The sequence below is a fragment of the Bubalus kerabau genome, chromosome 10, assembly GCF_029407905.1.
Source record: "Bubalus kerabau isolate K-KA32 ecotype Philippines breed swamp buffalo chromosome 10, PCC_UOA_SB_1v2, whole genome shotgun sequence".
NCBI lineage: Eukaryota > Metazoa > Chordata > Mammalia > Artiodactyla > Bovidae > Bubalus > Bubalus kerabau.
This window is the reverse complement of record NC_073633.1, coordinates 20,337,586-20,481,764: the sequence shown is the minus strand read 5'-3', so window position 1 is coordinate 20,481,764 and position 144,179 is coordinate 20,337,586. Positions and strand designations below refer to the sequence as shown.

At 39.3% G+C, this 144,179-nt stretch overlaps 1 protein-coding gene and 1 non-coding gene across 4 annotated transcripts; both read right to left on the bottom strand.

The window, feature by feature from the left end:
• Window positions 1-23,927: 23,927 nt before the first annotated feature.
• GLCE (glucuronic acid epimerase) lies at window positions 23,928-141,142 on the bottom strand. 3 transcript variants are annotated; one of them, XM_055536836.1, is made up of 5 exons: window positions 140,942-141,142; window positions 34,227-34,822; window positions 30,893-31,138; window positions 28,134-28,147; window positions 27,588-27,778 (listed from the first exon to the last, which is right to left on the bottom strand). In XM_055536836.1, the coding sequence occupies exons 2-5, from the start codon at window positions 34,807-34,809 to the stop codon at window positions 27,737-27,739; spliced, it is 885 nt and encodes a 294-aa protein (XP_055392811.1). In that variant the 5' UTR covers window positions 34,810-34,822; window positions 140,942-141,142; the 3' UTR covers window positions 27,588-27,736. The 3 variants fall into 3 exon arrangements, with proteins under 3 accessions (XP_055392808.1, XP_055392810.1, XP_055392811.1); XM_055536833.1 differs by having other exon boundaries at window positions 23,928-28,147; XM_055536835.1 differs by lacking the exon at window positions 34,227-34,822 and having other exon boundaries at window positions 23,928-28,147.
• Window positions 31,852-31,924, bottom strand: TRNAG-CCC (transfer RNA glycine (anticodon CCC)). Its single transcript has one exon. It is a non-coding gene; the product is annotated as a tRNA-Gly (tRNA).
• Window positions 141,143-144,179: the final 3,037 nt, after the last annotated feature.

Genomic DNA, 144,179 nt, shown 5'->3' with positions numbered 1-144,179 from the left:
CTGATCTATACATCAGTGTCTCTTTTGCTGTCTCGTACACAGGGTTATTGTTACCATCTTTCTAAATTTCATATATATGCATTAGTATAGTGTATTGGTGTTTTTCTTTCTGGCTTACTTCACTCTGTATAATAGGCTCCAGTTTCATCCACCTCATTAGAACTGATTCAAATGTATTCTTTTTAATGGCTGAGTAATACTCCATTGTGTATATGTACCACTGCTTTCTTATCCATTCATCTGCTGATGGACATCTAGGTTGCTTCCATGTCCTGGCTATTATAAACAGTGCTGCGATGAACATTGGGGTACATATGTCTCTTTCCCTTCTGGTTTCCTCAGTGTGTATGCCCAGCAGTGGGATTGCTGGATCATAAGGCAGTTCTCTTTCCAGTTTTTTAAGGAATCTGCACACTGTTCTCCATAGTGGCTGTACTAGTTTGCATTCCCACCAACAGTGTAAGAGGGTTCCCTTTTCTCCACACCCTCTCCAGCATTTATTACTTGTAGACTTTTGGATCACAGCCATTCTGACTGGCGTGAAATGGTACCTCATAGTGGTTTTGATTTGCATTTCTCTGATAATGAGTGATGTTGAGCATCTTTTTATGTGTTTGTTAGCCATCTGTATGTCTTCTTTGGAGAAATGTCTATTTAGTTCTTTGGCCCATTTTTTGATTGGGTCATTCAGTTTTCTGGAATTGAGCTGTAGGAGTTGCTTGTATATTTTTGAGATTAGTTGTTTGTCAGTTGCTTCATTTGCTATTATTTTCTCCCATTCTGAAGGCTGCCTTTTCACTTTGCTAATAGTTTCCTTTGTTGTGCAGAAGCTTTCAAGTTTAATTAGGTCCCATTTGTTTATTTTTGCTTTTATTTCCAATATACTGGGAGGTGGGTCATAGAGGATCCTGCTGTGATGTATGTCAGAGAGTGTTTTGCCTATGTTCTCCTCTAGGAGTTGTATAGTTTCTGGTCTTACGTTGAGATCTTTAATCCATTTTGAGTTTATTTTTGTGTATGGTGTTGTTCTAGTTTCATTCTTTTACAAGTGGTTGACCAGATTTCCCAGCACCACTTGTTAAAGAGATTGTCGTTAATCCATTGTATATTCTTGCCTCCTTTGTCAAAGATAAGGTGTCCATATGTGCGTGGATTTATCTCTGGGCTTTCTATTTAGTTCCATTGATCTATATTTCTGTCTTTGTGCCAGTACCATACTGTCTTGATAATTGTGGCTTTGTAATAGAGCCTGAAGTCAGGTAGGTTGTTTCCTCCAGTTCCCTTCTTCTTTCTCAAGATAGCTTTGGCTATTCGAGGTTTTTTGTATTTCCATACAAATTGTGAAATTATTTGTTCTAGCTCTGTGAAGAATACCGTTGGTAGCTTGATGGGGATTGCACTGAATCTATAAATTGCTCTGGGTAGTATACTCATTTTCACTATATTGATTCTTCCAATCCATGAACATGGTATATTTCTCCATCTATTAGTGTCCTCTTTGATTTCTTTCACCAGTGTTTTATAGTTTTCTATATATAGGTCTTTAGTTTCTTCAGGTAGATATATTCCTAAGTATTCTTTCCGTTGCAATGGTGAATGGAATTGTTTCCTTAATTTCTCTTTCTGTTTTCTCATTATTAGTGTATAGGAATGCAAGGGATTTCTGTGTGTTGATTTTATATCCTGCAACTTTACTATAGTCATTGATTAGTTCTAGTAATTTTCTGGTGGAGTCTTTAGGGTTTTCTATGTAGAGGATCATGTCATCTGCAAATAGTGAGAGTTTTACTTCTTCTTTTCCAATTTGGATTCCTTTTATTTCTTTTTCCTCTCTGATTGCTATGGCCAAAACTTCCAAAACTATGTTGAATAGTAATGGTGAAAGTGGGCACCCTTGTCTTTTTCCTGACTTTAGAGGAAATGCTTTCAATTTTTCACCATTGAGGATAATGTTTGCTGTGGGTTTGTCATATATAGCTTTTATTATGTTGAGGTATGTTCCTTCTATTCCTGCTTTCTGGAGAGTTTTTATCATAAATGGATGTTGAATTTTGTCAAAGGCTTTCTCTGCATCTATTGATATAATCATATGGTTTTTATTTTTCAATTTGTTAATGTGGTCTATTACATTGATTGACTTGCGGACATTGAAGAATCCTTGCATCCCTGGGATAAAGCCCACTTGGTCATGGTGTATGATCTTTTTAATGTGTTGTTGGATTCTGATTGCTAGAATTTTGTTAAGGATTTTTGCATCTATGTTCATCAGTGATATTGGCCTGTAGGGTTTTTTTTGTGTGGGATCTTTGTCAGGTTTTGGTATTAGGGTGATTGTGGCCTCATAGAATGAGTTTGGAAGTTTACCTTCCTCTCCAATTTTCTGGGAGAGTTTGAGCAGGATAGGTGTTAGCTCTTCTCTAAATTTTTGGTAGAATTCAGCTGTGAAGCCCTCTGGACCTGGGCTTTTGTTTGCTGGAAGATTTTTGATTACAGTTTCAATTTCCGTGCTTGTGATGGGTCTGTTAAGATTTTCTATTTCTTCCTGGTCGAGTTTTGGAAAGTTGTACTTTTCTAAGAATTTGTCCATTTCTTCCACGTTGTCCATTTTATTGGCATATAATTGTTGATAGTAGTCTCTTATGATCCTTTGTATTTCTGTGTTGTCTGTTGTGATCTCTTCATTTTCATTTCTAATTTTATTGATTTGATTTTTCTCCCTTTGTTTCTTGATGAGTCTGGCTAATGGTTTGTCAATTTTATTTATCCTTTCAAAGAACCAGCTTTTGGCTTTGTTGATTTTTGCTATGGTCTCTTTTGTTTCTTTTGCATTTATTTCTGCCCTAACTTTTAAGATTTCTTTCCTTCTACTAACCCTGGGGTTCTTCATTTCTTCCTTTTCTAGTTGCTTTAGGTGTAGAGTTAGGTTATTTATTTGACTTTTTTCTTGTTTCTTGAGGTATGCCTGTATTGCTATGAACTTTCCCCTTAGGACTGCTTTTAAAGTGTCCCATAGGTTTTGGGTTGTTGTGTTTTCATTTTCATTAGTTTCTATGCAAATTTTGATTTCTTTTTTGATTTCTTCTGTGATTTGTTGGTTATTCAGCAGCGTGTTGTTCAGCCTCCATATGTTGGAATTTTTAATAGTTTTTCTCCTGTAATTGAGATCTAATCTTACTGCATTGTGGTCAGAAAAGATGCTTGGAATGATTTCAATTTTTTTTGAATTTACCAAGGCTAGATTTATGGCCCAGGATGTGATCTATCCTGGAGAAGGTTCCATGTGCACTTGAGAAAAAGGTGAAATTCATTGTTTTGGGATGAAATGTCCTATAGATATCAATTAGGTCTAACTGGTCTACTGTATCATTTAAAGTTTGTGTTTCCTTGTTAATTTTCTGTTTAGTTGATCTATCCATAGGTGTGAGTGGGGTATTAAAGTCTCCCTCTATTATTGTGTTATTGTTAATTTCTCCTTTCATACTTGTTAGTGTTTGTCTTACATATTGCGACGCTCCCATGTTGGGTGCATATATATTTATAATTGTTATATCTTCTTCTTGGATTGATCCTTTGATCATTATGTAGTGGCCATCTTTGTCTCTTTTCACAGCCTTTGTTTTAAAGTCTATTTTGTCTGATATGAGTATTGCTACTCCTGCTTTCTTTTGGTCCCTATCTGCATGGAAAATCTTTTTCCAGCCCTTCACTTTCAGTCTGTATGTGTCCCCTGTTTTGAGGTGGGTCTCTTGTAGACAACCTATGTAGGGGTCTTGTGTTTGTATCCATTCAGCCAATCTCTGTCTTTTGGTTGGGGCATTCAACCCATTTACGTTTAAGGTAATTACTGATAAGTATGATCCCGTTGCCATTTACTTTATTGTTTTGGGTTCGATTTTATACACCGTTTTTGTGTTTCCTGTCTAGAGAATATCCTTTAGTATTTGTTGGAGAGCTGGTTTGGTGGTGCTGAATTCTCTCAGCTTTTGCTTGTCTGAAAAGCTTTTGATTTCTCCTTCATATTTGAATGAGATCCTTGCTGGGTACAATAATCTGGGCTGTAGGTTTTTTCTTTCATGACTTTAAGTATGTCTTGCCATTCCCTCCTGGCTTGAAGAGTTTCTATTGAAAGATCAGCTGTTATCCTTATGGGAATTCCCTTGTGTGTTATTTGTTGTTTTTCCCTTGCTGCTTTTAATATTTGTTCTTTGTGTTTGATCTTTGTTAATTTGATTAATATGTGTCTTGGGGTGTTTCGCCTTGGGTTTATCCTGTTTGGGACTCTCTGGGTTTCTTGGATTTGGGTGATTATTTCCTTCCCCATTTTAGGGAAGTTTTCAACTATTATCTCCTCAAGTATTTTCTCATGGTCTTTCTTTTTGTCTTCTTCTTCTGGGACCCCTATGATTCGAATGTTGTAGCATTTAATATTGTCCTGGAGGTCTCTGAGATTGTCCTCATTTCTTTTAATTCATTTTTATTTTATCCTTTCTGATTCATTTATTTCTACCATTCTATCTTCTAATTCACTAATCCTATCTTCTGCCTCTGTTATTCTACCATTTGTTGCCTCCAGAGTGTTTTTAATTTCATTTATTGCATTATTCATTATATATTGACTTTATTTTATTTCTTCTAGGTCCTTGTTAAACCTTTCTTGCATCTTCTCAATCTTTGTCTCCAGGCTATTTATCTGTGATTCCATTTTGATTTCAAGATTTTGGATCAATTTCACTATCATTATTTGGAATTCTTTATCAGGTAGATTCCCTATCTCTTCCTCTTTTGTTTGGTTTGGTGGGCATATATACTGTTCCTTTATTTGCTGGGTATTCCTCTGTCTCTTCATCTTGTTTAAATTGCTGAGTTTGGGGTGTCCTTTCTGTATTCTGGCAATTTGTGGAGTTCTCTTTATTGTGGCGTTTCCTCGCTCTGTGTGGGTTTGTACAGGTGGCTTGTAAAGGTTTCTTGGTTAGGGAAGCTTGTGTCGGTGTTCTGGTGGGTGGAGCTGTATTTCTTCTCTCTGGAGTGCAATGAAATGTCCAGTAATGAGTTATGGGATGTCTATGGTTTTGGGGTGACTTTGGGCTGCCTGTATCTTGGAGCTCAGGGCTGTGTTCCTTGTTGCTGGAGAATTTGCTTGGTATGTCTTGCCCTGAAACTTGTTGGCCCTTGTGTGATGCTTGGTTTCAGTGCAGGTATGGAAGCATTTGATGAGCTCATGTCAATTAATGTTCCTTGGAGTCAGGAGCTCCCTGGAGTCAGGGTTTGGACTTAAGCCTCCTACTTCCAGTTATCGGTCTTATTTTTACAGTAGTTTAAAGGTTCTCCTTCTATACAGCACCATTGATAAAACATCTATGTTAAAGATGAAAAGTTTCTCTACCGTGAGGGTCACCCAGAGAGGTTCACAGTGTTACATGGAGAAGAGAAGAGGGAGGAGGGAGTTAGAGGTGACCTGAATGAGATGAGGTGGAATCAATAGAGGAGAGAGTGGGCTAGCCAGTAATCTCTTCCTTATGTGCACTCCACAACTGGACTGCTCAGAGTTGTTCACGGAGTTATACAGAGAAGAGAAGAAGGAGGAAGGTGACAGAGGTGGCCAGGAGGATAAAAGAGGGGAATGAAAAGGAGGGAGACAGATCCAGTCAGTAATCAGTTCCCTAAGTGTTCTCCACCATCTGGAACACACAGAAATTCACAGAGTTGGGTAGAGTAGAGAGGGGTTAGGGAGGCGACACAGGCGACCTAGTGGAGAAAAAGGAGAGTCCAAAGGGAGAGAGAGCAGTCAAGCCAGTAATCTCGCTCCTTAATGAAAAATGGGTCCTGAAGATTGGGTTCTTAAAGGTACAAAATTGGTAACAAATACATAAAAGCAAAAATTAAAAATCTAGAGTAGAGTTTGGAATTTCAAAAATACGATGTTAAAGAAAAGAAGAAGGAAAAGAAAGAGAGAAAAAATGAACAAACAAAAACAAACAAGGTCGTGAAAATATAAAGAAAATATAGGTACAAAATTGATAACTAATACCAAAAAGCAAAAGTTAAAAATCTAGAGTAGAGTTTGGAATTTCAAAAATACAGTGTTAATAAAAGAAGAAGAGAAAGAAAGAGAGAGAAAAAAAACAAACAAGAACAACAAAGTCGCATAATTATAAAGAAAATACAGGTACAAAATTGATATCAAATACCAAAAAGCATAAATTAAAAATCTAGAGTAGAGTCTGGAATTTCAGATATACAATGTTATTTAAAAGAAGAAGAGAAAGAAACAGAGAAAAAGAAAAAATAAAAAAGGGTCACAGAAAAAAAAAAAAAAAACAAACAAACTATAGGTACAAAATTGATAACAAATACCAAAAAGCTAAAATTAAAAATCTAGAGTAGAGTTTGAAATTTCAAAAATACAATGTTAAAGAAAAGAAGGGAAAAAAAAGAAAAAAAAAGAAAAACAAGGTCAAAAAATTATAAAATATATATATATGAAGTTTGGTTTTAAAAAAAGAATAGGGTCTTCTCTTTTTTTTTTCTTTTTGCAAAGTAATGGGTTATAGAAGTGAAAATTAAAGAATAGAGGACTTAAAAAGTTTTTTAATTAAAAAAAATTAAAAAAAGAAAGAAAGAATGATCGTAAAAATAGTAAAAATATATCTAGGACTTTCTCCGGTTTTGTTGTGAGTATTGTGGGTTCAGTTCATTTTTGGCTAGTTCCTTGGTCCAACTTATATTTCTCAAGATCTATAGGCCCCTTCCTATGTAATTGGTACTAACCACAGGGTTTTAATCTATGGCCTGTAGCTTCCAAGGCGGTTCCCTCTGTTATAGCTTCTTCTGTTTGCTGGTCTCCAGTGTCTGGTTTCCGCCCTGACACAAAGGGGACGGTGGAGGACACTTTTTTTTTTTTAGGCTCACTTGTTCAGTGGTGCTGTGGGGAGGGAGGGACGCTGCAAACAAATAACACTGGCGTGTGCTCGCAGTGCCTCAGTCACACTGGGTCTGCCCCCGCTCACGGCGCGTGTAGCCTCCCTGCCCACGCTGCTCAGGCTCTAGGTTGCTCCGCCGGGAACCATCCGAGGCCGACTCTGGGCTGCCTGCACTTCCCAGGTCCAAGCCGCTCAGGTTCAGGCACTCGGGTAGTCCTCAGAGGCGCAGACTCTCAGTTGGGCCTGCGTTTTGTACCCTTCCCAGATCCGAGCAGCTCAGGTGATGAGGTGTTTGGCGCGCAATTGCTGCGACTTATCGCCTCCCCGCCGCTCAGTTATCTAGGTGTGCAACTGGCACACCTTTTCAGGCAGATGTTGACCGTCCAGACCCCCAAGAAGTTTCAGTTAGCAAAGAAGCCTGCTTACAGTTTTGTAGATAATGTCTCTCTGGGGCTGCGATTGTCCCCTTCCGGCTCTGGCTGCCTGTCACCGGAGGGGGATGGTCTGCTGCCGGCTATCTCTGTTCAGTCCTTTGTTCTGTGCGCGGGCCTGGCGGTGTCTTAGGTTAGGGCTGGCTTTTTGCGTGGTAGATATCCCACAGTCTGGTTTGCTAGCCCAAATTATTTCGCTCAGATAGCGCTCGGGGTATTCAGGCCAGATCCTTGCAATGCAAACAAAAACAAACAAGGTCGTGAAAATATAAAGAAAATATAGGTACAAAATTGATAACTAATACCAAAAAGCAAAAGTTAAAAATCTAGAGTTTGGAATTTCAAAAATACAGTGTTAATAAAAGAAGAAGAGAAAGAAAGAGAGAGAAAAAACAAACAAGAACAACAAAGTCGCATAATTATAAAGAAAATACAGGTACAAAATTGATATCAAATACCAAAAAGCATAAATTAAAAATCTAGAGTAGAGTCTGGAATTTCAGATATACAATGTTATTTAAAAGAAGAAGAGAAAGAAACAGAGAAAAAGAAAAAATAAAAAAGGGTCACAGAAAAAAAAAAAAAAAACAAACTATAGGTACAAAATTGATAACAAATACCAAAAAGCTAAAATTAAAAATCTAGAGTAGAGTTTGGAATTTCAAAAATACAATGTTAAAGAAAAGAAGGGAAAAAAAAGAAAAAAAAAGAAAAACAAGGTCAAAGGTCCCTCTTTTGTCTATTTTTTTGTCTTTTATATTTTTTTCCTACCTCCTTTCGAAGACTTGGGTTGCTTTTCTGGGTGCCTGATGTCCTCTGCCGGCATTCAGAAGTTGTTTTGTGGAATTTACTCGGCGTTTAAATGTTCTTTTGATGAATTTGTGGGGGAGAAAGTGTTCTCCCTGTCCTACTCCTCTGCTATCTTAGCTCCTCCCTCCACTTGTATCATTTTAAAAAGTCTCACATATAAGTGAGATATATATATAACATATAACATATGTTAATATGATCTTTTTCTTTCTTGGTCTGACTTACTTCACTTAGTTGATTATCTCTAGGTCCATCCATGTTGCCGAAAATGACAATAGTTCATTTTTTTTTAATGCCTGAGTGCTATTCCATTATATGTCTGTACTACATCTTCTTTATCCATTCATCTGTCAGTGGACACTTCGGTTGGTTTCATGCCTTGGTTATTGTAAATAGTGATGCTATGAACATTGGGGTGCATATCTCTTTTTGAATTAGAGTTTTCTCCAGATATATGCTCAGGAGTGAGATTGCTGGATCATATGGTAGTTCTATCTTCAGTTTTTTAAGGCAATGGCACCCCACTTCAGTACTCTTGCCTGGAAAATCCCATGGATGGAGGAGCCTGGTAGGCTGCAGTCCATGGGGTCGCGAAGAGTCGGACACGACTGAGCGACTTCACTTTCACTTTTCACTTTCATGCATTGGAGAAGGAAATGGCAACCCACTCCAGTGTTCTTGCCTGGAGAATCCCAGGGACGGGGGAGCCTGGTGGGCTGCCATCTATGGGGTCGCACAGAGTCGGACACGACTGAAGCGACTTAGCAGCAGCAGCAGCATACTGTTCTCCATAGTGGCTGTACCAATTTACATTCCCATCGATCATGTGGGACAAGAATTCTTGATAGATTTCTAGTGAATCATATCTCGGCAAACCCTGAGAAGCAGCTACAAAAAACTGCCTGGAGTTTGCTCTTTTCTTTGTTTTCCTGTAGTGAAAAGGGCTTCCATTGCAGTCTGAGGGATTGAGGTTAGCCATCAGGAAGAATTTTCCCTCTAACAGAGGAAAAAGTGAAAATGGATAACTGAGTTAATGGTGTGGGGAGTAGCGGGGTCTTTCCTGATTGCATCTGTCCAGACTTCCTTCCTTGTGGGATCCAGCTGGGCCTCTTCATGTTTGGGTCTTGCTCTGATGCAGGCAGTTTGCCGGGGAAAAGTCTTGCTACCCTGCAGGTGGAGCCTTTGTGCTGGCCAAGCAGGTACCCAGCTCTGCTTCAGCTCAGTTCAGTGGCTCAGTCCTGTCTGACTCATTGTGACCCCATGGACTGCAGCACGCCAGGCCTCCCTGTCTATCACCAACCCCTGGAGTTTACTCAAACTCATGTCCATTGAGTTGGTGATGCCATCCTGCCATCTCATCCTCTGTCATCCCCTTTTCCTCCTGCCTTCAATCTTTCCCAGCATCAGGATCTTTTCAAATGAGTCAGTTCTTCACATCAGGTGGCCAAAGACCAGAGTTTCAGCTTCAGCATCAGTCCTTCCAATGAATATTCAGGACTGATTTCCTTTAGGATGGACTGGTTGGATCCCCTTGCAGTCTGAGGGACTCTCAAGAGTCTTCTCCAACACCACACTTCAGAAGCATCAATTCTTCAGCACTTAGCTTTCTTTATAGTCCAATTCTATATTGGACTATGTTGGTCCAATCCCACACTGGGGATTTGGGCATGTATGTATACACACTTAATATAAGTTAAGAGCATCTCTAATGAAAATGCAGTAGTTTGAGCATTCTTTGGCATTGCCTTTCTTTGGGATTGGAATGAAAACTGACCTTTTCCAGTCCTGTGGCCACTGCTGAGTTTTCCAAATTGGCTGGCATATTGAGTGCAGCACTTTCACAGCATCATCTTTTAGGATTTGAAATAGCTTAACTGGAATTCCATCACCTCCACTAGCTTTGTTTGTAGTGATGCTTCCTAAGGCCCACTTGACTTCGCATTTCAGGATGTCTGGCTCTAGGTTGGTGATCACACCATCGTGATTATCTGGGTTGTGAAGATCTTTTTTGTATGTTCTTCTGTGTATTCTTGCCACCTGTTTTTAATATCTTTTGCTTCTGTTAGGTCCATACAATTTCTGTCCTTTATTGAAACCATCTTTGCATGAAATATTCCCTTGGTATCTTTAATTTTCTTGAAGAGATCTCTAGTCTTTCCCATTTTATTGTTTTCCTCAATTTCTTTGCATTGATCACTGAGGAAGGCTTTCTTATCTCTCCTTGCTATTCTTTGGAACTCTGCATTCAGATGGGTATATCTTTCCTTTTCTCCTTTGCCTTTCACTTCTCTTCTATTCACAGCTTACTTGTAAGACCTCCTCAGACAACCATTTTGCCTTTTTGCATTTCTTTTCCTTGGGGATGGTCTTGATTCCTGCCTCCAGTACAATGTTACGACCTCTGTCCATAGTTCTTCAGGTACTCTGTCTATCAGATCTAATCCCTTGAATCTATTTGTCACTTCCACTGTATAATCATAAGGGATCTGATTTAGGTCATACCTGAATGGTCGGTTTTCCCTACTTTCTTCAATTTAAGTCTGAACTCAGCAGTAAGGCGGTCATGCACGAGGTCCACCATCTGCCAGTGTGGTCCCCACCTTGTGCCCCACAGGGCCTCAGGCCTGAGTGAACCAGAAGCAGCTGCTGTGGCATCAAGGTGAAGAAGGAGAAAATTCTGGGTTTGGGGCTACTGATCTGCCCAAAACAGCTCAGGGGCCCCGTCCTGTGTGCCTCTCCTAGGGTGGCACTCAGTGTGTGCTGAGTTGGGAAAACCCAGCACAAACCTTCACTCTGCCCCTCGTTGCCTGAGGACACTCGGACGCGCCCTTAGTTTCTGTTTCCCGCCCGAAGAGGTAATGATCCCTCCTCCTTCATTAGGCCGTCAGAACACCTAATAAGCACTTAACAGATGTTAGCAATATTGTTATTCAACAAACATGATGTATCAAAGCTTCAGGAAAGGTTATACTGCCAACTAGATGGATCCTGAATGATAGAATTGCAGTGGTCTTATTTTTAGAAAATACTAAAGAAAATTTAATTACAATCTCAAAAAACTAAATTGAAAATTCCAGGTTTAAGTAACTTTGATTTTAAGCTTTGATATCCATTACTTATCATTTGCATTTGGCCTTTAAAATTTAATAGATATGTTTTAATATTTTAGAAAAAATAAATTTTTCACATACATTTTTTAAAAAGTTAATTTTTACAACTGACTTAATTTACATTTCTATGATGAAAATGTATTCAAATTTTATACTCTGGGTGTAATTCATCTTCTTTTTAATCCTTTGGATCATTGAGAAGGAGTGCAAATAGACATCATGATAGAAAGAGCAATTATGGAAGTGGAACTCAGACCCAAAAAGGCACAAAGAAACAGAAAAATCTTGAAAGAGACAGTCTGCTCAAAATGTAAAACATTGCCAAAAACAAGTGAGCAGATTTCACTGTACCCCTCCTCCCAACAAACCCAGTTATAATACTAGAAATGAAAAAGGAGATGAATAAGCTGCCAACTGTGGATAGTTTTCAATAAAGATAATAAGAAAAAGGGATGGGATGTTCTTAAAAGAATAAACGTATGTGCTTATATTCAGCCAAACATCATGTTTTATTCGGGGTGGAGAAAGCCACTAATGTATATAGAGACCAAAATAATAAAGCCTAGGTTTAGTAGAAATGACTAGAATCTTGATGCCAAAATAGAGAGGTAAGATGGATTTTTAAAAAAACAAGGCAAAATAATTACCTAGGACATCAAATTCAAAATGAAATCATTAACTTGGAGGGTAAGAAATGAAAAATGAAACTGAACATAATTTTTGGAAGTAATTATTACTCAGCTCTATTAGGCTGTATCAGGGAGAAGGTCACATTTGAATGACTAGAATTTATTGCGTGAGGTTTTTTAGTATTGTTTATTTGGCTGTGCTGGGTCTCAGTGGCTGCAGGCAGCATCTTCCCTCATGGCACACAGAGGTTTAGTTGTGGCTCATGGATTCCGGAGCACGAGGGCTCGGTAGTTGTGGTGTGTGGGCTTAGTTGCTCCATGGCACTTGGGATCTTAGTTCCCTGACCAGGGATCAAACCCACGTCCCTGCTTTGCAAAGTGGATTCTTAACCACTGGACCACCAGAGAAGTCCCTATTTTGTGAATTTTGAACTACAGCAAAACAAAACAAAGTAAAAATTAAGGAGAATTTCATTGATTTTACACCTTTTATAGAAAGACCACCAGGGAGTTCCCAAGAGTAAAGGTTTTGATTAAAGTAACAAACTGAATACACTGCTTTCAAATTAGGCATGGCTTTTTAAAAATTGTCAAGGGTAAATCTACAATGACGCCACTGACATGATCATAAAGAAAAAAGGGGTCTGAGCCAGAATTTTCACCCAAAATGCGAAGCACGCTTTGTGTTATGTACAGCTCATGGTTTCAATTCGTTGTAGGGGGCATGGTTTCAACTGTGCCAGTGCATAGCATTCTTTGGACAATTCAACGATTACATATGACATTTTATGTATCTGTCCCAAGGCAGAACATCTTGATGAAACACCTATTGGACTCACAGACTTGGTGGGAATGCCAGCACGCTGTTTTTAAACCTGTCTTATAATCTGGACAAAATACAGTGTCACTGGAAGAATTCAATGAAACACCAGATGATCCTCAAATAAAGGGCAAACCATGGACTTTGGCAGAATATGAAGGTATCTTTAAAAGTTTGTTAATTATGTATTTGCCACTAATAATGTTAGCAAAAGGTTATTTTTAAAAAACAAACAAATTTAAATTGGCTGTGTCATATTTTGAAGGACTAAAAATACTTTTAAATATTTAGATAAAAAGTTTTTGTAAGTAGAACCTTCATATACAATATGTAATAAAACTAATAAAATGTAAGGAAACTAGAAAGCAGAAATAAAACACTCATGACTGTAAAAGAGAAGATTCACATCCACAAAGTCCAGTTTATAGAGTTTATTTTCTGGCCATTGTGGATTAAGGCAGAATCTCAACTGCAAGATTTAGACAAATGAGCAAAATACTGGTATTTTGGGCTTTCTTTATAATGTCCCAGTGTTGAAAAATATAACAGAACTTAAGAAATACTGCATGGATTCCTCATGCTAATCAAGGAATGTAAATTAACATACTGCTGCCTTTATCAGAAACTTGTCTGTGAAAAAATAACAGCGGAATTAAAGAGTGTGCTTGGGCATAGTCTATCACAACCTCCCTGCCTCATCACAGACCTGCAACAAATACTTTATGGTCTGGCATTTGGGATAGCACCAAACTAGATACTGATTCAGGAGGTGTTGAAATGTATGTACATATTTTTTGACCATGCTGCATGGCATGTGGGATCTTAGTTCCCGACCAGGAATTGAACTGTGACCCCCTGCATTGGAAGCTCTTAACCACTGGACAGTCAAGAAGTCCCCAAGAGATGTTGAAATCTATAATGAGAGAAATTTATAGGGAAAAATTAGAATATTATATAACATATTATTATCATCATTATTTCCTGTTATAATAGATAAGTGAAAAAGTTGGCTTAAAACTCAACATTCAGAAAACTAAGATCATGGCATCTGGTCCCATTACTTCATGGCAAATAGATGGGGAAACAATGGAAACAGTGAGAAACTTTAATTTTTTGGGCTCTAAGATTGCTATAGATGGTGACTGCAGCCATGAAATTAAAAAACACTTGCTCCTTGGAAGAAAAGCTATGACCAACGTAGACAGCATATTAAAAATCAGAGAAATTACTTTACCAATGAAGGTCTGTCTAGTCAAAGCTACAGTTTTTTCAGTGGTCATGTATGGATGTGAGAGCTGGACTATAAAGAAGGCTGAGTGTCAAAGAATTGATGCTTTTGAACTGTGGCGTTCGTGAAGACTCTTGAGAGTCCTTCAGACTGCAAGAAGATCCAACCAGTCAATCTTAAGGAAATCAGTCCTGAATATTCATTGGAAGGACTGATGCTGAAGCTGAAACTCCAGTATTTTGGCCACCTGATGCAAAGAACTGACTCATTTGAAAAGACCCTGATGCTGAGAAAGCTTGAAGGCAGGAGGAAAAGGGAACAATAGAGGATAAGATGGTTGGATGGCACCGCCAACACAATGGACGTGAATCTGAGTAGGCTCCGGGAGTTGGTGATGGACAGGGAACCCTGGCGTGCTGCAGTCCATGGGGTTGCAAAGAGTCAGACATGACTGAGCGACTGAACTGAACTGAATAAGCTTATTACATGATTTGAACATGTAAAATGTATGATTCACTTCTGAATCTAAGGAACACTTTAAGGAACATACAACTAATTCCAGTAGCTGTTGTCTCAGAAAATTGAAGTGTCTCCACACAGAACTTAAAGAAAAATGAAGAACTCAAGAAAGGTTGTCTAGCTTGTCATTTCTGGCAGTAGAACACAATTTTGTTACCAATTAGTTAACATACTGATTTTGTTGAAATAAAAGAGAAAATGTATGCACTAAATGAATAATGTATTTGTTGTTGTTGTTCAGTTGCTCAGTCATGTCTGACCCTTTGTGACCCCATGGAGTGCAGCATGCCAGGCTTCCCTGTACTTCACCATCTCCCAGAGTTTGCTCAAACTCACACCCACTGAGTCGATGATGCCATCCAACCATCTCACCCTCTGTTGCCCTCTTCTCCTCCTGCCCTCAACAGTCTTTCAAATATTATTAGCCCATTAACAGAACAGTCAGATGTACATGTGTGCTAAGTTGCTTTACTTGTGTCTGACTCTTTGTGACCCTCTGGACCGTAGCCTGCCAGGCTCCCTGTCTATAAGATTCTCCAGGCAGAATACTGGGGTAGGTTGCCATTTCCGTCTCCAGGGGATCTTCCCAACCCAGGGACCAAACCAGCGTCTCTTACATCTTTTGCATTGCAGGCAGGTTCTTTACCACTGAGCCACCAGGGAAGCCCCAGATGTACATGGTAATGATTAAATTCAGTCACCTTTGATATTTTACTAACTTTCAGCCATATAAAAACCAGCTTTCCCAGTACAATATTGTTAATCAACTATATTCCAATATAAAATAGAAAGTTAAGAAATAAACAACCAGTTTTCAGTCCCATGAAAAACACTATTTTTCGATTTTGTCATTATTAAGGTGTATTTGTTAAGGTAGCAGTTGAAAAAAATTTTCTTTAAAGAACCTATGTGCCTGATTGAGGACTTTCAAATATTTAGTCATGTGATAGTTGGGCCTTCATTTGCACTCTTGTTCCAGGCCCCATAAAGGTTAGGAGATCTCCTTAAGATCCTTCTTCAGAGAGGCTGTAAGGCATAACAGGGAACTCCTGAGTGTAGAACCAGAGGACCCACCTTACTGGACTTATTTTCATTCCTCGTTCATGAATCAGCAGCAACACTGCCTGCCTCACAGTGCTGTTTAGAAATCATGGGAAATAATTATACGTGGAAGTGCTTCTTGACACAGAGACAATTCTCCAGGTGGAAACTCTTGCCCAAGAGCACTGCTTTCATGCCTTACCTCCTTCCTGTGGACTGGCTTGTCCCAGCAGTTGGCTCAGTGAAAGATGTAGGCCATGGTATTTTATACCACAGGCTTCCTCTTATGCCCAGCTGATCCAAGGGTGTTCAGGTGACCTACAACTTAAGAGTAGACAAAGATGAGCCGGATCAGAGAATATTTCCATCTTCCCATCAATTCTCTCCCCTCCCCAGGACATCCTGTGTGCACTCAGCAACTCAGGAGTGCTGCTAATTCTCTCTACTCTGCCTCCTCTCTGGCCCCACCCTAACTCTCCATTCTTATAAATGTAGTCTCAACTGTCTCATGGCATAAGCTAAGAAATCGTTAGAGACTTGTAAGTCTTTTATCTAACACAGAGAAAAACTGAGATGGCTAAATTAGACAGGTTGTTATCTTCTACATGAAAGAATCAAATATTCCTGATCAAATTTAGAACAAAATTTGACCCTGGAAAGTGGACTTGGTAGAAATAAGGTCACAGAAGTGAACTTGCCATGACAGAATCTATCACCAGTGAAATCTAGTACTGACCAAATTGTGATCTGTGAACTGAATTTCTGACATGAAACTTATGTGAAAAAGAATTAGTCCCCATGAAAATAGTTTCAGTCAACTCGAAATGAAAAAAGCGAAAAAATTGGAAATGGCTTAACTGGGCTTTATAGAAAATTGATCAAGGAATTAAATTGACTTAATGGAGTCCTTTCCGGAAAGCCCTTTCCCAAGGAAAATTCATCAAAGTCAGTGTACTTCCTAGCTACATCTTTGTATTTAAAATGTCTCCAGTGGATTCTCTGTGGAATTTTCATTTAGAGACTAGAACAGGTGGCCCACGGAGGTTGCACTTGAGAGGTCACAGCGTAGGTGTAGAGGGACTTGGAGAGTGTGGGCAGAGCCCTTTCTCCATAAAAATGTACTGCATTGGTATTAAGACAAATATAATCCAAACTGGATTCATTGCTTTATATTCACTATTATTCTATTCATTTTTTCTTCTGATATTAGAAAAAAATTAACATTAAAGCACTTGTGTGGGTTCCTAAAAAGCACTGTGCGCCCTAGGCACTGTGGCTACTGGATAAGCCGGCTGTGGTAGGGGCCCTGGTCAAGGGTAAGCAGGAAAGTCTGGATGAACCTGGATGTAGGAGATGGACATTGCCAGTGTGACATCTCCTAGCCCAGCCTTCTTGCAGTTGCTCTTTTTTTCTCAAGGCTTGGTTTCCATTCACTTATCTCCACAGTGAATGTCTCATCTCTTTCCCTGGATTTCTGTTCTTGCAACCTTAAGAGCCCAACTAAACAATTCTAAGGCCCTCTCCCCACACTCATGAAGCCCCTCTCAGCAATCCATATCATGGTTGTCCTGCCCCAGTTGAACTGTCAGTGCGGAGGAAAGCCGGTATGCACATGGTCCCTTCCCTGACTCAGCTGTGTGTTCCTGGGCTGAGACTGGCTCTTTCTCTTTAGACCCCCTTGAGTACTTGAGTACCTCCTGCCTGCCAGCCAGGAGGTACTCAAGTAGACCCTTAGGCACAGCATTAAACCAGACATAGACCTGACCTCAAGCGGCTTATTCAGGGCCAGCTGAGGGCAGTTTTTCTCAACCTCAGGACTATTGACATCTGGGCTGGATAATTCTTTGTTGTGAGTGGCCATCCCATGTGTTGTAGGATGTTCAGTAAACTCCTAGCCTCTACCCACTAGATGCCTCCCCCAAACTTTGGCCATGAAAATATCTACCGCCAGGTTCCATGGTCCATGGGATTCTCCAGGCAAGAATACTGGAGTGGATTGCTATGCTCTCCTCCAGGGGATCTTCCCAACCCAGGAATCAAACTGGCATCTCTTATGTCTCCCGCATTGGCAGGCAGGTTCTTTACCACTAGCGCCACCTGGAAAGCCCCAAATATCTCCAGACAATGCTAAATGTCCCCTAGGTGGCAGACATTGCCCTAGTGAGAACCATTGGTTTAGAGAATGGGTGTTGACAACTGAGTCAAAGGGCTCAGGCATTACAATATAGCTCATCATGGGTTCCTTCAGAATGCCCACAGGAGCTGGAGGGGAGAGGGCTGCAGTTCAGGCTGTCAGAGGCTTTATGGCTGAAGTGCGGCTTTAATTCGGATCTTGGAGCTGAGCAGAGCCTTGGAAGAACTGTCATAGCACAGAGAAGAATTGAGATAACTCTTATCACGTAAAATCGAGACATGCTAATGCTCCAGTAGGAACAATGGGGGTTAGATAATGGGTAGATCTCATTATCAGCTGGGGGTAAGGGCCTGTATAAATACCTAGGAAATCCTAAGATAATGCCAGGTTTGTTGTTATTGTTGCTAACTCGTGTCTAACTCTTTGTGACCCCCATGGACTGTAGCCCACCAGGGATTTCCCAGGCAAGAATACTGGAGTGGGTTGTCCTTTTCTTCTCCAGGTGATCTTCCCCACCCAGGGATCAAACCAGTGTCTCCTGTATGGGCAGGAGGATTCTTTACCACTGAGCTACCAGGGAAGCCCAATACTTTCGGTCACCCATGAGTTAAATCTAGTTTAAAAATGTGTTCTGTTTGGTTCACCTAGTAAAAACTTAAGGGTTTTTTTTCTTTTTCTTTTTTTAATTATTTTTGGGCTGTGCTGGGTCTTTGTTGCTGCATGTGGGCTTTCTCTAGTTGCAGCAAGCGGGGGCTACTCTCTAGTTGTGGTGTGTGGGCTTCTTTTGCTGTGGAGCGTGGACTCTAGGGTGCATGGCCTTCGGTAGTTGTGCCACACAGGCTTAGTTGCCTGAGGCATGTGGAATCTTCCTGGTCCCAGGAATTGAACTCATGTCCCTTGCATTGGCAGGTGGGTTCCCAACCACTGAAGCACCAGAGAAGTCCCCAGAAAAACACTCTTAAAAAGGATGCGGTCACTCCATTTATACCAAGGTATACCTGATATAACTAACAGCTTACAATTTAGTTCACATTTTGACAGGAATCACAGTTTAGCCCAAGAGTCTCTGATTTCAAGGGTAGCTTGCTGGGGGTGAGAAGGGTGGGAGATAACTTTGGGGAGGGGTCTGTGAGGTAGGGCTTAGGGGAATGGGCAGGGGTCCTGGCTTTAAACTCCTTTTCCTAAACTGAGAACTGGAATTATTCTATGAACCACAAGACAGCTGGGGCATTTCTTCTGGGTGGTTCCAGTGTGGGGAGACAGTCTCCTTCCCACTGAAAAGACAGCAGCTGTGTGTGGTTTCCCTGACTTCTTTGGGTTTTCTGTTAACCTTACTTCTCTGTAGCTTTTGCCCTCAGGATCTGCTGGGCCCATCAGGCCCGGGCTGAGTTCTGAATTTCCCAAGGGGGTGGGCAGGCTGCACTGTGTGTGTGTGTTGGTGTGTACACGCTCACACACATGGGTCTGGGGCTCACTGTGACCCTGACCCATCTCCCAGAGAGTTCAGTGCTGAGGACTCTGGGGAACTGGTTTGTTTGGGGGGGATGGAGTAAATGAGAAGCTGCAGGGAGGCCTGCATTCAGCCGTTAAAGGGGATGCCCACTCCACTGGTCCCCTAGGACCACCCTAAGGATAAACTAGATGAATGGAAAGATGCTAACAAGTTTAATGTAGCAAGTTTCTTTAGAATTTCATTACTGTGAATTCTGATTTGGAATTTGTAATATTTTAAAATATTTTGTTTTCATAGCAGACAATACGTGTGCCTCCTGAATCTATTACCTCACTGATTAGAGAGGGCAGGGACCCATTCTCACTCATCAGTGTCTCCCCAGCAGCTGGCAGTGCTGGTAACTGGCTGCTGTGAATCCTTTCAGATGGTTCCTGTGCATTTTCATGTGTGTGTGTGTGCACATGCACACACAGACACACTCTACTTAGATCTTACTCTGTAGCATATAGAGTTTTGAAAGTCCATTATGGAAGACAGTAAACAGCAGGAGGGTGTTAGAGGGGCTTGGAAGGGCTGCAACGCTAAGTCATCCAAAATCTAATGTGAATAGTCCGGGGATGCAGAATAAGCAGGGCACATATCAAGGAGACCTGATCGCTGAAGAAACCTCCTTTTTCTGGGCTCTTCTAATCATTTAGTGGAGCAAGTATCCATTTCAGCAGTTCTGATAGCATCCACAGATGAAATGGGCTCATTTCCCCATCTTGGGCCAAGACTGGGGCTGTGACCTGCATCCCTAGTCGAGCCCCCTGGGGTGGAGTCAGGAGATAGTGGATCGTGGCTATTGCTTGGGTATGATGGTTTGGAACATGGAATCTGGGGGCAGACATACCACACTGTCAAATTACTGAGTGACTTCTGGCAAATTGTTTGACTTCTGCAAGTTCAGTTTTTATCTGTGAAGTTCACATAGTACTTCCTCCTGAGACTGACAAAAGAATTAAAAGGCGAGTACATGGAGTCATTTTGCCTGAGCCCACTACTGCTTGGCTCTGATCTGGGGAGGGGGAGGCTATGCAAAGCCCATCAGAGGAAGAGCACTTCCGGCTGTGGCTCAGGGCAGGCACAGCATCGTCTTACCTCTGCTGTCCTGAGACAGGGAACACATGAAAAGAGTTTCATGACCTTGAGAGAGTTACTTAAACAGTGTTTTGTTTTCTCATCTACCACCCGAGTTAAGCTGAGCTGTACATGAGGTCGAGTTTGGGGGACAACAGTGGTACTTCTTCCCAAGCAAAAAATGATCTAGAAACACCAATCCAGAACCACAGTTTGCTGTACCCTGACGCTCAGAGCTCTAGCCAATAAGCTCAGAGCTCTAGCTGATAAGCTACCTGGGTAACACCTTCTGGTGGATGTTTCCAGATGGAGGCAGCATCTCTTTTTGTTGTCCATACGAGTGGAGATGATGCGCTCTTCTCGATTACCTTGCCACACCATCGATGGAATTTGGGAATTAGTTTGGGGCCTCCCACCCTATATTCCATTGAGTTGCAGAGATTTCATTTCACCAGTATTAAAAAAGCAAAGGCAAATAACAGGCATTAAATTAAGATCATGCACTTTTGCCAAAGACCCTTCTACCCCCACCGGATCTCAGGGACTTCGGGTAAAGAATCCACCTGCAATGCAAGAGACACAGGAGACCTAGGTTCGATCCTTGGGTTGGGAAGATCCTCTAGAGGAGGAAATGGCAACCCACTCCGGTATTCTTGCCTGGAGAATTCCATGGACAGAGGAGCTTGGTGGGCTATAGCCCATGGAGTTGCAAAGAGTCGGTCGGACACAACTGAGCAACTACGCACACTAGTTAACACTACTAGATTTTTCTAAGCTGAAATGGAGCAGTCATTCTTACCTCCGGGTGCCGATGAGAACACAGCAAAATCCCAGGAAGGCACTGGTTCGTCCAGGTGCTCAGCTTAGAGGCAATGTGTGTGGGGTTGCCTGATAATACCCTACCTGAACTGTGTGTTCACCACCAGTTTGTGGGTTGCTCTATTTCTGATCCTTCACAGGACTTTTTTCTTCTTTTGCTGTTTTCTTGGCTACAGCTCCTCCTTGATGGTTTACTTTGCAGTCCTGTCATTTCACAAAATCCTACTCCTGAAAAAGGATTAGCAAAATTACACAGTGTTGCTGCTACTTAACATTCAGGAAATGCAGCATACACACACAAGTTACCAATCATACTTACCAGATGGTAACTGTATCTTTTCCACCAGAAAGTGAGCAGCAAACACTGAAACTCATCACTAGTACGGCATTTAAATTCACATCCATTTTTGATTTGACATCTTTAATGAGCTGGTATAATGAAAGACAGTATTTTATCCCTATATTGTTCGCTATTTATAATAGCTACAATAATGCAGACTTGATATTTTTTAAATTGTCATGAAAAAAAAATCTCACCATAACCTACAATTTTGATATATTCTGCATCTGAATATACTTTTTGCAATACTTTGGAGTTCTACATTCAGAATGGGCTAATAGAAATAGCACATGGCAGGAAGGATAAAAACTAGCAGCTGATGGTGGTGTCCATATATTTTTCTAGCACCACTGCTTAAGTTTAGTGATTACTTTTTGGTAGTTTATTTTAAAAACTTTAAGATCAACCAGTTCTCTCTTACTGGACTATATTATGAAGCAGCTGATGCCCAGGGGTGGAGTAAGTTCCTGACGTGATAACAGCAGAGCCAGAGAGCCCGGTTTTCTGAGTCCCAGGTCTAGATTTCAGCTCATTGAACATGCCCTAAAGATCTCTGAGTTTTGGCCTTAAGCTTGGGGTCAACAAATTAAATGGCAACTCTGGCTAGTTCGGTTTCAGTGCACTTAAGGAGTAAAGAGTGGTTGCTAATGGGCTGAATTGTGTCCCAATTCCATGGTGAAGTCCTAACCACTAGGACCTCAGATTGTGACTGTATTTTGAGAGAGGACCTTTCAAGAGGTGGTGGTTGTTTTGTCGCTAAGTCGTGTCCGACTCTTGTGACCCCATGGAGTGTAGCCTGCCAGGCTCCTCTGTCCATGGGATTCTCCAGGCAAGAATACTGGAGTGGGTTGCCATTTCCTTCTCCAGCAGATCTTCCTGACCCAGGGATCGAACCCAGGTCTCCTGCATTGCAGGCAGATTCTTTACCAACTGAGCTTTGAGGGAAGCCTCTTAGAGGTAGCTAAGGTAAAATGAGGTTTGTGAATTAATGGGCCCCAATTTAGTATGACAGGTTAGAACACAGGCAATACCACGTGAGGACACAGCAAGAAGGCGGCCATCTGCATGCCAAGGGAAGAGGCCTCAGAAGAAACCACCCCTGATGACATCTGGATTTTGGACTTACAGCCTCCAGAACTACAAAGAAATTCCCACTATTTAAGCCACACATTTCTGTGGCATTTTAAAAAATGGCAGCCCGAGCAAATACAGTGGTCCAGACCAAAGGAAAATGCAGAACTCACATTATGTTTTTGTTTGTAATAGAAACACTATGTTGTTAAGCAGGATTCATTTATCTTAAGGATACAGTGGTAGCTTATGGAACCAGAGCAGAATGCAGCAGGCCTCAGAAATGCACTGGATCCAGGGCCTGGAGCACTGCCAAGATTCTGTTCTCATCTCTGCTTTTCATTGTGTATCTGCTTCAGTTTTGTTTTTTCTTTCTTAATTCATCCCAATTTCCAGTTCCTGGGAAGAGACTGACTGGCCCAGATTGAGTGAGGGACTCACCCTGTCTACAGTCATGCCGGAGGAGGCAGTCACAGGGCACACAGTGGCCATCAGAGCCCTCTGGAGACAGAGGAAGCATTCTCAGGAAAGCAGAACTCACCAGACCATGAAATAGGTTCTCTGTAGCATGGAGGGTCTGACCCACCTCAAGGGCTATAGGGAGGCTAATATGTGATGCTCAGTGTGCTGAAGTAGAACAGTTGATGTATTAACAGTTTGTACAAATAGCAAAATTAAGGCAAGAGCAGCCTGAGACCTCATTCAGACCAAGGACTGCTTGCATCCTGATGGCTGTTTCCCAACTGAGGATGAGACAGAAGGAAGAAATGCCAACAATGCTGATTAGCAGCCTGTCAAAGGATACGTACTCATCAGCTAGAAAAAGTTGACTGGTGATCAACTGGAATTCCAACATACAAATGGTGTGGAATATTTATAACCTAAAAAATAATGTGCAATGAAACATAACAGAAAGCCAGACTGGTCTCTGATTTCATACCTACTTGGGAGCCTAAATCATTACTCTCTGAAAGGAAGAGGGGAAAAGATTAAGTAACGTTTTTTGTTCTAGAGAAGAGGGTAACATGGAAAATACAAGAATACATTTTCAATTAAATCAGAATGAGTCAATAACGGTTCCCAGCCTGCATTAGCATGGGAAAAGGCGTCCTCACCACCGTCGCGGCACCCTGCTCTCGCTCACATTACCTCGTCTTCTCCCAGCTGGCACCCAGGCCTAAAGCCCCTGCTTAGCTCCATCTCCTCTGTAACACCCTCCCTGACTGACCATATCATTTGGCATTTTATTTTTCTTAAACTGTTTGTGGACACTGTGTTCTCCACCGCCCCACCCAGGACTAAACCTCCTTAGGGTGAAGGCCCATATGATATTCCCCAATTTGTCTTAAAGGGTCTCATACACCTTTCACGAACATTTATTGTGTGACTAGTTGCCACCAGCCGAACCGAAAATGGTCAGAAATCTGCTTGCCGGGCTCAAGTAATCTTAGAATAAACAGAGAAGAGAAACATCCAGGTATAGTCCTTTTAAGATAAAAACTTTATTTTACAATCATATAAAGCAGCTTTACATTAAGCACAAACAATCCATTTACTTTGTATAGAAACAAAATACCTTTCCATCTGCAAAAAATCAAGTTTTGCTGTATATAAAACTAACATGTGCACATTGTGCTTAAACTGCAAAGTCTGTACAGCTTTACAAAGGACTACCCTTCAGAAGGGCATCCAGTAAACACTTTATTGCATATTTAACATATGGTCTATAACCCACATGTACAATGGAGAAACAAGAAAAACAATCACAAGGAGGATGAAAATAGCAGCTTTCAGTGAAACTTTTGCACACCTATAAAGAAAAAGGACTGCCACATCGGAAGAGTTGTGCTTGTGTGTCATTTCTTGTATTTGCTCACGTACACTGGATGGTTTTTGGATGAAGCCTTTATGTACAGTAACTCTGAAAGGGTCAAACTTGACCTTTATCTGGAAACTTTTGGCTGGTTTTATAACTGAAGTGGCAATAGATTTAATTAAACATCAAAGCTAACTCAAGATAAGTATAAACAACTAATACCCATAATCTTGGAACAAGGAAAAATTTAAAGAATTTAAAAAAAAACAAACTGCAAAATACCTTCCCCATTTTCTCTAATCTCAGACTAAACATTTTGCATGATTTAAAACCCTAGAAAACTCCATGTGTGTTTCGGAACAAAAACGACGGATGGTCTTGGGCAGTGTTTCCCCACATATGTCCCTCAGATCATTTGCCTCAGAATTACCTGAATGCGTATTTTAAAAATTCAGACTACCATGCTTCACTGGCAGATTTACTGGATATCTGGAATCTGTATTTCAGTAAGCTCCCAGGTGATTCTGAGGCATTCTAAAGTTTGAGAACTACTGGTTTGTATTGCCAGGGATGCTACAGGTTCAACTCACCCTCTTTGAAAATCCTGGGATCACAGGAAAAATCGAGTTGGTGTTGCAACATGGAAGGCAGTATGAGACCAACAGCAAAGAAATTGCAATGCCATTTCTAGATCAAAATGTCTTTCTATTTTCAGTGAGAAAATACAGCCACATTGTTAAGGCACTGGGATTTGTCACAGAAGCAGTACCACACTGTTTTCACTGATCCCCTCAATCTGAAGTAGCAGTATGCAAACAGAAGGCAGAAGTCTGGACTGCTCTAAATAATAACAAATACAATGGCATAAAAAGGATTTCCAGACTGGAGGAAGTTTATTTTTGAGCAGTGAAAATAAAATAAAAAAAGGAGTCTAGATATTCTTATTGAGACATCTAATGTATGAAGACTACAAAGGTCAACAGCTAGGGGGAACTGTTGTGGCAAAATTGACGTGTGGTCATTTCAACTGGGAGTTTCAACTTACTTTTCCATGGCCAGTTTCCATGGGCTTCCCTGGTGGCTCAGATGGTAAAGACTCTGCCTGCAATGTAGGAGACCCAGGTTCGGTCCCTGGGTTGGGAAGTTCCCCTGGAGCCAGGGAATGGCTACTCACTCTAGTGTTCTTGCCTCGAGAATTCCATGGACAGAGAAGCCTGGCAGGCTACAGTCTATGAGGTCACAAAGAGTTGGACACGACTTAGTGACTAACAGTTTCATGTCAGTTGTAGGTCTTCGTTCCGGCTGCTGATACAACATATATGTTGCACAAAGGCATGTATGCATTTTGCCATTTCTGAGTGGTGTTGGTAGGCTGAGTCCAGGCAAGATACAGTGGGCAGGCAGGTGCCCACCTCGCTCTTGATGTGCATTTCATATAGGTCACACACACACTGCACTGCGTGTGTCAGACTCAGTCCTCTGAAAGTACCAGATCTCGTATTTCCAATCTGTATAAGTTATTGTATTGATTTAATGTACTGTCATACACTAAAACAGAGACAGCAAAATCAACCTCCCTCAGTTCTGACCTAATGCCTAAGTCCTAGAGCAGACACTGCCCAGGGTGTGAGGGCTATGATGCCTATTTATGTGAGGTATGTGGGATATAAAACCAAAATAACGGTCTGATTACACATGTACAGCTAATATAGAGCTGAAATAATTTAAAATTAAAAACTGCAAAGAAAAAACACCAGAAAAGTTTGGAAAGCTTACACAAAAACTATGTATTTTGTGTACATCAATGGTTTAGAAAGCTGTAGACCAAGAATGATCTAAGTAGGAAAAAAAATCTGCTACAATCCTTATAATATCTGACCTAATATTTTTCCTTAAAGGGGAAAAGAATCTAGAAAAGGCAGTGGTAGTGGGCTTATTAAAGTTACTACCTCCTCATCAAATCTAGGTTTATAGTAAAATTTCCCAAATGTCCCCAAAATGTCCCCCCAAAATAGACAAAACTCTCGAGTGTAGTCTGAAATGAAATACAAAATTTGAGATAGTGGCAAAAAGAAACCACCACAATGGGGGTACAGGAGGGGTATACTGATTATCAAATCTTTACTGATTGTAGATCGTTTCATAAAACAGATAACACTTTTGTTCTGTTTCATAATTTCTTGTGCAGTCAACAAGTTTCATTTTAGTTGTGCTTACATTATATAACTGTGAAGCCTGAACACTGGTTGTGTTTTTAATTTACACACTTCAAGCAAACCATAAATTCAAAATATTCTCCATATATAACAACTTGAACAAATACAACAAATGCTCATCCACCCCTAAGAAATTAATTTATAGAAAAGAAAGATCATTTTTAAAGTTGCACACAGTCCACTATTCAGGCTACAAGTACATATTTACTGTATTTTAGCACATTATTTTTTAAAGTCTGCTTTCAACATAAACATAAATAACCACATTTTAAAAGAGCCCCATACTAAGTTTTCAGACAAGTGCTGGACAGCTGGCCATCAAGAGCTACTTACCATTGTCTTTCCCAAATTGAGAGAACTGGACTATCTGTGGAACTGAACAGGGTGATAAGCGAGGCCAAGTTAAATATCTTCATTCAGCCCACTGACTAAACACTTTTCTGCTGTAAATGCCATCGACATTCTAAACACTAAACCCATGGAATGCAATTATCTCAGAAGACTGGTTTTAAGGATCATTTATCACTTTGATGTAATTCACAAAAACCTAGTATACAACCTTTTAAAATGTGCCTATGCTCTGCTGACATAGAGCCTCTAGTTTCTGTGTACAGCAGAGGCTGACGTAGGATTTTGGTTCTGAGCTCTAGTTGTGCTTTGCCCGGCTGCCTTTAAGGTAGCTCTTCCACCTCTTGACAAATTCTTTGAAGATTGGGGACTCATCAATGGTGCTAAGCAGCTGCAGTTGATTGATGTGGGTGGTGTGATAGTCCCAGCGGGCCAGGTTGGGGGCAATGCCAAGCATGAAGTGCCGGAGGTCGTAGATGGTTCCTGAGCCAGTGTCGTATAAGGGGAGCATGGCTTTAAGGGATTCCATGCCACGCTCATACAAGGACCTCGCTTCTTTCCCGAGTTTTTCCCCTGCAGTTTCTTTTAAGTCATACAGCCCAATTAAAGAATACATAAAGCCATTTAAAACAAAAGAGCTAGGTGTAGTTGGATATTCTTCATACCAGTCATGTTTATTCATAAACACAGCCTTGACTCCATGCTGCTCTGACAGAAACTTGTAAGGGGCTGTTGCCCTTAAAGCTGAATTGAGGAATATATGGTCTTTTGTTAAGAGATAGGCCCTGACTAATGTAGAAATGGCTTGCCCTTGGGCCATGGCGGAGTACCACCCTGGCTCTAAAGACTTGAAGCCTTCCCCTAACTTACGGGTCACCATAATCGGCCAGCCGCCTTTCTCATCCTGGTTCCTCACCAGCCAGTCACTGGCAGCGAAGAAGGCAGCCATGTGGGCTGTGGTAGAGATGGTAATGTTGTCAAGGAAGCCCTTCCCTTTCGCAATCAACCTAACCACCTTCTTGGGCATTATTCTTGTTGGCTTGACAGCTTTTGTGTTGGAAAGACCCACTCCTTTCCTGAGGTCAGTGACCAGGTCCCGGGTAACCGTGCTCCATGATGTTCTGGGCCCGATGCCATAGTATATGTCTCTTTCTTTAAAAGCAATTAGCTGGGTATTTGAGACATAATGTACAGTGAAGAGCTGATTCTTTTCTGTCGTCTCCAGAACCACAGACACACTTCCATTTGTTAAGAACTTGAGGTCAAATGAAATAATAAAATCTTTTGTGTTCCCCAGTTGCAAGGATACACCTTCACTGGTTTCTGTAGGGGAAAAAATATACCAAAAAATACTGGTTAGAATAGAAGGTCTCTCTCTGTATTTAAAAGTTACTTGCAATTCATCCTTGATAACCACTGACCATACAAAATTAATACATCAATATTTTATATGTTGGATTAGTATTTTTTTAATTTTTATTTTTACTAAGTTAACCATAAAGAAATGGCAGAATTGTTGAGTCCACGATGGCTTGTGAGCATCAGACCAAAGCTCTTTTACCTTTTGGCCTGTCTAGTTTACATTAGCAGGGTTAATGGCCTTAGCAGAAATACTGTGGTCAAACTGCCTTTTCTAGATCAAAACTGGTTGATCAATAATCAATGACTGTCTAATATACCTATTCTACAAAAAGAAAAAAAAATAGCCAAAAGCTGGTTCAACACATAGTATTACAAGAAAGAGGCTAGAAGAGAAGAATGGTTAGATATGAATTGATGGATCAGACAATTATGGAAGTTGTATGGAGAATGAGAACATCTTAGACTTAAACATCAAATGATGTTTTGAGTGACTTTTTGAAAACCAATTTCAAAAAAAATTTTTTTTTGGCTATGCTGTATGCTTGTGGGATCGTAGTTCCCCCATCAGCAACTGAACCCAGCCCCTCACAGTAGAAGCATGGAGTCCTAAACACTGGACTTCCAGGGAATTCCCCCCAAATTTTTTATTTAATTAATATTTGGTAAGTATTTACTGTGTTCTAAGTGCTTTACACATTAATTCATTTAGCCATTATAACAATTACAAGAGTAGTGCCATTATTATTACTCTTTATGGATGATGAACAGAGACAGAAAAGTTAAGTATCTTGCCTAAGGTACAAAAAGTTGAACCCAGGTTGCTTAGTCTGGCTCTATAAAGTACATGCTCTTAATCACCCATCGTTGTTGCAGATGATAGGTTTGTTTTCAGATATTCACTGGAATTGTAAATAAAACTTCTGGAAATAAGCAATGGGCTCCTATAGTCAACAAAGTGAGGAATACTGGGGGAGACGGAGGGGAAAGCATAGGTTTTGGAGTTAAACAAACATAGTTTGAATTATTAACTCCACCACTTACTAGCTTTGAGATGTTCAACAAGATACATCTTTGAGCCTTGGTTTCTTCATGTGTTAAGTAGAGATAATATTACTTTGCAAGGAAACTGTGAGGATTAAAAAGAAAAAGGATAGTGGCTTGGAACATAGTAAAAAACGATGATGATAATTCTGAAGCCAAAGGGTTCAGAGACTGAAAAAATAGTAAGAGCTGTTCTATTTGGCAAATAGTCAAACAGGAAATTTCTCTTGCATATCTATAGTATGAAGACAGCTGACTCTCGGAAAGTTGACTTCTACGAATAAAAGAAACTGAGCATATTAAAACCAAACAGTAGCAGCAGCAGGAAGAAGAAATCGAACAACAAAATGTTTCTTCTTCCTGTTGCTGCTACTGTTTGCTTATAATATGCTCAGTTTCTTTTACTGTTCTAAATAGAACAGAATTCAAGGGATGGTTCTAAAAAGCTTCTCAGCCCTTGAGGAGATCAAGATGAGGGCTGCTGTTTTCCACCCTAATCCAGACTACACTATTCATCAGTGTAAAAATAAGACCTCTAGATGCACCCAAAATCAAAAGTCCTTTTCAGTCTAAGCATTTCCTGCTACAAGCCATAAGCTAAATATTCTTAAACATCTCCATGTACTTTCTCACCCAGCCAAGCTTGTTGTTTTACAATAGGCAAAGATGCTCTGTGTACTAGAATATCACAGAATGCTACAGGATAAAAGAAGTTTTAGTCACAGAATACAAAACTAAAGGTCACTCATTATTTGCACTGCGTTAAACACTCATAAATCCATTACTTAAGGCCATCTAGAAGGAGTAGATTTGTATTGTGGCTTTCAAGGTCTGTGAATTACACAGCCATCAATAAAGGGCAAGGAGAGAATACAGAAAAGGTCTTTTAACCTTTTCTCTCTTTTTATTTACCAACTGGCAAGGCTGGTGCGAGGAAGGATGAGTTCTGCTCTTGACAACATTTCTCCACAGAAAACTAAGCCTGAGGTGCTAACTAAAATTATTCCATTGTCTTTTTAACTAATGAACTCATTAATTCTCATGGATATTGATTAGTGGAGAGAAATACATTACATCCCAATTAATGAGACTGTCTTAGTAAAAGGGGAAATGTTGCATAAAGTTAATTTGATTTTATAAAAGATTTTATTAATGAAATGGCTTTATATGAAGTTTGAAACAATCTAGCACATTAACAAAATTCCACATAGGAAGCAGGCCTGGTTGGTGATGCTATATTAACTTGAAAAAATAAAAAGCTACTGGTAAAAAATAGGCAAAGGAAAGGATGGCTCTCCCTAGAAAGAAAAATTTCTACTTTAATGCAAAATAGTTTGAAAATTAAAGGATGAATACTATGCTTAAATATTAAACTGAGGAACTTCATTCCTGTGGGATATAGATCTCTGGAAGGAGAAAGCCCTCATGCAGTAACCTGGTTCTTGTGGCCTGGCTCTTCACACAGTAAATATTCCTTATATAACCTCGAACTTTTTAGCTGATCCTTTTTTAGATTTCATTTGGGTGACACTATTTGTGTCTTTATATATGTAATATCAAGGCATCTACTAATGTGATTTTTACAACCATAAAAACCATTTTAAGGGAGTATCAGGTGCCATAAATCAACATAAAATTAGCAAACACACATAAAGCAGGACTTACCTGGAGCAATGAACTGTTTAACATTGGTGAATCTTGACTTATCAGCCACACTAGCCATAAAGCAGCCCTTGGGCACAGTCCAGTCATTGGGCTTGCTGTTTTTGTCCCTGTCTTCTGCTGTTTCATATACCTCTATATGAGGGGGTTTTTCAGTTAGATTCTTGCTGTAGTGACTTAACCCATACTGTGCAATCTGGATTGGGTAGAAATAGCCTTGAGGTCCCCACTGTGTAGATAAAGGTACACCTATAAAATAGAAAAACAAAATAAATAACTATCTCCAGACATTCATAATCCTATTCTGAATACCACTTCTCACTGTTTTACTTCACAGGGTTATCCAGTAACTTTAAAGCTTCCTTATTACACTGTTTTCATAATTACTAAAAATAGTACCAAATTAACCAGAAATGAAAACCAAAATTAAATGTTTATTCATTCTCACTCATTATTTGTTGACAGATGACAATGCATTGTTGTAAATTATCTTTTAAGGACTGATTTTTAATGAGTGCTACTCTTGCTCATAGCTATAGATGTCATTTTTCATAATTCTATTTCATCATTCAAGTTCTATACAATTTAAACACATATATTGATAGTTAACAATTACCTGTTTTATTCTAGAGTATTAAACCTGAAATTTTCTTAACATCTGTACTTAACAGTCAAGTTAATTATCTTTCCCTCCAATGTCAAGATTTGGTCTAGCAACTATATCATCAGATGGTTAAAGTATTTGCTTAAGAAGCCAGCTATGATAGGCAACTTAAAGTATAAACAATTTGCAATTCTTTCTCATATCCCTCATGTCAAAATGTAATTCCTGAGAATAAGGAGTACTTTTTTTTAAAAAAATGAATTATGGTTGTATATTTAACCATGGATTTTTAAAAAAAATACATTTATTTTTATTTATTTGGCTGTCCAAGGTCTTAGCTGCAGCATGTGGAATCTAGTTCCCCTACCAGGGATTGAACCCAGGCCCCCTGCATTGGGAGTACAGAGTCTTAACCACTGGACCACAAAGGAAATCCCTTAACCATAGATTTTTGATAAATTCATTAATGGATTACCTCTTGTAAAGTTCTAAGTAAAACTTTCAAATGTTTGGTATGAGTATTTACTTTAGTAATTGCTTACATGGGAAATACAGTAATACCACTGTACAGAACATTTTATTATTGCATCACGGTGTACGTGTTGAGAGATAACTCCTATTTGGAGTCCTAAATTACGTTAACAAGCAACAGATGGGTACAGCAGAAACCAGGAACTTATAAAACCATATGCGTTTTGGTGTCGTTTCAAAATAGTTTAAGGAATTGGGTTTAAGAAACTAGGCTGCAGTTAAGCTTTTTAACTTCAATATTCTTTCTCCAAGGGTAGATTTCTTTTTTCAAAAGATTTTCACTGAGTAAAAGGAAGGTTTATACTATCTTATTATATGGGTAATAACTATGATAATGTGCAATTGGCCTAAGAAGTGATAGACCAATCAATGGAACAGAACAGTAGGCCAGAAACATACTCTAGTTTTAAAATATTTTAGTATAATGATAAAGATTGTATCATTGATCAGCAGGGGAAAGAAGATTCAGTAAATGTTAGGGGGGAAAACATCTAAAATTAGACCTTGGCTTTGTACCATTTGCCAAAATATAAATCAGCTTAGAGGGACTAAAATATTAAATGTAAAAATACAAAGCCATAAAACTATTAGAGAAAATAAAGATTAATAGCGATTTTCTAAGCATAAAAGTAGTAATTTTTAAAAAATTTCTTAGTAAATAGAACTAAAAATTTCTAAAACTAACAAACCATAAGTAAAATGAAAAGACAGTCAAATTAAAGAAAATATCTTTAACAAATGTGACAAGACGCTACTACCCTTGCTATATATATATAAAAGGTCTCACAATATATTTTTCCAAAAAACAACACTAGTCACAATGAAAAGAGAGGGGAAAGAAAATCAAGGCCATTCTATAGCAGTTAAAAGGATATGAAAAAGATACCTGACCTCACTAATTGCTACAGAATGCAAATTATGAGATCCCTTTGTAAGTGACAGATTAAAAAACAATGTTTCATGATGGCAGGAGTGAGATTATTCCATACATTTTTACAGAATGTCCTGATTATGAGTATTAGTGCTTAAAATGTTCAATAAATATTCAATAACAAGAGGAAATAATCCTGTTGGGAAAAAAATACAAAATCTACTACAGAGCATGACTCTAAACTGTTTAAAAAAATGTATATATACAACAACAACAAAAAGGTTGGGAAAAACATCAAAATATTAACAGTGGTTATCGATGATTTTCACTTTTTCTTTAGCACCTAAGGCACCTAGTAAGCTTACACATTTTTAAAAAGCTACTGGGGGAAAAAGGTTTGGCAATGGATAACTTTCAAGTTTCTAACAAACTATTACCCTCTTGAACACTGCACAATAAATATCATTACAACTATGTTAAAACATATACCTAGGTATAAAGACCTTCTGAGAATATACAAAAATGGTAATCATTATCTTGAGTGGTAAGAATCTATATGAATTTGACCCCTTCCTTCTACCAAACATTCTGTAAAGATATTACAAAAATTAAAATATTAAGATATGAAAATTACTTTTTATAACAAAATCAGGAAAATGAAATAAAACTCAAACCAAGCAATCTTAAAATACATTATGTTCTTTCCTTTGATTAAATTATATACTTTAAAGTCAAATTCAGTTTGGCTTTCTGATCAATTCTAGGTTTGAAATATAAATTCCAAAACATCCATAAGGAACCCTCAGTGCTCCAAATTTTAAAGACAAGGAAAGACAATATAGACAGCAGACTGTAGGAGTTCCAATACAGGTTCAGAGAAAATGGTACTATGTATTATCTTGTTCTGAGAACTTTAACCCTTCAACCAGAGATGATACCTGGCTAATCTGATAACAAGATGGCACTGGTACATTGATGGGTTCGCTGGATGGTCTGTCTCCCTTTCCCATCTCCTCTCATAGGATAATAACTGTATATTTTAATGCAAAATTTCTGGAGATGCTGCCTTGACTTTGATAATTTTAGTTTCCAGGGCAGGTTAATGGCATAATCCTATTTAATCAGGTATGATCTTATTGGAGCCCTTAAATCACCATCTAGAAGGCTGTACAAGGTTTAGGTTTAACCTGTTCCTCCATGCTAAGTCGGAGTGGTGATAGGTCTCTTGATAATAAACTGTGTAAGTACTTGCTATGTAATTAACACTTACAGTCACTTATTTCTCAACACAATCTGGATAGGAAAATGCAGTGGAGTAGACGGATACCAACCTTCAACCCCACTTATGCACTTGACTCTGTCTCGGACTTCCACATTGTAGCCTTCAAAGGACATAAACACACCATCAGGGTGATAAGGGGCTCTCTGTGCATAGACTTTGGAATAGCTATGAGAGAATTCAAACCGATCATAGCCATCATACTGAACCACCTTTCCGTAAACGTCAAAATATTTCTCTACCCAGGTGAATGGAAGAAAGACTTCATTCCCCTCTCGTCTCCCTTTAATTGTGTGTTCATCATTTATGAGGCAGTCAATTTCTTCATATTTGAGCCCTAACACCTTGCCTCCCCCATTATTATTGAAGCCCCCAACAACAGGGGGCGCTTTCTGCTGTTCCTGAGGGAAGGCCTCCTCAGACTGCTTGGCCACGTGGTTCACATAGTTGTCGCTCTCAGACGCTGCCGCCTTTTTTTCTAAGGCATCCACTCTGAAGCCACTACTCAAGTGCCGTGGAACCTGGATCGCTTTGTCACTGGAACACTTATTCCACAAAAGTACTGTGACCAAAGTGAAGAGTGCGCAGATGATAATCAGAGTCTTATAGTTGACCCGAGCTGCCAAGCAACGCATATTCAGACCATACCTATGGAGGCAAGAAGAAAAATTCACACAAAGATGTACTACTGACATTTCACAGGATAAGGCTTACTTTTTTATACTGAACCAGGGCAGTTTTATTAACTGCATGTAATCTGATCACACTTAAAATTACTAACTCAAACTTTTCAGCAGAGACAAAGAAAAGGAAGAGATGCTTCCCCCTCTTAAGATGCTCAGTTAGCACGATCCTCTAAAGCAAAGATTCCCAAACTTTCTCTGTTTGTGCCTCCAAGCCCCTATGTCAAAACAAATACCTTCCATTTATGAAATAGGTGGCTCTAACAACTTAATACATGCTTTTGTCCTAACAACTGAGTAGCTGTTTGAAAAAATATAACAGGTCTTGTCAAGGTAAACACTGACATCCATGGTGCCAAATCCAACAATGCTCATTCTGTGTTACCTCTCAGGAGCATAAAATAGTAAATGGCTCTTTCCTTTCTGAAACACTTTATTTCCTGACTTCCAGGGCACCATTCTTTCTTGGTTCTCCTTATACCCTACTAGATGCTCCTCCTAGTCATCTTCGATCATTCCTTCTCATCTCCCTGAATCTTAATGTTGAAATGTCTTAGGGTCCAAGTCCTCAGACCTCTTCTTTATCTCTATTCACTCCCAGGTGATCTCACTCATGAATCACATGGTGTTACATACAATTTATATGCTGACTTTCCCCCAACTTCTATCTCCAGGCCAGATCTTTCTTCAGAACTGCAGGCATACATGTGTATGTGCCAATCTAAGTAACTGACATCTTTATTTGGAAGTCAAATGGATTTCTGAAACATAACATTCAACATTTATTCCCTAAGCTTTCCCCTCAACCTTTTGTTTTACTGGTCAGACCAGAAATACTGAGTCCTTTCTTGTTCACCCCAAACCCAGCCAGTCAGGAAATCCTGTTGGCCCCACCTTTAAATTATATCCAGATTCTAATCATTCTCACCACCTCCACTGTTAACACCATACCAGAGCCACCGCCACCTTCACTTAGAATACTGCAGTGACGGGGGCTTCCCAGCTGCTGCAGTGGTTAAGAACCCACCTGCCAATGCAGGAGACACAGGTTTGATCCCTGGGTCAGGAAGATTCCCCTGGAGTAAGAAATGGCAACCCACTCCAGTATTCTTGCCTGGAAAACTCCATGGACAGCAGAGCCTGGAAAACTACAGTCCATGGGGTCACAGAGAGTTGGACACAGCCAAGTGACTGAGCACACTGTAATGATGTCTAAACTGCTCTCCCTACTTTTTACCCTTGATCTACTATTCGACCCCAAAGTCTACTCTCGACATAGCACTCAGAACGATGCATTTAAATATAAGCCAGATCATGTCGTTCCAGTCACGATGGGAGAAGAAAATGATGCTGTCGCCCCTACCGGCCTTGTGGTATACCAACCAGTTATGACTGTATATAGTAGTCCTGGCTTGCTTGTTGCTGGGGTCATTGGGAAATATGGAAAACTATAGGTTAGTTGTATGTGCAACATATCGAATATCTCAGTACACTGAAAGTAAAGAGACTAGGCTTATTGCTATTTGCTACAGTAGCTCTGATTTATTTCATGGTGTAAATCCACAACTACTCATTTTATGGTTGTCATCCTTCTTTCCCCCTTTCCTCTCAATAAACCCTTCTGGCAGCAATGAGATTTTTTAAAAAAATCAAACTGTTAAAAGAAAAGGTTTAATGAAAAACTGCATAATGATTTTCTGTTTTTCAGGAAAGCTGATGATGAATGTGTAATTCACTCATTTCTTTTAATTCCAAGAGGACGTAAACCCTGAGCCCTTGCATATCTGAAAGCAACTTTATTCTGCTCTCACCTCTGATTAATAGTTTGGCAGGATATAGAATCCTTGGGCTACATATGATTTTCTTTCTAAATGCTGAAGGCAATATTTTACTTTCTTAAAGCATTACCAGCTACTGATGAGAGGTTTGATTTCAGTCTGATACATGTCATTTTGTGCATAACTTCCCTCTGGATCTTGTGTTTACCCTAGGAATTCTTCAGTTTTACAAGAATGTGTTACAGTATGATATTTAATTCACTATTTCAGCACGTGGTGTACTCTTTCAATCTGAAACCTTGTGTTCTCTTATTCTTATTCAACAGATGTAGTATCCTTTTGTAACTCTGAGTATGTTAGAGTTCTGTTCTTGTAAGTTTCTCTCCGATATGTCTATTTTCTTTAGTGGAATTTTCCTGGTTATTTTAGTCTCTTTCACAGTATTAGCTTTCCTGACACGCTTGTGATCTTTGGTTACTCATTCATCTTTAGGCTTGAATGACTCATTAGCCAACACAGATTTTCTCTGTTATTGTGAAGATGGTCTGATTTCTAGCTAGACTTCTCTCCAGGGAGGAGCTCTGTGTGGGCTAGGTACAGGCTGAGCGGTACTGTTCCTTTAGGGTGTGTGGGTGGGGACCCAGCAGGCCCTCTAGATGCCAGAATGAAGATGACTTTTTATTTTGTTCTGGGGACATAACTTCTACTCTAGAAGTCTTAGCTTTTCCCAATTTCTCTAAAGAAAGCCTGGCAAGATGTGGGTTCGATCCCTGGGTTGGGAAGATCTCCCAGAGGAGGGTATGGCAATGCATTCCAGTATTCTTGCCTGGAGAATCTCACGGACAGAGGACTCTGGTGGGCTATGGTCCACAGGGTCACAAAGAGTAGGACATGACAAGCAACTTAGCATGTATACACGCCAGCTATCTGTAGTTCAAGTGCAGGGATGAGAGAGGTAAGGAGGAGGGTAGAGCTGTGCCTTCTAGTACTCAAAAAGAAATCCAGAAATACGTTCAATTATCATTCTGTGGTAATCTTCCCATTTCTTGTTATTGACTTCATTTCTTATTTCTATATATTTTATTTCAGTGGGGCAACAGGAGGAAAGGGAGGCAAAGATATGGGCTTGATCCAACTTGGAAATCATACACAGATTGTAAGAGCCGGAATCCAATAATATATTTTATCATCTGCATTTACTATGAGAAAACATGTTGAATGCAAAAAAAAGTGTGGAACAAGAAAATCTTCATAAGTCATGTATTTATAAATTGAGGATTTCCTTATATAGCAGCATGGGCAAACTGATAATAATAAGTGATGTTTCATAAAAAAAAAGAGCCCTCCATTAAAAACATTTATGTGGCAACTTTTGAATTATCTGTCAGCTATATCTAACATTTAGACCAGTTTAAACAGAAATATAAAGCTTTTGTTCTTCTTTGAGATGCACCCTTCCTCAACGACCCAAAAGACCTGCTTATGGAACTAGCAGACTACCATTATGATGAGGCATATGATGGAAAAATAAAGAAAAACTCATTAAAAACTTTCAATAACCTTTACATCCAGATTTTTAAGCAATCAGGAAAAAAAATAAAAACAATCAAGGCTTCTCAGAGAAATCATTCTGAAAGGTCCCCCTTCCCCATTAAGTCAAAGTTGTGAGAATTATGACTGACATTGACTGAAATGGTGAATCAATAAAAATCCACGAGTCTATAATAACATTCAGAAAAGGAGAAAGCCAGAAAAGATACTTATGTCATTTTGTGATAAAAATATGTAACTAAGTGAAAGAATTTATTTATCTAGTCTTTGCAGGAGAACAAACCAATAGTCCCAGATGATAAAAAATTCTAATTTACAGAAAACATGTGGTTAATAATGTGGAAGAAAAAAATGAAAATCAGAAAATTAGCATATGTGATTCCTCATGCAATTATTAATTTAGGCAAGTATTATATCCAGGCATATGTTTGATAGGGACTTAATGATTCATACTGTGTGCAAAGTAACACCAAGTACATTATTTCCCAGTCACAAGGAGAAAAAGGTGAAACTCTACAATGAAGGGATCAGTTATCACCCTAAATCAGTAGTCAAATTCAGTCACATTAATGATGACCCATCCAGATATTGTGCCTCTTGATAAGTTAAAATAAAAAAATACATAGCCTATTGCATATCCCAGACAAAAATGTTTAACTTGGATCTCTTAGGCCCTACGATTTAACTTTGAGTTAACAGAAAATACAAGGGACAGAGGAACAAGTTAAATGCAGATGCAACCAATACATCTAGAAAATGAAACACCCTGCAGGAGAATTGGCTCCATCCCCTCAATAAATTAATGATATGAAAAGAAAAAGGAAATTGGGTTAGATTTTTAAAAAAATAGACTTAAGGACTGTAACAACCAGATGTGAAACTCGGTCTGAAGCTGGGAAATTTGACTATGGCCTTGATAAGAAGAAAAGATGGAAGGATATATGGAGGTTAACACTGAAATAATGAGGTTAAAAAATAGCACATATAGTATGATTTTCTAATTTTCCATGAATATATTTACTGTTTTTTAAAACCATATAATAGAAAATTAAGAAGGTCAAAGTCACTTTTGTTAAAATATTAAATGTAAATTTTGAGTTAAAATATTTTGTTTTCAAAACAGACACTGAAATTTTTTGGAGGGGAGGATGGAGAGAAAGAAAACTCTGAGTATTAACATGCAGTGCTAACTACCAAATAGGCTTATCTAACTGCTACTGCTGCTGCTAAGTCACTTCAGTTGTGTCCGACTCTGTGCAACCCCATAGACGGCAGCCCAACAGGCTCCTCTGTCCCTGGGATTCTCCAGGCAAGAACACTGGAGTGGGTTGCCATTTCCTTCTCTAATGCATGAAAGTGAAAAGTGAAAGTGAAGTCGCTCAGTCGTGTCCGACTCTTAGCGACCCCATGGACTGCAGCCTACCAGGCTCCTCTGCCCATGGGATTCTCCAGGCAAGAGTACTGGAGTGGGGTGCCATTGCCTTCTCCTTTAGGCTTATCTAAAGGTAAGTGCAATAATTTTATTATGTTTCTCAGATTATAGAAAACTTTTACATTTTGAAAAGTAGACTGCATTGACATTTTGCTAAGTATAAGTGATAGTAACTTTAAAAGCTAAAACCAGGGTTTTCTGCTGAGTAGTGATAAGCTTCCTACTCATTTTAAAGCCTTCCCTACATCCACGAATTAGATTAACCTTTCAAGTTAAAGGGGGAAAAAGTAAATAAATAAATTCAAAAACCACGAAAGCTTATGTACTGCTGACCTTAAATATTTCATTAGAGACATAATACAATAAAATTTAGTTTAGCAACTTTAGAGATCTAAAATAGGAAATAACATTCAGTAAACATCAAAAAGAAACTGTAGTAACTTATTTGCTGAAACCGTTAAAAATTAAGTAAAGCAAAATATAACTTAGCTTTCCTTTGGGAGAGCAAACAGTTCTTTTCCAAAATGATTTGCAATTCAAAGAAATTTTCCTGATACTTTACTTTTCAAATTCATTTTCCTAACTGAATATTTCAAGTAACCATTAGAGTAATTTAGTAAACATGAAAACTGCATATCACCATGAGTTTTTAAACTGTGAAGGTCATATTTCAGTTAAGAACAACCTTTAAATAAATTTGTAAAGGAGTTCAGTGATAGAAATTATTGGCTTTTTCTTTCCTCTGAATAATGTAGACCAAAGCTTGCCTGCCCATTATTTTCTCTTATTTATTTACATATCTAACAACTGATATTCTTGTAATCCTTTGGGCTTCCCTGGTGGCTCAGTGAAGAATCTGCCTGCAATGCAGGAGATCCAGGTTCGATCCCTGGGTCAGGAAGATTCCCTGCAGAAGGAAATGGCAACCCACTCCAGTATTCTTGCCTGGAGAATTCTATGGACCGATGAACCTGGCGGGCTACAGTCCATAGGGTCACAAAAGAGTCGGACACAACTGACTGACTAACACTTTCAACACTTTGAATCCTTTGGTACCAAGTAAACAGAAGGAACAGCAGTTGCTCAATAGATGATCAAACTGGTTCAATCAGTACCTATTCAGCAGCTAATGCGGCAGGTAAGGCACAATTCCTGTCCCTAAAGGCCAGGTTGGTGGGAAACATAGGCATAAACACAATAATGCAACAACACACCAGCTGTAAAAAAGCAAAGTTATATAGAATATGCTATGAAACACTAACATTCTAAGTATGAAGGAAGTGAGTACACTGGCAGTCCAGCATGCTCGGAATCAGGTGTTTCCCCAGATATCCACCTGGCTTGCTCCCTTACTTCTTCAGGTAAGACCTGAAGAAGTATCTCTCTACTTTATTAGAGAGACTTTCTGACCACCTTATCCTAAGTAGGAGTTCTCACCCCATCTTCTCTAGGTTCTTGATTTTTCTTCATAGAATTTATCATTACTTGATATTTTTGTTGCTGTTGTTGTTCAGTCACTAAGTCATGTCTGACTCTTCACAACCCCATAGACTGCAGCATGCCAGGCTCCCCTGTCCTTCACTATATCCTAGAGTTGTTCAGATTCATATCCACTGAACTGGTGATGCTATCCAACCATCTCATCCTCTGTCACCCCCTTCTATTCCTGCCCTAAATCTTTGCCAGCATCAGGGTCTTTTCAAATGAGTCAGATCTTTGCATCAGGTGGCCAAAGTATTGGAGCTTTTCAATGAATATTTAGGGTGGATTTTCTTTAGGACTGACTGGTTTGATCTCCTTGAAGTCCAAGGGACTCTCAGAGTCTTCTCCAACACCACAGTTGAAAAGCATCAATTATTTGGCACTCAGCTTTCTTTATGGTCCAACTCTCATATCATACATGACTACTGGAAAAACCATAGCTTTGACTAGACAAACCTTTGTTAGCAAAGCAACGTCTCTGCTTTTTAATATGCTGTCTAGGTTTACCATAACTTTTCTTCCAAGGAGCAAGCGTTTTTTTAATTTCATGGCTACAGTCACCATCTGCAGTGACATTGGAGCCTGAGAAAATTAAGTCTCTCAGTTTCCATGGGAGAAGGCAATGGCACCCCACTCCAGTACTCTTGCCTGGAAAATCCCATGGATGGAGGAGCCTGGTAGGCTGCAGTCCGTGGGGTCGCTAAGAGTCGGGCACGACTGAGCAACTTCACTTTCACTTTTCACTTTCATGCATTGGAGAAGGAAATGGCAACCCACTCCAGTGTTCTTGCCTGGAGAATCTCAGGGACGGCGGAGCCTGTTGGGCTGCCGTCTATGGGGTCGCACAGAGTCGGACACGACTGAACTGACTTAGCAGCAGCAGCAGCAGTTTCCATGGGAAACTGTTTCCCCATCTATTTGCCATGAAGTGAGTGACTGGATGCCATGATCTTAGGTTTTTGAATGTTGAGTTTTAATCCAGCTTTTTCACTCTCCTCTTTTACTTTTATCAACAGGTTCTTTAGTTCCTTTTCACTTTCTGTCATAAGGGTGGTGTCATCTGCATATCTGAGGTTATTGATATTCCTCCCAGCAGTCTTCATGTATATATAACAATCAGAATCTAAAACACTTCCTTTACCCCGCAAAAGTCCCTCATGCCCCTTTATAGTCATTCCCTTTCTGCCACTACTGCTGTTTTATCCCTAAAATTTTTCTTTTTCCAGGATGTCATATAAATGAAATCATATTAAGTGGCCTTTTGTGTCTGGCTTCTTGTTCTTAGCAAAATGCTTTTAAGGTTCATCCATGTGATATCAGGCATCAGTTTATTGCCGAGTTGTATTCCATTGTATAGATGAACCACAGTTATTTACCCAGTCACTAGTTGATAGGCATTTAGTTTATTTCCAGTTTGGGATTATTATGAATAAACTGCTATAAACATTCATGTTTATAACCTGTTTAGTTTTAGAATATTTGGGTTAATATGGCATTATCTTGAGTACCTGGCATTCTGTTGAGTGACTAATTGATGGATTCCTTAGTCTTCAGATCAGATCAGTCGCTCAGTCATGTCCGACTCTTTGTGACCCCATGAATCGCAGCACGCCAGGCCTCCCTGTCCATCACCAACTCCCGGAGTTCACTCAGACTCATGTCCATCGAGTCAGTGATGCCATCCAGCCACCTCATCCTCTGTCATCCCCTTCTCCTCTTGCCCCCAATCCCTCCCAGCATCAGAGTTTTTTCCAATGAGTCAACTCTTCACATGAGGTGGCCAAAGTACTGCAGTTTCAGCTTTAGCATCATTCCTTCCAAAGAAATCCCAGGGCTGATCTCCTTCAGAATGGACTGGTTGGATCTCCTTGCAGTCCAAGGGACTCTCAAGAGTCTTCTCCAACACCACAGTTCAAAAGCATCAATTCTTTGGCAGTCAGCCTTCTTCAGTAATCTAAAATATGAACCCTCTATTAGAAATTAGAGATGAAGAAACTTGTTGACTGTTTTCAATGATAATTTGGAGGGTACCTACTATATGACATTTTGGACATACTTTTTTTAATTTAATTTATCATGCTGTAGTAGTAAAAAGATAAATAATACATAGTGGAGTATATAGAAAATGTATAATGGCAACCACTGGACTAAGAATTTAGAAATTGAGTTCTAGTCATTTAATCTGGTTTTAATTTCCAACTCTATCTTTTATTAGACTTCAGACACATTGTGACTTTGAACAAATTAGTAACATTCTCTGCATGAAGGAAGATGGAAGTAATATTTCTACATTTTTAAGTATATTCATATCTCATTTAGTCCTAAAGACCACCCTATGAGGTACCTATGAGCTAAATAGTACTAGTCCTATTTTACTGGTGAGTGTTAACCAAGATTCACAGAAGTGAAGCAATGGGCAATGGTTGAGTCAACAACTGACTCCATATCAGCTTTTTCTAGAAAATTGAGATAATACTCTTAAGTGTGATTCCATTAATAAGACTCAAAACTGCTTGTCTCTTGCTTCCTCCCCCATCCCCCACCTTTAAATTGAAGTATAGTTGATTTACAGTGTTGTATTTCTGGTGTACAGCATGGTGATTCAGTTATATATATGTGTATATTATTTTTCTTTATGGTTTATTACAGGATACTGAATATAGTTACCTGTGCTACACAGTTGTTGTTTAGTCACTAAATTGTGTCTGACTCTTGCAATCCCATGGGCTGCAGCCCACCAGGCTCCTCTGTCCATAGAATTTCCCAGGCAAGAATACTGGAGTGGGTTGCCATTTCTTCTCCAGAGGATCTTCCCAACCCAGGGATTGAATCCAAATCTCCTGCACTGGCAGGCAAATTCTTTACCACTAAGCCATCAGGGAAGCCCTGTGCTACACAGTAGGGCTTTGTTATTTGTGCATGACTCCTTCCCTTTTTATTTATAAAAGTCCCTCTTTCCTTGTCTCCTGTCTACCTATTCTGCTATCTCTTAAGAGAAATCTAAAACATGGGGGCTAACCTTACCATGTTTATTTTTTAATTGCAAAAGATTATACACTGGCAAAGGGCTGGAACATTTATTTATCTTTTTATCATAAACATTAGAAAAACACTAAGTTGCCTAGCAAATATTTGATCAAATTCCACAGTATAGTCTCACAACCTGACATTCTCTCAACCATTTTTTCCAATGTGATTCTTACTGCATTGCTTCGTTCAGTGGCTCAAAACTGCATTCTACTACTTCTGTGTCACAGTCCACCCAATAATTACTCACATTTGAAAATCAGCTTGCTTGCTAATTTCTTCCACATACAGCTTCTTCTTCATGGCCAAGACTCTATCTTTCTGCCTTATGGTTGTTCAAAATTACTATAAGTAAGCAAGTTGATGAATTTTTCCCCTTCTGACATTTGTTTTGCAGGATTACACCAAACTTGATAAAAACTTATTATCTGTGACTCTATTCTGTAGAACTTCTTAGGATAGTTCTACCGATTTGTTCTGTAAAGTCGTTCTGTGAATGAACCATGCAGAGTAAACACATCATTAGGTTTTCTTTCTCTTGGCTTTCCTAATGAGGGTAGAAATCTTATACAGCTGGAGAAGCCTGGTATTCCTTTCTGAACTGATTTATTTTCTCAGCATATGCTTCATTTGACACTTGCTTAGAAGATGCAGAGAGCTTTTTTAGTTAAGTACTGTACAGTATTTCAAACGATATTATAGCTACACTATAGCTGTTGAGCTTTTCCAGATACAAAGCTGCTCTTTGCTCTTTAAAAAACATTCCTATCCTAGTTCTTTAAATTACTGCTTTCAGAATTCTTTATATTACTGCTAGAGAGAATTAAGCTGAGTACATTTAGAAGCTCTTTTCAGAAACAAATTTTGGTTTCAGAAGCTGCTGCATAAAGCCAGCAGTTTAAAATGTCTGCACAAACCAAGGGCAACTAATTCTGCTCTTATCTAGTTGGTGAGAAAATAAATAGTGATTTGGAGTCAGATAATATACTGTTGTGGTCTGATATAAAGAACCTATGCTTAGAAGCCAGATAAATCTAGGTTTAAATCCCATTATGTGCTTGCTGACAGTTTTTCTTCTGCAGAGTTAAAAACTACTGTTTTTAACTACTGCTAGTGGTAACAAGAACTTCTTCATAGAGTTTGATTTCAGTAACTGAAAGTATGTACACTACCTGTATGTGCTTAGTCGCTCAGTCGTGTCCAGTTCTTTGCAACCCCATGGACTGTAGCCCACCAGGCTCCTCTGTCCATGGGGATTCTCCAGACAAGAATACTGGAGTGGGTTGCCATTTCTTCCTCCAGGAGATCTTCCCAACCCAGGGATCGAACCCAGGTCTCCCACATTGCAGGCAGATTTTTTTATCATCTGAGCCACTAGGTAAATCTACTCTTTAAATATTTCCTTTCCCTGTAATCTTTCCCCTATACCCTCAAAAAAGAACAACTTCCTTTATCACTCAAATGTGATTTGTTGTTGTTAATCTAAATATGTCTCCTGAAGGTTTGAGATAGATGAACGTAGCAGGGTTGACCTCCTCAATAGTGCTGATAATCATTTTCAGCACAAACTCTTCTATGGGAAGACTACATTGCTGTAAGATTTTTGAAAATGCAGGTGACCATAAACACTGTGGTGAACTGAAGCACACTGAATAGTTTAAAATTAATGAATTCAGATGTTACTTTAAAAAAACTCATTTATTTTTGGAGGTCATTAGGGACTCAATTTATTATTTTGAAGACTGGTAAATAAAAGGAGAGATTCAAGCATTAGTTCTGCCTCTCCTGTACGAACTTTATAGGGATAACCAAGTTGTTGGGAAGGGAAAGATTTTCTTTAACAGAAATATTTCAGGTACTATGCTAGGAAAGGTTAATAGAATATCACCATTTTGCAGCCCATAATGAAAGAAGTACTTTCAGTGCTTGCTAAAGCTATTTGATGGATTGCTAATGCAAAACTTCATGATAACTGGATCAGGCTGACAACGACTGAACACACAGATTAACCTTACAGAAAAAAAAGAGATTATCAGACATTTTATGATGAAAGTTCACACCTCTACCAAAGTATTCTTGCTGAAAAACCAAACCCTATTTTTGTCAAGCTGTAGAATCAGCTACTGGTTTACAGGAAATGCCCAGGGATAGAATCTGAGTTAGTACTCTGCAACTACTAAAAGAGAAGAAGCTAGGACTCAGCACAAGACAAAATCATTTTCTTGACATTAAGGTTCCTACAATAACAAGGACGTTTTACAAACCACTTTTTCTGCTTACAAATGGTAAAAATTGTCTTTGCATTAACATAAAGAAAATGAATTCATAAGACAGTAGATTGAAATGAATCAGTTCAGTTCAGTTCACTCACTCAGTAGTGTCCAACTCTTTGCAACCCCACAAATCGCAGCATGCCAGGCCTCCCTGTCCATCACCAACTCTCAGAGTTTACCCAAATTCATGTCCATTGAGTCGGTGATGCCATCCAACCATCTCATCCTCTGTCAGCCCCTTCTCCTCCTGCCCTCAATCTTTCCCAGCATCAGGGTCTTTTCCAATGTGTCAGCTCTTCACATCAGGTGGCCAAAGTATTGAAGTTTCAGCTTCAGCATCAGTCCTTCCAATGAACACCCAGGACCGATCAATTCTTCAGCGTTCAGCTTTCTTCACAGTCCAACTCTCACATCCATACATGACCACTGGAAAAACCATAGCCTTGACTAGACTGACAAAGTAATGTCTCTGCTTTTTAATATGCTGTCTAGGTTGGTCATAACTTTCCTTCCAAGGAGTAAGTGTCTTTTAATTTCATGGCTGCAATCACCATCTGCAGTGATTTTGGAGCCCCCCAAAATAAAGTCAGCCACTGTTTCCATTGTTTCCCATCTACTTGCCATGAAGTGATGGGACCGGATGCCATGATCTTCGTTTTCTGAGTGTTGAGCTTTTTCACGCTCCTCTTTCACTTTCATCAAGAGGCTTTTTAGTTCCTCTTCACTTTCTGCCATAAGGGTGGTGTCATCTGCATATCTGAGGTTATTGATATTTCTCCCGGCAATCTTGATTCCAGCTTGTGCTTCCTCTAGCAAAGCGTTTTTCATGATGTACTCTGCATATAAGTTAAATAAGCAAGGTGACAATATACAGCCTTGACATACTCCTTTTCCTATTTGGAACCAGTCTGTTGTTCCATGTCCAGTTCGAACTGTTGCTTCCTGACCTGCATACAAATTTCTCCAGAGGCAAGTCAGGTGGTCTGGTATCCCCATCTCTTGAAGAATTTTCCACAGTTTATTGTGATCCACACAGTCAAAGGCTTTGGCATAGTCAATAAAGCAGAAATAGATGTTTTCCTGGAACTCTCTTGCTTTTTCCATGATCCAGCAGATGTTGGCAATTTGATTTCTGGTTCCTCTGTCTTTTCTAAAACCAGATTGAACATCTGGAAGTTCATGGTTCACGTATTGCTGAAGCCTGGCTTGGAGAATTTTGACCATTACTTTACTAGCGTGTGAGATGAGTGCAATTGTGCGGTAGTTTGAGCATTCTTTGGCATTGCCTTTGTTTGGGACTGGAATGAAAACTGTCCATTTCCAGTCCTGTGGCCACTGCTGAGTTTTCCAAATTTGCTGACATATTGAGTGCAGCACTTTCACAGCATCATCTTTCAGGATTTGGAATAGCTCAACTGGAATTCCATCACTTCCACTAGCTTTGTTCATAGTGATGCTTCCTAAGGCCCACTTGACTTCACATTCCAGGATGTCTGGCTGTAGGTGAGTGTTAGTGATCACACCATCATGATTATCTGGGTCGTGAAGATCTTTTTTGTACAGTTCTTCTGTGTATTCTTGCCACCTCTTCTTAATATCTTTTGCTTCTGTTAGGTCCGTGCCATTTCTGTCCTTTATTGAGCCCATCTTTGCATGAAATGTTCCCTTGGTATCTCTAATTTTCTTGAAGAGATCTCTAGTCTTTCCCAATCTATTGTTTACCTCTATTTCTTTGCATTTATTGGTGAGGAAGGCTTTCTTATCTCTCCTTGCTATTCTTTGGAACTCTGCATTCAAACAGGTATATCTTTCCTTTCTCCTTTGCTTTTCGCTTCTCTTCTTTTCTCCGCTATTTGTAAGGCCTCCTCAGACAGCCATTTTGCTTTTTTGCATTTCTTTTTCTTGGGGATGATCTTGATCCCTGTCTCCTGTACAATGTCATGAACCTCCGTCCATAGTTCATCAGGCAGTCTGTCTGTCAGATCTAGTCCCTTAAATCAATTTCTCACTTCTACTGTATAGTCATATGGGATTTGATTTAGGTCATACCTGAATGGTCTAGTGGTTTTCCCCACTTTCTTCAATTTAAGTCTGAATTTGGCAATAAGGAGTTCATGATCTGAGCTACAGTCAGCTCCCGGTCTTGTTTTTGTTGACTGTATACAGCTTCTCCATCTTTGGCTGCAAAGAATATAATTAATCTGATTTTGGTGTTGGCCATGTGGTGATGTCCATGTGTAGTCTTCTCTCGTGTTGTTGGAAGAGGGTGTTTGCTATGACCAGTGCATTTTCTTGGCAAAACTCTATTAGCCTTTGCCCTGCTTCATTCTGTATTCCAAGGCCAAATTTGCCTGTTACCCCAGGTGTTTCTTGGCTTCCTACTTCTGCATTCCAGTCCTCTATAATGAAAAGGACATCTTTCTTAGGTGTTAGTTCTAAAAGGTCTTGTAGTTCTTCATACATATGATAGGTCTTTACATATGATAAAACTGAGGCTTTATGATATTAAGTAATTCACCTAGGTCATGTGATTATTTGATGGTTCACTTGAGATCTGAACTCCAAACTGTGCTGTGATATTCACAGGGCATCTTTGAGCAGACATATATTTTATTTCAGAAACTGAATAGTACCCTTTCCCGGGAGATATTATAACAGGTTACCAGATTGTGAATTGAGCTTAGACATTAACAGATCTTATTCTAAATAAAGCTGAATTATGTCCCTGATCAATAGTTAATGTAGGTAAAGTACAATTTTAGGAAAAGTTACCCAGTTATTTTAAAAATATATTAGCATTTCTGAATGAAGTTACTTGCAACTTTTGAATTTTCTGCAAATCCAGCAGTATAATTACATGCCATGTTACTATTAGAAAAGAATAGAAAGTCATAATTATGAATATTTATGTAGGTTTCCCAGGTGGCATCAGTGGTAAATAATCACCTGCTAATGCAGGAGACACAAGAGACATGGGTTCCATCCTTGGATCTGGAGGATCCCCTGGAGTAGAAAACAGCACATGAGGTTGCAAAGAATCGGACATGACTGAGCAACTGAGCACACATGTACATGTATACTGCACACAGGTAGCACAGTAAGGCTACCTGGTCTGCAGGTGGATTAGGACAATTAAGCTCTTGAAAATGATTCCCACTGGCCCTACATATCTAGCAACACCTTACAAATGCACTACAATGCTTCATTTCAGCTAATAATTATTATGATATTCTGAGATAGCTTGCTGAAGCAAAACCTTTCTCCAGAGATAAAAATGGAGCTTAACAACAGTTTCATCATAATTTGAGGCATTGAAAAATAAGGTACTGGTGTCCTAAAACCCTCCACAGCAGCAGTATTTGTAAGAAGAGTAACTAGCATTAGTGTAAGGAGTTTGGGAGTAAAAAATTAGAAATCTTCAGATAAAAAAATTTGATTCCACAATTGTCTTCTTATTAGCCATGGGGAGGGGGGAGGGGGAGGGAGATTGGTAAGAAAAGAGAAACAAAGAAAAACCCAGAATAGAAAAAAAAATTTTTTTCTACTTAGTTTAATTTCCAATAAGAACATATACTCTTGGACATAAATTATTTGTAATTACTCTTGGAATGAAAATTACCCATAACATTAAAGCTCAAATTTATCTGCTAGGTTGGTTATTCAACACAAATCTCTTTTGAAGCAACATAAACCAATACTTCTGTGTTCTAGTCTCTTACAAGCATTTCCATTCTCATGAAAGGTAAAAACAAAACAAAAATGAAACCTTCAAACTATAGGGATAAAGAAGAACCACGTATACAACAGAAATTAATACAGCATAAACCAATATTTCAATAAAAATTCTTTGGAACTGCACATTTTTTTACAATTTTTTTCCTCTGGGAGATAAAATGCAAATAATAAAAAAGTCACTATCTTAACTATTTTTAAGTGTATAGTTACGTGGTATTAAATATATTTGCAATGTTGGGCTATCATCACTACCATTCATCACCATTACTCTTTTCATCTTGTAAAACTGAAATTCATACCTATTGAACAATAACTTCCTATTCCTCTCTCCTCACTAGCCTCTGGCAACCACTCTTTCTGTGTCTATGATTTTGACTACTCTAAATATTTCATGTAAGTGGAATAATACAGTATTTGTCTTTTTGTGACTGGCCTATTTCACTTAGCACAATGAACCCATGTTTCATACAGGTATATATGTCAGTTTTCCTTCCTTTTTAAGGCCCTGCGCTTTGCTGGAGAAGGAAATGGCAACCCACTCCAGTGTTCTTGCCTGGAGAATCCCGGGGACAGGGGAGCTTGGTGGGCTGCCATCTATGGGGTCACACAGAGTTGGACATGACTGAAGTGACTTAGCATAGCATAGCATTTGCTGGAGCAGCTGTGAAGAGATACCTCACGTCCAAGGTAAGTGAAACACAAATAAGATGGTAGGCGCTGAGAGAGGGCATGAGAGGGCAGACACACTGAAACCAAATCACAGAGAACTAGCCAATCTGATCACATGGACCACAGCCTTGTCTAACTCAATGAAACTAAGCCATGCCCGTGGGGCCAACCCAAGACGGTCGGGACATGGTAAATAGGTCTGACAGAATGTGGTCCACTGGAGAAGGGAATGGCAAACCACTTCAGTATTCTTGCCTTGAGAACCCCATGAACAGTATGGAAAGGCAAAATGATAGGATACTGAAAGAGGAACTCCCCGGGTCGGTAGGTGCCCAATATGCTACTGGAGATCAGTGGAGAAATAACTCCAGAAAGAATGAAGGGATGGAGCCAAAGCAAAAACAATACCCAGTTGTGGATGTGACTGGTGACAGAAGCAAGGTCTGATGCTGTAAAGAGCAATACTGCATAGGAACCTGGAATGTTAGGTCCATGAATCAAGGCAAATTGGAACTGGTCAAACAGGAGATGGCAAAAGTAAAGGTTGACATTCTAGGAATCAGTGAACTAAAATGAACTGGATGGGTGAATTTAACTCAGATGACCATTGTATCTACTACTGTGGGCAGGAATCTCTAAAATGGAGTAACCATCATGGTCAACAAGAGAGTCTGAAATGCAGTACTTGGATGCAATCTCAAGAACAATAGAATGATCTCTGTTCGTTTCCAAGGCAAACCATTCAATACCACGGTAATCCAAGCCTATGCCCCGACCAGTAACACTGAAGAAGCTGAAGCTGAACGGTTCTATGAAGACCTACAAGACCTTTTAGAACTAATACCTCCAAAAGATGTCCTTTTCACTACAGGGGACTGGAATGCAAAAGCAGGAAGTCAGGGGAACACCTGGTTGCTGCTGCTGCTAAGTCGTGTCAGTTGTGTCTGACTCTGTGCGACCCCATAGACAGCAGCCCACCAGGCTCCCCTGTCCCTAGGATTCGCCAGGCAAGAACACTGGAGTGGCTGTAACAGACAAATTTGGCCGTGGAGCACAGAATGAAGCAGGGCAAAGGCTAATAGAGTTTTCCCAAGAGAATGCACTGGTCATAGCAAACACCCTCTTTCAACAACACAAAAGAAGACTCTACACATGGACATCACCAGATGGCCAACACCAAAATCAGACTGATTATATTCTTTGCAGCCAAAGACAGAGAAGCTCTATACAGTAAGCAAAAACAAGACTGGGAGCTGACTGTAGCTCAGATCATGAACTCCTTATTGCCAAATTCAGACTTAAATTGAAGAAAGTGGGGAAAACCACTAGACCATTCAGGTATGACCTAAATCAAATCCCATATGACTATACAGTAGAAGTGAGAAATTGATTTAAGGGACTAGATCTGACAGACAGACTTCCTGATGAACTATGGACGGAGGTTCATGACATTGTACAGGAGACAGGGATCAAGATTATCCCCAAGAAAAAGAAATGCAAAATAGCAAAATGGCTGTCTGAGGAGGCCTTACAAATAGCGGAGAAAAGAAGAGAAGTGAAAATCAAAGGAGAAAAGGAAAGATATACCCATTTGAATGCAGAGTTCCAAAGAATAGCAAGGAGAGATAAGAAAGCCTTCCTCAGCAGAGACATTACTTTGTCAACAAATGTCCATCTAGTCAAGGCTATGGTTTTTGCAGTAGTCATGTATGGATGTGAGAGCTGGGCTATAAAGAAAGCTGAGCACTGAAGAATTGATGCTTTTGAACTGTGATGTTGGAGAGGACTCTTGAGAGTCCCTTGGACTATAAGGAGATCCAACCAGTCCATCCTAAAGGAGATCAGTCCTGGGTGTTCATTGGAAGGACTGATGTTGAAGCTGAAACTCCAATACTTTGGCCACCTGATGCAAAGAGCTGACTCATTGGAAAAGACCCTGATGCTGGGGAAGATTGAAGGCAGGAGAAGAAGGGGGCAACAGAGGATGAGATGGTTGGATGGCATCACTGACTCGATGGACATGAGTTTGGGTAAACTCCGGGAGTTGGTGATGGACAGGGAGGCCTGGCGTGCTGCAGTTCATGCGGTCACAAAGAGTTGGACACGACTGAACGACTGAACTGAACTGAAAGTAGAAATATAATTTTTCATCTTAAAATTCTCATCTTTGTTGGCTTTGTCCCTGTCCTCTGTTTTAGTGAACCTCTTATGGGCTAATACACCTTAGTCTCTTCATCTGTAAAATGTTAATAGTATAATATAGTATAAACTCCCTGCTCAATTTCTTTGAGATGTTTGTCTAGGAATATAATCTTACTTGAAGCACTGTGAGCCACTTGTATCAAAGATTATTTTAACTTTGCTATTTTTTTTAATGGACTAGCAGAATTACTGTTTCAAGTTGTCCTTTATTTTGAGTAGTTGCCAGGGAATACTGTGTGTTTGCATTATTGGAAGAGTCCTGACAATCAAAAGTATTAAGCAGTTCTCCTTTGAATTAGAGCTATCACAGAATACTTAAACATTTGTCTGTGTAATTTAAATCTTGGTCTCTCAAGCAGTAAACAGATGGAACATTACTAACAGCAGTAATTAAACTATAAATCCATTTTTAAACAGAGTTCGCCAGTATTCAGCATCACAATTCATATTCCGTTGTATCAGTTATGTTCATTTTTATTTGGATTATGATTTCAGAATACCAAAAAATGGAGGGAAAAAAAAAAAAAGCAAAACTGTCTATTTCATATGTCTGTTATTTTTAAAAATTGTATGCTTAACAGTATTCATTCAATAAATATTTATTGAATGCCTGCTTGAACTATGCACATTTCGAGGCATTGGGGATTTAGCAATGACCAAGAGACTTCACTTTCACTTTTCACTTTCATGCATTGGAGAAGGAAATGGCAACCCCCTCCAGTGTTCTTGCCTGGAGAATCCCAGGGACGGGGGAGCCTGGTGGGCTGCCGTCTATGGGGTCGCACAGGGTAGGACACGACTGAAGTAACTTAGCAGCAGCAGCAGCAGCAAGAGGAACAAAATCTCAACCCTGTGGAACTTACATTATAGTGGATTGGAGAGGGTTTACAATCTAAATGTGCATAATATCAAGTAATGCAACCCCCTTCACCATGACAAGGCTGTGATCCAAGAAGGCAAAGTGGTTGTCTGAGGAGGCTTTACAAACAGAACGCAAGCAAAAGGCAAGGGAGAAAGGGAAAGATATACCCAGCTGAATGCAGAGTTCTAGAGAACAGCAAGGAGAGATGAAAAGTGTAAGTTGCTCAGTCGTGTTTGACTCTTTACGACCCCATGGACTATACAGTCCATGGAATTCTCCAGGCCAGAATACTGGAGTGGGTAGCTGTTCCCTTCTCCAGAGGATCTTCCCAACCCAGGCATTGAACCCAGGTCTCCCACATTGCAGGCGAATTCATTACCAGCTGAGCTACCAAGGAAGTCCAAGGAGAGATAAGGCCATTTTAATGAACAATGCAAAGAAATAAGAGGAAAACAACAGAATGGGAAAGACTAAAGATCTCTTCAAAAATATCAGAGATATCAAGAGAACATTTCATGCAAGGATGGGCATGATAAAGAAAAGAAACAGCAGCGACCTAACAGAAGCAGAAGAGATTAAGAGGTAGCAAGAATACACAGAAGAACTATGTAAAAAAGATCACAATAACCTGGATTACCATGATGGTGTGGTTGCTCACCTAGAGCCAGACATCCTGGAATGTGAAGTCAAGTGGGCCTTAGGAAGCATCACTACGAACAAAGCTAGTCGAGGTGATGGAATGCCAGCTAAGCTATTTCAAATCCTAAAAGATGATGCTGTGAAAGTGCTGCACCCCATATGTCAGCAAATTTGGAAAACTCACCAGTGGCCACAGGACTGAAAAGGTCAGTTTTCATTCCAGTCCCAAAGGCAATATCAAAGAATGTTCAAACTATCATACAATTAGGCTCATTTTGCATGCTAGTAAGGTTATGCTAAAAATCTTTCATGCTAGGCTTCAGCAGTAGGTGAACCGAGAACTTCAGATGTACAAGTGTATTTAGAAAAGGCAGACAAACCAGAGATCAAATTGCCAACATCCACTGGATCATGGAAAAAGCAAGAGAGTTCCAGAAAAACATCTATTTCTGCTTTATTGACTATGCCAAAGCCTTTGACTGTGTGGATCACAATAAACTGTGGAAAATTCTTCAAGAGATTGAGAATACCAGAGCACCTTACCTGCCTCCGGAGAAACCTGTAAGCAGGTCAAGAAGCAACAATTAGAACTGAACATGGAAAAATGGACTGGTTCCAAATTGGGAAAGCAGTATGTCAAGGCTGCATATTGTCACCTTGTTTATTTAGCTTCTATGCAGAGTACATCATGTGAAATGCCAGGCTGGATGAATCACAAGCTGGAATCAAGATTGCCAAGAGAAATATCAATAACCTCAGATACACAGATGACACCACTCTAACGGCAGGAAATGAAAAGGAACTAAAGAGCCTCTTGATAAAGGTGAAAGAGGAGAGTGAAAGAACTCAGCATTCAGAAAATTAGTATCATGGAATCTGGTCCCATCACCTCATGCCAATAAAAGGGGAAACAGTGGAAGCAGTGACAGATTTTCTTTTGTTGGACTCCAAAATCACTGTGTATGGTGACTGTATACATGAAATTAAAAGATACTTGCTCCTTGGAAGGAAAGCTATGACAAACCTAGACAGTGTATTTAAAAGCAGAGACATCACTTTGCCAACAAAGGTGATGTTAGGACAGATTGAAGGCAGGAGGAGAAGGGGATGACAGAGGATGAGATGGTTGGATGGCATCACTGATTCAATGGACATGAGTTTGAGCAAGCTATGGGAGTTGGTGATGGACAGGGAAGCCTGGTGTGCTACAGTCCATGGGGTCACAAAGAGTCAGGCACAAGTGAGTGAGTGAACTGACATCTGTCAAAACTCATCTAACTGTACACTTTAAAAGGGGTGCATTTTACTGTATGTAAATTATACTTCAATAAATCTGACTTTTCAAACAATATATAAAATTAATCAAGAATACACATTACCAACTGGTTTTGGGGGGTAATAAATGTTATGCAAATACCAAAGAAACTAATAAAATAGGTCAAATAAGCAAAAAGAGATAGTTTATTTTGGAAAAATTCTGAGATTTTGAGTCTCATAGACTTAAAATTGAATACTGGAAAAATAGGTAATGTTGGACAAGTTAGGTAAGCTTTCCAAATCTGAATTTTCTCATCTGTAAAGCTGAAATAATACCTCCTATTTTATAAAGTAGTTGTAAGATTAATCTAACAATTTGGTTCCTACCACACAGTAGGCAAACAAAGTAAAGTGTCTGCGTATGAAGTGGTGCCTCTTTTTTAAAGTCAGTAAAAAGTAACTTTCATCTCTCTACATCAGTCATTCAGTCAACACGTATTAGTTAAATATCTATTAACATTTTCCCAAATAAGCAATCTCAAAACAGAGAGAAGCACATAAGTCCCCTGAAATGAACACATTTTTCTAAGCTTCTGCAATTTTATCTCAGAAAAGTTGATAAGAACAGCAATCAAGAAAAAAACACAATCTGCTTTTCTACAGAATGATACACTGGTAAGGAACGTAAATTTTATCAGCAATAAATGTGAATTAAATAAGATTTAAGCTAAGATTTCCAAGATGTACAATTTTCTAATTACCAAATTAATTTCAACACTGTAGGAACTTGCATTTAACTCGTACTTAAGACCTTTCTGCGTGCTAAGCAAAGGGTATAGATATTTTGTGGGTTTAAAGTTTGAGATGAATGTAAATTACACAGAAATTCCATTTACCTATATAAGTAAGGTGACTGAAGTAGAAATAAAATGTATCCCAAAATAGTATTTCTTAATGTATAGAAATACATTTCTGTACATTTTCTAAGGGTCAAAATGAAGTTTTCAGTGACATTTAAATAAACAGTCTCAGCACTGGAATTATTTACAAAGGTGAAACTTGAATTACAAACATTTGGCAAACATATATCTTGTTTTTCTTCCCAAATCAAAATCTTGCCCTGCACATATGTATGTATCATGTATATTTCATATATATGTATATATACACACACACATATACACATATTTTGTCCCTGCAACAAGCCCCATCATATGCCCAGACACACGTTTTTTAAAAAACTGCTCCTTCAAAACAGAATTTAAAGTATTACTCCACATCTTATAAACTTCAGGTTTCAAAAATGCAGCAAATATTGACTAAAGAATAAGAAATTAAGATGATATACAAATCTTCTTTTTTCTCTAAAGCCAAAACAAAGCCTCCAAACAAATCCAATAGGAATCTGCATTAGAAACTGAGCTCTTCTCTATGATGCACATTTGTAATAATAGAGATCACTCTTTTTTGCTAGTGCTAAAACTCTGTCTCTAGGAAGCGGAGTGAATTTAAAAGAAGCTTAATATTACACACTAAATTTGAAGACACGGCACCAATGTTTTCCACCTCTTTAATATTGCCTGGGGAAGGGGAGGGGGCTCAAGCAAATTACTGATGGCTATTTCTTGACTGGAAACTAAAGTCTTCTAGCACTTTCTTGGTGTAAATTTACAGCCTGAATGCAAAAATCAAATAAAGGGACTTTATTTATAAGCTAAAAATAAACATAAAGTCCATGAAACTTTCATTTCTCATTCTGTATTTATCACAAGAAGTAACTAAAGAGGTCATAGGAATTTATTCATTTCAGGATTCTGAGGGGTCATAATGAGTTGTTTTTTTTTAAACATGTTTTTCATGTATTTTAGAAACTAAAACTCCTAGAGGTTATAGAGCACCCTAAAGTTAAATATGCCCAACTTGAACATTTTTCTGTAAGCAACTCCTTAAGATCACTCATCAAATTCTAAGTCAGTATACCTTCCTGCAGCCTTAGAAGGAAAATTACCCTAAAATACCTAAATATGGATATTCTACAATCTTTAATAATGCCAAATTAATGATTTCTTTACATTATTAGTAAATTGTTACTCATTTGTATATTCTCTGCCTCATTCCTTACTTCTGCTCAGTCAGTCAGTTCAGTCGCTCAGTCGTGTCCGACTCTTTACTTCTGTGGCTGCTGCTGCTGCTGCTAAGTCACTTCAGTCGTGTCCAACTCTGTGCGACCCCATAGACGGCAGCCCACCAGGCTCCCCTGTCCCTGGGATTCTCCAGGCAAGAGCACTGGAGTGGGTTGCCATTTCCTTCTCCAATCCTCCCCAAATAGTATTAATACTTCCTCCACTCAAACAGAAACTCTCTCAAACAGTCTATGATTTTAGACTAATCTAAAGTGTGTAACTCTCTCAGGATGAATTTCCTATACGCCCTCATTGTTGCATTTATATCAGAAAATAACTCCTTAAGGAGAGAAACCATATGTGAATGGATTTTTTCCCCTTCCAAAGTGCCTAGTACAATATTGGCACTTTTTTTTCTTTCCATATAACAGTCTAACTATTCTTGGAATACACTTGAATAAATTTCTACAAACATAATTCCCACCTCAAATTCTACTTTGCCAGCCTAAACATGGAGTTATATTTTTTCCCCTCTGAGAAGTAGCTAGTTTGGGAAGTGTAAAGTATCCCAAACTCTGCAACAATGAAAAACATTTAGACAGCGATGATTCAATTTTTTTAAAAAAGCATCTGACATCTTTAAGACAACTGGCAGAATAAGATGATCAGAAATTTGTTTTCACTACAAATAAATCTAGAAGGAAAATGGGCACGTGAGTGTACATATATACACACATGCACACACATACATAGAGGATTCATGTAGCTACACAAACTGCATTATACCAAGTGACAAGTCAAGATCTGTTTTCCTGGGAAAACATAACACAATATTATGTATTTCATTCAAGGTGCTGTTGCCTAGAAGTATCACACTGGTTATTTAGGCTATAATATTACATCTGGATTAGTCTATAGCTGCTAATGACTATATTCAACCATATTCTACCTGACTGATATTATTGTCTTGACCAGTAAACATATCGGGCTTCCCTGGTGGCTCAGACAGTAAAGAATCCACCTGCAATGCAGGAGACCCAGGTTAATCCCTGGGTTGGGAAGATCCCCTGGAGAAGGAAATGGCAACCACTCCAGTATTCTTGCCTGGAGAATTCCATGGACAGAGGAGCTTGATGGGCTACAGTCCATGGGATCAAATGAGATCAAAGGGTTGGACACGACTGAGCAACTAATACTTTTACTTTCATCAATATACTATTTGCATAAAGAAAGTTTTCCTCTAGCTTAAATAATTAGAAATAGGTTATTTTACAGCAAATAAAATTCTGATCACTCAGACAATAACCTGTTTTACTCCATCCAAAGGTTTATATGAAAAAATGAAACACATATATATCCTAAATGGGTAATGCTAACAAGCATATATAAAGATACATTTCAAAAAAGGGTATTGAATCCTGTCAAATGCTTTTCTCTGCATCTATGAAATAATCATATGATTTTTGTCCTCTATTTTGTTAATGTGTCATTTAGGCCAGTATTTCCTTATTGATGTTCTGTCTGGATGATTTATCTATTGATGTAAGTGGGGTGTTAAAAGTCCCCTACTAATGTGTTACTGTCAATTTCTCCCTTTAAGTCTGTTAATAATTGCTTAACATAATTTCGTGCTCCTATGTTAGATGTCTTCTTGATGGATTGTTCCCTTTATCATTATATTATGCCCATCTTTGTCTCCTGTTACCTTTTAGGGCCTGAAGTCTACTGTGTCTGATATGACCATGCCTATGTTCACTTTCTTTTAACTGCCATTTAGAGTATCATCTTCCATCCCCGTGAGCCTATGTTTGTATTTAGAGCTGAGATGAGTCTCCTAGAGGCAGCATATAGTTGGACCTTGTTTTTGAATGCATTCAGCCAATCTATGTCTTTTGATTGGACTCTTAAGAGTTCCCCAACACCACAGTTCAAAAGCATCAATTCTTTCTTTGGTGCTCAGCTTTCTTCATGGTCCAACTCTCACATCGGTACATGACTACTGGTAAAACCATAGCCTTGACTAGCCAGACTTTGTTGGCAAAGTGATGTCTCTGCTTTTTAATACACTGTCTAGGTTTGTCATAGCTTGTCTTCCAAGGAGCAAGTGTCTTTAAATTTCATGGCTTCAGTCACAACTGCAGTGATTTTGGAGCCCAAGAAAATCTGTCACTGTTTCCATTTTTTCCCCATCGATTTGCCATGAAGTGATGGGACTGGATGCCATTGTTTGTTTTTTGATTGTTGAGTTTTAAGCCAGCTTTTTCACTCTCCTCTTTCACCTTCATCAAGAGGCTCTTTATTTATAGCAATCTATGATTATTTTAAGGTCCTGACCTCTTAAAATCAAATGCATCTGGACAACTCTGCATTTTTACTCCCCTCCCCCTAAAATTATATAGATACATTTACTCCTTTTGTCTTTTAATGTTCCTCCTAGCTTTCTATGTGGTTGACTTACTACCTTCACCATGTATTTGCCTTTACTGATGAGCTTTTTCCTTTCAACTTTCTAGTTGTGGCCTTTTCTTTTTTGCTTAGAGAACCTCTTTAATATTGTGAAGCTGGTTTGGCTGTGCTAGACTCCTTTAGTTTTTGCTTTGTCTGTAAAACTTTTGAGTTCTTTGTCAAATCCGAATGCAAGTCTTTCTAGGTAGAGTATTCTTGACTGTAGGGTTTTCTCCTTTCATCACTTCAAATACATCTTGTCACTCCTGGTCTGCAGAGTTTCTGCGGAAAAATCAGCTGATAGCCTTATAGGAGTTCCCTTGTATGTAACTTGCTTTTTTGCTGGGAGCCGGCATATTGCGTATTGAGTGAGGATCTGTAATAGCTTAACTGGAATTCTATCACTGCCGGGAGCCAGCGTGAGGCACTCCGCCCATGACAAAGGTCATGAGGAAGGAGGCTCGGCATACGCAAAGGCGGGATCGAGCCTCAGGAGTCCCCCTGGAAATTCTCGAGCATCTACCCCCAAAACCAGAGTCTGCCTACTTTCTGCTTTGTGCTTTCACCTACACCTCTGACTTTACGGGGGGCTGTCTCCCACTACCTCTCTCTGAAAAAAAAGAGTTAGCTTACAGCTCCAGTTAATAATTCTTGGATGTGACAGTGTTTTAACCTACAAACTCCTTTGGAAATCCTCTAGCCTGCCTGAATAGGTTTTTCCAGCCACATGTGATTGTTCAGAGCCTCCCAACTGTGAGAGGCAGGAGATGTTCTAAACTGCCTAAACACAGATTCCTTTGAGTAGTTAAGAGATTGATTAGAAATTGTATTGGTGAAGGGTTTTTCACTTGTTGGGCCAATGTTTGCTGCTAAGTCTCCATACTCCTTACCTACTGTGTTCTTGGCAGTGTATTGATTGATATAATGGGTGTATAGAAATGTAAAATGCAGCTTTGTCCAATGCTTTTTGGAAGGCTGGCGCCTGACTTTGGAATAATCACCTTTAGAGAAAGATAAGTTTCTTAAAATGTTAACAGGCCTCCTGGCCAGAAGATGATGTCAATCACCTAAACTTTTGCATATGATAAAGAAGAAAGCCTGGCTTGCTGCATGGCTCTACCCCTTCCCCCATTATCCTCTATACATACCTTAAGGTATAAAAACTACTTTGGAAAATAAAGTGCGGGCCTTGTTCACTGAAACTTGGTCTCCCCATGTCACTCTCTCTCCCAAATTCCAGCTGAGTGTCCATCTGGAGCGTGGATATCCTCTGCGACCATTTATTTGCCTGGGCTTCTAAGACCCACTCGAGAAGGTGTCTAAGGTGGGGCACCTTCCGCTATTCGAGAGGGCGCCTGCGGCCTCCGTGGTCAGAGCTAACCTGGTGTCACGGGTTATATTGATTTTCCGCGTAAACCAAGCCACTCAGCTTCTTTTCTCCACTGAATTTCCTCACTGAGCTATCCTTATTCTATTACTCTTTGTATCCTTAATTAAAGTGTAATTAAGCAGTTATTCCCTGACCCTCGCCTAGCCGTCTCTCCTTCGAATACCCTGGATCAGCCGGGGCTGGTCCCCGGCAGGTGGCGCCCGAGACAGGATTTTCGAAGGTAAGCTCCCCAAAGCAATTAGGGTCATCAGCCCTTTTGCTCCCCCGTTCTCGGAACAACTGGGTCATCAGCTCTCTTGTTACCCCACGGAGCAGTTTGGGTCATCAGCTCTACTGCTCCCCCCTCGAAACAGTTTGGGTCATCAGCCTTCTGTTTCCCCCCCGGGACAATCTGGGTCACCAGCCCTATTGTCCTTCCAATGTTCGGGACGGCTAGGACCCCACTCAAGGGTGCCGCGGACCCCCCTGTACGATAGATAGGGCAGAGGAGTGGGAAGTGTTGAAAGTGTTGAATACTTAGAAAAAACGGTTTCTGAAGTTAAAAGGCCAAAGAAAAGCCTGATCTTTTAAAAGCTAAAAGCTTTATCTTCTATTATACTTAATTTTCTGACATGGGTAACACTGAAACTAAGAATGGCAACTCTTTATACAAGTAATCTTCAAACTGATAAAGAGGCTACTGTTAATTTAGATACTTGGGTGAAGGTAAAAAACAACTAAAAACTTATCCTATAAATATGATTAAAAATGTTCTGGACCCTCCTCATGAGGCTGTGGGATAGCCTATGGGAGAAGCTATAGCGGTGGATGGTAGTGGGTCTCCACCTTCTGCGCAGATCATATTTTCTGCCATTGACAAAGGAAAGGAGGGAGACTGTGCTCTACCTCCCGAGGAAGGAGAGGGCTTACAGGACGCTGCGGCCGGGCGCCCTGGCGAGCCCCCTCCCCCTCTACACAAACCTTTAAAAATTTATCCAACAATTTCTGATTTAAGGCAACTACCCCACCTCCGCTTGCACCTCCCAGGGCCTAAGAATTCCCCATTTTACATCCAAAGTCTCCCAGACAATTGCCTAAAGCTGAAAAAGATAAAAAAGATTTTTTTTAAAACAAAGGAGCTTTTAAAGAATACACAATATACAGAGCCTGCTCATTGCAGAAAAACCCCTCGGGGGGCCTCACCCAAGCAAAAAAAAAAAAAAAAAAAGAGTAAAATAAAAAGAGAAAAATAAAAAGAAAAAAAAGAAAAAAAAAAGTGGAAAAAAAAAAAAAGGAAAGAAAATAGAAAAAGATCTAGAGAAAGAGCTAAAGAGTGAAAAGGAGAGGAACGGAGAAGGAAGGAATCAGGGAACGCATCAAGATAGAAAAAGGAAGTTAAAAAAGGAGATACAGAGAAAAAGATAGGGAAAAACAAAAAAAAACAAAAAAAAATTAGGGAAGAGAAGAGGGTAAAGAGAAAGAAACGAAGGAAAGAGAAGGGTAGCGAAAAAGGAAGGGTGAGAAAAAAGTGAGAAAGGCAGGAAGAGAGAGAAAAAGACAGTAAGAGACGCTGTGACCAGGTGCCCTAGCGAGCTCCCTCCCGCTCTGCGCAAACCTTTAAAAAACAAAAAACAAAAAACTTATCCACCACTTTATGATTTAAGGCCATCGCCGCCGCCTCCGTTTGCGCCTTCTAGGGCCCAAATAGTTCCCTGCTTTGCCCCCAAAGCCTCTCAAAGTGTTGCCTAAGCCTGAAAAAGATAAAAAGTTTTTTAAACAGTGGAGCTTTTAAAACAAGACTGCATGCACAATATGCAGAACATGCTCCTAGGAGAAAACCCCCTCAGGGGGGCTCTCACCCAGGCTAAGAGAAAAAACGGTAAGGGGATTTAGCAACAATATTAACCCTTGACGAGCTGGTTACTCCAATTCCAATGGGAGTGGCTGGCCCCCTGCCTGAGGGCATTGTAGGACTTGTGCTAGGGCGAAGCTCGCTTTCTTAAAAAAAAAAAAAAAAAAAAAAAAAAATTCGGTGGTGCATGGTGTAGTAGATTCTGATTATACTGGAGAAATTAAAGTTTTGATCTCGCAGCCTACTAAAACTGCAAATTAATAAAAGTCAAAAAATAACACAGTTTTTGCTTTTACCTTATCAGACAGGAAAAAATTTGACTTCTCAAGCTAAGAGCCACAGAGCGTTTAGATCTAGTGATCTAGCCTTTTGGGTGCAGGAAATTACAGCTCCAAGGCCTTTAAAAGATCTTTTAATTCAAAAAAGTAAAATCTCAGGGCTATTAGAAGCAGGAACAGACGTCTCTTAACATTTCTGGGAAAGACTGACCCAGCTCCTGGCCAACACATACTACTGAAAATGAGTTGGTGGGATTAGAGAAAGTGGTATGCGGGTGGGAATGCTGTAGAGAAAAAGGTGAGGGAGAGTTTAAAACCTTGAAGAGTAGTGAGTTCCCCGTTGCTGGAAGTATTCAAGCAAAGTTAGATGGTTACTTGTCATATAAAAAGCTATAGACCAGATTTAGTTTACAAAATGATAATTGGAGAAGCTTATAAAGATGTTGTGTAACACCTCTTTACTTGCTTCTCATATTTAGGTGCCAAAAGTTTTGAAAATTGATAATGCCCATTTGAAGATTGTTTACTAACTTTAAATGATTTCCAAAAATTATTAGGGGACATTAACTAGATACACCCACATTTAAAACTGACTACTGCAGATTTAAAGCCTTTGATTACTTAAAAAGCAATCCTAATTCCAGTTCTAAGAGAAAGTTGACTAAATGAGACAGAGTCAGCTCTTGTTAAAGTAGATGAGACTTTAAATGATTAGTTAATTAGGATTAATATTACCAAAAGATGAGATTAAATTATTCTTGCCCCAAAACATACACCTACAGGATGCTTGTGACAAAAAGGCCCATTGGTTCCATCTATCAGTGACCCCAAGAAAAACAGTTTTATCTTATCCCAGCTCGGTGGCACAATTAATTATAAAAGGAGGAAAAAAGAAGTGTAGAACTTTTTAGAAAAGAAGTAGCAAATATAATAATTTCACTTAATAAGGATCAACTGCAAGTCTTTTACAAAATAGTGATGATTGGCAAGTTGCCCTGATAGATTTCAGGAGTCAAATTTTGTTTCATTTGCCCTCAAGCCCCCACAGTAGTTAAAAGTTCAAAAATGTTAGATTGGAAGTTTGAGGATACCTGTGAAACTTTCTAACCCTATGTAGTTCCTATGCTCCCCTTTACCCTATGGGGGAGGGACGTGCTGTCTCAAATAGGAGATACTCAGAGAAGGGTTTTCTCAATTTCTTAGTCATCAACAGGCGATACAATTAACAATACTTTATATGTTGTTATAAATACATAATATAAATATATTTGCATAATTACAGTTTGCCTAATTAGGTATGGGTATAAATAAAATATAATAAAGGTATACCTAATTCTATTTATAGATCTATACTTGATTGATTTGTATATAAATTAATATGTATACTATATATGCATATTATATATTTACTGTATAATTAAATATATATTACAGTAATACAATGTGTGAGTGGCTGATATTAATTGGTATGGATTGATGTACTGTGATATATGTTCTATATACTGTATTATTATATATGTGTGACATTTATTATTGCAGTGCATTGGTTTGTGTTGGTTGGTATTAGCTGTGTACGTGTTGTATTGCTGTAATATATATTAATTAACATATTAATTATAAAGATTAATTCAAGTATATTGATTTATATATATGTCAATAAGTTTATACTTGTTGCCATATATAAATACATATATAAATACATTTTGCATTTAGGTATATCTGTATACTAAAATGAGATAAAGAGGTTATACATTTATTATTTAAATTTATACAGAGACCTAAACTAAACATTAGACCTAAATTAACATATCTTTAAATTCATGTTGTTAAAATGTAAATTTTAAAAATTAAAAAATTAAATTAACAACTGCTTGACAATTCCTTTGCCATAAAACCCCCATAGGTGTAATTGGGGAAGCCAGACAAAAAATTGGTTTTATGGCAAAACGGCTCCCTAGAGTGGGTCCATCTTCCCGCTCAAACTAAAAAAGTAGCGGCTTCTTATCTAGGATTGATAGCTACTTTGATATTAAAGGAAAAAAGTGGAACATTGAATTATTTGGTAAAGAGCCATCAGAAATTGTAATTCCATATAATAAAGAACAACTTGATGTGCTTCTAATGTTTGATGAAAATTGGCAGATTGCTATAGGAAACTATTTTGGTCAAAATTTTTGCATCATTTACCTTCACATGCTTTGCTGAATTTTATATCCAGACATCCAGTTAATTTTCCTGTCAGATATAAACAGTCTCCTATTCCAAATGCTCAGATAGCCTTTACTGATGGGTCAGCAAATGGTAAAGCCTTCATAGTTACTAAAAATCACCAAAAAGTTTTAAAAACACAAAAAACTTCAGCTAAAAGAGCTGAAATAACAGCAGTCATAGAGGCTTTTGCTATGTTTGCAGATGAGGAATTTAATCTTTACTCTGATTCTCAGTATGTGGTCAGGCTGATTCCACACATTGAAACTGCGGTTTTGCCTGAAAATAAAACTACCATATTTCATTTGTTAACTACGTTACAGCAACAAATTTGGAAAAGAAATAAAATATTTTTCATTGGACATATTCGGGCTCATTCCAGATTGCCCGGCCCTTTAAATGCCTTTAATGATTTGGCTGACTTGTTAACCAGAAATACAGTGGCTACTGTGATTGAGGAGGCCAGAGCCTCTCACTCACTTCATCATCAATATGCTACTGCCTTAAGATAGCAATTCCAAAGAGAGATAGCAATTCCAAAGCAATTCCCAGGGAGACTGCTCGAGAGATTGTGCGTTCTTGCTTACACTGCCCTACTGTTTCTAATAGTCTACCTATGGGAGTTAATCCTCATGGTCTCAAACCTAACGTACTCTGGCAAATGGATGTAACTCATGTTTCTTCATTTGGAAAACTGTCCTTTGTTCATGTAACTGTAGATACCTTTTCTCACATTATTATTGCAACTGCTCGTACCGGAGAGGCAGTTAAAGATGTGATACAACATCTCTTTACTTGTTTTTCATATTTGGGCCTGCCAAAAGCTCTGAAAACTGACAATGCTCCTGCTTACACTTCTAAGTCTTTTCAGAAATTTTGTATAAAGTTTCAAATTAAACATAATACAGGCATCCCTTATTATCCACAGGGACAAGCCATTGTGGAAAGAACACATCAAACATTAAAAATCCAAATTCAAAAACTAAAAGAAGGGGAGTTTAAGTATAGTTCTCCCCATCAAATCTTGCAACATGCTCTTTTCATAATAAATATTTTAAATACTGATTCAGCCGGAATTACTGCAATGCTTCCCATTGGTGCCCAGAGCAATTAAATACAAAACCATTAGTCAAATGGAAGGACCTCCTCTCAGGACAATGGAAGGGTCCTGACCCATTATTAACTATCGGTCGAGGATGTGCTTATATTTTTCCACAGGATGCAGATTCTCCAATTTAGACAGGCTGATTCACCATGTTGCAGACCCCCAGACATCCATTTCACCCATTGCTTCGATCACAAAAGAGGAGCCGCCAGAAGGGGAGGCAAGATAAACATCGAGGTCCCGGCGAGACTGACGAGGCTGCTGCAGCGCGAACTCCAACCAGAAAATAATTCTACTTATTCTGATTTGGCTTGTCTACCCTCTTCTTATGTTTTTTCTCTTTACCAACGATTCTGGAAAACTTAATGTACATGTGACTTTAAACTGGTGGACCCAATGTAGTGACCTGTGAATAATGTATGCTCTCATCTTGTTTAAACCCTCAATATAATGTTTGCTCCTTTGTAAGTGTTACAACGCCCACCTTATCTTATAATGTAACCACTTATTGATATAACTATAGTCTTGCTGTATTACAACAACTTCAGGATTTAATGCGATTGCGATGATTTGTGGGCTTACTTATTTTAGGAATATCAGCTTTAATAACTGCAATTACTTCTGTTACTGCGGCAGCAATATCATTGACTCAACAAGTGCATACTGCCCAATATGTTGATACCATGTCTAAAAATGTCTCTTTAACTCTAGCAACACAGGAAGTTATAGATAGAAAATTGGAGATGAGAGTAGATGCCTTAGAAGAGGCAATAATGCATATTGGGACTGAGTTACAGGCGTTAAAAGTAAAAATGGCTCTGTCTTGCCACGCTGATTACCGGTGGATATGCGTGACATCTTTAAGGGTAAATGAGACAGATTATGAATGGGAAAAAATCAAAAATCATCTCTCAGGTGTTTGGAACAGCTCTGACATTGGCCTGGACTTAGGGAAACTTCATAATCAAATACAGACCCTGAAACACTCTTGACTGGATTTTACCGCAGCTAATGACTTTTTTCACACTTTCTCTAACTTCATTTCAGGAAAAAACATTCTGTCTAATATCCTTGGATACATCGCTGCTGGTGCTTTAATTTTGCTTCTCATATTCATTCTTCCTTGTATTGTCAGGATTCTTCGGCAGAACATTCAGAAGCTCGCGACTGAGCTGCATCTGGCTGTTTTAAGAAATAAAAAAGGGGGAGATGCTGGGAGCCGGCATATTGCGTATTGAGTGAGGATCTGTAATAGCTTAACTGGAATTCTATCACTGCCGGGAGCCAGCGTGAGGCACTCCGCCCATGACAAAGGTCATGAGGAAGGAGGCTCGGCATACGCAAAGGCGGGATCGAGCCTCAGGAGTCCCCCTGGAAATTCTCGAGCATCTACCCCCAAAACCAGAGTCTGCCTACTTTCTGCTTTGTGCTTTCACCTACACCTCTGACTTTACGGGGGGCTGTCTCCCACTACCTCTCTCTGAAAAAAAAGAGTTAGCTTACAGCTCCAGTTAATAATTCTTGGATGTGACAGTGTTTTAACCTACAAACTCCTTTGGAAATCCTCTAGCCTGCCTGAATAGGTTTTTCCAGCCACATGTGATTGTTCAGAGCCTCCCAACTGTGAGAGGCAGGAGATGTTCTAAACTGCCTAAACACAGATTCCTTTGAGTAGTTAAGAGATTGATTAGAAATTGTATTGGTGAAGGGTTTTTCACTTGTTGGGCCAATGTTTGCTGCTAAGTCTCCATACTCCTTACCTACTGTGTTCTTGGCAGTGTATTGATTGATATAATGGGTGTATAGAAATGTAAAATGCAGCTTTGTCCAATGCTTTTTGGAAGGCTGGCGCCTGACTTTGGAATAATCACCTTTAGAGAAAGATAAGTTTCTTAAAATGTTAACAGGCCTCCTGGCCAGAAGATGATGTCAATCACCTAAACTTTTGCATATGATAAAGAAGAAAGCCTGGCTTGCTGCATGGCTCTACCCCTTCCCCCATTATCCTCTATACATACCTTAAGGTATAAAAACTACTTTGGAAAATAAAGTGCGGGCCTTGTTCACTGAAACTTGGTCTCCCCATGTCACTCTCTCTCCCAAATTCCAGCTGAGTGTCCATCTGGAGTGTGGATATCCTCTGCGACCATTTATTTGCCTGGGCTTCTAAGACCCACTCGAGAAGGTGTCTAAGGTGGGGCACCTTCCGCTATTCGAGAGGGCGCCTGCGGCCTCCGTGGTCAGAGCTAACCTGGTGTCACGGGTTATATTGATTTTCCGCGTAAACCAAGCCACTCAGCTTCTTTTCTCCACTGAATTTCCTCACTGAGCTATCCTTATTCTATTACTCTTTGTATCCTTAATTAAAGTGTAATTAAGCAGTTATTCCCTGACCCTCGCCTAGCCGTCTCTCCTTCGAATACCCTGGATCAGCCGGGGCTGGTCCCCGGCACTTTTTCATTGCTGCTTTCAATATTCTCTTTAATTTTTAATCATTTAAATTATGTCTTGGCATGGTCCTCTTTGGATTAGTTCTGTGCTTCCTAGATCTGGATGTCTGTTTCTTTCCCAGGTTAGAGAAATTTTCAGTTATTATGTCTTAAAATATGTTCTCTGGCCGTTTCCCTGGGAGGCATTCCCATACTGGTACCTATAGGCTGGTGAGCAGGGATAGGGCTAGGTCCTGGGCCTGATAAGCTAAAGAGAGGATTCCAAAATGGTGATCACTAGCACTTTCACTTTTCACTTTCATGCATTGGAGAAGGAAATGGCAACCCACTCCAGTGTTCTTGCCTGGAGAATCCCAGGGACGGGGGAGCCTGGTGGGCTGCCATCTATGGGGTCGCATAGAGTTGGACACGACTGAAGCGACTTAGCAGCAGCAGCAGCAGCAGCACACTGGTGTCCCTGTGGTAGAACAAGCTTCCCAAAATGGCAGTCACCAGTGTCTATGTCCCCAGGGTGAGCTCCAGCTGCCTCCAGCCTCTGTGGGAAGCACTCTAAGATCAGCATGCAGGTTTGACTCAAGCTTCTTTCAAATTATTTCTGCCCTGGGTCTGGGAGAGTATGAAATTTTTGTGTACACAATTTAAGAGTGGAGTCTCTATTTTCCACAGCCTTCTGGGTCTCCTGAAAGTAAGCCCCACTGGCCTTCAAAGTCAAATGTTCTGTGGGTTTATCTTCCTGGTCTAGGACTGTAGGCCTGGGGAGTCCAACATGGGGCTCAGATCACTCTTTCCTTGGGGAGAACTTCTTCAATTGCAATTATTCTATTTCTCAGTCACCCAACTAGGAGTATGAGTCTTAACTGTACTGCAATTTCACACCTCCTATCCATCTCATTGTAGTTCCTTCTCACCTTTAGTTGTAGATTTTTTCTAGTAGATTTCAGTCTTTCTTATCAGTAGTTGCTCTGTAAATAGTTGCAGTTTGGATGTGTCAATGAGAGGAGGTGAGCTTGGGGTCTTCTTACTCTGCCATTTTGCTGGGTGCTATGCAGTTTTCTTTTGATTGGTGTATACATAGCGTATATTTTCTCATCTGTTTACTTTTAACTTGTATCTTTATATTTAAACTGGGTTTCTTATAAGCAGTATGTAATTGGGTCTTCTTTGTTTTAAATATAATTATACTATCACTTTTAATTGAAACATTTAGACCATTTACATTTAATGTGATTATATGGTTGGATTTAAATCTCTATCTTGATATTTATTTGTCTAACCTTTTCTTTCTTCTCTTTTTCTTTTTTACCTGCCATTTTCTGAGCATTTTTTTTAATGATTCTATTTCCTCTACCACTGACTTATCAGCTATACATCTTTTTTCTTCTACTTATGTTGAAAGTACAACAATATATTATTTTTCTTGATTTAAACAATTATCTTTAAGAAAAAAATTCTTAAATGAGGGAGAAAAGGCTTTTATATCCACCTACATGTTTACTTTTCATAGTGCTGCTCATTTCTTTTCAAAGTTGTAAATTTCCATCTGATATCATTTTCTTTCTACCTAAAGAACTATTTTCAACATTTCTGACATTGCAGGTTATGTTGGTGACAAATTCTCTAAGCTTTGTTTATCTCCAAAAGTCTTTATTTTGCCTTCATTTTCAGGAGATCTTTTTTGCCAGGTATGGAGTTCTAGATTGAGTGGGGCAGTTTTTTGTTTGTTTTTAAAATTTTTAATTCCAGTACTTTCAGATGCCACTTCTGGCATGTTTAGTTTCTGACAAGTAGTCTGCAATAAGTTTTATATATTTGCTTGTCTGTCATTTAAGATGATTCCCACCCCCTACCCCACCTTTGCTGTTTTTAAGAATATTTTCAAGATTTTTGTCATTGGTTTCAGCAATTTTTGTGCCTGGTTCTTCTGTTTAGAGATTTGCGAACTCCTGCAATCGTTAGCTTCACAGTTTTTTAAATCAAACTTGGTAAATGTTTGTCCATTATTTCTTGAAATAGTCTTTCTGTCTCCCCATCTCCTTCTGAAACGTGTTACACTTACATTAGACTGCTTGATATTGCCCCATAGCTTACTGGCGCTGTCTTTTTCTTCTTTTTCTCCCAAGCTCTTTTTTGCTCTTGGTGTTTCATTTTAGATAATTGCTACTGCTATGTTTTCAGATTTTAACTAATTCTTTTCTCCTGCAATCTGCTGTATTTTTCATTTCAGATACTGTGTTTTTCATCTCTAGAAGTTCTATTTGGGTTTTTCTTTTTAAAAATAACTTCTATGTCTCTTCTTGGCATGTTCATGTTTCCCTCTACCTTCCTGAACATATGGAGTATACTTACAATTGCTGCTTTCACATCCTCGTCTACTAATTCAATCTTATGTGTCATTTCTTTCTCTCCTCTTATTGGTTGATTTTGTCCCAGTTATGGGTCATACTTTCCTGCTTCTTTGCATGTCTGGTAATTTTTTTTAGGACACAAGACATTATTTTACATTGTTTGGTACTGGATTTTTATTTCAGATTTGTTTTGGATATATTTATTTTTTGCTTCACTGTATGGATATGTAGCATATTTTTAAAAAGCAAAAATGGTCTTTATAACATGAATCAATGAACAAATGAATCTGTGTAATTTATCTATTTATTCACCTTCAACAACTTTTTTTCTTTTTTAATTTTGGGGTGCACACTGTGACATATGGGACCTTGGTTCCCTGAATAGGGCTTGAACCTGTACCCCCTTCACTGGGTACCCCCCTCACTGGAAGGCAGAATCTTAAACACCAGACTGCCAGGGAAGTGACTACTCTCAATAAATTTTTAAGTATACAGTATTGTTAACTATGAGAGAAGGCAATGGCACCCTACTCCAGTACTCTTGCTAAGCTCAATGTTGCACAGGTGATCTCTAAGACTTTTTCATCTTTCATAATGAAATTTATACTTATTGAACAACAACTCCCCATCTCCTCTTCCCTCCTGTCCCTGGCAATTACTATTCTACTTTCTCCGTCTATGAGTTTGATTACCTTAGATATCACATGTAAGTAGAATCATGCAGTATTTGTCTTTCTGTGACTTATTTATTTCACTTAGCATAACATCCTTAAGGTTCACGCATGTTGCTGCATGACAGAGTTCCACCACTTGAAGGCTGACTAATATCCCACTGTACATATACATATATACCACCATTTTCTTTATTCATTCATCTACCAATGGATATTTGGGTTGCTTTCACCTCTTGGTTATTGAATAATGTTTCAATTAACATATAAGTGCAAATAACTCTTCAAGATCCTGATTTCAATGATTTTGGATAAATACCTAGAAATGGGATTGCTGCACCTCACAGTATGGATTTTTTTTTCTTTTTTTGCATTAAGTGTTTCTGAGTTTTGTCCTGTCTGTAGTTAAATAACTTGGAAATGGTTTGATCATTTCAAGGCTTACTTTTAACCCTTGTTAAGGGGGGCCAGAGTAGATTCTAGTCTAGGGCAATACCCTTAAGACTTTACCCAATGCCTGTCTATCAGGAAGTCTTTCCACTCTGACTGTAGCCCTCCATGCACCTCTGTCCATGGGATTCTGCAAGCAAGAATACTGGAGTGAGCTGCCATTTCCTTCTCCAGGGGATCTTCCTGATCCAGGAATCGAACCAGGTCTCCTGTACTGGGATTCTCTGATAGCTCAGTTGGTAAAGAATCCACCTGCAATGTGGGAGACCTGGGTTAGATCCCTGGACTGGGAAGATCCCCTGGAGAAGGAAAAGGCTACCCACTCTAGTATTCTGGCCTGGAGAATTCCATGGACTGTATAATCTATGGGGTCGCAAAGCGTGGGACATGACTAAGCAACTTTTACTTTCACTTTCTTTACCAACTGAGCTACAAGGGAAGCACCTTAACACCAATACGCTTCATTTAATTACTATGCCATTGTTTTGCTGCCACTTAAAAAGCTTCACTTCATTTGTAGCTGACTTCACAGGGGCAAGTGTTAATTACAACAGGGGCAAGCATTAATTACAAAACCACCTCATGAAATATTGTTCTTCTATAGAGTACATTCTAACTCAAGCATGACTGAAAAGAATAATCTTCCACGTAAATATAAATTCTTTGTCTTTTCTTGTACCATAAAGATGTAAACTTTGGCTATCACTCCAAATATATTTTTATTTTTTTTAATATTAAACTTTTAAAGTAAACTTTTAATCACAATCTAGCCCACATAGTGTACAGCTTGATTAATTTTCATAAAGTAAATGCACCCATGTAACCATACCCAGGCCAAGATATATACTACAAGAACACAAATCTGGTTTAACACTCAGAACTCAAAATAGGAAAAAAGAAAAAAGAGGAAAAACCGTATTGCCGCAACAGATCTTATCAAATAGAAGTATTTAATAAGATTACTCAGTCATGATTTTATTAAATGCTTACAGCAAACTATCAGTAGAACAGAACTTCCTTAACCGGCTACACAGAAGATCATCTTGTACTATTTCCTTGTCAAAACCCTTCTCCCCAAAGTAACAACTCTCCTGTCTTCTAACACAATAAATTGCTTCCCCCCCACCATTTTTAAACTTCATATAGCTGGAATGATATAAAATGTATACTCTTTTGTGACTGACTTTTTCCCCTGAACATTATGTTCCTGAGATTCATCCACATAGTTGTGTACTGCAATACTTCATTTCATGTTGTACAGTATTCCATCGTACAAATACACCACTATTTAGTTATCCAGTTCGTTGTTGAATATTTAGATTGTTTACAGTTTTTGGGTATGTGAATATTGCTCTATGAACACTGTTATATATGTGTTTTCAGTTCAGTTCAGTCGCTCAGCCGTGTCTGACTCTTTGCGACCCCATGGACTGCAGCACGCCAGGCTTCCCTGTCCATCACCAACTCCTGGAGCTTGCTAAAACTCATGTCCATCAAGTCCCTGTCCATCACCAACTCCTGAAGCTTGCTCAAACTCATGTCCATCAAGACAGTGATGCCATCCAACCATCTCATCCTCTGTCGCCCCCTTCTCCACCTGCCTTCTAGCATTTCTGCTGGGTATATAACTAAGAGTGAAATTGTAAGATCATGTGGTGTGAGTATGAGTAAGTTAAGCTTTAGTAATAAAAAATGTTTAAAGGTATTAACCAGAGTGGTTAAAGCAATTTATATTCCCACGAAGTGTGGAAAATATGTTGCAGATACAATGTAATCTCACAAACAACTGGTAAACTCAGTCTTTTAATAAGGTATATGTAATACAAATTGCAAATACCCTTTTCCACTCTGTGGCTTGCCTTTTCATTCTTAATGGTGTCTTAATGAACAGATTTTCTTAATTTTAATGTAGTACAATGTATCATTTTTTCTTTTATTGTTAAAGCCACATGTATTCAATTTAAGAATCTTTGCCTCTTCCAGGGTCACAAAGATAATGTTTTCTTCCAGAAGCTTTATTGTTTTACTTTTCATATCTATAATTTATCTTTTGATTTCTTTATATGATTTGACGTCAAGATTCATCTTCTTTTCCCCCACATGGGTATCTATCTAATTGACCTAGTACAATTTATTGAAAAGAATGTTCCTTCCTCTCTGCACTGTAATGTTATCTTGGATATAAATCAGGGGTCAATATAATGTGTGCATCTGTTGGCTCCATTTTGCTTCATTCACTATTTGTCTTCTCTTGTCTTTACTACTGTTGCTTTATAATAAGTCTTGATATCCTATAGTAAAAATCCTCCAGTTTTCTTATTCAAGACTATCTTAGCTATTCTCGGTCCTTTGATTTTTATAATTTAAGGATCAGCTTGTCAATTTCAAAACCTAACAAACAAATCTTCAGGGATATTGCTTGAGACTACCCTGAATCTATGTGGGGAAAATTGAAATCACAGACCACTGACTCTTTTAATCCATAACTGACATCTTTTTCTTTTGTCTTAATTTTTCCTAATAATGTCTTAAATTTTTTAGTGAAGAGGTTTTTTTTTTTTTATTAATTTGTATATTTTGTATAGTTTTCAATATACTAATATGGCATTATTTTTAAAGTTTTACTTTTTGTTTGTTTGTTGCTAGTATATGGGCCTAAGATTGATTTTGTTTACCAACATTGTATCTAGCAACCTTGCAATACAAAAATTAACTTTTTAATTCTATCAGTTTATAGATTCTTTCAAACTTTCTCTGTAACAATCAGGTCATCTATAAATAATTGCAGTTTAATTTCCCTTTTTCTAATCATTATGCATCCTTACTTACTGCATGTCTAGGCCAACCCTGTCAATAGAACTTTCTGTGATAACAGAAGTGTTCTATATTTGTGGTATATAGTAGCCACTAGTCACATGTGCCTTTTGAGCACCTGCCACGTGGCCAGTGTGACTGATAATCTATAATTTTAACTAATTAGAATCTAAAGTGACAAATATGGTATCAGACAGCTCAGATCTAGGATCTTCAATATAATGGTGATACACGACTTTAGAGCAGGGATCTTGTTTTAATCCTGATCGAAAGATAAATAAACGCCTCCAGTATTTTGCCACTATACATGATACTTGCTTTAGATTTGCAGGGGAAGCAACTAACACACCCTATCAGGTTGAAGAAGGAATAGTTTGCTACAAGCATTTTAAAAAATCATAAGTGGGTAAATTTTATCAAATACTATTTGATAAACCAATTGACATGATGTATTCTCTCTTTTTCTGTTAATTTTAGTCATTTACATGCACTGAATTCTGAATAACAAACTTATGCTGCTATAGTAAATTCAATTTGGTCATGACATCTATTTCTTTATTGATCTATCTAGAATTGATTTGCTAATATTTTTAGAATGTGTTCACCCATGTTCACAAGAGCAATGGATTTGAAATTCTCCTTTCTTATGATATCTTTATCAGGTTTTGGTATTAAGGTTATGCAAGCCTCAAAACAGACTGGGAAATATTTTCTTTTTATTCTCTGAAAGCATTTTAGTAATATTGATGTTATTTCTTCTGAAGATTTCTTGGAAGAATTTATTTGTGAGGCCACCTGGGCCTAAAGATTTCTTTGTGGAAAAGTTTCAAATTACAGACTCAATTTCACTAATACATATGGAACTACCCAAGTTATTAATTTCCTATAATTTTAGCAAACTTTTTTCCTAGGAATTTGTCCATTTCGTCTAAATTTTTAACTCCTCTGGCATAAAGTTATTTTTAAAATCCTCTTGCTGCTGCTGCTAAGTCGCTTCAGTCATGTCCAACTCTGTGCGACCCCATAGACGGCAGCCCACCAGGCTTCCCTGTCCCTGGGATTCTCCAGGCAAGAACACTGGAGTGGGTTGCCATTTCCTTCTCCAATGCATGAAAGTGAAAAGTGAAAGTGAAGTCACTCAGTCATGCCCAACTCTTAGCAACCCCATGGACTGCAGCCTACCAGGCTCCTCCGTCCATGGGATTTTCCAGGCAAGAGTACTGGAGTGGGGTGCCATTGCCTTCTCCATTAAAATCCTCTTACCTCATCTTAAATGAGTAAAAATGTTCATTTAAAAGGTGACTGAGGGACTTCCCCAATGGTACAGTGGATAAGAATTTGCCTACCAATGCAGGGGACACGGGTTGGATCCTTGGTCCTGGAAGATTCCACATGCCTTGGAGCAACTAATTCTGTGTGCCACAAATTCTGAGCCTGCATGACATACTATTAAGTCTGCATGCTACTACTACTAAAGACTATGCACCTAGAGCCTGTGCTCCCCAACAAGAGAAACCACTACAGTGAGAAGCCCGTGCACCATGACAGAGTAGTCCCAACTCGCCACAACTAGAGAAAGCCCGTGTGCAGCAAGGAAGACCTAAAACAACCCAAATAAACACATAATTAATTAAAAAAAATTTTTTTAAGGTGATGGATTGGCTATATTATTGTTGCAGATTTTCCTATCTTCTGCATCTGTATAATTGAGATGGACAAGGCTTATACAGACCAGAAGTTTATGAGATACTTACAAAAATACTCTATTTGCAATGTCTACCTTAATATAGTACTCAGAAGTCCATCTATCATGACATTTCCAACAACAGCAGTGTTTGGAACTTTGCAAAAATCTTATTTACTATTTCTAAAATGTCAACAGTTTGGAACACAAATGACATTATGTCAAAGACCTATTCTTATCCAACTCACCTAAAGATAAGCACTTTAGTGATAAAAAATGTGATGCAGGATACAGGATGCTTGGGGCTGGTGCACTGGGATGACCCAGAGGGATGGTACGGGGAGGGAGGTGGGAGGGGCGTTCAGGATGTGGAACACGTGTACACCTGTGGTGGAATTATGTTGATGTATGGCAAAACCAATATAATATTGTAAAGTAATTAGCCTCCAATTAAAATAAATAAATTTAAATTAAAAAAAATGCCATGATCACAAGACAGTCTAATTACTATATATGTGTGTGTCTGTGTGTGTTTGTGTGTGTGTGTGTGCACTAAGTCGCTTCAGTTGTGTACAACCCTGTGGACCATAGCCCATCAGGCTCCTCTGTCCATGGAATTCTCCAGGCAAGAATACTGGAGTGGGTTGCCATGCCCTCCTCCAGGGGGTCTTCCCAACCCAGGGATGGAACCCACATCTCTTATGTCTCCTGCATTGGCAGGTGGATTCTTTACCACTAGAAGCTAACTGGGAAGTCCAATTACTATATCTAATAACAAATAACTGAAATACATGTGTGTAAGTGTGTAAACTTCACATGTGTAAGACCAAGAAGCTGTATAGCATAGTAAAGAATGCAGGCATTTAACTGTTGCTTCTGGGTTTGAATCTTGGCTCTATCACTTATTAACTCTGTGTCTCTAAGAAAGTTTTTAACTTGCTTATATCACAGTTTCCTCATATACCATATGGGTTTAAAGAATAACTAGTTCATAGGGTAGGATTAAATGAGTTAATGTATATAGTGTTTAAATCAATGCCAGGCATATAGAAAATAGTCACACCAAATTTTTAAAAAGTGAGACAGTTTTAATAATTAAAAAAGTAAATCAAAGTTCAAAATTTAAAATTTATACATAGTTTACAGGAAGCTGTACACACTTTCAACCTAATTCTATCCAAGTTTGAAAACCTTCACTACTTCATGAAATAATATTATGCTTTATATGATGACCCAATCAATAAGTATTTATTGAACACTTATTAGGCACTGGGATGTAAAAACAAGAGACATAACAAAACCTTAAACCGTAAAACCTTAAACCTGTCCCTTAAAACCTTATAATCAATCAGATCAGATCAGATCAGTCGCTCAGTTGTGTCCGACTCTTTGCGACCCCATGAATCGCAGCACGCCAGGCCTCCCTGTCCATCACCAACTCCTGGAGTTCACTGAGACTCACATCCATCGAGTCGGTGATGCCATCCAGCCATCTCATCCTCTGTCGTCCCTTTCTCCTCCTGCCCCCAATCCCTCCCAGCATCAGAGTCTTTTCCAATGAGTCAACTCTTCGCATGAGGTGGCCAAAGTACTGGAGCTTCAGCTTTAGCATCATTCCTTCCAAAGAAATCCCAGGGCTGATCTCCTTCAGAATGGACTGGTTGGATCTCCTTGCAGTCCAAGGGACTCTCAAGAGTCTTCTCCAACACCACAGTTCAAAAGCATCAATTCTTCAGTGCTCAGCCTTCTTCACAGTCCAACTCTCACATCCATACATGACCACTGGAAAAACCATAGCCTTGACTAGACGGACCTTTGTTGGCAAAGTAATGTCTCTGCTTTTAAATATGCTATCTAGGTTGGTCCTAACTTTCCTGCCAAGGAGTAAGCATCTTTTAATTTCATGGCTGCAGTCACCATCTGCAGTGATTTTGGAGCCCGGAAAAATAAAGTCTGACATTCTTTCCACTGTTTCCCCATCTATTTCCCATGAAGTGATGCGACCAGATGCCATGATCTTCATTTTCTGAATGTTGAGCTTTAAGCCAACTTTTTCACTCTCCTCTTTCACTTTCATCAAGAGGCTTTTGAGTTCCTCTTCACTTTCTGCCATAAGGGTGGTATCATCTGCATATCTGAGGTTATTGGTATTTCTCCCGGCAATCTTGATTCCAGCTTGTGTTTCTTCCAGTCCAGCGTTTCTCATGATGTACTCTGCATAGAAGTTAAATAAGCAGGGTGACAATACATAGCCTTGACGTACTCCTTTTCCTATTTGGAACCAGTCTGTTGTTCCATGTCCAGTTCTAACTGTTGCTTCCTGACCTGCATACAGATTTCTCAAGAGGCAGGTCAGGTGGTCTGGTATTCCCATCTCTTTCAGAATTTTCCACAGTTTATTGTGATCCACACAGTCAAAGGCTTTGGCTTAGTCAATAAAGCAGAAATAGATGTTTTTCTGGAACTCTCTTGCTTTTTCCATGATGCAGCGGATGTTGGCAATTTGATCTCTGGTTCCTCTGCCTTTTCTAAAACCAGCTTGAACATCAGGAAGTTCACGGTTCACGTATTGCTGAAGCCTGGCTTGGAGAATTTTGAGCATTACTTTACTAGCGTGTGAGATGAGTACAATTGTGCGGTAGTTTGAGCATTCTTTGGTATTGCCTTTCTTGGGGATTGGAATGAAAACTGACCTTTTCCAGTCCTGTGGCCACTGCTGAGGTTTCCAAATTTGCTGGCATGCTGAGTGCAGCACTTTCACAGCATCATCTTTCAGGACTTGGAATAGCTCAACTGGAATTCTATCACCTCCACTAGCTTTGTTCGTAGTGATGCTTTCTAAGGCCCACTTGACTTCACATTCCAGGATGTCTGGCTCTAGGTCAGTGATCACACCATCGTGATTATCTGGGTCATGAAGATCTTTTTTGTACAGTTTTTCTGTGTATTCTTGCCATCTCTTCTTAATATCTTCTGCTTCTGTTAGGTCCATACCATTTCTGTCCTTTATCGAGCCCATCTTTGCATGAAATGTTCCTTTGGTATCTCTGATTTTCTTGAAGAGATCTCTAGTCTTTCCCATTCTGTTGTTTTCCTCTATTTCTTTGCATTGATCACTGAAGAAGGCTTTCTTATCTCTTCTTGCTATTCTTTGGAACTCTGCATTCAGATGTTTATATCTTTCCTTTTCTCCTTTGCTTTTCGCTTCTCTAATAAACAAATAGTTTAGAATATAAGACCATATAATTAAGTTCTAAATTTTGTGGTAAAGAACATAAATCCTGACTAAGACAGGGAATTCCATGAGAACTGATGCAAGGATGCCTAGCGTACTACAGGCATCCCCAAAAGTAAGGGCTTACTCTGCATCATGCCAAGTCTTTTCTTATTTTCGTATAGTCACTAAGTCCTATCTGACACTTTGCGACTCCATGGACTGTAGCCTGACGGGCTCCTCTGTCCATGTGATCTCCTGGGCAAGAATACTGGAGTGGGTTGCCATTTCCTTTTCCAGGTGATCTTCCTGACCCAGGGATCAAATCCGTATCTCCTGTAATGTCAGGTGGATTCTTTACCATGAAGCTACCAAGAAAGCCCATGTAAAGTTCTAGAAAGGACCAAAGAATCTAACCTTTCCCTACCTTCATACAAAAAAGAACAATAGCAAAATAAAGTTTAAAAATAAAAGTTTTAAAAAACTTTAAAAAATAAAGTTTAAAAAATATTTGGCTAATATTGTAGTCTGTTGGGGCTTCCCTGGTAGCTCAGTCAGTAAAGAAACTGCCTGCAGTACAGGAGATCCAGGTTCAATCCCTGGGTCAGGAAGATCCCCTGGAGAATGAAATGGCAATTCACTTCAGTCTTCTTGCCTGGAGAACCCCATGGACAGAGAAGCCTGGCAGGCTACAGTCCATGGGGTTGCAAAAGTCGGACACAACTGAGTGACTAAACCACCACCACCACACTTTTTACATATGGTGTGCTACTATAGGTATTTGTAGTACTTTAAGCACAAAATTTCACCAGCATAGTTGTACTGGGCTGCCCATTCTAAAGATAAAAGACAAAACGAAAACCACTACTTATTAGTTAAGAACCAGAAAAGAAAAGCAGACCGCTACACCTTTTACGTTAGGTTTGCATGCATGCTCAGTTGCTCCAGTGGTGTCTGACCCTTTATGACCCTATGGACTGTAGACCACCAGGGTTCTCAGACCATGGGATTCTCCAGGCAAGAATACTGGAGTGGGTTGCCATCCTCCACTCCAGGGGATCTTCCCAAAACAGGGACTGAACCCACGTCTCTTATGTCTCCTGCATTGGCAGGCAGGTTCTTTACCACTGAGCCACTAAGGAAGCCCAAATCAGGCTTAGTAAGCTGGAATCAAGATTGCCGGGAGAAATATCAATAACCTCAGATATGCAGATGACACCACCCTTATGGCAGAAAGTGAAGAGGAATTCAAAAGCCTCTTGATGAAAGTGAAAGAGGAGAGTGAAAAAGTTGGCTTAAAGCTCAACATTCAGAAAACGAAGATCATGGCATCTGGTCCCATCACTTCATGGCAAATAGATGGAGAAACAGTGGAAACAGTGTCAGACTTTATTTTGGGAGGTTCCAAAATCACTGTAGATGGTGACTGCAGCCATGAAATTAAAAGACGCTTACTCCTTGGAAGAAAAGTTATGACCAACTTAGACAGCATATTCAAAAGCAGAGACATTACTTTGCCATCAAAGGTCCGTCTAGTCAAGGCTATGGTTTTTCCAGTGGTCATGTATGGATGTGAGAGTTGGACTGTGAAGAAAGCTGAACGCCGAAGAATTGATTGGTCCTGGGTGTTCATTGGAAGGACTGATGCTGAAGCTGAAACTCCAATACTTTGGCCACCTCATGCGAAGAGTTTACTCATTGGAAAAGACCCTGATGCTGGGAGGGATTAGGGGCAGGAGGAGAAGGGGATGACAGAAGATGAGATGGCTAGATGGCATCACCGACTCAATGGACATGAGTTTGGGTAAACTCCAGGAGTTGGTGATGGACAGGGTTGGCCTGGCATGCTGCGATTCATGGAGTCGCAAAGAGTCGGACACGACTGAGTGACTGAACTGAACTGACATGATTTCTGATACAAGAATCAGAGAGCTGTAAATAGTCTTAGAAACCACAGACCAGTTACTTAACTTACAGACTGAAGAGGGGAAAAAAGTCTGTAGAACTTTGAAGTCACACTACACCAACATTAGAACTCAACTCTTCTGATTTCTATGGCTGTGGTTTCCATTTCAACTTACTGCTTTTATTGATCTACCTGCAACACTGAAATAGAGAGAGATGCAGATTATGCTTTTATATCATCCTACGTAATATGCTTTTGAACTGTGGTGTTGGAGAAGACTCTTGAGAGTCCCTTGGGCTGCAAGGAGATCCAACCAGTCCATCCTAAAGGAGATCAGTCCCGGGTGTTCATTGGAAGGACTGATGTTGAAGCTGAATTTCCAATACTTTGGCCACCTAATGCAAAGAACGGACTCATCGGAAAAGACCCTGATGCTGGGAAAGATTGAAGGCAGGAGGAGAAGGGGACGACAGAGGATGAGATGGTTGAAAGGCATCACTGACTTGATGGACATGAGTTTGAACAAGCTCCAGGAGTTGGTGATAGACAGGTAAGCCAGAAGTGCTGCAGTCCATGGAGTCCTAGAGTCGGACATGACTGAGAAGCTGAACTGAACTAATGTAACATTGTCAGATACTCTGCCCTAGAAGTGTAACAAAAGAAATACTGCATTCTGGACTTTTTACTTACCAAATACTAACTAGAATTTAGCACTTTCAAAACAAAAAGTCCATGGTTTGATCGCTTATAGGTATTGAAACAATTTTGCATATGATTTTATCATATTTAATATATTTTCTATATTTATTGAGATTTTAATATGCTAGAAGTGAATACTAAATAACTAGCAACTGGCCTATATACAAATTTATGTTAAGTATACAATAAGACTACTAACATAACAAAAGTGCTAAGAAAAACTCTTACAACAATTCTATATACGGTCATTAATTTTGACAATATAACACTGCTACAGGGTAAAAAACCATTAAGATAAAGATGGCTTAATTATTGTGCAAATAGGATTTATTGTTCTACCATAAAATGAGCTTATTTATAGTTTAAAGCTTTATTTGCAGTTATACAACACTCTGCAAATGTTATACTAAAAATCTTTTTTCTGAGTTTAATTAGAATACTAAAAAGTTACTGCAAGTGTCTTGACTTTTTGAGATGAGTATTTTTACTGCTAACACCAATGCAGGCATGTACTACTTCTGATTCATAATGATTTTTACTTTCAAGAAAGCTATTATCATTAATATTAGAGAATCCTTCCTGAGACATCAATTGGAGAATCAGTCATATGATTAGAATAGAACACGTAAAATAGATTTTCCAAAAGTGAAGCCCCTTAAGGTTAAAGTAAACACTACGTAAGATTGAGATAGTCTCAGTTTTATATAATTATTATTTTCCCTCCTAGCGGCTTAAAAGTTTAGATAGATTTCCTAATAATTCACAATACTTTTCTAATATTAGAAGAAGCAGTATGCATAATGGACAAGCATGTAGACTTTCAGGCCAGAAAATAAAAGTTCAAATTCTAACTGTGCCACTCACCTTGGATAAATTTTCCCTATTTGTGAAATGTGGACATACTCTGTAGACTAACTGTGAGGATTAAATAATATGGAAAAGAAAGTGCCTGACTTGGAGTCAACGAAAGAATAGCTAGCTGCTCAAAAGAAGTTCAAGTCGATCCTTCCTCAATCCTCCAATTTCGGAATAATGACTCAACACTGAAAGGTAAAAATGGTATTGTCAACTAACACATAAGCACAGCTACTTGTAGTTGCTACTTAATAGTCTCAGAAGCTAAAGTATACTTAACCCAAGTCACAAAGTTCACCTTCCTAACCTTCTATAAATAAGGAAGTAGGCTGCCATCAAGACCTTAAAAAACAAAATCCTACACTCTCTTTTTTTTTTTTTTCTATTCAGGAAAAGGGAAGAAGGAAATAAAAAATATTATACATACCTATATATTTATAACCTCTTCTGTTGTTCTGAGACCAATTCCAGTACCTGTGTGTATATGTGGGGGAGGCGGTTGCCCTACATACAACCAGGCAAGTCCCAGGACACCAGCAGGGCATCCAAGAATTCAACTCAATTCTGACCATCTACCTGGAGACAGAATCAGATTCCATAGGTGGGCTCAGCCCCACAAAATGGCCATCTACTTCAGAGGCCAATCACAAGTCCTGGTTGTTACCTGTACTTCTGACTAACTGGCTATAAGAGGTTTCCACAACCCTTTCTCAAGTTTGATTTATTTGCTAGAATGGTTTACTGCCTCAAAGAAACACTTTACTTCCTGGATTGCCAGTTTATTATAAAAGGATATGATGAAAGATACAGATAGCATTCAGATGGAAAGGATGTATAGGACAAGGTATGGGAAAAGGGAGTAGAGCCTTCATGCTCTCTGAGCTCTCCATTCCCTCCAAATCGCCACATGGTCACCAACACGGAAGCTCTGAACTCTCTCCTTTTGGGTTTGCGTGGAGGCTTCACTACATGTGCATGCCTGATTAAATCATTGGCCACTGGTGACTGATTTAACCCCAAGCCCCTCTCTCAGGACCTCAGGGGTGAGATTAAAGTTCCAACCCTCTAATTACATGGCTGGTCCTACTGGCAACAAGTCTCCATCCTTGAGTAGGGAACAAAAGTCACCTTCCCTGAAGCATTTTCAGGAACTAAAGACAAGAGACCAAATATTATCCCATTGCTCTTACTGCTCAGGAAATTCCAAGGGCTTTGGGAGCTGTGAACTAGAAACTGTGGTGAGAAATTTTTCCTATAAATCACAATAGTACCTCTTTTCCTCTTTCACAAGGCTAGGAAAACACTGTTTGTCTTTATATCTTATTTACAAAGAGAGCCTACGAGGGTACAATAATGTAAGATACGTACAGTGATCAAAGCAGCCACTATAGAAAGATCTGCATTTTTCAATTTAAAACTCGTAGGTTTAAATTCAGACTGTCATCATCATAACGACCACCCTGGATTTAGCCACTAGATATATCACTGTCGTAATCATAATACCAAATATGATACTTAAAGAGATGTGCTTATTCTAAAGAAGATAAGAAAGTCATCCTCTCATTTGTAAAATTTCTAACCCAAACATCATTTTCAGAATCTGACTGTGTAATAAGTAAAATACTGCTTAGGCTGGCTTTCTCCTACTGAAATAAGGGGTACTTAGTTAACCAGAATCTGTTTCAAGAGAATCAATCATAATTACCCAAACAATGCAACAGAAATGCTATCCTTTGAGGCATACAACATTTTCCCAATTTAGGCATGTATTTTATGCAATATATTAAGTTCTTAAGAGGAGTTTTAACAGCAAACAGAAAAATCTATTTAAATAACATGATGTCCATGCATATATTCTAATAGATTAAGTATATAGGTCTTTACAAAACCAAAAGAATAAATACAGAGGTCATATAGGGTAAAAATCACTCACTAAAGCTAAAAAAGTCACTCAAGTATAAAAATTGAAACTTGATATGACTTTATTCCATTCTGATAAAGGCTAAATGTAAGCTAGGAACTCAGTTACTGAATTACAGGTTTTTTAGCAGTAGTCTTTGAAATGACAGAAAGCAGGTGATGAGCATTCCACACCTTTTTATTAATTCAGCTCAATGAAGTGATATATATAAGTGTATTTTTAAGCAGTCAGGCAATGTAAATGTTTATATAAAGTGGGCCAAGTTTAAAAACATGCATTTCTAATCTCTTTCACCTAACGCTAACTGATTAGTTTTGAGAATATAGCAAAAGTTTCATCTATTGACAAACATTTCAAGAAAATATCAGGTTTGTTTGATGATTTGATAGTCAAAGGGGAAAAGATCTCACCTAAGACTCTAACATTTCTTTCTCTACAATGACATTTGTTAATCCAAAGTCAACCATTAGCATTAGCAGAGTTTATTATATTTTACCTTGCCCTGCAAGTCTTTATAGCCACAGATGAAATAAAGCCAAATATTCAGAGGTGATGGCAACTAGTAACAATAAAAAATATACTGAAAAAGATACTATTCACCCAGTTGATCATAAAAGGAGAAAATCAAGAGAAATGAAGAGAGACCAGCTGCCCATCCACAAACATTACGGATGGTAGAGCAACATCATTAGTCACTGGGGAAATGCAAATTAAAACCACAAGATACCACAATGTATATCAGAACAGACAGAAACAAACTGACAATACTGAAGTGATGACAAGGATGCAGAGGAGTAGGAACTTTCGTGCACTGGTCAGTCAGTCTAAGGCACCAGGAAAGCCTGCAAAACTGTATAACCACCTGAAAAAAAAGATCGGCAGTTTCTTATAAACTTAAAAACATATTTAAAATGATGAGGTCCGTAAACCCATCCCAAGGTATTTACACAAGTGAAAAACAAAAACAAAACCAAAAATATTATAGATACAAAAATTTTTATGTAAATATAAACACTTACATAAATGTAAAATAGTATTTTTATTCATAACTGTGCCCAAAGCTGAAACCAACAGTCCCTCAAAAGGTAAATGGATAAACAAATTGTGGCAATACAAAAGAATGCCACTTGGCAATAAAAAAAGAACAAACCAATGATTTATGCAACAGATGGATTGATATTAAATGCATTTTAAGTGGGGGGAAAAAAAGCCAGTCCTAAGAAACTATTTTTATATGATTCCATTTATATGAAATTCTAGAAAAGGCTAACTGAAGGCACAGGAAACACATTAGAAGTTGTCAGGGTTTGGATTGGGAAAAAAAGTTGACAACAAAGGGATCTGTGGAGTGATTAACTGTTGTTGGTAGATACATGATCTATGCATTTCTCAAAACCCAGAAAACTGCGTAACATAAAGAGTAAACTTTACTGGATATACATTTAAAAAACCAAACCAGGGTGTCAGAGAACCAAAGATGGAATGTAAACTGTGACAAATGAATCTAACTGCATTACAAATGAATGACATAGCAGACAGAAGGAGATATGGAAGAAAAGACCTGACTTAACGAACTTTGGAAAAGAGCTAGGCACTGTGAGAATAAGAAAAGGTGGCAAGAATACACAGAAGAACTATACAAAAAAGATCTTAATGACCCAGATAACCACAACGGTGTGGTCACTGGACTAGAGCCAGACATCCTGGAGTGTGAGGTCAAGTGGCCCTTAGAAAGTATCACTACAAACAATGCTAGTGGAGGTGATGGAGTTCCAGTTGAGCTATTTCAAGTCCTAAAAGATGATGCTGCAAAAGTGCCGCACTCAGTATGCCAGCCAATTTGGAAAACTCAGCAGTGGCCACAGGACTGGAAAAGGTCAATTTTCATTCCAATCCCAAAGAAAGGCAATGCCAAAGAATGTTCAAACTACTGCACAACTGCACTCATCTCACACACTAGCAAAGTAATCCTCAAAATTCTCCAAGCCAGGCTTCAACAGTATGTGAATCGAGAAGTTCTAGATGTTCAAGCTGGATTTAGAAAGGGCAAAGGAACCAGAGATCAAATTGCCAACAGCTGCTGGATCATAGAAAAAGCAAGAGAATTCCAGAAAAACAACTACTTCTGTTTTACTGATTACACCAAAGCCTTCGACTGTGTGGATCACAACAAGCTGTGGAAAATTCTTAAAGAGATGGGAATACCAGTATGCAGGTCAAGAAGCAACTGTTAGAACCAGACATAGAACAACGAACTGGTTCCAAATCGGGAAAGGAGACATCAAGGCTGTATATTGTCACTCTGCTTATTTAATTTAGATGCAGACTACATCATGTGAAATGCCAGGCTGGATGAAGCACAAGCTGCAATCAAGATTGCAGAGAGAAATATCAATAACCACAGATACACAGATGACACCACCCTTATGGCAGAAAGCGAAGAACTAAAGAGCCTCTTGATGACAGTGAAAGAGGAGAGTGAAAAAGCAGGCTTAAAATTCAGCATTCAAAAAACTAAGATCATGGCATCTGGTCCCATCACTTGATAGCAAACAGATGGGGAAACAATGGAAACAGTGTCAGACTTTATTTTCTTGGGCTCCAAAATCACCGCAGATGCTGACTACAGCTGAGAAATTGAAAGAAATTTCTTGCTCCTTGGAAGAAAAGCTATGACCAACCTAGACAGTGTATTAAAAAGCAGAGACATTACTTTGCCAACAAAGGTCTGTCTAGCCAAAGCTGTGGTTTTTCCAGTAATCTTGTGTGGATGTGACAGTTGGACCATAAAGAAAGCTGAGCGCCAAAGAACTGATGCTTTTGAATTCTGTTGGAGAAGACTCTTGAGAGTCCCTTGGACTGCAAGGAGATCCAACCAGTCAATCCTAAAGGAAATCAGTCCTGAATATTCACTGGAAGGACTGATGCTGAAGCTCTAATACTTTGGCCACCTGATGCAAAGAATTGACTCACTGGAAAAGACCCTGGTGCTGGGAAAGACTGAAGGCAGGAGAAGAAGGAGATGGCAGAGGATGAGATGGTTGAATGGCATCATCAACACCATCGATGTGAGTCTGAACAAGCCCCGGGAGTTGGTGATGGACAGGGAAGCCAGGCGTGCTGAAGTCCATGGGGTTGCAAAGAGTCAGACACTACTGAGCGACTGAGCAGACTGACTGAAAGCCACCTTAGAAAAGTTAGTCAATTTCTTATAAACTTAAATTATATTCTTACCATATGATCCAGCAGCCCCACTACTATGTATTTACCAAAGAGAAATGAAAACTCACATTCACACAGAAGCCTTACACCAATGTTTATTACATCTCTACTCAAAATAGCTGAAAACTTGAAACAACTCAAAGTCCTTTAACAAATGAATAGATAAACAAACTGTGGTATATCCACCCAACTGAATACCACTCAGCAATACAAGAGAAAGAAATACTGATACACAAAACAATGCAGAAAAATCGTAAGGCATTATGCTGAGTGTATGCAGGCATAATAGTATCAAATGGCTACATTCTATATGATTCCATTCAATGACCATTTTTCATAAGACAAAACTAAAATAGCAGGGTGTGCCAAGAGTAATGGGTGGGGTGGGGTGGTACAGCTACAAAGTAATAGCACAAAGCAGTTTTATGAACTAATGGAAGTGTCTGGATACTGACTGTGTATTCATGATGGTTACATGAACCTATACAAATGTTAAAATTCATCAACTGTACACAGAAATGGTCAATTTTACTGCATGTTTTATTTTTAAAAATTCTGATACTTAAATAAACTTTAAGTCATCAAAATTTTTCCAGGAGGTTTAGCTTGGATTTTTATAGTCTGTAAAAATCCTCTTGTTTATTCTGGTGACTTTTAAGATAGCAAGAGACAAATGTCTCAGCTTAGTCCTGACATGTAGAATCACTGGAGGAGTCATAGCCTAATTGTCAGTTGCTTTAGGCAGTGCATCACCTGCAGAAGAGTCTCATCTGCTAACAATCATAACCCCACCTAACTGAAGGGTGAATCCTGGCATCTACTTAACGGCATCATAAAAAACGTTCATTAACGTTTTTCTTCTTCTTTAAAAATACTGGTTTATAGTCAAAGAATTCCAGGGAGTGAAAAAATGTGATTAGTTCTTCCTCAGTTGCATAGAGAGCATTCTAAAAATGAAAAGGTCAATCATTTGTTTCTACCCTTATTATCAGGGAAAAAATTGTTTTATTTGAATAATTAGGACAGAGTAAAACAAGAATGTAAACCAGATAACATTTCAGAATTAATTCTACTCTTCTGCAAGAGTTTGTCTTATATCAACTAATATAGTAGTACTATAAGCTTCCATTATATTATGCATACACAGCACAAAACATTCAAATCCACAACTACAGAAATTTTAAAAAATCTAAGTGCAAAGGTACTACCCTTCTTGAACATCTTTATCATATTATTTATTTATTTATTTTATTGTAGTTTTTTTAAAATTTAATTTAATTTTATTTTTTAACTTTACAATATTGTATTGGTTTTGCCATATATCAAAATGAATCCACCACAAGTATACATGTGTTCCCCATCCTGAACCATCTTAGGTTTTATTTTTTAAAAATCATATTTAGTCACTACTTATATTTAAATAAAACAATGATTAGTTATTTTTAAGGATATAATTGTTCTCAGTTGTGCTAGTAAATTTAGCAACAATTTCACATTGCTGTATATTATTGAAAAGAATCAGATTTTTTTTTTTTTAAGCCAGTCTGCAATCACACTAATTTCAAATGGAAAACAAAAACTTCTATGAGGAACAGTTTTTGCCTAAAGGCCTTTGTTTTTCTAATACTACATTCAACTAGAAGTAAAATGGCTTGTTTTAAGAATTCAGCTTTATTTTCCCCAGAAACGCATTTGGAAAAATATATGACTTACACATGGAACCATACCCTTTCTAACTGAAGCCATTTGTGTGCAGTTACTATGATGGTTCAGTAAGGCCAGTTAAATTTTGATAATCCATTAAAACAATGCCTACTATAAATCTGTATGCTTATTCCTCCATGTAATCTTCTCAGTAGATATTCAATGTACTAAACAAAGGCTACTTTAATAATTCAAATCTGACTTCTAAAGATGCAATGGACCTGTCAAAAGCTTTCAGTTAAGTCAGTAAATTTCATCTGTCTCCCACGTCACTGCATACATTTAAGTTATTCTGATATTTTAATGTCAAAAACCATGGAGGATTTTTTCCCCTCTCTTTGTAAAAAAATCAAGAGAACCTTAGTCATTTTTATTATTGAAGGATTCACTGTTATACTTCCAGCTTTCTTCAAATGTTTCCATTTAATAAGAATCTTTACATATGAACTAAATCCAATAGCACAGATGTTCCTAAGATAATGAAGCATCAAAAAAAAAAAAAAAAAGTCTGCAGAAATCAACATTGTCTAGTACATTAAACTTTTAAACATTGTGTGTGTGTGCTCAGTCACTTCAGTTGTGTCCGACTCTTTGAGACCCTATGGACTGTAACCCTCCAGGTTCCTCTGTCCATGGGATTCATTCTCCAGGCAACAATACTGGAGTGAGTTGCCATGCCCTTCTCCAGGAGATCTTTCTGATGCGTTAAACTTTTAAAGGTTACAGTACATTAAACCACCCCAATAAAATAGAATTAGCTATCATCTTCCTTCACCCAAGTTAATATCACCCAAACACAATATGACAAAATCCCCTTTATACAGGCAAATCAAATAAATTTTCCATCCACTACAAAATTTGATCAGAAATGAAATCTTGTATAAATATATTTAGGCTATTTGGAAAGTCATGTTGATAGGGCATTATCCATAAATAATGTTAAACTGCCAAAGAATCACGAAGGAATTCTGGATATAAAGCTTGGTATTAATTGTAATTAAGACTCCATGTGATATTTACACTTTGTAGCTCAAACAATGTAACAAGTATATTTACTTGTTACAGCCCCTCATCAACAGTTCTGATACAAAGTTCTGTGATGGTCACCTCTGAAATTAATGCCTGGGTATGTTGTCTGAGAGACTGATCATATATTATCTACAGGGCTTCCCTGGTGGCTCAGTGGTAAAGAATCCACCTGCTGATGCCAGAGAGGAGGGTTTGATATGTGCATCAGGAAGATCCCCTGGAGGAAGAAATGGCAAATCCCAAGGACAGAGGAACCTGGCGGGCTACAGTCCATGAGGTCACAAAAGAGTTGGACACAACTTAGAGACTAACAACGACAACAATATTATCTATAAATCTTACATACCTACACTTACTCCAACCCATTGTTATTATTAAAGTTCCCTCTCTGCTGCTTCTGGAAACTACATAATATACAATTGTAACCCTGATCATCACTGAAAAAAGTAAAAATAACTGTCTCTACAAGTCTTTAAACAACTTATCAGAATCCTGTGGTTTTGGAGAAGTAAATGACAACCCACTCCAGTATTCTTACCTGGAAAATCCCATGGACAAAGAATCGTAGTAGGCTACAGTCCATGGGGGTCTCTGTAAAGAGTTGGATACAACTTAGTGACTAAACAACAACCTATACACACACCAGAGTGAGCCCTGAAAAACAAACTTAAGCATCTAACTTTCCTCCTGCAGATTCTTCAGTGGCTTCCAGTTGCCTTTGGAATAAAGTCTTAAAACCAAAGACCTTGCATAAATCAGCCTCTGCTTGGCATCACCCCCTCTTCATTCCCTATGTTCCAGTCATTTTGGCTGCCTTTCTGTTCACTAAATGTCTTCCTGCCTCAGAGCCAGCACACAGGCTGTTCTCTCTGCTTGCAACATTCTTCCATTTCCCACCTTGCCAATCCTAAGGGTTTCTTCCTCATGGAGACCTTGTCTGATTTCTCGACGTAGGTCAAGACTCTGTTAAATCTCTTAGCACAAGGCCTATTTAAGAGCACTTATTACAATAGTAATGTTTAAATTATGGATGTAATTGGCTGGCTGGCTGCTAGATCGTAAGCTCATGAGGGCAGATAGAGAGTCCATCTTGTTCACTGTTGTATTTCCAGTGTTGGGCACATAATTCATGCTCAATAAATTTTGATTACAAAAAAAAGAATGCTGTGGTTTTCCATAAAGAGTAAGCTGATACCCAGCACACAGTGGGAACACAATAGGAACTGTATATGAGGAAGACAGCTCCAAGAGTAGTGTTTACAAATAGAACATCTTTTTGTTATTTTAAACGTCTACCCAGCCACATAAAAACTATATTGAAAGCTTACTTTAATGTGCTTCTTGGTTGTCAATTCCTCACTGTCTATTGATGAATACTGGTTTAAAGCAACTGCCATTTTTTTTTAATTGGGTAAATAATTACTTTCTGGCTATTGAATCCGGGAAGAAGAAACCAAAAGTTTGCCACTTAAAAAAGATAACATTTGTAACTGCCTTTAGCACTTCAGTGTTTTTACTGAGAAAAGAAAAATGGTATACAATAATTTTTCAGTTCAGTTCAGTTCAGTCGCTCAGTTGTGTCTGACTCTTTGCAACCCCATGAATCGCAGCACGCCAGGCCTCCCTGTCCATCACCAACTCCTGGAGTCCACCCAGACTCACGTCCATCGAGTCAGTGATGCCATCCAGCCATCTCATCCTCTATCGTCCCCTTCTCCTCCTGCCCCCAATCCCTCCCAGCATCAGAGTCTTTTCCAATGAGTCAACTCTTCGCATGAGGTGGCCAAAGTACTGGAGTTTCAGCTTTAGCATCATTCCTTCCAAAGAAATCCCAGGGCTGATCTCCTTCAGAATGGACTGGTTGGATCTCCTTGCAGTCCAAGGGACTCTCAAGAGTCTTCTCCAACACCACAGTTCAAAAGCATCAATTCTTCGGCACTCAGCCTTCTTCACAATCCAACTCTCACATCCATACATGACTACTGGAAAAACAGCCTTGACTAGACAGACCTTTGTTGGCAAAGTAATGTCTCTGCTTTTGAATATGCTATCTAGGTTGGTCCTAACTTTCCTTCCAAGGAGTAAGCGTCTTTTAATTTCATGGCTGCAGTCACCATCTGCAGTGATTTTGGAGCCCGGAAAAATAAAGTCTGACACTCTTTCCACTGTTTCCCCATCTATTTCCCATGAAGTGATGGGACCAGATGCCATGATCTTCGTTTTCTGAATGTTGAGCTTTAAGCCTACTTTTTCACTCTCCACTTTCACTTGCATCAGGAGGCTTTTGAGTTCCTCTTCACTTTCTGCCATAAGGGTGGTGTCATCTGCATATCTGAGGTTACTGATATTTCTCCCAGCAATCTTGATTCCAGCTTGTGCTTCTTCCAGTCCAGCGTTTCTCATGATGTACTCTGCATATAAGTTAAATAAGCAGGGTGACAATATACAGCCTTGACATACTCCTTTTCCTATTTGGAACCAGTCTATTGTTCCATGTTCAGTTCTAACTGTTGCTTCCTGACCTGCATATAGGTTTCTCAAGAGGCAGGTCAGGTGGTCTGGTATTCCCATCTCTTTCAGAATTTTCCACAGTTTATTGTGATCCACACAGTCAAAGGGTTTGGCTTAGTTAATAAAGCAGAAATAGATGTTTTTCTGGAACTCTCTTATTTTTTCCATGATCCAGCGGATGTTGGCAATTTGATCTCTGGTTCCTCTGCCTTTTCTAAAACCAGCTTGAATATCTGGAAGTTCACGGTTCATGTATTGCTGAAGCCTGAATGCCTTTAAAAATTTTTTTCAGTAGGTATCTGATTAAATCTTACATTGTCATCTGAGTCTGGATTGCTGAACTCAAAACTCCTTTCTGCTTTCAGAGAATTCATGTAACTATGAAATATGTGAAGAATCCTTTATAAAGCACTGCTTGTTTTTGTAGGTATATGGCTATATACAAGGGTAGGGACTGGGTCATGTCTTGTCTGTTTACCACAATAAGCCCAGTTGCTTGTTGCTTATTGCTTACTGCAATGCCTAGCACAAATAATTCAAAAATTATTTTCTGGCTAAATGAAGACCTTCAACAGCTATGTCAATACTGTTACTTGGCTTCCTTCAGTGACCTAGCCCCTTCTGATAAGCAGAATAATGGCCCTACAAAGGTGTCTTTCTCCTTTCCCCTCCTACCCCCAGCCAAACTTCCTTTACCTGGCAAAAAAGACTTTCTGTTATAATTGAGGTTAAGGATACCAAGATGGGGAGATTATCTAGGATTATTCAACTAGGTCTAATCTAATCACATGAGTCCTTTGAAGCTGAAGAGAAAGACAGACAGTGGGTCAGACAGATAGACTGAGGAGACAGAGATAAAGAGGAGATAGGGGAAGCTTGAAAGAGACCTGACCTGCCGCTGCTGGTGTTGAAAGCGGGGAAAGGCCACAAAGCAAGGAATGAAAGTGGTCTCCAGGAGCTGGGAAGGGCTCTCATCTGACACCAGCATGGCAACTGGGATGTAAATCCCCCCACTGCAAGGAAAAGATACCTGCCCTACAGCCTCTAGAAAGGAATATCATCCTGATGAATCCTTGAGTTTAGTCTAGTGGGATCCTGATATTATCCTACTGACCTACAGAACTGTCAGATAACACATTTCTGTTGTTTAAGCCATTAAATCTGTAGTGATTTGCTACGGTAGGAATAGAAAACTAATATATCCCCTTTAACCTCTGCTCTAGCAACTCAAATACAGCCTCTCGCTATCACCCTGAAACAACTTCAATAAAAGATCTAAACTTCTTAAAAGCTTCAATCTGATTACAATCTCCTATTCTTGACTCTTCTACTCCAGTCTCATACCTGTCATTATGAAGGAAAGCTCTTATTTTTCTTTAAAAAAAGAGATATCTTGAAACAAATGTTATTTACCCAGCATGAATTAGTATTTTCTAGTTACAATGCTTCGTCAGCATTGTTACCAAAAAGTACATGACAGCGCCACAGAATGATTATAACCATACTGCAAATTTCACGTTCCTTACAACACGCAATATGAAGGATATACACAGAAATGTGTTATTAAACCAACAAGTGTATCAAATTCTAACTTTCAAAAGAAAAGTCTTTTGGTCTTAAATCTGGAACCATTTCTTTGCCTCCTGATATTTATATACTTGCACTAAAAGTATTAAAAACAACGTCATAAACAATCTGTTTAACAGTAATTAGAATTTTATCTAGTTAAAACAACAGCAGAGTATGCTACAACACAGATGGCACAAGACTTTCTCCCTGTCTGATCAATGTCAAAAAACTGTTCTCCTATTTCACGATTAAGAAGAATTTTGTCACAGGCGATCTCATTTACAAAACATACACTAGTGAGTGAAGAAAACAACTTTATTGAAAGCCTTTGTTCAGCAGAATTCTTGGCTATTTCTCAATGTAAAGACATCTCTTACTGCCTAGATAAAACCTAGCAAAACACATGATTAAGGAATCAAAATGGACAGAAGTCTATACTATTGATTTCACTCTGGTTCCAAGTCCTTAAGCACACTAATTCCTTATGGAACAGTTCCCAAACTCGGCGCTTTTAAAAATCCCAATGATCAAGTTCCACTGGATAGCAATTAACTCAAAATGTCTGAGGATGGGACAGGCATAGGCATAAGTATTTTTAAAGACCCCCTAAATGGTTCCAACATGGTTTATTACTGGCAATGTGGCATGATGCAATGCACTTAATGGAATCAGTAGGCCTGGATCTGGCACTGGCTCTGCTACCAGCAAGCTCGGGCACATTACTGGATAGCTATTTCCTCATCTGTAGAAAGTTATGGTTGGAAAAATCATTCCTAATATCTGGCATATTACAAATCTAGGATGAGATTCCTTAGTTCTCCTCTAAAAATTAAATTGCCTTGACACTGAAACTATGCAAAAAAAAAAAAAAAAACACCTGAATCCATGATCTTATATTTAGTCTAACTATTACGGGCTTATTTTTGTAAGGAAAGATTATTTTACAGTAAGTTTCAAATTTAGCTATACTTTAATTCCACAGATATATTGCTATATATATATATATATTGCTATATCTATCCAGGTCATAAAATGACATGTGTTGGCAATGACTGGGAAGCTTAAATTATCTCAAAATAGACAGACTTCCTAGATGCACCTCCAATGATCCCTGCTTCCTCGTATTCACATGCTTGTGTAAGCCCCTACTCCTTTGAGTGTGGGATGGGTTTTGAGATTTCCTTCTCAAGAATAAAATATGGCAAAAGTAATGGGATGTCATCTGTCTGTGATTGCGTTATAAAATTGTGATGCCTTTCTTGCTAGCGTTCTTCTTTACTGGCACTCTTTTTGCCCTCTCATGTGCTTCTTTGAAGGGAGATGCTCTAAGGAGAGGTCCATGTGGTAAGGAAGCCTCTGGCCAGCAGCCCAATAGGGAAATGAATTCTGCCAACAACCATGTAAGTGAGCTAGGAAGTGGATCCTTCCACGGCAAGCTTTTAGAGTAATGCAAACCGAGTCAACACATTGATTTCTGTCTTATAAGAGATCCACCTGGGAAGCTCAGTGGTAAAGAATCTGCCTGCTAACGCAGAAGACTTGGGTTTGATCTCTAGGTTGGGAAGATCCCCTGGAGACGGAAATGGCAACCTACTCCAGTATTCTTGCCTGGAAAATTCCAGGGACAGAGAAGCCTGGTGGGCTACAGTCCGTAGAGCTGCAAAGAGTCGGACAGACAGCATGCACAAGAGACTCACCTAGGCCATTTCTGCATTCCTGGCCCACTGTGAGATAATAAATGTCATTTTGTGCTCAGTTTTGATGTAATTTATTATGCAGCAATAGGTAACTAAGATAGGTTATGTAGCAATGAATAAGAACACTATACTGAAGAAACCAAGAGCTGCATAATGTATAGGTTCGAGGTATTAACAATCTAGTAATGGCTGAGAGACATGTAAATAAATGCAATAAAGTATTTTAGGCTCTTTTGACAGGACTGCACATATGGAGGATATGGTGCAGACATAAAAAAGGTTTTGTGTCAGAATTAAACAGGCATTAAAGTTTTTTAAAAGGGAGAAGTGTGAGTTATAAGATAAAAGTAGGAAATACTAATATAATGGTCAGTTTACGAAACTATAGGTCATCCAGTAAGACTGGAACATAGAGGAAAGAGACGATTATTCATCTCCCAACTTCAAAATTGTACAAACATTGACAGGTAGCATAAGAGTCAAAGAGGTCTCTAGCATTGCATACAGTAATAATTTTAGTTACATTAGTGCAGTAGACTCAAGCTACACTAGACTACATATCATCATTTTATTATGGAATTCTAGCACTAATTATGAATAAATTGGTCCATGTTCCAAGACAGGACGTGGCCAACTCTTCTACTGTATGCTGCTGCTATTAAGTCACTTCAGTTGTGTCCAACTCTGTGTGACCCCATAGATGGCAGCCCACCAGGCTACTCTGTCCCTGGGATTCTCCAGGAAAGAATACTGGAGTGGGTTACCATTTCCTTCACCAGTGCATAAAAGTGAAACGTGAAAGCGAAGTCGCTCAGTCGTACCCGACTCTTAGCGACCCCATGGACTGCAGCCTACCAGGCTCCTCCATCCATGGGATTTTCCAGGCAAGAGTACTGGAGTGGGGTGCCACTGCCTTCTCCAGTATACTAGATCCCAAATCTCTCCCACTAGATCCTAATTTCCTCCCATTAGACCCAAATTTTCTCTCAAAGAGATTGCTTAGCAATTCTCTCTTCTCTCTGCTGCACTGTCAAATATTCTCTCTCAGACTGCAAGGAGATCCAACCAGTCCATCCTAAAGGAGATCAGTCCTGGGTGTTCACTGGAAGGACTGATGTTGAAGCTGAAACTCCAATACTTTGGCCACCTGATGTGAAGAGCTAACTCATTTGAAAAGACTCTGAGGCTGGGAAAGATTGAGGGCAGGAGGAGAAGGGGAAAACAGAGGATGAGATGGTTGGATGGCATCACCGCCTCAATGGACATGGGTTTGGGTGGACTCCGGGAGTTGGTGATGGACAGGGAGGCCTGGTGTGCTGCGGTTCATGGGGTCGCAAAGAGTCAGACACGACTGAGCGACTGAACTGAACCTTGATCATTCCCATTCCACAGTTTAAAACAAAAGTAAAAGCCCCTCCCTTAACTCTACGTGCTATATGAGTACAGCTCCCCATTTATAATAAAACTGAAAAGTGTTATCAATACTCATCATCACCATATCTCATTTTCTCTTGTATCCACATCAACTTATGTGGATGTGCCAAACTTGCCCTTATGAAAGTCACCAATGACTTCCATATTGCTAAATACAATGACCAATTCTCAGTCTTCCTCTTACTTTACCTTCGACCAGCAGCTAAAACAAACAACTTCTTCCTTAAAATACATGGCTCCAAAACACCACATTCTCATTTACTCTCCTTTGCTGATTCCTCATTTCTCTACCCTCTAAATATAGAAATGTTCTAGATCTCTGTCCTTGGACCTCCTGTCCCTTCTATGATACTGTGACTTAGAATAAGAAATGCTATATATAATATATATATATATATATATATACTTACTTAGTATTGGTCCCTGTTTCTGACATAAAGCTTCTAAAACTCTTGGAATTTTGGAATTTCCTATGAGATGACAGCTATATAAGATATTTTTGTTATGTTAATGAAGTAAGGTGACTAGGAAAACATCTACAGATGGGGGCTAGTTGGGACTATGTGATTAGAGGGCTGGAATTTTCCGTCCTATCCCCTGACCTCCAGGGAGGGTAGAGAGACTGGACATTGAATCAGTCTCCAACTGTCAATAATTTAATCAATTGTGCCCACATAATGAAGCCTGCATAAAAATCCAACAGGAGGATTTCAGAGACCTTCCAGGTTGGTGAACACGTGGAGATGTGGGGACAGTGGCATTCTCTGAAGGGACATGGATACTCTATGCCCTTACTCCATGCCCTTTCCCCGTACTTGCCCTGTGTATTGCTTCCATCTGACTGTTCCTCAGTTCTATCCTTTGGTAATAAACCAGAAATCTAGTAAGTCAAGTTCTTACTTTACTTAATTCTATGAGCCAGTCTAGGAAATTAACCAAAGCTGAGAGTGTTGGAGCCCCTAATCTATAGCTGCTGGGTCAGAAACACAGGTGACAACTTGGGCTTGTAACTGACATCTGAATTGGGGACAGGAGTAGTCCTGTAGAACTAAGCTCTTAACCTGTAGAATATGATGCTGTCTCAAGATAGTCAATCTTGAGCTGAACTGGAAGACCCCAGCTGGTATCCAAGAATTGCTGGGTGCGGGGGAAAATCTACAGTATGAAACTGAGTGCAGAATACTTCCATCTGTACTCACTCCCTTCATGGGCTCCTCCAGTCTGAAGTCTTTATTACCACCTACAAACTGATGATTCTCAAAATTATTTACAGATAGATAAATAGTCTGTTCCTCTCTCCATAACTGTCCTCTAGTACAACCACCTACCTACTCAACATTTTTCATTTGGACATTTCTTTAACATGTTCAAAACCAAACTTCCAATTAATCTCACCACAACCCCACTCACAAACCTGCTCCTCTTCCACAATCTTTCCCACCTTAGTAAATGAAAACATTAAGCTTCTAGTTGGAGAAGGAAATGGCAACCCACTCCAGTACTCTTGCCTTGAAAATCCCATGGACGGAGGAGCTTGCTGCAGGTTACTGTAGCTCAGACCAAAAATCAAGTGTAAGCCCTAGCTTCTCTCTCCTTCTACTTCTTATCTCTTATCTATCAGCAAAACCTCTTGGCTTTACTTTTAATCAAGCATTTATTACCATCTCCACTGCTAGCAAGTTCACTTTTAGTCTCCTAAATGATCTATTTCTGCTTTATCCCTCAATTTGCCCACCAATGGTAATCCTTAAAAAACATAAGACAGGCCATGTGACCACTCTGCTCAAAGACTCCAATGGTTTCCCTTTTCAAATTAAAAGGTAAAATCTTCACAAAGTTCCACTGAAGTCAGAGTTTTGAAGTCAAAGTTATGTCTATTTTGTTTAATGTTGGAGAGTGTTGTGGATAACAGAGTTTTGCCAAAATAATGCACTGCTCATGGCATTGACATCACCAGATGGTCAATACTGAAATCAGATTGATTATATTCTTTGCAGCCAAAGAAGTCAGCAAAAACAAGACCAGAAGCTGACTGTGGCTCAGATCATGAACGCCTTATTGACAAATTCAGACTTAAACTGAGGAAAGTAGGGAAAACCACTACACAACTCAGGTATGACCTAAATCAAATCCATTATTATACAGTGGAAGTGAGAAATAGATTTAAGGGATTAGATCTGATAGACAGAGTGCCTGAAGAACTATGGATGGAGGTTTGTGACACTGTACAGGCGGCAGTGATCAAGACCATCACCAAGAAAAGGAAATGGAAAAAGGAAAAATGGTTGTCTAAGGAGGCCTTACAAATAGCTGGGGGAAAAAGACAAGCTAAGGGCAAAGGAGGAAAGGAAAGATATACCCATTTGAATGCAGAGTTCCAAAGAAGATCAAGGATATATAAGAAAGCCTTCCTTAGTGATCAATGCAAAGAAACAGAGGAAAACAACAGAATGGGAAAGACTAGAGATTTCTTCAAGAAAATTAGAGATACCAAAGGAACATTTCATGCAAAGATGGGCACACCAAAGGACAGAAACGGTATGGACCTAACAGACGTAGAAGATACGAAGAAGAGGTGGCAAGAATACACAGAAACATACAAAAAAGATCTTAATGACCCAGATAACCACGATGGTATGATCACTCACCTAGAGCCAGACATCCTGGAGTCCAAACTCAAGTGGGCCTTAGGAAGCATCACTACGAACAAAGCTCGTGGAAGTGATGGAATTCTAGCTGAGCTATTTCAAGTCCTAAAAGATGATGCTGTGAAAGTGCTACACTCAATATGCCAGCCAATTTGGAAAACTCAGCAGTGGTCACAGGACTGGAAAAGGTCAGTTTTCATTCCAATCCTAAAGGAAGGCAATGCTAAAGAATGTTCAAACTACTGTACAATTGCATTCATCTCACATGCTAGCAAAGTAATGTTCAAAATTCTCCAAGCCAGGCTTCAACAGTATATGAACTAAGAACTTCCATGTGTTCAAACTGGATTTAGAAAAGGCAGAGAAACCAGAGATCAAATTGCCAACAGCCATTGGATCACAGAAAAAAGCAAGAGAATTCCAGAAAAATATCTACTTTTGCTTTACTGACTATGCCAAAGCCTTTGATTGTGTGGATCACAACAAAATGTGAAAAGTTCTTCAAGAGATGGGAATACCAGACCACTTTACCTGCCTCCTGAGAAATCTGTATGCAGATCAATAAGCAACTGTTAAAACCAGACATGGAACAATGGAAAATTGGGAAAGAAGTACATCAAGTTCCAAATTGGGAAAGGAGTACATCAAGGCTGTATATTGTCACCCTGCTTATTTAACTTAGATGCAGAGTACATCATAAGAAATGCCGGGTTTGATGAAGCACAAGCTGCAATCAAGATTGCAGAGAGAAATATCAATAACCTCAGATATGCAGATGATACCACTCTTATGGCAAAAGTGAAGGGGAACTTACTTTACTTTACTAAAAGAGCGTCTTGACGAAGATCAAAGAGGAAGGTGAAAAAGTCAGCTTAAAACTCAACATTCAGAAAACTAAGATCATGGCTCCAGTCCCATCACTTCATAGCAAATAGACGGGGAAACAGTGGAAACAGTGACAGACTTTATTTTCTTGGGCTCCAAAATCACTGCAGATGGTGACTGCAGCCATGAAATTAAAAGACACTTGCTCCTTGGAAGAAAAGCTCTGACCAACTTAGACAGCATATTAAAAAGCAGAGACATTACTTTGCCGACAAAGGTCCATCTAGTCAAGCTATGGTTTTCCAGTAGTTTTGTATGGATGTGAGAGTTGGATCATAGAGAAAGCTGAGCACTGAAGAATTGATGCTTTTGAATTGTGGTGTTGGAGAAGACTCCTGAGAGTCCCTTGGACTTCAAGGAGATCCAACCAGTCCATCCTAAAAGAAATCAGTCCTGAATATTCATTGGAAGGACTGATACTGAAGCTGAAGCTCCAATACTTTGGCCACCTGATGCAAAGAACTGACTCATTAGGAAAGACCCTGATGCTAGGAAAGACTGAAGGCAGGAAGAGAAGGGGACGACAGAGGATGAGATGGTTGGATGGCATCACTGACTTGATGGACATGAGTTTGAACAGGCTCCAGGCATTGGTGATGGACAGGGAAGCCTGGTGTGATGCAGTGCACGGAGTTGCAGAGTTGGACATGACTGTGCAACTGAACTGAACTGAGTGTTGTGGAACAGTACCTGGCCATAGTATGCACTGTATACATATTTGTTTAATGAGAGACTAAAGAAACCAAGGAGATTTGCTCACTGATCCATTCTAATACAGGGGAGTAATTTGAATAACTTCAAAGATACCAAAATATTATGTTCATATTTCAATCAGTGTGATTACATTGTGGCAGATATAACTCCCTAATTACAGTCATACTGGGCTTACATTAAATTAGTTTGAGTTGCCCATACCACATACTAATTTGGAGAAGGCGATACTAATTAGGAGGGGAAGAGTAGTCCAGAATCATGCTAGACAAAAGGAACAATTAGATTGATTTCAAAAATAACTTTCCATAGATAATCCAAAGTGGAAAAACCATAGAATGTAACTGGTTTGCTGTTTTTAACTTTTTGTTAAAAAAGAAAAAAAGAATTTACAAAATGTAGGAGTAGAAAAGAGGGTAAGTAAAACTTTCAATCAAATTATATTAGTAGAAAAAAATTTTTTTAGGGAGATTTTATAAATTTTCTCAGTAACTTATTGTTGTTGTTTAGTTGCTAAATTGTGAACAACTCTTTTCCAACCCCAGGGATTGTAGCTCACCAGGTTCCTCTATCTTTGGGATTTTCCAGGCAAGAGTACTGCAGTGAGTTGCCATCTCATTCTCCAGGGTTTCTTCCCAACCCAGGGATCAAACCCATACCTCCTGCATTGGCAGGCGGATTCTTTACCTCTGAGCCACCTGGGAAGTCCTATAGGTAACTTATAACCTTTACCTAAGACATCATCATATGTTTTCCATCCATTGCCTAACCTATATCTTCTTCATTTTCCTTTTTATAAACTACCAGATCAGATCAGATCAGTCGCTCAGTCGTGTCCGACTCTTTGCAACCCCATGAATCGCAGCACACCAGGCCTCCCTGTCTATCACCAACTCACGGAGTTCACTGAGACTCACGTCCATTGAGTCAGTAATGCCATCCAGCCATGTCATCCTCTGTCATCCCCTTCTCCTCCTGCCCCCAATCCCTCCCAGCATCAGAGTCTTTTCCAATGAGTCAACTCTTCGCATGAGGTGGCCAAAGTACTGGAGTTTCCGCTTTAGCATCATTCCTTCCAAAGAAATCCCAGGGCTGATCTCCTTCAGAATGGACTGGTTGGATCTCCTTGCAGTCCAAGGGACTCTCAGGAGTCTTCTCCAACACCACAGTTCAAAAGCATCAATTCTTCGGTGCTCAGCCTTCTTCACAGTCCAACTTTCACATCCATACATGACCACTGGAAAAACCATAGCCTTGACTATACGGACCTTTGTTGGCAAAGTAATGTCTCTGCTTTTGAATATGCTATCTAGGTTGGTAAAAAAAAATAAACTATTTAGATGAAACTATATTCACATAGTTTCCCAAAGAACAGGACTTAATTGAACTGAGATACAGAAATTTTATAAATATAGTTTTACATTTTTATTTGTAGTGTTTTACACATTTTCCAAAATGCTTTCACATCTTTATTTATGATCTTCATACTGACAAGTATAATAAGCAGACAGATATTATCACAACCTCTCCCACATACTTACACTTTTTACAGATGGAAAAAATTTTGAGTCTCAAAGAGATTAACTGACTTGCTCAAGGTCACAAAGCTATAAGTGGCTCAACCTTGACTAAACTCAGTTCTTTCAAATCTAAGTCCACTGTTTTCTATCATAATGATGCATTATGTCACTAAACAATTAAAGAAAGGTACCACCGCATAAGTCTATAAAGACTTGACTGTAAAAGCACTTTCCTTCAAGATTGGGGATTTTTACATTCCAATCTATTATAAAAGTGCTTTGAAGATGGTACAAATGTACTAACATTCTTGGAGAGAAAAAAGAAAAAAAAAAAAAAACAAGAAATCAATAATAATCCTAAATAATAAAATTTAGGATCCAAAGCAGTAGTAACATGATACTGTTTATTCTGTGCATACAAGTTCAATGTTTTAGAACCTCTGAACCATCAAATAGATACCTAAGACCACTGCACCAGACAGGAAGCCATTTAACAGAGGCCATTTCAGGTAAAATCACTTACTATCACTATAACTCACACTAGATTCATATCTGACTAACCTTAGAAATCTGGACTGAAAAATATAAGAATGAATGTTTTTTGCCTTCTCGCCAAGGCTGAGCTCAGTTTCAGATAAACAAACAGCCCCATGACTCATTTCACCTGTATTTCTTTCTGGTCTTCTCTAATATTCCAAGATGAAGAAAAAGGAATTCCTTTTACATTTCAGCTGTACCATAAAGCAATCCAACAATGGGTCAAGAGTCAAAAGAACTCAAAAAGAGTACATTCCATGTGAGATCAAAAGCTTTATTTTTCTCATCATCAGAGTGTAACAGTGTCTCTGGCCCTGATTAAAATTCTCCTACTAGAAACAAGACTCATTTCTGAAGCCAAGACAGGCTGACTTGGAACTCTCAAACTGCAAATAAGGTTGCAAGCCCAGTGGGTAATGGCACACATGGAACTAACAGAGTCTGGCCCAGATGGGGAGAGCTATCCATTTCAAGGGCCAGGACAGACTAACCTAAAAACATGTAATCCTTCAGTATACATTGTTGGCTCTATGGAACAGTATTTGCCACCTCAGATACTCTTTTCTTTCTCCCATTTCTCAGCCAATCCTGAGGAACTGACATGTTACATTAGACTTTATTACAGTTCCTTCAAGAAAATAAGTGGCTGGAGAGAAGTTAAAATAATTATGAAGATAAAAAAAAAAAAAAAAAAACCTGAAACCTACACTAAAGGAAATACATGATCTAAACTTAATAGTGATTTTGAACCAAGGTCCTAGGTAATGAAAATGATCTTTGTCTGAAATATGCCCTGTAAAGCCTAAAATAAAGTAAAGAAAGCAAGATATGCAGGTGCACAAAATTTAAGGAGGCACTGATTCCAAAGGCTGTTCAAGTGTAGGGCTGGCACCTGAGTGTGAGTGCCTCCATACATTTTATACCCTAAATGCCCCACTTGCCTCACTCTATTTAGAGCCCCGATCCACCATGAGAGATACATATAATCATCAAAGGCATAGCAGATTTTGTGATTACAGCAAGAACCCGAGCAGAATTTGAAGTCTGAGATCCTGATCACATTCATCATGGTTATCTTCCGAGCACAGTAAGAAAATAGGAGAGGCTTGACATTTTTGCGTATATTCTGAAATAAAGTTGCCTTAGAAAAAGGAAAAGCTTATAGTGAAAACATAAAAGTTTAGTGCTTACAGGGAGATTTCCATTTTGGATATGAAAAAAGGATCTGAAATTACCCTTCTGTGTAAACAACTAGAAATTATAAAAAATATTGAAAACAATTATTTTCTGATGCTGAACAAAGGGATACTGCAATCTCAGACTACTGCGCTAAAAGGGCAGTAAATGAGAGTCCTTCAGCTTTCTGCCTGAAAGTGGGCTCTTTACCACTAGTGCCACCTGAGAAGCCATGGACTGTAGCCCACCAGGCTCCTCTTTCCATGGAATTCTCCAGGCAATACTGGTGTGTGTTGCCATATCCTTCTCCAGGGGATCTTCCCAATCTAGGTTTCCTGCATTGCAGGCAGATTCTTTATCATCTTAGCCACCAGGGAAGCCCACAAAAGATTAGTAAACTAAAAGATACAGGAAAAAAACTACTCACAAAAAGTAGATAAAGGGGAAAAAAAGATAGCCCTTTCCCCAAAATGAACAGTCACAGTAACTTATGGGACAGTAAGCAATCTAACATGTTTAATTGAAGCATGAAGACAAAAGAGGTAGGGCAGCTCTGGAAAAAATAATGGCAGAGAAAATGTCAATTTGTGAAAACCACAAACACATTTCCAAGAAGTTCAAGGAATTCACATACAATAAAGATAAGAAACATCACAGATTTCTCCTCAAAAGGTCTGCAAAACCAGAAGACAACAAAATGTTCTACGTGACTCTACTGGGAGAACAATCCTGGAAGCTTGTGTTTTGTTTTCTCCAGACTTTATCCATGGACTTTTGAGCGCCGAAGAATTGATGCTTTTGGACTGTGGTGTTGGAGAAGACTCTTGGGAGTCCCTTGGACTGCAAGGAGATCCACCCAGTCCATTCTGAAGGAGATCAGCTCTGGGATTCCTTCGGAAGGAATGATGCTGAGGCTGAAACTCCAGTCCTTTGGCCACCTCATGCGAAGAGTTGACTCATTGGAAAAGACTCTGATTCTGGGAGGGATTGGGGGCAGAAGGAGAAGGGGACGACAGAGGATGAGATGGCTGGATGGCATCACTGACTTGATGGACGTGAGTCTGAGTGAACTCTGGGAGTTGGTGATGGACAGGGAGGCCTGGCATGCTGCAGTTCATGGAGTTGCAAAGAGTCGGACACGACTGAGCGACTGAACTGAACTGAATCTGGCTTTACATCTTTTCACTATAATAAATCCTGAGTACAACTATGTGTTCAGTCCTGAGAGTCCTCCTGGTGAACTACCACGCCGAAGGCAGTCCTGGAGACTCCTGACACACTAAAATTAAGTACCTAGCTAAAACATCTTTCTGCAATGTTGATGAAATACTTTTTCAGACAAAAGATGAAAGAATTTGTCACCAGCAGACATGGACAATAAAAAATGCTGAGGAAGAATTTTTGCATAAGAAAAATGATAGTAGACAAAAATGTGACTCTATACAAAGGAATGAAGAGCACTTAAATGAGCAAATTTGTGGATAAATGTACATTTTCTTTCTTATTTTTAAAGGCAACTACCTCAAAACAAAAGGTGAATGATATCAATTGAAGAAGCACAAATGCTTTGTTTCACCAAGAGTAATAAGATAAAAAGAGAAACTATATTTAATACTCTACAATTTATTAACATATTCAAGTTCAATATGTACATTAACTAAGATATGATAAATATATTAGTTATTTTAAAAGTCAAATTCCTTAGGATCATCTTAACTGCATTCAACTCCAAATACAAAGTTTTGATTTTTAAAGTTCTCAGTAATGATATGTGACATCTCCTTTAGTACTAACAACAGAGTTCCACCCACATTTCTGTGTGAAACCTCAGAGTTCTTATCAAGAAAGGAAGACAACAAAGTTCATATGAGAAAACAGTCAATAATTAGAGTAAATAAATATATCCATCATACCCTCCAAGCCACATAAAGCACTTTAGTTTACAATTGTACTCCATAGTTAGTATCTTCAAAAACATCTTTGACTCAAAAAACCATAGCAAAAATTTGAAGTAAAAAAATTCTGGGGAATACTTACTTGAAAAGTAGTGGTAGGATACACTAGGTAGAATCAAGTATTCAAATAGCTATTCTATGATAATACCTATTTATCCATTAAGCATCTAATTTGAAAACAGTTATACCCATCCCTTGGGATTCCCAGGTAGGCCAGCAGTAAAAAAATCTGCCTGCCAACGCAGGAGACGCAAGAGACATGGGTTGGATGCATGAGTCAGGAAGATTCCCTGGAGTAGGAAAGGGCAACCCACTCCACTATTCTTGCCTGGAAAATTCCATGGACAAAGGAGCCTGGTGACACGAAGAGCTGACTCACTGGAAAAGACCCTGATGCTGGGAAAGACTGAAGGCAGGAGGAGAAAGGGACGACAGAGAATGAGATGATTGGATGGCATCACCAACTCAATGGACATAAGTGTGAGTAAACTCCAGGAGATGGTGAAGGACGTGGGAGCCTGGCGTGCTGCAGCCCATGGGATCACAAAGAGTTGGACACTGAGCAACTGAATAACAAAAACAAAAGAGTCAGTCACAGCTGAACAACTGAGCACAGCACACACATCCCTTATCATCTACTGAGACATCGTGAATACTTAGTGTCTAAGATCAATTATTCATTTTTTATTTAGGTTTCCCTCCCTTTAACTCATTTTAATGTAATAATTAAAACAATTTAAAACTGTATGCTACTCTGTACTCAATCTCTTGAACTGAAAATCACATCATTTAACTCCTATAAGAACAATTTGGTGAGAAGACAGGTACTATTATCTCAGCTTATAGAGAAGACAGCTGAAGGTCTGAGAGATGAAGTGATCTGTCCATAAACACAAAACTAGAAAGTAGTGAAGTTAGGATTAAACAGAACCTTAATCATAATCTAGTTTACTTTCTATTTTATCACAATGCTCCAGGCAAGTTTTTAAGAGAGAAAGGAGATACAAATCGAATCACTAAAGTCTCCATGTAAATAGTAAATAAGGCAATTACCTGAAGGTGAAAAAGGTTAAACATTATGGGTATCAATGAGACAGAGATTCAAATTCGCCAACTATCTTCAGTCTTTTCACTATTCTTGTTTTTCTCTTTTTATAGACAGAAATGCTTAATAATTGCTGTATTGCTTTATATGATAGAAAGCTCTGAACATGGGCAACTATACCAGTATATATGACTAAGCATATTTTGACTCATTATAGAAATATAAAGGAAAAAGGACTAATTAAAAAACCTCAGAGCACTAGGATACAACTAAAGTAGATACTGTGACTGCTTCACTATCTACTTCAATGCCATTCAACTCTCAGTGGCAGTGACCTGGGGAACTGACTTCAGCTCAAAGGTAGGCCTGTCCCACTGCCAGAAACTGATTCAGAAGTGAAGAGAAATTGTGCCAATGAAATATGAAAAGAAGTTTTATGGCAGCTTCTGGTTAAGTTTGTCCTTTCTGATAAGAAGAAGCCAGATTGTTTCTTATTTGTAGAACATATGGTTCCTTCCTGGCAACCCATCAGACAACTACAAAGAGAATCCTGTTTGGTACAAAGCCAGCATTATGGAGAGCACAGTGGAACAATGGAAAGAATCTAAATCCTTGGTGTCTTCATTAAAGACCGACTAATTCTGAAACCTACTGTGCTTCTGGACTTCCAGTTATGTTATACATCTCCTTATTGGGTGAGGCTGTTTGAACTGGGCTTTCTGATACTTAGAGATGAAAGAAGCCTAACTAAAACAGACACTGAGATTAATACACCTCGTTGATAAGAATGTTCAAACTACATCATATTGCACTCATTTAACATGCTAGCAAAATGAAGTCGCTCAATTGTGTCCGACTCTTTGGAACCCCATGGACTGTAGCCTACCAGGCTCCTCTGTCCATGGAATTTTCCAGGCAAGAGTAGTGGAGTGGGTTGCCATTTCCTTCTCCAGGGGATCTTCCCAACCCAGGGATCGAACCCGGGCCTCCCGCATTGCAGGTAGACACTTTACCATCTGAGCCACCAGGGAAGCCCACATGCTAGCAAAGTAATTTTGAACATGCTAGCAAAGTAATGCTCAAACTTCTCCAAGCTAGGCTTTAACAGTATGTAAACCAAGAACTTCCAGATGTTCAAGCTGGATTTAGAAAAGGCAGAGGTACCAGAGATCAAATTGCCAACATCCGAAGGATCACCAAAAAAGCAAGCGAGTTCAAAAAAAACATCTACTTTTGCTTCATTCACTACACTAAGCCTTTCAAATGTATGGATCACAACAAACTGTGGAAAATTCTGAAAAAGATGGGAATACCAGACCACCTGACCTGCCTCCTGAGAAATCTGTATGCAGGTCAAGGAGCAACTGTTAGAACCAGACATGGAACAACAGACTGGTTCCAAATCGAAAGGAGTACATCAAGGCTGTATATTGTTACCCTGCTTATTTAACTTAGATGCAGACTACATCATGCGAAATGCTGGGCTGGATGAAGCAAAAGCTGCAATCAAGACTGCAGAGAGAAATATCAATAACCTTAGATATACAGATGACACCACTCTTTTGGCAGAAAGCAAAGAGGAACTAAAGAGCCTCTTGATGAAAGAAAACTGGCTTAAAACTCAACATTTAAAAAACTAAGATCATGGCATCCAGTCCCATCACTTCCTGGCAAATAGATGGAGAACAATAGAAACAGTGACAGACTTTTTTTTCTTGGGCTCCCAAATCACTGCAGATGGTAACTGCAGCCATGAAATTAAAAGATGCTTCTCCTTGGAAGAAAAACTATGACAAACCTAGACAGCATATTAAAAAGCAGAGACATTACTTTGCTGACAAAGATCCATATAGTCAAAGCTATGGCTTTTCCATTAGTCATGTATGGAGGTGAGATTTGGACTGTAAAAAAAGCTGAGTGTCAAAAGAATTGATGATTCTGAACTGTGGTGTTGGAGAAGACTTCTTGAGAGTCCCTTGGACAGCAAGGAGATCAAACCAGTCTATCCTACAGGAAATCAATCCTGAATATTCATTGGAAGGACTGATGCTGAAGCTGAAACTACAATACTTTGGCCACCTGATGTGAAAAGCTGAATCATTGGAAAAGACCCTGATGCTGGGAAAGATTGAAGGCAGGAGGAGAAGGGGACGACAGAGGATGAGATGGTTGGATGGCATCACTGACTGAATGGACATGTGTTTGAGAAAGCTCCGGGAGATGGTGAAGGACAGGGAAGCTGGCATGCTGCAGTACATGGGCTTGCAAAGAGTTGGAGACGACTGGGACACTGAACAACAACTGATAGACTACAAAAGGTGCCTAAGAACTAAGATGAGCTCTTGAATTTTTAAAGATTTTAAAAACACTGTTGTAAGTAGGTAATTCAGATTTAGTAACATAAAATAAATAAAACAAATTATAGACCTGGAAAAGAAATAGATCACCTCTATGCTTATTTTTTACAATTATAATTTTTCTCGGATTTGGAGTCCTGAAAAACTTGGGAGGGATGGAGGGTTCACGAGGGAGATGTCATTATTCTAAACTGCATACCCAGAGCTACGACTTGTTATTAACAGTTCAATATGAGTCCCAGGAAATATTAAGCCAAGGCCCTACTGATTTCAGTCTTGGGGCTGAAATTTTCTGGATGCTAAAATACAGAGAATGCTTGTAAATCCTAAGTACTATGAAAAGGGATACAGCTACAAAGACATTAAACAGAGATAAAACTTAAATTCCAAATCTGCACTTTAAGCTTTGCTGTTTCCACATTAGAACCTTCTATGCCTCTATTTACTATTCTTCACCAGCTCAACTGGTTACAGTCATTCTTGCTCTAACTACCAGCTGGGCTCTCTCTAACTACTGCTTCTCCAGAAGCTTTCTCAAAGGCTGCGTTTTCTCTCCCAGTTCTTCACAAGACTGGGCTTGGAGGTGAGGTAGGTATCCTTCCCACTCACTGCCCCACTCCAAACTACTCTACCTCACTCTTCCCTAAAGACACCTAACTTGGAATCTCTTATTATCAGACTATAACAATTTTCTGCCTCTCCTTACTGCAGTTATGTACCAAGCCCTAAACTTCATTTCTTGAAAATTTTAGATACTTGCTCACTACACCCTCTCTAAAATTATTACTGTCATAATGCTTAGGAATCTCAATTTCCACACACACAGTTCAGTTCAGTTCAATCTCTCAGTCGTGTCCAACTCTTTGCAACCCCATGAATCGCAGCACGCCAGGCCTCCCTGTCCATCACCAACTCCCGGAGTTCACCCAGACTCACGTCCATTGAGTTGGTGACTCCATCCAGCCATCTCATCCTCTGTCGTCCCCTTCTCCTCCTGCCCCCAATCCCTCCCAGCATCAGAGTCTTTTCCAATGAGTCAACTCTTCACATGAGGTGGCCAAAGTACTGGAGTTTCAGCTTTAGCATCATTCCTTCCAAAGAAATCCCAGGGCTGATCTTCAGAATGGACTGGTTAGATCTCCTTGCAGTCCAAGAAGACTCTCAGGAGTCTTCTCCAACACCACAGTTCAAAAGCATCAATTCTTCAGTGCTCAGCCTTCGTCACAGTCCAACTCTCACATCCATACATGACCACAGGAAAAACCATAGCCTTGACTAGACGAACCTTTGTTGGCAAAGTAATGTCTCTGCTTTTGAATATGCTATCTAGGTTGGTCCTAACTTTCCTGCCAAGGAGTAAGCCTCTTTTAATTTCATGGCTGCAGTCACCATCTGCAGTGATTTTGGAGCCCCCAAAAATAAAGTCTGACACTGTTTCCACTCTTTCCCCATCTATTTCCCATGAAGTGATGGGACCGGACGCCATGATCTTCGTTTTCTGAATGTTGAGCTTTAGGCCAACTTTTTCACTCTCCACTTTCACTTTCATCAAGAGGCTTTTGAGTTCCTCTTCACTTTCTGCCATAAGGGTGGTGTCATCTGCATATCTAAGGTAATTGATATTTCTCCCGGCAATCTTGATTCCAGCTTGTGTTTCTTCCAGTCCGGCGTTTCTCATGATGTACTCTGCATAGAAGTTAAATAAGCAGGGTGACAATATACAGCCTTGACATACTCCTTTTCCTATTTGGAACCAGTCTGTTGTTCCATGTCCAGTTCGAACTGTTGCTTCCTGACCTGCATACAGATTTCTCAAGAGGCAGGTCAGGTGGTCTGGTATTCCCATCTCTTGAAGAATTTTCCTCAGTTTATTGTGATCCATACAGTCAAAGGCTTTGGCATAATCAATAAAGCAGAAATAGATGTTGTTCTGGAACTCTTGCTTTTTCCATGATCCAGTGGATGTTGGCAATTTGATCTCTGATTCTTCTGCCTTATCTAAAACCAGCTTGAACATCTGGAAGTTCACAGTTCACATATTGCTGAAGCCTGGCTTGGAGAATTTTGAGCATTACTTTACTAGTGTGTGAGATGAGTGCAATTGTGTGGTAGTTTGAGCATTCTTTGGCATTGCCTTTCTTGGGGATTGGAATGAAAACTGACCTTTTCCAGTCCTGTGGTCACTGCTGAGGTTTCCAAATTTGCTGGCATATTGAGTGCAGCACTTTCACAGCATCATCTTTCAGGATTTGAAAGAGCTCAACTGGAATTCCATCACCTCCACTAGCTTTGTTCATAGTGATGCTTTCTAAGGCCCACTTGACTTCACATTCCAGGATGTCTGGCTCTAGATCAGTGATCACACCATCGTGATTATCTGGGTCATGAAGATCTTTTTTGTACAGTTCTTCTATGTACTCTTGCCATCTCTTCTTAATATCTTCTGCTTCTGTTAGGTCCATACCATTTCTGTCCTTTATCGAGCCCGTCTTTGCATGAAATATTCCCTTGGTATCACACATACAATCCTTCCCAAATTCTTGCTCATCAATTCCTCTACATCCTCTTCTCCAACAAACACACTCCCAATCCCACTTCAAATGCTCACTCCCAAGGTCATACCTTAGACCTACTTAGTATTAATAAGTGCAACCCCTATAAAGTATCACTTTCAAGCATTACACCCCAACTACCAGCTCACTCCCCCTAATAGCCTAACTCCAACAATCCCAAGAGATATGCAGTCCATTAATCCTTATCTTTCCACTTCTGTGCACCTCCCCAAGTCCTCAATGCCTTTCTTACCCAAGTTCAATACACATTCAATCATTTAATTAGTCCCCTCCCTTGTATACACCCTATAATACTTGTTGTTTCTCTTTCTTTGCAAACTTCCTTGGCTAAAACTGGTACCAATCCAATTTTCTGCATATTCCACATTAGAACCCACATAGCTGAATGTGGTAATAAGGATACATAAACACACACACACGATGTATGATAATTGGTTTCCCTTTAAACTCATGATCAGGAACCTCAAATGAGACATTAATGCTGCCTAGCAATTTCATTTTATTTTTGTGATTCATTCATTCTGCCACTGTCCTCCTACATGACTAATTTACTTTTCTCTACTTAAACTTCCATTACCTTCCCTCTCATTATCACTCATTTGATGACCTTGTTCACAATTTCATTGAAAAAACAGAAGCAATAAGAAAAGAACTTCCACAACCTCTCACAACTATATCTACCCACCTAACTGTATTTGTGCTCACATATTCTCATTTCTCTTTCATTACCACTGTGGACTATTTCTGATCCTGACCTTTGTACCTGTGCACTAGATCTCCACTAACCACCACCATCATCGCTCTCCTTACCTACTCAAATTTTCCCTCTCTACTGCATCTTTCCCAGACCCCTATAAATGTGAATTTTCTCATCTAAAAAACAAAAATTTCTTCTGAACACTCAAGCTACTACTATATTTCTTTTATCCTTCATTAGCAAATTCCTCAAAAGAATCATTCTTTCTGCCTGTCTACAATTTCTCACTTCCTTTTCTCAAGAATCCATTCCAATCAGACTTTCTCCCACCATTCTACCAAGTCTGCTATTGTCAGAACCACTAGTAAATTCCACGTTGCCAAATTCAACAATCAGTTCTCAGTTCCTCATATTATTTGAACTATCAGGAGCATCTGACAAGAGATTTATCACTCCTTCCTTCCTTCACTCTGTCTCCCTCTTTCTTCCCCAGCAACAACTCTTGTTGACTCTACCTTCAAAATACCAATTACTTACCATCTCCACTGCTACCACTTTGGTCTAGGCCACCATCTCTCACCTAGATTATTGCAATAGCCTCCTAAGTGGTTTTACTACTTTTGTGTCTGTTCAGTCTGTTCTCAAGAGGGTAGGCAGAACAGTTCTTTAAAAGGAAAATCTTATCACATCACTATTATGTTCAAATTCATCCAAAGTCCTTCTATATCACATACCACTTAGACTAAAAGTGTAGGTCCTTAAAATAACTTATAAGACCTGGATTGATTTAACCATCATCTGCCCACCTCCACCGCCCTCTGACTTCATCCTCCATTTACCCTTTTACTCCACTGTGAACAGGCTCTCAGAATTAAATACCTCAGGCATGCTCCAGCCTCAAGGACTTGGCCTTTGCTATTTTCCTGGATCTACATCTTTATATTTGTCTGCATACCTCATTCACAGACTGCCTTCATGTCATTATTTAAATGTAACCTTCGGCAGTGAATTTTCCTAGCAATACTTTGAAGTGCAACCACTCCAATACTCAACTCCACTTTCCCTGTTTTATTTTCCCTCTTTGTTACTTATCATTTAACATGCTAGTAATGGTAGCATGTTATCCTTTTTTTATCATCACTGATGTGTTTCCACGGCCTACAGTGTGCTGGGCATAAAGTGGTCATAAAACATTTGCTAAATAAATGAAACCATTTCCCTCCTTCAAAGATGATATCAAATTATCCACAGTATCAAGATTATATAGAAATGGGCCAATGAAAATCTCTCTCTCAACTTTATTTTAAATACATCTAGTTAGTAGCTGGCTTATGTAGGATTAGAACTAGAGCTAGTTCAACTAATAACTATACTAATGTTGTTTCCATGAAGATTTTTCTGATTTCTCTTTTCTAATCTTTGATCACCCTGAGCTCTCAAAGCAATAAATATGTTCTGCCCTTTTGGCACTTGCCAAGTTCTGTTCTTTGTTCAGGATTGTTTATATATCTTTATTATCTCCCCATAAACCTAAATGTACATCCAAGGACTCCATCTATCTAGCACAGTAGTCTATTCTCAGTAGAGTCTCAAAATATTTGTTGAAGTGAATATGTAAGTCAGGCACGAAAAGGATGAAAGTCAAACAGAAACAAGTGCTACAAAACAAACTATTCTGCTTTGTTTATGGCAATATTGAGGCCTGAGATGCAGAGACAGTGACTGATTTAGCAGATTTTATTCATAAACAAGTTATATACCTAAAACTCACAATGTGAGTGCTTAGCTTGGGGTTCAAGTAAAGGATTTTGGGAAATCTGTGAACATCTTAAAATAATACATAAAGTTTCCTTTTGGGCTGCAATGTTTAAAATATTCTCAAAGAAGTCTACTAAGAAAGCAGTTGCAAGCAAACTTTTTAAGGAAACCATTTTAAAGTTGCACTTCCTATTATTTTTTAATGTGATATTGACTGAATTAGTACTTTTAAAAAATTTAATGAATGACTCCAGAACACATTTCACTACAATTTAAATTTTATAATTCTTCACAATCCCATGACTGATGAGATGGCTAACTACAGCGCTCCACTTAAGAATGGCGCATTGTATTTGCCTTGTTTCTAAAATATTAAATTCTAGAATATGCAATGTTATCATTTAAAATCATAGTTCAACATCAATAACATATTTTTCAGACTACCACATAGATGTTATGTCAGTATTATGGCATCACAGGTATTAATTCTGTTTAGAAAAAGAAAGATAATTATTACCTGACCCTGGCTTGACATTTTTCTTTAACAAAAGATTTGATCCCAGGAAGGTGGTTTGGACTGAGAACACTAAATCGTTAGTAAAATACATTCAAAGCAATTTAATAGTAGAAATAAAAGCAAAATGAAAGTTCACATAAGTTCCCATAAGTTTGCATTTTACCTTTAAAAAAAAAAACTTTACAAAATAGATTATAAGCCTTAGGTTTTCTGAAAGGGAAAATAAAGGTTTGTTTTTTTTTTTTAATTGTATTGGTTTTGCCATATATCAACATGAATCCACCACAGGTATACACGTGTTCCCCATCCTGAACCCTCCTCCCTCCTCCCTCCCCGTACCATCCCTCTGGGTCATCCCAGTGCACCAGCCCCAAGCATCCAGTATCGTGCATCAAACCTGGACTGGTGACTCGTTTCATATATGATATTATACATGTTTCAATGCCATTCTCCCAAATCATCCCATCCTCTCCCTCTCCCACAGAGTCTATACATCACTGTCTCTTTTGCTGTCTCGTATACAGGGTTATTGTTACCATCTTTCTAAATTCCATATATATGTGTTAGTATATGGAGAAGGCAATGGCACCCCACTCCAGTACTCTTGCCTGGAAAATCCCATGGACAGAGGAGCCTGGTAGGCTGTAGTCCATGGGGTCGCTAAGAGTCGGATACGACTGAGCGTCTTCACTTTCACTTTTCACTTTTCTGCATTGGAGAAGGAAATGGCAACCCACTCCCGTGTTCTTGCCTGGAGAATCCCAGGGACAGCAGAGCCTGGTGGGCTGCCGTCTATGGGGTCCCACAGAGTTGGACACGACTGAAGAGACTAAGCAGAAGCAGCAGCAGCATTAGTATATTGTATTGGTGTTTTTCCTTCTGGCTTACTTCACTCTGTATAATAGGCTCCAGTTTCATCCACCTCATTAGAACTGATTCAAATGTATTCTTTTTAATGGCTGAGTAATACTCCATTGTGTATATGTACCACTGCTTTCTTATCCATTCATCTGCTGATGGACATCTAGGTTGCTTCCATGTCCTGGCTATTATAAACAGTGCTGCGATGAACATTGGGGTACACGTGTCTCTTTCAATTCTGGTTTCCTCAGTGTGTATGCCCAGCAGTGGGATTGCTGGATCATAAGGCAGTTCTCTTTCCAGTTTTTTAAGGAATCTCCACACTGTTCTCCATAGTGGCTGTACTAGTTTGCATTCCCACCAACAGTGTAAGAGGGTTCCCTTTTCTCCACACCCTCTCCAGCATTTACTGCTTGTAGACTTTTGGATCGCAGCCATTCTGACTGGCGTGAAATGGTACCTCATAGTGGTTTTGATTTGCATTTCTCTGATAATGAGTGATGTTGAGCATCTTTTCATGTGTTTGTTAGCCATCTGTACGTCTTCTTTGGAGAAATGTCTATTTAGTTCTTTGGCCCATTTTTTGATTGGGTCATTTATTTTTCTGGAGTTGAGCTGTAGGAGTTGCTTGTATATTTTTGAGATTAGTTGTTTGTCAGTTGCTTCATTTGCTATTATTTTCTCCCATTCTGAAGGCTGTCTTTTCACCTTGCTTATAGTTTCCTTTGTTGTGCAGAAGCTTTTAAGTTTAATTAGGTCCTATTTGTTTATTTTTGCTTTTTTTTTTTGTTTTGTTTTCTCAAAGGGAAAATAAAGGGTTTTTTTGTTTGTTTGTTTGTTTTGTTTTGATTTAAAAACAAAGGATTCTAACAACCCAACAAAATAATCTTTGAATATTCACCTAACAAATTTCTAAATGTATCTAAGGAAATGGAAGAATTTTTTATATTAATAATTCATAGTCCCTGTCATAATGAAGTTTAAACAGAGGAATGAATGGTTTCATATGTCTTAAAATACAAATCATATGTTAAATGCAGTGCCTTAGTCTGTTCAGGTTGCTATAACATACTACCACAGACTGGGTAGCTTAAACAACAAATACTTATTTCTCACAGTTCAGGAAGGTGGGAAGACCAAGATTAAGGCACCAGCAGATTCCATGTCTCGTGAGGACCTTCATCCTGGTTCACTGATGATCTTTTTGCCATGTCTTCACATGACAGAAAAGGCCGAGGGATCTCTCAGGGGTCTCTTCTGTAAGGACACTAATCCCATTCATTAGGGTTCTGCCCTCATGACCTAATTACCACCCCCCCCCCTCAAACACCCATCTCCAAATATCCTCACACTGGGAATTAGGTTTCAACATACAAAATTTGGGGAGACACAATCAGTCTACAGCATGCAGTAAGAGGAATATAAAGTGCCATAGGTGTCTACAACATAAAATGATACCTAGTACATATATCTCTGACACAAAAACTTATAAAATAAGCATATACAATACATACACCATGCACCACCCACACACACGATCTGGTATATCTACTACACATACTCCACACACATATTAATCTACCATGTACTTAAATATATCTCCTAGTGGTTCCGCTTCTCTGTTGAACCCTGATTGACACAGACACCAAGAGTCGCAACAGCAAGCAAACTATATGGCCCTAACAGCAGTAACTGATATACCTGTCACAACTTCCACAGATACCTATATGAAACAAACTTAATAATCAAGTTTGAAGACTGACTTCTTACACATTTAAGGTCCCATGTTAATTAAAGTCCCACATTAATAAAGTACTGTGCAAAATTCCTACACCACCAGATACAAAGCAAAAATGCCCCCTTAAATCTTTTTGCTGCTGCTGCTGCTAAGTCGCTTCAGTCATGTCCGACTCTGTGCGACCCCATAGACGGCAGCCCACCAGGCTCCCCCGTTCCTGGGATTCTCCAGGCAAGAACACTGGAGTGGGCTGACATTTCCTTCTCCTAAATCTTTTTATAGAGGTCTTATTAAGTGCAAGGTACTGAATCTACCCTCAAGGAGCATATAGTCAGCTCTACATGCAGCTCAAGACTGCAGCCAATATACCAATAATTGCCTCCAAGACCATACTTGCGTATTAGAGAACCCACCATACCCAGCCCCTGGATGGTAGAACCCTATATGCCAAGTCACCTGGTTCACCTAAACTAAATGAGCTATAGTCTCTCTCCCTGTAATTTAGAAAATGACACAAAGACAGTGACTAAATTAAATACAGTGACCTTGGAAGTAAGAGGAAACATACTGAGAGTTGGAGTTAGTGCCATGGCAAGTCAAACCATGTACAACCCAAAGTTATGAGGTAACAGATAACATGAGGATACAGAGGGACCTACAATGCAGAAAAAAGAAAGGGATAGGCATGCAGAAAGAAGCAAAGACAGAGAGCATATAGCACTAAGAGAGAAGAAAGAAGTTACATTCGTTTACTTGAATGCCTCTCATGGAGGCACAGTTATGTTTTATTTTCAGTCCTTGGTCACTGGTGAGATTGCTCATTCAATAACAGGGAAACTGGCTTATTTACTATAAACAATGGAACACTGGACAAACATCAAAAAAACCTTACTTTCAAAAATGTTTTATCATATGGAAAAATGTTCATGAATGTTGGTAAAAAAACAAAATTTTGTTTGTATGTTTAAAGGCACAGATAAAAAAACAGTGCATAGGAAAAACAACAGAAGAAAACAAACCCAACAGTAAACAGTGGCTGGTCTTGGAGGCAGGAAATACAGTTGGTTTTTGTGTTCTACAAATATATTCCAGTAAACTGATAATAAGATTAACACTGCAAAAAGCAAGTGAGGTTATAGCAGGCAAAATGTAAATACTCTAATTGCACACAGATGTTGTGTGGTTATTTAAATATTATATACTTAGTATTCACACAAATACTTCCACATTCTAAAAACTAATTTTGAAAAAAAAATCTGTTCCTTCCCTTAAGTGATGAAATTTTTTTCTCTTATTTTATTTTTCTTCCTAGTCTTTTTTTTGATACATTTTGGCTATTATCACTAATAAATGATAACATTTCCATTCTTAAGAGAAGCATATACATATTTAATATAAGCTGGGTTTAGCAAAGCAGAGGAACCAGAGATAAAATTGCCAACACTGGTTAGATTATGGAGAAAGCAACTGAATTCCAGAAAAACATCTACTTCTGCTTCATTGATTATGCTAAAGCCTTTGATTCTGTGAATCACAACATATTGTGGAAAATTCTTAAACAGAGGGGAATACCAGACCACCTTACCTGTCTCCTGAGAACCTGTATGCAGGTCAAGAAGCAACGGTTACAACTGGACATGGAACAATGGACTGGTTCAAGGTTGGGAAAGGAGTATATCAAGGCAGTATATTGTCACCCTGCCTATTTAACTTATATGCACAGTACATCACGCGAAATGCCGAGTTGGATGAAGCACAAGCTGGAATTAAGACTGCTAGGAGAAATATGAACAACATCAGATACCACTCTACTGACAGAAAGTGAAGAGGAACTAAAGAGCCTCTTGATGAGGGTTAGAGAGGAGTGAAAAAGCTGATATAAATTCAACATTCAAAAAACAAACATCAGGGCATCCGGTCCCATCACTTCATGGGAAATAGATGGAGAAACACTGGAAACAGTGACAGACTTGATTTTCCTGGGCTCCAAAATCACTGCAGACGGTGACTGCAGCCATGAAAAGATGCTTGCTCCTTAGAAGAAAATGTCAAAGTTGCTCAGTCGTGTCTGACTCTTTGCAATCCCATGGGCTGTAGCCTGTCAGGCTCCTCTGTCCATGAAATTCTCCAGGCAAGAATACTGGAGTGGGTAGCTGTTCCCTTCTCCAGGGGAATCTTCTCAACCCAGGGATCAAACCCAGGTCTTCCACATTGCAGGCGGATTCTTTACCATCTGAGCCACCAGGGAAGCTCAAGAATACTGGACTGGGTAGCCTATCCCTTCTCCAGGGGATCTTCTTGACCCAGGTGTCGAACTGGGATCTCTTGCACTGCAGGCAGATTCTTTACCAGCTGAGCTACCAGGGACCTTAGAAGAAAAACTATGACAAATCTAGAAAGCGTATTAAAAAGCAGAGACATCATTTTGCCAACAAAGGTCTATATAGTCAAAGCTATGGTTTTCCAGTAGTCATGTATGGATGTGAGAGTTGGATCATAAAGAAAGCTGAATGCCGAAGAATTGATGCTTTTGAACTGTGGTGCTGGAGAAGACTCCTGAGAGTCCCTTGGATGACAAGGAGATCAAACCAGTCAATCCTAAAGGAAATCAGTCCTGAATATTCATTGGAAGGACTGATACTGAAGCTGAAGCTCCAATATTTTGGCCACCTGTTGCAAAGAGCCAACTGGCTGGAAAAGACCCTGATGTTGGGAAAGATTGAAGGCAAAAGGAGAAGGTGTCAGCAGAGGATGAAATGGTTAGATAGCATCATCAACTCAATGGACATGAATTTGAGCAAACACCGGGAGACAGTGAAGGACAGGGTAACCTGGCGTGTTTGCAGTCTATGGGATAACAAACAGTCGGACACAATTTAGCGACTGAACAACGACAACAAGACAAAATGTGTCATTATTTAGAAAGACTGCAGCTTTGCACTACTGTTTTATTTAATCCAGGACAATGTACGGTAAGTCAACTAGTAAATAACATATATGTGCCAGACATTTTCAGTTCAAGTGGGCTAAGCTCACTGGCTTGTCGAGATGTACTGACACAGTAAAAAAATAAAATAAAAAATAAAAACAAAACTAAAATCTTCAATTTCTAACCAAAACAGAGAAACAAGGACTAAATTTACTCTCTAGGGTGAAAATAGAAAAAGAAAATATATTGAACAGTTTCAAGACATTGGTTATCAGGCAATGCAGGGCAGTGACCCCCAAAATGAGAAACAATTAAAGATAAGCCCTATTATTAGCCCTATGTTCCCCTTCCAGCCTTGAGAGTTTCCAACCCATGGTGCAGGAAGGGAGAACTGAGGCAGAGCACAACACACTCTGAGTTTAGATGGAGCTGAAAGTCTAAAAGACAAAGGCAACTAGAGTTAAAAGAATACAGTACCAGAGAAGTAGAAAGTGAGTACAGAGAGACAGAACACCAGGGATTACACCACATGTAACAACTTGGATGGATTTCAAGGGAACTATGCTGAATTTTTAAAATGTCAATCTCCAAGGTTACATACTGTATGATTTCACTCATATAACATCTGGAAATGACAAAACAGTAATGGAGACAGATAAGTGGTTGGCAGAGGTTAGGGGATCTTTTAATAGTACTGTATCTCAATTGTGATGGTGATTATTCAGAGCTACACTTGATAAAGGGGCTTCCCCCGTGGCTCAGCAGTAAGAACCCATTTGCAATGCAGGAGCTGCAGGAGATGTGGGTTCAATCCCTGAGTCGGGAAGATCCCCTGGAGGAGGGCATGGCAACCCACTCCAGTATTCTTGCCTGGAGAATCCCACGGACAGAGGAGCTTGGCGGGCTATAGTCCACGTGGTTGCAAAGCATGAGAATAACTGAAGCAACTGAAAATGTATGCATACTTGATAAAATTGCAAAAAATCATATATGCAAATGAAAACATGTAAAACTGGTCAAACAGGAGTAAGATCTGTAGATTGTACTAATGTCAATTTCCTGGTTTTGATATTGTATTACAGTTATTTAAAATGTTACCATTGAGGGCAACTGGATAAAAGATACGTAGGACCTCTCGATACTAATTTTGGAAGTTCCTATGAAGCTATAATTACTTCAAAATTAAAAACAAACAAACAAACAAAAAAAAACTTTTTACAATATACTCTTGACCAAAAAGAAAAACTCAATAAGTATAAAAAGAGCACCATACCACCTTACCTGCCTCCTGAGAAACCTATACGCAGGTCAAGAAGCAACAGAAACGGACATGGAACAACTGACTGGTTCCAAATTGGGAAAGGAGTACATCAAGGCTGTATATTGTCACCCTGCTTATTTAACTTAGATGCAGAGCACATTATGCGAAATGACAGGCTGGATGAAGCACACGCTGGAATCAAGATTGCGGGACAAATATTAATAACCTCAGATATGCAGATGACACCACTCTTATGGCAGAAAGTGAAGAAGAACTAAAGAGCTTCTTGATGAAGGTGAAAGAGGATTGTGAAAAAGCTGGTTTAAATTAAAACTCAACATTCAAAAACCAAAGACCAGGGATGGCATCCAGTCCCATCACTTCATGGCAAATAGATGAGGAAGCAGTGTAAACAGTGACAGACTTTATTTTCTTAGGCTCCAAAATCATTGCAGATGCTGACTGCAGCCATGAAATTAAAAGATGCTTGCTCCTTGGAAGGAAAGCTATGACAAACCTAGACAGCAGTATTAAAAAGCTATGGTTTTTCCAGTAGTACGGATGTGAGAGTTGGACTATAAAGATGGCTGAGCACTGAAGAATTGATGCTTCTGAACTGTGGTGTTGGAGAAGACTCCTGAGAGTCCCTTGGACTGCAAGGAGATCCAACCAGTGCATTCTAAAGGAGATCAGTCCTGGGTGTTCTTTGGAAGGAATGATGCTAAAGCTGAAATTCCAGTACTTTGGCCACGTGATGCAAAGAGCTGACTCATTTGAAAAGACCCTGATGCTGGGAAAGATTGAAGGCAGGAGGAGAAGGGGACAACAAAGGATGAAATGGTTAGATGGCATCACCGACTCAATGGACGTGAGTTTGGGCAAACTCCGGGAGTTGGTGATGGACAGGGAGGCCTGGCGTGCTGCAGTTCTTGGGGTTGCAAAGAGTCGGACACGATTGAGTGACTGAACTGAACTGAATGACTCAGCTGGCACAGAATCCCCCTGCAATGTGGGAGACCTGGGTTCAATCCTTGGGTTGGGGAGACCCCCTGGAGAAGGGAACAGCTACCCATTCCAGTATCCTGGCCTAGAGAAAACATGGACTGTATAGTCCATGAGGTTGGAAAGAGTCGGACAGCCTGAGCCACTTTCACTTTCAGGGCTTCTGGCAATATAATGAATACTATAATGAACAAAGATAAATTCTTTGGATTATATATCTGGATTCTTTTCTTTGTGTGTGTGTGTGTGTGTGTGTGTGTGTCTATTATAGATTTTTGGTGTTTCATTACCATGACTGGTTTGATTTCCTTGCTGTCCGAGGGATCTCAAGAGTCTTCTCCAGCATCACAGTTCAAAGACATCAATTCTTTGGCACTCTGCCTTCTTTACAGTCCAGCTCTCCCAACTGTACGTGACCACTGGGAAGACCATAGCCTTGACTATACGGACCTTTTTCGGCAAAGTAAAGTCTCTGCTTTTTCAACAAGTTGTGTAGGTTTGTCACAGCTTTCCTGCCAAGAAGCAATCGTCTTCTGATTTCATGGCTGCAGTCACCATCCACAGTGATTTCAGAGCCCAAGAGAGGAATCTGTCACTTCTTCCTCCTTTTCCCCTTCCATTTGCCATGAAGTGATGAGACCTGATGCCATGATCTTAGTTTTTTTAATACTGAGTTTTAAGCCAGTTTTTTTGCTCTCTTTTTTCACCCTCATCAACAGGCTCTTTAGTTCCTCTTCGCTTTCTGCCATTAGAGCGCTATCTGCATATCTGACATTGTTGATGTTTCCCATCTTGATTATAGCTTGTAACTCATCCAACCCAGCATTTCTCATGATGTGCTCAGTATACAGGTTAAATAAACATGGTGACAGCAGACAGCCCTGTCCTACTCCTTTCTCAATCCTGAACCAATCGGTTGTTCCACACAGGGTTCTACCTGCTGCTTCTCAGAAGACAGGTAAGATGGTCTGGTATTTTCATCTCTGTAAGAGTGCTCCACAGTTTGTTATAATCCACATAGCCAAAGGCTTTAGCATAGTCGATAAAACAGAGGAAGATTCTTTTTTCTGGAATTCCCTTGCTTTATGATCCAGCGAATGTTGGCAATCTGATCTTTGGTTCTTCTGCCTTTTCTAAACCCAGCTTGGAAATCTGGAAGTTGGTGGTTCACATAATGCTGAAGCCTAGCATGCAAGATTTTAAGCATGACCTTACTAGCATGGGAGATGAGCACAACTGTCCAACAGTTTGAACATTCTTTAATACTACCCTTCTTGGGAAATGGGATGAAGACTGATCTTTTCCAGTCCTATGGCCACTGCTGGGTCTTCCAGATTTGCTGACATATTGAATGCCAACACTCTGATACCATCATCCTTTAGGGTTTTGAATAGCTCTACTGGAATTCCATTGCATCCACTAGCTTTACTGGCACCAGTCCTTCATAAGGCCCACAACGCTTCACACTCCAGAATGTCTGGCTCTGGATGACAGACCACACCGTCGTAGTTATCCGATTCGTTAAGATCTTTTTTGCACAGTTCTTCTATGTATTCTTTCCATCTCTTCTTGATCTCTTCTGCGTCTACGAAGTCTCTACCATTTCTCTCTTTCATTGTGTCCATCTTTGGGCAAAATGTCCCCTTGATACTTCCAATTTTCCTGAAGAGATCCCTAGTCTTTCCCCTTCTGTTGTTTTCCTCTATTTTTATGCACTATTCATTGAAAAAAGCCTTCTTGTCTTTCTTTGCTACTTCTTTGGATCTCTGAGTTTAGTTGGATGTACCTTTCCCTTTCTCCTCTGCTTTTTGCTTCTCTTCTTTCTTCAGCTATCTGTAAAGCCTCCTTAGATAACTGCTTTGCCATCCTGTTTTTCTTTTTCTTTGGGATGGTTTTGTTCGCTGCCTCCTGTACAATCTTACAGACCTCCATCCACAGTTCTTTAGGCACACTGTTTACTAGATCTGATCCCTGTATATTCATAGGAGATTTGATTTAAGTCATACCTGCCTGGCCTAGGGGTTTTCACCGCTTTCTTTAATCTAAGCCTGAATTTTGCTATGAGAAGCTGATAATCTCAGCCATCATACAAAAATATGATAAAAGGCTATCAAATGCTATTTGTATAACTTTTGTGGTCCTTTTCTTCATTTGTAAAACAGGGCTAAATGAGGCAATCTACATAAGGTGCTTAAGTCTACCCTGAACAAAATTTAAAATCCAACAAACGTAGCTATAATTCTAAATATATTATGGCCAGAGCATCTCCTGATGTACCTACCAGTTTACGTGTGTGCTAAGTCACTTCAGTCGTGTCTGATTCTTTGCGACTACATGGACTGTAGCCCACTAGGCTCCACTGTCCATGGGATTCTCCAGGCAAGAATACTGGATTGGGTTGCTATGCCCTCCTCCAGAGGATCCTTCTGACCCAGAGATCAAAACCATGTCTCTTATGTCTCCTGCATTGGCAGGTGGATTCTTTACCACTAGCACCACAAGTGAGGCTAGTGTGGCATGACTTAGCCTCTGTGACCCCAAGCTGGCTCCCAGTGATTAGTCTTCTAAATATATACCAAAACAAACCAAAATATACAAAATATTATATACCAAAATATATATGTTCAATAATCTGAGAATTTGTTCCGGAATGACACGAAGATCATCAGTTTATTATTATTACCTGCAACATTTACTTCTTTTCGAACATTGTGTATCAGCAGCAAAAACACTCTTTTATAACAGGTGTTAAAAAAAAGTTTGTTGTATTCTTTTTAAAAATCAGGATTAATTCCTTATTTTTAATAAATCTGCCATGGTTACACAAGATGTTAACATTAGGAGAAAGCTGGGTGAAAGGTATATAGGAATTCTTTATACTATGCAATTCTCTATATTCTGTAATATATATACAGATATATAACTATTTCCAAATTAAATTTTTTTTTAATCAAGAAGATCTTTTCCTGCCTCTGGTTTTCTTAAAACGAAGTGAAAGTCACTCAGTCGTGTCTGACTCTTTGAGACCCCATGGACCATAAAGTCCATGGAATTCTCCAGGCCAGAATCTTTTTGAACTTTTTGAATCTGGGGTGAGTAGCCTTTCCCTTCTTCAGGGGATCTTCCCAACCCAGGGATCAAATCCAGGTCTCCCGTGTTGCAGGCAGATTCTTTACCAGCTGAGCCACAAGGGAAGGTTTTCTTAAAACCACTCAAATATTACCAACCACTAGTAGGTGCAAATTCTTTAGCAGCCTTTACAGCCTTATAATTAATCCGAAATAGGAGACATGAATTCCAGCAAATAGAAACTCTCATAATACCCCTAACTTATCTTGGGCCCCAAAGAGTTGGTATTCAGTAAACAATTTTTTTTTTAATTTTTATTTTTAGATATTTTAAATTTTATTTTTAGAAACAAGGGCTTAAAAAAAAAAAATCTCTCCCCAAAGCAATCATCCTTTCCCTAAAGCTCTAAAGTTCTGTACAACCAATTAAACCTTCTGATTCTTATTGCTCAAATCATTTATTTAGTAGCGGCCTCCAAGTCAAGCTCAAAAAGATTTTTGACTGTATGAGACAAATTAGTACTTAAACTATTAGCATGAAAATCTTTTAAAAGTATATTTTAAAATACTTTGTATCATGGCTGATTGGTTTTCAAATTAGGAAATAAGAGTTCAGGGAAATGATGAATTTCATTTATAACTATTCAAGCTTAAACTTTCACTGTTAAGCAACAAAGTCATGAAAATTCTGCGAAAACTGTACTTGCCAAAGAAATCCTAAAATACCTAAGGACAAAGTATCTTGCCCCTAAGTATCTCAAAACAGCTTTTGTACTTTGAAGAGTTTCTTTCAGGCATCAACTGTCTAATTTTCAAAAACTTGGCTCTCCTTTTTGGAATAGTACTACAGAATCGGTACTATAAACAGAAGTGCTATTGTCACAGAATTGATCCAATAATAAAAAGAGCTAAGGCCACTTGTCTTATAGAAAATTACAGCCAAATGCTGCCAGACCCTGCTTTTCTTCCTTCTGGGCCAGTAGCCAGATACTAATCATTTTTAGACCCTTTCTAATTTTTAGTACACAATTTAGTACACAATACCACATCTGAACTAGACAGTATTTTAATGAATGTTCTCCATAATTTGTCTAATGTTTTGGCACACACACACACTTGATTTACAATACCTTGGAAGTACCTATAAAAAAGTGGTAACAGTAGTTGTCTCTGGGGCAACTGTTTGGGTTCTTGAATTTTTAAAGTTTTTTAAATAACTATTCAAGAAATTAATTTATCTATTAACAAAAAAAACTACTATAATAAAACATTAATTCTAGTTAAAATATTTTACCTTATAAAATAATGCATGTGGTTTTCTTTTAAAAATCTTTTCATTTAATGGGTAACTTTAAAAAAAATTTTGCAATGCTCTTCAATTATAATCAAAGAAATACAAAGTCAGATCATTTTTGCTTATTAAATTTGGATTCAAAAAATTTTTTAATTTATTTATTTTGGGGGCCATGCTACACAGCATGAGGGATCTTGGTTCCCTGACCAGGGACTCAAATCATGCCCTCTACAGTGGAAACCTGGAGTCCTAACCACTAGACTGCCAGGGAATTCCCTAGAAAAGGTTTGTAAGAGTAATACTGATACTGGTATGTAAATTGGGATAACCTTTCTAGATAATAATATGGCAATGTTTAATTTTTTTAAGGTCTTAGCTTTTGACTAAACATTTTTATTTTATCCTAAGAAAATAATCAAGTATGGAGAAACATTTATGCACAAAGGTTTTCTTCAGTGTTCTCTGAAGAGGAAAAAAATATTCAGTAATTGGGAATGGTTAAATCATTACACATTCATTCAACAGAATTTTATGCTGCTATTAAAAATTCAGTTTTGAAGCAATTTTAACAAAGTAGGAAAATTTTTATTATATAAATTCATGATAGGAGGATAAACAGTATACAAATGAATCAATATAGTCATGGAATGAGGAAGACTGTGTACCATTATGTTAGTTAAGCTTATATTTGAGCTGAAGCATTAGATTTTGTGTTTGGCATTTCTCCAAGTATTTAAAATGAGTCCCTAGAAACCTATAAAATTAGGCGGGGAAAAACAAGCTATACACACACAGATTCTTAAGTTTATAATACTGCAAAACTGATGTGATATTTAAACAGATGAAATAAAACTTTCTAATTAATAACATTTATGAAAGCTGATGAGAACCTAACTCAAATTATCATAAGTATCATTAAGATCACTCCTACTATACAATAAGCACTACCAGCTAGGTTATTTTTTAATCAATAAAAAAGAAGACTCTGGACTATTATACAGTACAACATGAACAAAAATCAAATTCTATCAAACAAGGTTAACAATGTAATTATGAGTTAAATTGTAATAATACTTATTTTATTACAAACAAGAATATCCCTGGAAGAAAAAACTGATTAAACATATAACATCTAAATTAATAAATAAAACCAAACTTTCCCTTTAAAAGAACTGAATCTGCTAGTGGGAAAAAAACAGTAATTATTAATGGATGGGTTAACTGTAATTTCTCAGACATTAATCTGTATAGTTTCAAATGGAGATTGAGTTTACCTTGAAAGATTATTTCCACTACTCCACCACTACTGCCGCCAAGAAAATAAAAAATCTCATAAGCTCACCTTTCCGCTTAGCACTCTTCAGTAGGATACCACTGCTTTAAGTTCAAATTCCTTATATTAGTTATAAGATCCTCCATGATATGGTCCCTCCTTTCACTCCCGACTCCTTCCTTCTCTCTTGCTTCCCAGGCTCCAGCCCAGTGGTTTGCAAAGTGTGATCCTGGAACCACAACATCTCCACTACCTATGAACATGTAAGAACTCCAAATTCCTGAGCCGCACTCCTTCCAGGAGATTCATACTCACACTACAGCTTGAAAAGCATGCTTTAACCCTCCTGAATTGTCTGCAGATTCCCAAATCTATCCTGCTCTCCCTCTGCAAATGCAGTTCCCCACCTACAGTGCTTTTACCCCATTCCCTGCTGGGTATCTCATCCACCTTGTTTCCTACTCATCTTTCAAGTCTTAGCTAAGAAATCACTTCAAAAGAGAACTGAAAGCTTCCCCAAAATTAGAAAAATATTTCTCATGATCTCTTTTATTACCATAGGGGCTCTCATTTGCATTCTTCACCAACTAAAGCCATTTCTAAAATTACTCCCTGGTAGCTTACATGGTAAAGAATCTGCCTGCAATGCGGGAGACTTGGGTTCAATCCCTGGGTCAAGTAGATTCCCTGGAGAAGGAAATGGCTACCTACTCCAGTATTCTTGCCTGGAGAATTCCATGGACAGAGGAGCCTGGCAGGCTATAGTCCTTGGGTCTCAAAGAGTTGGACACGACTGAGCGACTAAGCACGCACACAATCAAAGAAAAGAAAGCCTTTACTTGACATATCCCAAAACATAACTTATGCATTCGTATAAATGATTTCAAACTGTATAGAATAGTAAATATATATATATATATATACACACACACATATATATAATATATACACACATATATATAAAATACATATAGTAGAACCAAATTGTTGAAAAGAAATGACATTTTAATGTTGAGAAAATAAAAAACTGTCAACCAGTTCTGAAACTCACACCTTAAAATTAACTATTTTGAATTTTCTCTTTTCTGGATATATTTCACCCATCTTCTGGAAAAGGGGCAGCAACTAATAAACAATATGGTTTTTAAAAAAGTTAACTGAAAGGAAAAAGAAATGCGTAGAATCTGGACAAAGTTAAGTGCTACATGTTTTATGTCAGATGTAAGAACAAAAATATGGACCAGAAGCTGTTCTCCAACATTTTTTAATAAGTTTGAGATCATCTTACAGTACATGATTAGTCAATAATTTATCTTCAATCACATAATGATCATCTAGTATGTGCTAGATGCTTCTGCCTGCAAGTAGGAGACCTGGGTTCAATCCTTGGATCAGGAAGTTCCCCTGGAGAAGGGAATGGCAACCCACTCCAGTATTCTTACCTGGAGAATCCCAAGGACAGAAGAATCTGCAGGCTACTGTCCATGGGGCTGTAAAGAGTCAGACACGACTGAGCAACTAACACACTTTCACTTTTCAGCATGTGCTAAGGACCAGATGCAATTAAGAATTTTATGTGAAGATGTATCTATCTTTCTATATATGGGCTCCCTGCTGGCTCAGTGGTAAAGAATCTGCCTGCCAATGCAGGAGATGTGGGTTCAAGCCCTGGGTCAGGAAGATCCCCTGAAGAAGGAAATAGCAACCCACTCCAGTATTCTTGCCTGGGAAATCCCATGGACAGAGGGGACTGGTGGGCTAGAGTCCATGGGTTGCAAAAGAGTTGGACACAGCTTAGTGACTAAATAACAACAGCACTATACACACACACACACACACACACACACACACACACACAGGTTAACTATTTGAGACAAGAAATGAATCTTTATGTCCACAAAAAGATAGGTACAAAATTGTTCTTAGAAGCTTTGTTCCTAGAAGTTAAAACCTGAAAATAGCCCAAATGTCTATAAACAGTACAACAACAACAATATATATATACATATACATATATATTCATACAATAGAATGCTACACAGCAATGAAAAAGAATGAAGTCCTGCTAACTTAAAAAATGATTTGGTTCCATTTATATGAAGTTTGCTGCTGTTGCTGCTAAGTCGCTTCAGTCAAGAAAAGCAAAACTAATCTATTGTGATAGAAGTCAGAATAGTGGTTACCTTTGGGAAGTACTGACTAGGAGGAATAAGAAAAATTGCTAAGGTCATAGAAGTATCCTATACTTGGTTCTTGGTGATTACACAATGACATATGTAGAAGTTCTTATGTCATGATTTATATACTGTATACAATTTAAGTATTAGGAAAAAAATTTTTTTAATGGAAAAGAAAGTTCCTCTCACTCCATGCCAGCCAGCAAGAAAGAGAGAGGTTAGATCAAACAATCTTACTGCTTTAAAGTTTGATTGTTGTATTCATTTTAACAAATATGTGCGCAGCTACTTTGTAACAGGTAACATTCTGGGTGCTGGGGATAAAATGGGTAAAAATCCCTGCCCTCATGGATCTTATGTTGTAGTAGAGGATATATATTAGAAAGATAATAAAAACAGAAAGTATGTGGGACTGCTGCTGCTACTGCTAAGTCACTTCAGTCGTGTCCAACTCTGTGGGACCCCATGGACTGCAGCCCACCAGGCTCCTATGTCCATGGGATTTTCCAGGCAAGAGTACTGGAATGGGTGGCCATTGCCTTCTCCATGTGGGACTGCAGGAAAGCACAAAAAAAGACACAAAACAAGGAAAAGGGATAGAAGGGTATGCATGGGAGGGATGCTGTAATTTTAACAAGGCAGACTTTTACAGAAGGGGTGATACCTTAATTCAGACCTCAAGGAAGGAAGGGAGGGAGACATACAGATATCTGGAAGAATATGTTCCAGGCCTTCTGAAACAACAAGGAGGCCAACTGCAGCTGATGGGACGTGAACATGGGTTACACTAAAAAAAAAAAAAAAATTACACACACACACACGGCCAGATATTCTTTTCCTTAGTCTTTCCCTCCAACTCTTCATTTAAACACTAACTTAAAGAAACTTGTACAACCACTAGCGCAGTCCACATTTACCTTCTTCTGAGCTTCTGGAGTTGCATCTTTATATACTGCATTGCAGTTAAATACTTACTGCCTCCCACTCCCAATAAACTAAGCCTCTTCAAGGCATTGACTAGATTTTATGCTTTTTTGTATCCCTATTAGTTACATGGTTGGCATGTAAAGTTACTGGTTATTAGGCTGCTGCTAATAACTTCATCAGGGAGATCAGTAAGCTATGAATATATTTTTGAAAAGAAAAAAGAGGAAGGAAAGAAACCAAGTCTAGGGAACTATGTGAGTGAAGAGGCAATGAGATGTCTCCATGTGTCATGATCCAAAGTCAGGATTTTCTCTGAGCCATGTCCTTAAGACTCTGAGATCCTTATCATCATTTTTCTGAAAGCCACTCTAGGCTTTTTTCCTTGGCCTTGGGAGTGGGAGGGTGGGGCGAGAATCAGGCACTTGCTTTTCTTTCAAATAATAGTTTTACAACACCAATGGTCATAACAAGCTTAATAACAACAACAAATCTTAACCAAGTACAAAGCTGTGTGATCTTGAGCAAGTCATTTAACTATTCTTGTGTATGTCAGTTCCCTCACATGTTAACTCTAGGAGCTGGATTAAGTGGTCTCTAAACTCCAATCAATTTCAAATGTTCTACTTCAGCTTTTTTTCAAAAAAGCTGAATGGATAAACCTTATAATCTACTTCTTCAATTTATAAAATGAGTAAAATATCTATTAATAGTTATAAATACACTAAGAATTCATATACAGAAAGCAATGTAGTATTTTTTTTTAGTTTGAAGGACAATTGCTTTACAAAGTTTTGTTGTTTTCTGCCAAGTATCAACATGAATCAATGTAGTATTTCTAAAAAGCACAGAATCTGGATTTAGACAGACCTGGAGCTAGTTATAGCCTGCTTCTTAACTTCTTGAGAAAATCAACTAAATTTTTAGGATTGTTTTGAGAATGAAAGGTAATGTATGTAAAGTGAAAGTGTGAAAGTGTTAATTGCTCAGTTATGTCTGACACTGTGCAACCCCATGGACTGCAGCCTGCCAGACAGACTTCTATGTCCCTGGGATTCTCCAGGCAAGAATACTGGAGTGGGTTGCCATACCCTCCTTCAAGGGATTGAACCCTGGTCTTCAGCATTGCAGGCAGATTGTTTACCGTTTGAACTACCCAGGAAGCCCAATGTATACAAAGAAACTATTAAACCAATATAAAAACCCATATACATCAGCAACAATCATTTCCTGTACAGAAAGCAGAAATGGTAAAATATCCACCAAATCACTGATGTACAAGATCTGAAATACTGAAACCAGTTCACAACTCTCCTAGCAATTGCCTTCTCCCCTAGCAATTTTAGATATTATGATTAGTGTTTGCCTCAAAATTCTGCATGACTTTTCTGCAAGTTTAACAGTTAACACCTAACTCCTACAGTGCTGGTAATCTCTCTTCTTAAATATGAGGGTAAGTACTATAGACCTAATATCAGTTTGCAGTCATAGGGGCAAGAGAACAAGATAATTTTGAAAGCCCAACATTCTAGAAAAATAGGGCAAGACTGAGATCTGCAATTAATTCAGACATTTGGAAGCTACTAAGCTTGGCACTCAAGAGTTCAAATCTGTAATGGGAGCCAATTGTGTAAAATAAGCAATAGATATTCAATAAATAATGAGACAAATGTGTGTGTGCGTGCGTGCATGCATGCTCAATTGTGTCCAACTCTTTGTGACCCCATGAACTGTAGCCCACCAGGCTCCTCTGTCCATGGAATTTTCCAGGCAAAAATACTGGAACAGGTTGCCATTTCCTACTCTAGGGGATCTTTCTGACCCAGGGATTGAACCCAGGTTTCTTGTGTCTTCTGTATTGGCAGGTGGATTCTTTACCACTGTGCTACCTGGGAAGCCCCAATAAGACAAATATACATCTGCTTTTGAGTCCTGGAAGAGAGACACATACATAATTACAGCATACTAATAAACAAAGGGAAAGAATGAATAAAACATAGTAAATAACTCAGTGGGGCTGGAAGAGGGAGGACCAGAGCACACAGAAGAGTCAAAAAGTAGGTAGCACTTAAGTTATATCTTGAAAAATCAGTAGACTGTCAGCAAGATAGAAGAAGGAAAGGCATTCTGAGTAGGAGGGAGAATATATAAGAAGGTTCTGAGTTAGGAAACGGTATGGCTCTTTCAGTAAACTGATGGTATTAATACAGTTGGAGCTTGAGATGTATGATGGTAGAAATACAGGAGATGAGCCAGATGATGAAGAACCTTGTAATCATAGAACTAAATACTGTAGTTAAGGGAGAAGTATGTTTTAAGAAAAAAACACTGAACATATTTGCATTTTAGAAAAATTACCTTGGCAGTAGTGTAAAGGGGGTCACTAGAGACCTCATTCTATACACAGAATTAAATAAGGACATTACATTATCATATAGATACTCCATTACAGAACCAGGGATCAGAAAGAAAAATAATAGATAAAATTTAGCTTTAACAGATAAAGCTAAATTATCAAAAGAAAGTCATTTACCTTCATGAATGTATATTCTTGAATTAAATAGTTCCTATATATCTTAAAAAAGAAGAGGCCTAAAATTAGGTATGATAAATAAAAATTACATGGAACTAGTTGTACCCTGGGAACTAGCGACTCTTATAGCATCTATCGGTTTTCGTACATATAATATTGTAGATCTGCATATAAAAACCATGGAATATAAACCCTGGCATTAGAGTTTATATTGATTACTGACAGGGACTGCTCTTTCTTTCATTTTATATGTATGGAAACTGAGGCCCTGAAAGACTAAGGAATTATCCAAGATCATATGGTTAGTAGCACAGTTTGAGACCAGAATTTCATGTCTTATGATTTCCTTTCTAGAAACTGGCTTGCTGCTGCTGCTGCTGCTAAGTCGACTCTGTGCGACCCCAGAGACGGCAGCCCACCAGGCTCCTCCGTCCCTGGGATTCTCCAGGCAAGAATACTGGAGTGGGTTGCCATTTCCTTCTCCAATGCATGAAAGTGAAAAGTGGAAGTGAAGTCGCCCAGTCGTGTCTGACTCTTAGTGACCCCATGGACTGCAGCCTACCAGGCTCCTCCGTCCATGGGATTTGCCAGGCAAGAGTACTGGAGTGGGGTGCCATTGCCTTCTCCGAGAAACTGGCTTAGTATGTCTCATTTATGATTTAAGAATTTTGAATGATAATCCAAAAGACATTCTAGTATTATCATTTTTTAGCAGTGTAATAATGAATTATAAAACTATTTTTATGCTTCATATCCCTCACAAGAAAACACATCTATTAGATGTTCATATGTCTGACCAAAAAAAAAAAAAAATCCCATCCTGAAACCTGTGCCACAATAAAAGACCTGCTGCCCCACCACAGCCCCACCACAGCAGGTGGGGGCACCACAAAAATACAACTTATTCTTCTCGAGAGTCTAAAAAAAGACTTATAAGAAGTTTTTTAAGAAAGAAAAGAAATTTAAAATAAAGGCCAAAGATTAATTTATCTTCATACAATTAAAGATCCAACATCTTTAACATGTTTTCACATTTTATTTGGGCTTTAGTCTTTTTCTTATTCTGTTGTGTTCCCCTCCCCATCCCATTCCTATAATTTTAGATAACTGAAATACATTTTTCCTTCACTAGTACACACAGAAGTGGCAACACTGACAAAAAGCCTGTGCGACATTTCACAAATCTGCAGTGACCAAAATGTTTTAATTTCCAGACTTCTCTAATTAACATCTAAGTAATGTCTGCTCATTGAAATAAATTCAAATAGTATAAAAGCATATAATTCCAGTAAAGAATCCGCCTGCAATTTAGGAGACCTGGGTTTGATCCCTGGGTTGGGAAGATTCCCTGGAGGAGGGCATGGCAACCCACTCCAGTATTCTTGCCTGGAGAATCCCCATGGACAGAGGAGCCTAGTGGACTATGGTCCATGGTGTCCCAAAGAATCGGACAAGACTGAGTGACTAAGTACAGCACAGCACATATAATTAATAACTCCTTTCCATGTCTTTGCAACTCTCTACTAAAGAATTCCCCAAACACTTTTAAGTTTGATGTTTATCCTTACAGATTGTATGCTTATATAACAGAGGATGCTAATAGCAGTTATATTATCAGGGGTTAATGTTTTTTAAGTGAGCTGAACCCCAAAACTATCCTATTTCTCTCTTATTAGCATCTCAATTATTTTATGTATTTGTTGTCTCTTTCTCTTGATACAGGTTTATGAGAGCTGTAATCACTGTACATGGAGGTACACACCATGCTGTGACACCTAGCAGATAATCAAATACTTGTTGATCAGTATGTTTACTTAGAAATTATGAAAGCAGCCTTTTTAAAAAGTTACTGAAATCCACTTAATTTATCATTGGCTTTCAAAAATAATGGGGAAACAAAGGTCTGCTTAGGGTTTTTTTGGCTGTGATTCCAATCAAGCATCTGCTCAACTGATAAGTTTTGATAGTTAGAAAAGTCAAACAAGCATTCTGGTTTAATTTACAACCAAAACAAAAACCAAACTAAAAACCCCCAAACACTTAAACTGTTCAGAGTTATATATTGCTATATAGAATTCCCTGTTTTTCTTCTTTAATTTTTAAATTTATTTATTTATGGGTGCACTGGGTCTTCACTGCTGTACACGTGCTTTCTCTAGTCTCGGTGAGCAGGGGCTAGTCTTCACTGTGGTGCGAGGGCTTCCCATCGCATTGGCTTCTCTTGTTGCGCAGCACAGGCTCTAGGAGAGTGGACTCAGCAGTTGTGGCGCATGGGCTTAGTTGCAGGTCTTCCGTGATGGAACCTATGTTCCTTGCATTGGCAGGTGGATTCTTAACCACTGGACCACCAGGGAAGCTCCCTTGTTTTTTAAAATGATTATAAAAGTCAAGAATTAAATATATTATCACTAATGTTTCTGGTTCTAAGATCAAAAGAAATATCATTAAAAGAAAACTGCCACTCAAAAAAAAAAGATTAAAGCAGGCAAAATTTTCTGCCTTGCCATACTCAAATTTGTCTGTTTATCCCAAATTACAGAATTACTATAAGTACAGGTTCCATCAAAGCAAGCCACAGCAGACTTGATTTACAGGCCTCTATGATAAAGGAGCTATCTAACCAGGGGAACTGTCAAGCTAAAGCAGACTTTCTGACTTAAACATTTATTTAGAAAAAAAAAAGAACATATGCATGTATACAGGTCATTTTATTTGAATTCCATCTAAGTTTGGGCTAGTTACCAAGGACTCTGCATATGAGTCAAGACTAACTGTATACAATAAAACTGTTAAGCAGGATTCTTTAAAAAGAGTTCTGTTAGCCATCCTTACAGGTCTCAAACCACGGTTTTGCAAAGCTCTACCTTTGGAACTTCGAATTCCAATGCGTTACTTGGAGGCTGAACTTGAACCGATTCCTCTACACAGATGCTTTTCAAACGACAGAGAGAAGCCAGAACACACTTTACAGCATACCTGACTGCCTAACACTCGGGCAGGACTTCAGGACAGACCTAATAATGCAGGATCAGCAAAGTAGACCCTCACCTAGGAAAGGAAGCCAAAACCGCACAGCCTTCTCTATCCTCAGTGGCTTCCACGCTCACCCGGAGGACATTCGCCGCCTTAAGAACCTACAAGTCTACATGCCCACTTAAGGTGTTGTCTGCCACTCTGGTTCCCAGAGAGAAATCAGCACGCCCCCACAGGGATCCCGGGGCAGAGAGAAGAAAACTGCAGAACAATCCCACTATTTCTCCAACTAGGCAACAACACGAATCAATCCTTCAACTAAGCATTGAGTAAATCTCATCTAGAAAGAGATCTGTTCCAGGATGCTGACCAGCCACAGACTGTGAACTCGAGATGTCACCAGAGTTCCCTTCCCGCCACGAGCCGATCCAGCGCCTGCAGAGCCGCGCCCTCCCTTCGAGATCTCCCGGGGACCCGCTAACTCGCCCTGTCGCCCCCGAAAAAACTGGGGACCATGCCAAGTTACCGCCCCCCTCTGGGCAAACTAGAAACCCCAATAAAGACGCTGGTCTCCGCCGTAAACCCTTCCGCCCCCAGTAGCCCACCAAGGCGGTCCCGGCCCCTGCAGGACACAGATACATCGCCCTCCCGCCCGAAGACCCCGATAAACAGACAGAACCCCAATACACTGCCTCTTTATCCCAGGAATGTGAGAAAAGAAGCCCACTCCTGCTCAAAGTACCCCCAAGACCCCGTACATCTGCCCCTTCAGAGACCTAGGACCTTGCTAAAACTGAATCCTCTGTCCCTAAAAGACCCTGAGACCGCGATAAAAGGACCCCTTGTCCCGGAACCCCGCTATACCACCTCAAGGATCCTGGTAAATCTCCTTCTACCCCAAAGACCCGGGACCCAAACCGCTGCCACCCAGCCGAACCCCAAGCCGGAAGAGACCCCAGAGCCCCAATAAACCGCCTCCTCACCCGGAGAAGCCCTGGCACCCGCTTCACCGTCCTTGGGCGTCCGCACCCGGATCCCACCCCACCGCGTCCTCGCCCTCCTCACTCCGAACCCCGCCAAGCCTCGCGCACACCAGGCAGCGCCGCGCTGCCCGCGGAGCCGCCCCCGTCAGGAGCCCGCCTGCCCCGGTTGCTCCGTGTCCCGGCTCCCCGACCGCTCCTCAGCGGAAACGCGCTCCGGGCTTCCTCACCTGGGCAGCGTCGTAGGGCAAGAGGACCGGGAAACCCTGAGGAAGAGAAGGAGGCGGCAGAGAAGGGGCGGCCCAGGCCTGCGTCTGCCGCAGCTCCAACCCCTCCGCGAGGAAGCGCTTGTGTGAGGAGATCCCTCCCGCTCCGCGCGCAGCCTGGAGACAGAGCCACAGCCGTACCCGCCGCTCTTCCCGCGAGATCCCAGCCACAGAGGGGGGCGGGGCCACGGCGAGGGGCGGATGCAGTGAATCGAGTGACAACTCTGAGAGCCTGTTGGCGGCAGCGTGGGAGGCGGGACTTGGAGCCTAATACTACCAATCGCAAAATAGGAAAGGTGATTCTCCCACCCCTTCTTCTCTCCCCCGCCCCGCATCAATAAACTAGGGGCAAGATCAGTGACATTTAAGTAGTCAGGGGTAGAGGAAGTTCTTGGGAAGGAATCTTGGATGGAGAATCTTGGCTTCTGTCTAGTCCTAGTCAGGCTCCGTAGCTATATCTGGTTAGGGAAGAAGGTGGTTTTCACACTGCCGTGAGCTAAAGCGCTATTACCCTTGGTTACAGCGCGGCCTGAAGTGCTTAAGAGGCACACTTCTTCCTGGTTGAAGGCGCACCCTCCTCGGGTTACCCAGGTCTAAACCTGTTTTTCCCCCTCTCTGGGCCTCTCCTCCCTTTCCACCTCTAACAGGGCGCCATTGTTGAGATGCCCGTGTTTTCTCAACCCCTACTCGGGTCGTCTGGTCTGACAAAAGACTCCCTTCCGACTGGTGTTTATTTATACTGAAAGCCTTCTAGAAGAGTAAAAAGTAAATCTCACTGAGTCATCATTATAACAAATTCCAAAATTACATGAAAAGTTGTATCTCTGTGGACACCAGTGTCTGGCACACTCAGGGCACTGAATAAATGTAGAAAGAAAGACTGAAGAATATGATATTTAAATACAGTCTTCTCTCAATATCCTGAGGTATTTGTTCCAGGATATTTGCAGCTACTGAAATAGTGGACGCTCAAGTCCTTTGTGTAAAAATGACTGTAGTATTTGCATATAACCTATCGCCTATATACTTTAAATTGCCTCTAGATTACTTATAATACCTGCTGCTGCTGCTAAGTCACTTCAGTCGTGTCCGACTCTGTGCGACCCTATAGACAGCAGCCCACCAGGCTCCCCTGTCCCTGGGATTCTCCAGGCAAGAACACTGGAGTGGGTTGCCATTTCCTTCTCCAATGCATGAAAATGAAAAGTGAAAGTGAAGTTGCTCAGTCGTGTCCGAATGTAAATACTATGTAAATAGTTGCTGCTGCAACTTTTAGAACTTTTCTGGAATTTTTTCCCTGAATATCATGATTGATTGAATCCACAGATACGGTGACCAACTATGTAAGAAATCTTAGACCTGCTCCAGAAAATTCAGGCTTTCCTAGCCTTTCCTCTACAGTGACAGCCAATTTCTTCACCCTTAAGTCCAGTCTCTTGATTAGGATGTCTGTCCTATAGTCTGCATTCATTCCCTTTACCACAAGTCCTTTCTCTTCATCAAGGTTAATCCCTGCACCTGTGCCCTGGATGGCCGCCATTCCCAGATTTTAATTAATCAAACTATCCTTTCCCTGATATCACTGTTCCCCTCTAATCTAGCTCTTTTATCCCACAGACACATTTGTTCCATCCTTTGCACAGAACAAAACAACCCAACATCCTCTGCCTTTTCAGATAACTCTTTAAATTGACTTTGTTGTCTTTACTTTTCATCTCTTATTTTCCCTACTGCAATGCTGTTTACACCCACACAATGGGCTGATCTTTCAGTGGTCACAAAGGACCTCATTTCTCTTTCTATTTTGGGGCATCTTTCCCAATGACCACTCTGCAGCCTTTTGACAATGCCAGCCATCTCCTCCTTGGTTACTTGCCTAACTACTTCCTCCAGATTCTTTAGCTACTCTTCTGTTTGTTTGTTTGTTTTGGATACTCTTTCCTCGTTTAAAAACTGTTGCATATTGGCATCTGCTTATAGCTATATACCTTGTGCATGAAAAGAAAAATGGCTTCCACACACAGTTCTACACTTTGAGTGTCAATGAGTGGTTCAAAAACAAGCTGTTAGAAGAATCCAGAGGAGGAAACATGACTACGAGGCTGGGTGTTTAAATAGTAGTTGGCCTATACAAATGCAGAGCAGAAGCAAAGGTTTTTCAGAGAAAACAGAGTGAACCTGAGCACAGAGGAGAGGATGTAGGCCAAGCCTGGATCTGAGTGGACCAGACTGGCCCACGGAGGATTCCTGCAGAAGAGTAGTGGAAGGTAAGTTTAGGGAAGAACCAATAGTAAAAGGCCTTTAAAAACCAGGCCAAGCTAATTCAACTTGATTCTGTATCAAAGGAGATATGAGAGCCAACCCTAGCAGTTGTAGGGCTTACAAAAGTCTACACAAGGGGGCCTACATATCAAATGTCTAAATAGTATGAAAAGTTATAAAACAAGCTAACAAACTATAAATTTAACATATATATGCATAGTTGCTCAGTTGTGTCTGACTCTTTGCAACCCCATGGACTTTAGCCTGCCAGCTTTCCTTGTCCTTGGGATTTTCCAGGCAAGAATACTGGAGTGGGTTGCCATTTCCTACTCCAGATATGTACGTGTTGTGTGTGTGTGTGTGTGTGTGTGTGTGTGTGTGTGTGTGTGTATGTATATATATGTATATATATATATGTATCAGTTCAGTTCAGTCATTCAGTCACCCAGTCGTGTCCAACTCTTTGCAACCCCATGGACTGCAGCACACCAGGCTTCCCTGTTGCTGCTGCTGCTGCTGCTGCTAAGTCACTTCAGTCGTGTCTGACTCTGTGCAACCCCATAGACGGCAGCCCACCAGGCTCTGCCATCCCTGGGATTCTCCAGGCAAGAACACTGGAGTGGGTTGCCATTGCCTTCTCCATTGTGAGAAAGTGAAAAGTGAAAGTGAAGTCACTCAGTCGCATCCGACTTGTAGCAACCCCATGGACTGCAGCCTACCAGGCTCCTCCATCCATGGGATTTTCCAGGCAAGAGTACTGGAGTGGCTTGCCATTGCCTTCTCCACCAGGCTTCCCTATCCATCACCAACTCCTTACTCAAACTCATGTCCGTCAAGTCAGTGATGCCATCCAACCATCTCATCCTCTGTCGTCCCCTTCTCCTCCCGCTTCCAGTCTTTCCCAGCATCAGGGTCTTTTCCAGTGAGTCAGTTCTTCACA

What these genes read in the sequence shown, in the direction of transcription:
- GLCE (XM_055536833.1), bottom strand. Translation starts at nt 34,809, where the DNA reads ATGCGTTGCTTGGCAGCTCGGGTCAACTATAAGACTCTGATTATCATC. An exon ending in GTGCATAAGTGGGGTTGAAG is followed by an intron (nt 31,139 to 34,226) that starts GTTGGTATCCGT and finishes TCTATTTTATAG; the next exon opens with GTGTACCTTTATCTACACAG. An exon ending in TAAACAGTTCATTGCTCCAG is followed by an intron (nt 28,148 to 30,892) that starts GTAAGTCCTGCT and finishes TTTCCCCTACAG; the next exon opens with AAACCAGTGAAGGTGTATCC.